Below are 144,179 nucleotides of genomic sequence, written 5' to 3' on the forward strand. Positions count from 1 at the left end.
TAGCAAGAGCACAGTTTCGTTCCTCTTCAATTGCTAGTAAGTGTTTCACTCGCTCAATGACACGTGATGAAGGTATGACATTTTTGTATAATTCATAATCATCTGCCATTCTTGGCTTTTTTATTCGCTTCGGTGTTTCAGCTACATAATTAGGAACATCTTCAACTGTTAAGTAATAGCACTCATCTGTTAGAGATTCAAGTATTGCTTTGAAAGCTTTGCGGGATTGTTCAATAGTAATCCCTGCTTTGCTACTACATACTGCGAGAGACATTTTAATTTTAGGATTTACATTTCTAATTTTTCGTAATGGTGGTATTATTTCGTTCCATGTTTCAGAACTTTCAGTCTGTGTTGAAGTGTCTATTAATGTCTTGGTAAAACGGACCAATCCTGATCTGTTCTGAGCTTGAACTAGAGCTAAATCAAACTGAGAAGTACTGCAAGCTGGCTGTTCATTTGCTATGTCTGTGTTGTCTTCTATTTCTAACTCAGATGTTTCATCCTGTAACCTAATACGTTCTTCATATTCAATATCAATTTGGTCACTAAGATGTCCTTGACATAGAGCCTTTTGATCAAAGTAGAATGCCTTCTCATCAGAATCAAATTTATTTGGATCTAAAGCAATGTAAAAACAATAATTATAATTTATATACCATACCAACCAAGAAAAAAAACAATAGCAATAAAATAATAAATTAAATATAATTATTTACCTGATGTTGGCTTTAGAAGGTCCAATAAGTCACTTGCATGGTTGGCACGCCAATTTCTTACGTTAGCTCTGCGATTTCCTCGTTTTTTTTGCACATTTGTCCGAAATAACTTTAGATGTTGATTAATCTTCTTTTTTATAGTAGTTAAGCAAATTACATGTTCCTTTGTAAAAGCTTTGTGCCACAATATTTCCAATTCAACAGCAAAAGTATGAACTGCTAAATTTTGCTTGGAACTTCCATACGATGGAGCACAACTAGTAATGGCCAACACACATTCACTAATAAGAGGAAGTTTGTCCATGAAAACAAATCTCAACTCCTTGCCACTCATGATTTTGGTTAATAAAAGTGCACAGATTTGTTCTGCTTGCTTTTAAACATGAAAAATTTAAATTCAAAAAAGAATTAAGGAAAACATAAAAAGTTTACTGGTCATTTTAACATTAACAAACATGCATGTGGAGATGTTTACATTTTTCCATGGGTGAGGTTACAGTTAAAAACAGGGTTAGTCATAATTGTAAAAATTAAGACCTAAAAGAATATAGGTGGCGCTATGAAAAATTGTTATAATAATTTCATTTAGGCTTTAAATAAAAAAAATGTAAACATCTCTACATGCATGATTGTTAAAGTGATCAGGATACTTTTTACGCTTTTCCTAATTAATAATATTAATTAAATTTGTGCATATGGTGACATTTTAGGCAGAGATTAACAGTTAACATTGTAATTGCATTTATTATTTATTAAAGGTGCTCAGGAGTGAAGTCTTAAGCTTAATTCTTCTATTGTTATGTTAATCAATGGGAAATCGTAGTGTCGCCTTTAATTATTCTTTTTTTTTTTTAATTATAAAGAAGAATTAGGTTTAAGATTTCACTCCTGATGCCTCTTAATTATGAAAACATATGTAGAGACATCAAAATCATTGTCTTAGCTGAAAAATTGATAAAGTTATGGCCTAAAACATATAAATTATTGCCGCAATACAAAAAATGACAGTTTTCTTCACTAAATTGGCCTGCACCATCTGAAATTCCAACCAAACATGACATGTAATACACCAAAGTAATCAGGGTGATGAGTAGAACAAATATAGGGGGTGTTCAGATGATTTTGAAATATGTCATTTTTATAGCCAACCACTAGTTTAAATAAATTATTGCCAAAGCTTGACCACATCTCTTCCGGTCAAGTGCAGCAATGTTTTCCCCCTCTAATTTCTTTTGGGTTACTTCCCATAGGTCTCTTTCAATAAGGACCATCTTAATATCTCTGGACCAGGTAGCGCAATTATGGGATCCCAACTTTTCTATATTTCTATAATCTTTATCCATTATCAAAAAAATTTTTTTTTTCCCACGGGCAGACCAAACCACGCTCTGCTACCACTTGTTGGGGAATGTGTCTTTACCTTAAGTTCATAGAACTAAGTAAAAGGTTTACAGAACCCCAACATCAAAAAGCCGTGCAGTCTGCCAATAAGAAATAAAACATACTCAAAATAATTTAAATAAATAACATTTATTCAAAAATATCACAGTATACAACAGGAAAAATGTTTTGTTAAATACCAAAATTAATTTAGATTGTAAACCCCCCCCCCCCCCCCCCCCATTATCACAGAAATTTCAAAGTTAAATTGTTAAACAAACATATTTAGAAAAACGCAAAATATTTTAGAAAAATTGTAAAATGTCACCTTCCTGCGCTAAATGCGCATGTTTACATTGCTGAAGAATTTTGAGCAAAGCGTAACAAAATTGTAGATTCATCAAACTGTTCCATCATTCACCGGCCGATAGGCTTGCTTGGTTCGAGAAGAACTTTTTCATATACCGCCGATGGGCGAAACACGTGATTGACTTGTTGGGTGTTTAGTCACTTTGGGATTTCTCACGCTCTCAGGGTTTACGCACGCCGGTCTTTTAACAACATTTAAAATAGGAATGTATTTCTAGGATAGTTTGAGTGAACAAGTAAGTTTTAAACAATTTAAATACATTCTATCTTTTTACGAAATTGCTCCAAGAACAAAAAATATAGGCTTATGCCAACAGAACACTTTGAGAAGAACCCCACTTTATTCCAGCAAGACGTTTCAATATGCAAAGGCGGTCCACCACTCTGTCAGTCACTTGTTCAATGTACTTATTCCAAATTAGTCTGGTATCAAGAGTTATGCCTAGGTAGGTAGCACAATCAGTCCGAGTTAATGCACTTTTTTTGTACACCAGGTCAACAAAAGGAGGGTCGAAGTAGTAGTTTATTTTCCCAATCAAACGAAAAACTTCTACTGCCTACTGTATAAGCAACCATTTGTACTGTCTTCAATTCAAACCAATCACACACGGCTGCTGTGCGTCAGACACGCCTATTCTGTGACATCAGGATGCAGCGTACGAGACATGATGCCTGAACATCGCAGTTGGTGTTAGGCGGTGGATTTTTTTTTTTTTTTTTGTGATTTCACTTTTCGGAATAAAATGCGTAAAATCATGATATCAAGATCCATAATCAGTAAATTTAAGAGATAATCCATAAATTTTGTGGACAATCCGTAAAAGTTGGCAGATATGTGCATGGTATCGTGTGGAGAATGTTAATTAATGATAAGATAGTTTTGAGCCTAATGTAAAATTAAAAATCGATATCCTCCCATGAAAACTTTTGAGGCCCTTGACTTCCATAAATAGATTTCACTAAGGAAATTGTTCACAAAAAGCTATATCTTCTATATTCAGGTCAAAACTTTCTATTATTGAAGAATATTCTTCAACAACACATTGAATTTCCTCTTTCCCAAAACCAGGGTTAAGGTCTTTGAGGCTCTGTTAAAGATAAAATAGCAAATGCTCATCAGCATTGGGAAATCTGAATTGCAGTTGTACGACAACTTCGTCCATTAGATTTGAAAACCTGTTTGTTTTCGTAAATCCAGAGTTTTTCTTTGAGGTGTGTGCAGGCCCGACGAGAGGCCATGTCAGCCTAGTCAGAAACTAGGGGCTCGGACCTGGGGGGAGGGGCAGCGACACTGACCCCCCCCCAAAAAAAAGAAAGGAAGAAAAGGAGGGAGGGAAGGACTCCAAATAAGAGAAAACATAAAGATTAAGTAAATTTTACTTGTTTGGTGTATTTACTGTTGTGGCATTTAAAATAGTGTTAATTTACTGTTTTCTAGTATGCAGTTTTGATTTTTTCTTCTTTTTTCCCTTTTCTTTTCTTCCTTTTGTTCTTGTCTACCATTTCTTTTCTTTTTTTGGGGGGAGGGGGTGGGAAGGACCCACCTTGGCTCTCTGCGGCCCAGGGCGAGAGTACACTCTGAAACAGTTGGAAGATTAAATTTCTCCACTTTTTTACTAATTCTATCTTCATCTTGTTTCAAATCATTCAAGCAGTCAATGGCTCCTGAGAAACCATTGTAAGCATGGAAAAGAGTTATGTTGCTTTTCTGATGGGTAAGAAAAACTCGGACAATTACTTATACTGCAGCTATCATAAATGTATTTGATTTCAGAGACTTCAGCAATCCTCTCTAGCAAAAGAAGCAGAATCTGTTTTAGAAGATACACTGCAATTTCCAGTTACAACAAAAAAGATTGGTGCATAGTAAAAAAAATCTTGAAAGCTCTACTCAAATGTGGTAGTCACCGAGTTGCACCAACTCATGTGGGTACTAATTCTTTAATTCCTAAAGAATTTGATGTTTCACTCAGCTGAGCAGGACTGCCAGGGCTGTTATGGTAAAACTTAAAAAAGATTAAGACAAAATTCTTCAACTTTGTAAATTTTTTACGGTGTCCTTGAATGCAAGTTCCAGTCTGTGGGCTGTGCGATGTATTTTAATCAGATTTGGCTTTATTTCAAAAAGCTTTTGGCCCACACCTGCTCGACTTCCTTGCATTGGTTTTGCACCATCAGCGGCAAAACACGAAAGCTTTTCAAAAGGCTTTTCCTCACAAAGTACATTTGCACTTACATCTTTAAAGATTAAAAAAAAAAGGGTTTCAGCAGTCACCTTGATTTAAGCAGCATAATCTTCAAAACTTAACTGATAGCTTCCCTTTAAAGCAGTATTTGATATAGAGGTCATTCCACAGTATTCATGTGTTATGTACGCAGGGGTAGAAGTGACCTACTTGTCACATATAGGACATTTTCCACAAAAAATATAGGACACATTATATGAATAATTTTGCTATGAAAAAAGAAATGATACATATCATATATTATTTAGTTATTCTTATCAATGATTTATTTTAAAAGGAACCTCAAACAAAATTATAACTTAAATCTGAAATGACTTTCCTGTAGTTGAAACAATATTTTTCGAAAAAACAGTGTACTGTATAGACTAACTAACTAAACAAAATTTGAACAAAGATTAATTTTTATTTTTTCTTTCCTACTCATGACCCAAGTACTAATTCCACTGTTCTTTGATCTTATGTCTAAACTGAACCCTTTACCACTTGTATTAAGAACAAAACAGAGCTTGAGAAGGATCCTTCTGACGTTTTTCAGAGTTTTCTTTATGCTAGAATGTTTTAGCATGCAGCATCAATTGCGAAAATCCACTATTGCTTATGGGCACTGAACAGTAGCAAAAATCGGTAAAATCATCTTTTCCCTTAGTGCACCACGCACCAAAATTTGTACAATTAATCTCCTCCTGGTTCAACCACTGCACAGGAAATTTTGTTAAGTGATTTGATTTTGTCATAAAATTAGACCATTCCAATCAGAAAATGCACTGAATACAAAATATACTAATGAAAACCATGATGGAAAACAAAACAAATGGCTGTTGCCTCCCCCCCCCCCCCCAAACACAAAATTCTAAAACCAACTTCAGATTTATTGTCGTAACTGCACCTACGACGATGTCACATTGCTGTAGCCAATAAGAGAAGATGCCTGTCGCAGGATTTAGTCAGTTGAGTTTTTTAATTTGAAATTCGTTTGGGCACGTACTTTCAGCGAAAAATCCAATGTCGGAAAGTTTATTTACTGTTCCTTTTAAAATATATATAGGGTAAAAAACGGGAATATAGGAAATATAGGACATTTTTGAAAAATATAGGAAGTATAGGATGATTTTGATGCTTTTTTTTTTGAAAATATAGGTAATATAGGACTACTTCGACCCCTGTGTACGGGACATTTCACAGCCAAATTTCGATATGTTTTTACTTTTTTTAGAGTTCAAATAGAAATAAAATGATTTTAAATTATTTTTAATGCATTCTTCATCTCTTCAGCTATATTTTGCTATTAAATTTTTAAGATTTGAGCTGTTTTTTTTTAAATAATTTAGTTTTGTTATGTATGCGGGATATCACAAAAAAATATTTTTTTAGTTCCTCTCTGATCCTGAATTCTTCTCTGAATTTGTAACACATTTAAAAAAATTAATTTAATGACTAGATACAAAAATATTCATTATTTTAATAAACTATGAAATAATTTTTGAAAATTGCTTAATTAATTGTTGAGAGCTAATTACTTACCTGTGGGACCTCTGATTTTAAAACATAGTTTTCCTTAAAAGTAAAGCAAAAATTATTTAAACATTAATTTCTTACATTCTACTTTTGTACGTATTATTGTATTTGTTATTGTACGTAAAAATATTTTTTAAAATTTGTATAATTTTAACATTTTAATAGATTTTTACAAATTATATAAATGTTTTTAAATTTTCCATTTCAAACATTTCTAGGTTGTTGATTGACTTGATTATTCTGATAACAAGTACTATTCAATTATTATATAAATCACTCAAGTCCTAAAACATCAATAATGTTTTCAATTTTTTTTTACATCCGCCAGTGATATGGGAAAATGTCCTCTATTAATTATTGGCTTGAGTGCTTCAGTCTTAGTCAAAAAAAAAAAAAAAAAGTTTCCAATATCTTGTCTTTTTCCAGAATGGTTGGCCATGTAAATTTATTTTTTCCCATTGGTTTCATAAAAGATAAAAAAAGATATTTTTCATCAATATCCTCCACAATGCCTGGCTATTATTGCTCGTCATATATAACTGATATCCAGTCGGATATTTTTATTCCATCACTCAATTGTACTTGTTCTTCAATCTCTGAAAAGCACAAAATCTCAATTTCTTATCTAGATCAGATGCTGATGAAAATCAGAAATAATACCTAAGGCCCAAATCGCTTCCACTTAATGATTTGGCAAAATGAACTCCATTGTATACCTTGGATCAATTTGGCTTTCTCCCATTGTTTCGACAATGCAAATTTAGAAACACACTTCTTTATATGTTCCATGCTGATAGATATATAGTTTGAATATTTTGTGAATCTTTTTTTGCAACTTCAGCAAACTCTTGTGCTGTATTTATTACAAATTGTTTGCGTAACACTCCTAGCCAAACATTTCTTTTTATGTTCGCACCAAGACTATCAACTGCACCTTTGCCATCTGCAGTTCCAAAAAAATTCCAATATGCACTGACTTTATGATAATTTTTGTGAAACATTAAATTTTTAAATTGTATCTATTTCTGAACTGAGTTGCACACTCATCTGACCAGAAATGGATGTGATCTAAGGCTAATGTTATTTTAAGCTCGTCAATTATTGCCAAATGGAAAGCAAACATTACCTCCTTTGTGTGGCTCAAGCATCGGAAATGACTGTCTTGTTTTTGTTATGAACACTAGAAAGTTCTTTAATACATATATATTATTATTTAATAAAAATACATTCTTGATTAAATATAAACTAAAGTTAGGTCATCTTCGTGCCGGTGCATCAACAACATAATCAACAGTATGATATTAACAGTATTGTTGCCAACTTACTCTTGCAAAATACATAACATAATCAACACCATTACGATTAATACATATGTTACAATGACAACATAGTTTTTGTGCATTTGTTGTAAATAATTTGTGTCTCTGCAGTAAACAATGCACATAAATAAAATCACTTGTGTTGAGTTGCAACGGGCAGCCATTATTTCTCCTTGATGTTTCAAAGCATACTTTTCTGCAAAATCTTCATATATAATGATGCTGCCTGCCTTTAAGTTTTCTCTTAAATATTTAAATTCTGCTATTTATTTTTCAGCGGTATATACATGTAAATCAAATGGTATCAATTGGCTCATCCATTCTTCTTCAGCTTGTGCCGTCGCAGACAATTGCATCCTTTTTCATTCTTCCATCTATCTTTCTCCATTGGTAAAATCTAGTCTGTATATTCTCATTAATCTCCCTATCGTCAAGATTGATTACTCGATTTATCCAAGCATCAACTCGGCAAATTCTTTGACAGCAAACAACTGTTTAAATCAAAGCAACAGATTAGTTTCCTTCACTGCCATTTCTGCACGAGTTGGTAATTTTATAGTTTTATGGATTTCAGACTATTCAGACTATCAAGTAGCATAGCTCAATGTTTTCATGATATAAACACATACAAAAATATTTTAAATTTATATTTATTAAATTTTCTAATACTACTTCTATAAATGTATTTTATTTAACAAAAAAAAAATTGCATTTTTTTTTTTTTTTTTTTTTTTGAGTTTATGGACTTTTTAACAAGTTCATAATAAAAATTCAGTAATTTTTTTGAGAATAAAAATAATGGTATTATTTTAATAAAATTTAAAAGTAGAGATTTTAAGCTTTAAAATGGTGTATAACCAGAGCTGCCAACTGCTACGAAAAAATCGTAGTTTCTATGAATTACAGCTATAAACTATGAGGCTATGAAAGCGGGTTCAGAAGTTATGATTTTCTGTTTTTTTAATTTGTAATCCCAAGAACACACACACAAAAAAAAAACATAAACTGCATGAACACTAAACCGTTAAGTAAGAAAATCAAACTTCTACATGTGTGCTAACAGTCTCTGAGCAACAACAACTGCTTTTTGAAAGTTGCATGGTGCAAAGATGGATCGGTTTTTGGATCGCGACGCTAATCCAGTCATTGAATCTTCGGCAAAAAACGGAAAAACTGCCAAAACTTCCGTGAAGAATATTATTTTTTAAAATTCCGTATTAATATTTTCTGTATCATATTTGAAATTTGTTAAGTGTCATTGTTTTTGTTCTTTATATTGTTGACAATTCGTCACTGTGTGTGTGTGTTTAAATCTGCGACAACCCCCCACCTCCCCCAACTGCAAAATGCTGCTACGATTTTGGATTTTTAAAAGTTGGCAGCACAGGCTCTATGTATAACACTTCAGTAGAAGTAAAACTTTTTTTTTTTCAAAGCTCTGAAGTCAAATACTGGGGAATGACCCATAGATAATCGGTTGTTTTTTTATAGAAGTATCTGTAGATTCATTACATATGAAGGAATAACACTTAGCAGCTTCTACATCACTTATCAGTTTTTGTAAACTAGCTTTAACAATAAAGGAAGAACAGTCCTTGCAGGGTTTGTCATTGATGTACATGTCCCCTATGTCCTCTATTTTTCTTCCTATCTAATTTGCAATGCCATTCAAAATCTGTGAATGGTCTTGCATTTTTTGCCAGAGCATGTGCAGTCCTGAATAACATGATCAAGCGATCTTTTTGTTGCTCATGCAACATCAAAAGAGCTTTGCCGGCTTCAGAAGTTCCTGGTGCTTTTTTAGAATTCTCAGCAGCCTCCACTGCCTTTAAATATAGAGCACTGACTTGGTGCAATTTGATGGAATCAATTTTAAAATTGGATTGTCCAGTGGAGAAGATTGAAGTTTCAGGAATTTTTGATTTTTTACACATTGTGCAAAACATTTTATTATTTTCCTCGTTGAACTGAAACCTTTCAAAACTTGTCAGCACATTGTTCCTGAAACACATGTAGTTGTCGTTGGTTTGGTAATTGACACAAGTTTAAGTAAACATAATTTATTAATCAAAAATACATGACCGAAACATTGAACTATAACTTGAACATAATTAATCTAAGTTCATGTAACGCAACATTTCAGTCGTGGAAACGACAGTCTAAAAATGTGTGTTTTTACTGCGTGGTGAGCATGGTCTCTGGAAACAGTTAAGCTCCGTGTCAACCGGAAAACTTTACACACTTCCGTAAATTAAACTGGGCTCGTGCTGCCATCTGTTGAGTGTGGCTACACACATGTGTTCTCTATTATATTTTTTTCTGTATTTGTCTTTTATTGGGTAGAGGTGCTCCAATGCCCAATCGCAACATTTTCTTTATTGGTGAAAATAAAACGTCAATATAAATGAAACAACTCAAAAATAAAACATAACCGCAAAGGAAACAACTAAATCCATTTATAACAACAAAGTGCTTCCGGATATGTCAGCCAAATGCATTCCTCCAGGGTTGCCAAGTGAAAATTTAGGTAAATAGCGAAACCGTTCAGCAAATTTAGCGGAAAAAAATCCAACCCGCATGAAAGCTGCCCTCTCATTTATATAAAGCTAGTATTAAAAGAATTGTAACTGTACAACATTTCAATTAAGGGTACAAATGAGCCCTTGATTGACATGTTTTATATTTGACTATGTATTGTCTATAATGAATAACTGAACATCGGCTAGGCTGATTAAGAATATTTTCTGAGTGATCGAAAATAGACAAAATGGCAAATATTAGCCAGACCTGGCAGCCCTATTTCTCTCTCCTGCTAGCTGAATGCTGCTAGACACTTGCGAAGTTATCACCAGGGGGAGAAAATGCTTGCAGAGGCACGCTGGCAAATTGCCAAATGCGCCAGAGAATCAACCATCAACACCCTGCGGCATCCTTCCACAGTTCTGTTGGCAAAGGGGGCTTGGGAGATTTTGGGTGTGCAATAGTCCTTCAGCAACTGGTGGTCCCGCAGACACCTCATTATTTTTTTTTATGGTGGTACGAGACAGGTTTCAGTGGTCTGAGACCAGTGGACCAGCAGTAATTTTGAACACTGGTACCCTTTCAACTCCCCACCACAATGAACGCTCCATGAACCTCAATTTCGGGGTTGGAAATGGGAGCAAGTTTTATCATTAAATATACGTTGGGATACTGGAAAGTTCTTTTTCCTAATTTAGAAAATATGCAAACCATATGTGACTATACAGATTGGCTTGGTGCAAGAGATCCTCCAAAACAGTACACAAGCTTTTGATTCAGTTCACATGCAGTATTTGTAAAAAATTACTGAATGTAGAGATATTATTCTCTCAATACACCAAACTGCATCCGTTGAACTTCTTTTATGAAGTTTTAATTCATATCTTTTTGAGAAATCTACTGTAATTTCCTTCGAATTATCTGGGGCGTCAAATAATCTGCAGATCTCAAAATCAGCAAGAAGAAAAAAAATCTCTGTATCTGCTGTCGTGTGTAATCCGCGATAATACAGTCTGAGCTGTTGGGTTTTAGCCCGGCTTTTATTTAAAAAGCCAGCTTTTTTCTTAAACATACTTTTTAGTATTTTTATTGTAATTTGATCACAATTGAAATTATATATCATTAATGTAATTACTACTCTATTAACAAAATTACTAAAAATTAGATATAATTTAAATAACATTGTACAGTACAAAAACAGAAAAACAAAACTATTGCTCTACATTATGAAATTAGTCTTATTCAATGGAATTTAAATGATAGTTTCAGTCAAAGTGTTCAAAAGATCAGACTGCTTTTAGTACCTATCATTTGGTTCCGTTTTCAAATAACAATGTACTCTTACCTTTTTCTTTCTGCTTTTTTTTTTTTTTAATTACCAAAAGAGTAAGCTACCAAAACATTAAAATTTTGCTACATCACAAAAATTGGAAAAAAAAAAACTTTATTTTTTAGAAACATGACTTTTTTTAATACAATTATTATAAAGGAATGTTCACTATGTATTTAAAATATCACATATGACTGCTGCTGTATTATATTTAAATTACCAATCATTTGGTTGAGCCTTTAAGCATCGGTACTTTCACTAATTTTTTTGGCTTTTTCTGCACCTAAACTGTTTCTTACTTTGCTCCAAATGAAGCCACAATTAGGGAAAATAACCTCAATTGATGCAGAAGTTCGAGGACAACTATACAATTTAATTAAAAAATCACTAAAGGCATTTAATATTGAACTCTCACTTTTCGAAGCCTTGACTTTTACTAGATTCCATCGCTTTCTTGCTGGAAATTGGTCAATAACATTTTTCAGAGAAAAGTAATGGTACTTTTCTGCAAGCCACATTTCCGCTTCATTTTCCTGTAGATTTGTCAATCACTTGCCGAAGTATTTTGGGTCTGTCATATGAGCTAGCAAATGAAATGGCTCTGTGTTTTGATCAAATCTTTTTCTAATTTTTGCTTCATGACTTTCTCAAGATGAGTCTCCTATAACATTTAACAATGTCTCCACTGCTTTTGACAAAGTAGCGTTGTCGCTTTGAAGCTCATCAATTGCTTTCAAAATAATTTCAAGCAAAGTATGTAATGTAAAAAACTGGAAAAAAAAAAGACTTTTTAAATAAGTCACCCAATCTGACTTTTTTTTTCTTAAGAAAAAGCTACCTTTCTTGCGACCCTGAGAATAAATTATAGTTTGGTTCTATTATGCATACCATTTTTTGCAACAAATGCAACAAGCAGAAGTAATAATCAATACTGATTGTAATACTAGAAATAGAAAGAAAAATGGAAGATTTTTTTCATGAAAAGGTTATACAGTAGGTTTTATTTACATTGAAGTACTTACGGTAAAAATACTGTCGTAATTGTGAGGGGCCCCGAAGGGGATCCAAATAGACACATGAAAAATATTTTATGCAGTCATGTTTACCTGTAAGGGGCTCCAAACTGACTGTCAATTGCATTAGCATATTCACAGCCGGATCTACAGATGTTACTAATCTAGGTAAAATTGAAGCCATGATTTATTTAATGATGGATGAATATCTTTCCGAGAATCTGCTATCCAGTATACAATATCTTGCATATTGACACACTTCAAAGTATTGTCAACTCTTTCATACTGAACTAGAAATGTTTCATCATTCAAATTCTCAAATATCTGTACCCTGATCCAGTGTTTGTATTAAACTTGTTAATGTTGGAAGGAAAGTATGCTGCACAGATTTCACCTTATCGTAACTCAGTTTTGTCTGGATACAATAGAGCATTATTGAAAGACAAAATTATTTTTGCAGGGTGTATTTTTATATTTTCAGAATAAAATTTTTGGAAAACCATTTTTTGAAAATTTTTTGATTTATCCAGGCATTTTTGTTAGTTGTTACATATGGCTCTCTTGAATTACTATGGCTCAATATATACAATTAAGACAACTTGGGTATCATATAAGTGTAAGTAAAATAACTAAGTACAAAGCAATTAAAATGAGAACTAGTAGAACAAATCAACAAAAAAACATAAGATAAAGATTTAAGAATGAAAAAAAATAAAAGGAACATGAAAAAGGTAGACTTTACAAAGTTTTTTTTTTTTTTAATTACGCCCACATCGTTCTTTCAAACATAAGGCGTCTTGCTGTCCAGTATAACAATGAAGTGGCTTCAAAGGGTGTTAGGGCCTGGAAGTCATCACAATTATGAATATCATGAAAACAGGAGCAACTATAAAGATGCTCCCCTGTCATTGGAGAAGTCCCCTCACAGAGCACACAGAGAGGTGAATCTGCCAGGTTGATTTTATGTAAATGGGCCTGTAGATAGTCATGCCCAGTAATGGTTCAGAAAGAGGCAACTCCCAGGGCTCTGGGAAGGAGAGAAAGGCGCGTACGCTGTTCATCATCCAGAAGACTCGGCAAAGGCTGTAGCAGATTTTGCGTTACTCAGGGTGCACCACGAGGAGGCCTGCTACACTACACCTCTACTTTACAAAGTACTTTACAAAGTGTTCATGTAAGTTCTGGTATTCAAGTATAATTTGCTTCTCTCCTCTTTTCTGGAACTCTTTGTCAAGTTTTGGACAAATAAGATGTTCAGCATTCATAATGACCGAATTACATATTTTGGCGTATACTAGATAGAAGGATGCCTATGTTATTGAGATGTTTACCATGCGATCATGGCCAGTTTTTGGTCTGAAGTTTGCCACAGCCTCTTGACGAGGCAAAACATTTTCCAACTGTCTTGGATGTTAGTCCGGGATTTAACTGATGATTCTGCTTCCTGGTCAGATTTAAGATTGTCCATTAATTTCCCAAAAATAGTGTCTCTGGAGGAATTGTTTTGTTGTCTTGTGGTACTAATGTTCCTTTCTTGGTTAGTGTGTCTGCCTTTTTTCCATCGACTCCTACATGTGAAGGTGGGATCCATTGAAAAGTGATTGTTTTGTTATAATTGAAAAGGAAATTCAAGGTTTATCTCATTTCCGAGATGAACTAAGTTTCTATGTCATGAATTTTAATTACAGCCTGGATGGGCTGCTTCAGAATCAAATAGATAGAATAACTCCCTTTGAGAAACAATTTATAGAGATTCCTTAGAGTTAGCGACATTGAAAAGATTTCTGCATCAAAATTTGACATAAATTGTCCCTCAGGAGCACGTTGGGAAAAGAGTTTGTTGTGTGCACCAACCCCAAAGCTGTCCTGTACTTTGGAGCTGAAACAAATCAGCCACTGATCAAATACAGAATTATTTTACCTGCTTCTTTTTCTTTAGTCTTCTAGTAATCAATGAGTCATTACCTTTAGATACCAAAATTTTAATTGCACACGCAAACACTTGACTACACGGGAACAGAAAACAGAGCTTCTCGTAAACACATAATAAAAAAGGGAGCTCATTACATTATAAGTCTTTTCGCTCACGTCTCAATCAGAACTGGATTCCTCTGGTTCTACACAGAAACTCCATCTAGCGGTTTTAATGTTCAATCTGCAACTGTAGCCTTCAGTGTACACTCTTGTCTATTCAGGTTCTGGATATTGGTCATGTAACATGCATAGTATGTTTACTTTCAACATTGCCAGAAACATTTTCCTCACCAAAGCCAAAATTATTACTCATTTAGCATGACCCAGGAGGCACGTCTGAATTAAGGATATCACGGACTCGAGCAACATTACCTCCCACACGTCTTTCATTTGTATAATTTACTGGTAGGGCATCCTTTCTTACGTTTTTTAAAACATGGCAGATTTTCCAATTGCATAAGTTTCATTTTAGGAGTTCCAGATGCATCGGCAGATGTTAAAATGGTTTATCACTGCTTCCTCTTTTTTTGTGACCTAGAGCTTACTTTTCATCTCTTGAAGTAAGCTATTTTGTTGACAATATTTTGATATTTAACCCAGTTTTGTAGCAGTTATATAATTGATCAGGTCAAAGTTTTTCAGTCAGTTTTGTTTTGAAATGGGAGCAAAGGGAACATATCTGCCAATAGTTTTTGGCTTCAAATATTTAGTTAATATATTGTTCCCGACTGTAAATTATGTGACCAAATACCGTATTTTCGGGAATAAGCACCGCACCCGGTGTATGCGCCGCATCGTAATATTTTCTACCCAAAAAAATAATTTAATGTAAGCGCCGCACCCATTATAAGCGCCGCTCCCGCCATTAAACAACTTAAAAGCACAGTTAGTAGTAAAAAAAGGCTGGAATGAAATGTAAATAAAAGAAATATTTTTAATTAACCTAACAATAGAAATTTTTACTATTAATATAATCTAAATACCTGGGGAGGAGACATTGGTTGGTTATCCAGAGCGCGGGACACGGACCCTTCTCCTAATAGCGCTCCACGTTTTTTTAAGTGGTCGGCCCTACTATAGGCACGCTTTGATCAGTGGGTCGCATCCACTATAGGCACGCTTTGATAAGTGGGTCGCATCCACTATAGGCACGCTTTGATAAGTGGGTCGCATCCACTACGGATCGGCGATTCAGAATCCGTCGAATTCACTCTCCTCGCTGTCCGACGCAAACAGCCCCAAGAAGCTTTCATCTAACTCCCATCTTCCTCCGCTACATCCGGGACTGGGGGAATTATTCCTGCCTGCGCGAAGCCGGAAATGATGGTGCTAGGCTTCACAGCATTCCAAGCTGCATCCACCCACTTGGCCACTTCTCCGAACGACGCTTTCCTGAGGTTGCCGCCCTTCGTGTAGTCGTGAAGACCGTTTGCCATCCATGACTCCCATTGTTGCCGCATGTGGCACTTGAAGGCATGATTGGGAGCCAAATCCAACGGCTGCAATTTCTTTGTCAGCCCACCTGGGATGACGGCTAGGGAAGCCGAACATGTTCGAGCGCCCTCCTTCACACCGTCAGTCTTGTGCGCCGCCATGGAGTCGAAAATTAGCATGCCACTCGGCTGGAAGAAAGAGCCCTTTCTCTTGCGCCAAACTTCGTTGAGCCAGTCCAACATCAGAGGCTCATTCATCCAGCCCTTCTCGTTGCAGCGTATAACGAGGGTCGATGGGAAGGTGTCCTTGGGGAGCGTTTTTCGCTTAAAGATAAGCATAGGTTTTAACTTCTCCCCGCTGGCCGTACATGCTAAAACACAAGTAAACGAAGTCTTTTAGTTTCCTGTGGCCGTTATGGGGACGCTCCTTTCCCCAGCAGAAGTTACTGTTCTTGTCGGCGGGCAGTCGAATGTCAAGGGGACTTCATCCATGTTCACAAGTTGTGATGGCAGGAAGATCTTTTCAATCTTCAGCCTTTCGACGTAGGCCAGAAACTTCTGCTTCTTTTCCTCCCAATCGAGCGGAAGGCTTTGCCCCACAGTTGTCCGGAACCTAATAGACAATTTGTTTCTCTTCATGAAGCGGAAGCACCAATTCGCATTGCCTTTGAAATTGACGATGCTCATGTTCGCAGCGATGTTCCGGGCCTGAATTCGGACGAAAACAGTTGAAACGGAGAGTCCTTTTGAACGCTGCTCCAAGATCCACTTTTTGAGGTCTCACTCCAACTACGGCCAGTGAGCTGCTCGTCCCCGTCTAGCACGTTTTGCCTTCGGCATTGCTTCGATAGTGGACTTTTCTGTCCTCCAACGGCCAACGCATCTCTCATCGATTCCGAATTCTCTGGCCGCAGGACGATTTCCTATTGATTCTGCCTTCGAAACTACTTCTAACTTGAAGGCTGCAGTATAGCTTCTCAGTCGTTTAGGAGCCATTTCAAAGTAACTCGGTGAAAAAAAGATAAGCAAGAAACGCACGAGCGACAGCAAAAGAAGCGACGATGTGAGTGACTAAAATTAGAGCTAGGAGACGGAGAAACAAGTTTCCAATTAGGTCGCTTGATCACTCCGAGCAACCCACTTTTGTGACAAGGGTAAATCCCCTTTAGAGAACTGGAACGACTACCCCCCTCCCGTAATAGAACTTTTGCTAACAATGCTCCTCCCCTGACCCACTGTCCCCCCTTCGCTCCGATGGTGCTTGCTCGCCCACGTGATTCCGCGTTTCTCTCCTCAGTGAAACACGTGCAATCGCTGACTCACCTCCTCTCCCTCCCCGTTTCGACCCCGTCGCCTTAGGTCGGAGGGCAAAGGATTTTGCAAAATAAAAGGAATCGATGTGGCGCCATCTATTGGCAGCATTTTCAACTTTTTGACAAAAACTCAGATTTTTTTTTTTACTTGAAAAAAATAAAAACAACACTGTACCCGCCGCACAGGCATTATTTTTACTTTTTTCTTGTATGCGCCGTGGCGCTTATTACCCGAAAATACGGTAAACCTTTTCTGCTTATTAGCATTTAATGAAGTTCACAAAGGCAAATATACACAATATACATTGAAGAATTAATGGAAGGTGAACTTCGACATTAACATATTATTATGCCCACGACATGCATGTCTTATCGCTCAGGTGTCTATATCTCAACTGCTACATATACAGCAGAGAAGAAAGCTCTCGCCATGGGCAGACATGTATACCATAAAGTTTTCTCCTGCAATCTAACCAATGAACACTTGCCATGAAAATATCTTTCTTTAAACTCCTTGAAAACTACAGCTTTTTCCTGGTGGGACTACTTACGGGAGTTTGGTTGTCTATCGAAAATGTAAAGTCAAATGGGCTCATTGTTTCTCTCTTTTCTGCTGGTGTCTGATTATGAACAAAACTACTCGGCTTTTATCCAATTGCCTCTTCAGTCACCAGCTGTTACCTTCCAAACACCCAAACAAGTATACTAATTATTTCTATTGTTTTGCCTGCTTCTTATCTTTTTACAGCTTCTAACTTTTTTTATTCAGCTTTTTTCCATTAATTTTTTAGTACAAGCAGTTAAAAACTAGTAGTGCTTTACAGGGTTCGTACTCTCCTTCATAACTCCTCCAATTCTCGTCCATTCAGGAATTTTTTTTGAAGGGCCTTTCAAACTCCTTCATTTTGATTTTAACTCCTTCAAAACTCCTTCTTTTTTAGTTCAAGACTAAATAATTTTCCTCTATATGACAGTAACTTAAAATACTTCGATCGACAACTTATCATGGTCACAAGGCAAAGGTATATGGACGATTTTGATGTAGTAATTGTGTATATTGTTTTCAAAAGATGTGATTTACAAATTGATCATAGAAGCCTTTAAAGTTGAAGGTGAGAATATTATTAGATGACTAAGACATTTCATAAATAGTAAAACATGCTTAAATGGTGCTTGGCTATTTTTTCAAGTTTTATGATTATTGCTTTTCCCTTCCAAACTCTCAGCAGCAAAAGTCGGTTTGTCTAATTACTATTTAAATATTTAAAAATGAATAGGTAGATGTACTTTATTAAGTGATTGTGTTAAGAAAACAATTGAAATCACATTTATTGTACAAAGGGTCATCCACAAGTGATGTTATGCCTTGAGGGGGAGACGAGTTCATGAAATTGTGACAAGGGGAAGAGAGAAGGTGACAAAAGGTGAAATCACAGTTATTATAATAATATGACATATGATAAGAAAAGTAATAAGGCGAAGTGTGACACTTAGTGACAAAGGGGAGGGGGGTCAAACATGTTGAGAAAAAAGTGCAACATGATTGAATGATAGCCCATTAGTAGTCCTTCAAAATCTCATTTTACTCCTCCAAAACTCCTTCATTTTATTTTTGAAATTGAGTACGAACCCTGCAACATAAATCACATTCGCCAGCACTGCATATCCAAAACCATAAGAATAGAGAACTAGCTTAATATCAAAAGCGATGGAGCAACTTTGTATTAACAGTGGAAGGAGACACCTACTAGTTACATTGTATGCAGAAAACAAGTGAACTTGTTTGTAGAAAAGAAAAAAAAGTTTACTTACACTAGGAAGAAAAACTCAAAGAAAATTTTTTGTCCACTTGGTTAGAAAGTGCCAATTATTACATTCCTACCCTATTTCTCAGATATTCTTTTCAACACAACCACTTCTGTGCATAACATCCACCACGTTGTAAGACCAGACATATTTGGCACAGTTGTTGAAATATCCATATCAAGGCAATTATTACATTTCCCATACATGCAATCTATCGATTTCATATTGCATACAATAGCAGCAACTAAAAATTAATAGTCATTTGTTTCAATTGTATTCAGGTGCATTAGTTTTTGGACCTTGAGCTTTAAGTTAGAATGAATAATACATGCACATGTGTTTCTGTCTTCGGTGGTATTACATGATATGGTTGTAATCTTATAAATGCAGTGTAGGACATCTTAGAATTGACTGGAGATTCTTTTTAATATTTTTTATATAAATTTTTCATGGTATCGGTTAAATATCGTTTCTGTCTTTTTCCCCTGCTTCTGGTTATGGTTTCTTTCTTCCCTGCCATTACTGTACTCACATCATCATGTTCAAAAAATCTGGAAAGAACTTTTCATTTTTGTGCCAAATTTTTCCCCTGACACATTGGTCGAACACATTTGGATAGATTTAAGTATGAGTGCAGACCCTGGCACTCCAGACGATATTTCTTCACTAATTTGCTGGCTATAATTTCCTTCATAATTCTCTTTTTCTTGTTGCTTGAAGCCTTATACTGTGAGGTTTTCTGCATAACACTATGTATAAGCAGCTCACAAGCAAACTTAGCTATTTTTCCTTTAAAATACTTTTTTTTCATGTAATTAAAGCTTGGTAACACTTGACAAAATATGAGAGACAGATGTCTTGTAGATTTTCTTTGAAAAAAAAATTTTTTTTTTTAAATGAAATAATGTCAGAAATTTCAAATAATGATGATTTACCTCATGAAATGTCCCAATTATTTTCCTTTTATAATGAAAAATAAAATGGAAAAAATATTACTGAATTATAACATTCAGAAGAGGGACAGCTATTTTTTTTCGTTTACTAGATGCAAAAATCTGCATTTTTAAGTTAAAAATATGAAAGTGATTTTTTTTTTTTTTTTTTGGTATTAGAAATATAGTTTGTAGTGTAATAAAGAAATATATAATATTTAAAGTTAGTTTCAAAACATATTATGAACATTTTTTTGAACATTATTATTGTGGGACAGTATATGTATGCATATTTTGAAAATGACCCACTTACACATAGCACATAAAATATAGAACAATGAAAAAACTGATGGAATCAAGTTCCAGACTCCTAAACTCCATGTCCATGTTCCATGTAGTTTCAAAAACTGTCGAGCTTTCTGGCTTGTCCGCGATAGGGTGCTTCAACAGTTCTCAAAGGGTAGGTTGCTTTGGCAACACTCTCCCACCTTAAGTTCTGTCTACAGTAGGAACTAAACAAATTATGGTTTGTCACTATAGGCTCTTGTGCACCTGTTGTACTTGGACTGTTTAATTCCAGGGGATACAGTCTTTGCAACGGTCAAAAGAACATACCGTTCTCTGTTTTGACTTTAGCAAGTCTCACTATGTTATCTTTTCCAGGGAAAATGTTTTGCTACTACTTTTGCTAATGGCCAGTTGACTCTTTTCCTGTTAGCATCTTCCAAGAGCACGATGTCTCCTATCTTCAACGGGTCGCCTTTATGTTTCTTCAATGCATATTGTCCTAGTTGACTAAATATTCCTTGCAAAATCTGTTTTTTATGTCCCTTCTTAGTCATTGTAGGCACCTTGCTCTTCAACCAAGTTCCTTGGAATCCACTTAATCAAGGTTGGGTTCTCCGCATCTTGGAGGAACATAAGAGATGTTAATGGTTGCGGATCATTAACGTCTTCAGACACACAGGTGATTTGTCATGAATTTAAGATCTGTTCACAATCGCACAAAATTGTGCTTAATTCTTTGGAGTTTAATGAGGTCCACCCTAAACTTCTTAGAAGCTGTTTCACCACTCTAACTCATCTGCCCCACCACATGGTGGATAGGGGATTTGCTAGCTCAGGGTTTCTCAAACTTTTCTTACTCGTGGCACCCTTTGAAGAATTAAAAATGTTCTCCCGGCACCCTATGAAGAATTAAAAATGTTCTCCCGGCACCCTAGTCCATCCCTATTTTTTGAGAAAGAGTAGCCTTATTTCGCACACTTGGGCACTCCCCCAAAGGTTCAAAGCTTAATATATTGCTCTTTTATGATTGAATTGCTTCGGCTTTTGCATATTCATCTGCTGACTCATAAAAACAAAAAAAAAAGTAAAACCAAGTAAAAATTGAAATTTCAATTATTTTTTTCAACAAATAAAAGCAATTTATCCTTATCAGGAACATAGGCCATAATAAGGAAACTCTGGGCAAAGATGACTTTATGCAGAATTGAAGACAAAATTGCCCAAAAGTACTATCAAACTGAAACAAATTGAAAGAGTCTTTAATATCAGTGTATTTTAAACCACATTTCATAACCTCAAAAACATTATCAAAAATGTCATGTTTACTTGCATGGAAAGGAGAGAGATCAATCGTCATATTCGGGGCAATGAATAATAGGTTATTTTCTGGAGGGGGGGGGAGGTTGTCCCTCATGCGAAAATTTGTGCATACATGTGCAGTAGGGTTCCCAACCCCGAATCCCGCAGGATATTTAGCAGGATTTTGCTCTCAATCCCACGGGATTCCCAAACCAGCAATTTTTTTTTCCATTTAAGCGTTTTACAGTGACTATTTTCACAAGCATCATCGTAAATTTGAATCTTCTTCCTCGTATATCTGCAAGAAGAGCAAGAAAAACTCTCATATGACCAACGCTGGATTTACTATTTAAGAACACAATAAAAGCAGAGTATATTTTTCTGAGAATTAATTGAGGCAGTGAGAAGCAAAGGGATGTAAGTGGCAAAATTAAAAATTTGAAGATAACCACTACACAGGGTAGGTAAACATCTCCTGTGTCTTGGGGCAAGAGATGGTTCTAGTTGCCCTGGTAGTCAGCACATTTAGTGCAAGTGTGAGTTCTCCTCAAAAACAGACTCATCCTTCCCCTCACACTGGCAGAACATATGATATAAGTCACAAGAGATCCACTTGTCCCCTTACACTATTTCATTATGCATATAACACCCCTTCCTACTCAATATATACTTCAAAAAGGCAAATGAGAAGTGACAAAAATCTTAGAATAAATACTAAAGACAGCAATATAGCAGTAAATAAAACAAAGTGAGCTGCTACACGAGAATCAAAACGAAGAAATATCCAAGGCTTAGCTCAAAAAAAATGCAAAAACACTTAAAGAATATAATTAAAGCAAAAATGAATCCCGAAAATACTAAATACAATTTAAAAAAAAAAAACATTTATCTGAGCAGCAGCTATCAACTCTCCATGCATCATGTTCACCCTCTTTTTCTATTCTGTTCCAACTTGGAATTTTTCTCACGTTTGGCTTGAAGGGAAACAAATGATAATGATGAACTCTTGATACATATACAATCTGAATTCTTCCAAGCTTGTTGTAAAATCTTTGGCTCCACTTGAAACATCAAACGATAACATTTCGTGAACTTTCTGTCTTTCATAATTTACTTAGGCCTCTACTCGGATGGTATTCACGGCATACACTTGTTGGCATTGTGTCACACAACACAAGTTCAAACTGATTAGAGCAAGAACTAAAGCTCCAGACTCGGAATTCTGAATTGTAACCAATGGCTCCCTTGGATCCAGATTGCAAACCAATAAAGTATTTTTTAGGGCGAGTCCACGACGGTAACTCATGCTACATTTTTTCTAAAACCATGTTTTCAAACATGGTACAATAAGAAATATTTTATTTATTTTCCTTCAAAAAAAAAATAATAATAAAACAAAAAAAAAAAAAATCATGCTGATGAGAATGTAAAAGTTTATTATTAAAAATCTTCTTCATAATTATTTAAAATATTTAACTCATGTTGCCAAAAAAAAAAAAAAAAGACATTGAATTGTAAGCAAAAAAATAAATTGCATTTCTGGCTCAAATTGCACTTGTTAAGGGCCTTTGTGAGTAGTTTGTGTTATCCTCCCATGACACAAAATATAATTTAGTTTTTATGTGGTATTTTATAAAATTTGGCACAAGGTAAAAATATAATCAGTGGTTGTTAAACAAATGCTCAACACATGAGTGATTTTTAAAACAAAATCAACATAATGTGTTACAGCATAAAATACTACAAAAACAACATAAAATATTAAATGGACATTTATTTCACATTTTAACAAGTATCTAGATTAGATTATTTTGCTCAGAATTAAAAGGGTAATTAAGAAACAATGTTGTTCAAACACATTGATTTTCTCATTGAATTCATAGTGTAGACAACTGTCTGTTTCATAGATTTTTTTTTTTTAATTATGTCCTTCAAATAGTTAAAAGGGTAAAACATATAACTATTCACTCTTTCAAGCATACGAAGTCTTGCAGTTCAGTACAAAAATGAAAAATCTCCAGGATTGGAGAGCGTCTTAAGAAAGGAGGAATCTCGGTCCTTCTGGAATGCAGAGCAGTAAAAGAGGTGCCTGCCATTCATGTCAACTCCTTCATCATACAAAATGCAGTTAGGAGAGTCCACCAGGATAAACCGATGAAGATGAGCCTAAAGGAGGTCATGTTCTGTCAGCAGGCGAAAAGAAGAGACCCCTATAGCTTAGGTGGGTTCCTCGGAATGCAAGATGACAAAAGACTATCATGTTTCATAGAAATGCTTTCAGATCATGGATGCAAGACCTTCCGTCTCAGGACGGATTTCCGCCTTGACAAAATTTTCGAGACGGAGGTCGGGACGGAAAGAAATTCAATGACTTTCTTTTAATTTTTATTGAAAAAAGAAAAATTGAGTGTTTGAAAAATGTGCTTTAATATTACTGGACCGTTCCATAACCACGAATTTACATCGACATTCTCTCGGTTTTCCGCCATGTGCTTGTTTTATTTGCAACGTGCTTTTGGAGGAGTGGCTTGTCGGCTCGCGTCGTTTGACTTTTTTTAGGTATAGCTTTGTTATTTCCAACTCACTGCATAGCAGACCGAGGAGTTACTCGCTATTCTCCCTGATTTTTCGAAACAATCGGCTCTAATTGAAAATTTAGCTTTTTCTCATGCTATTTTCGATCATCCTTTCGTTTGTTCAAGATTGTCTTGTGGTGTGCATCAGGAGAGGGTAAATCAGTGACTGCGTGACCAATAAGAAAATGTCCTGCAGTTAAGACTTTGAGGTCTGATGAGTCAGATGATAATGGTATGATACGTCTTGTATTATACTTTGATTTGAGGAAGAAGAGTTGTTGGCAGTTTCTGCAGCTGTTAAAGCCATTCTGAAAGAAAGAGCAATTCCACCAATAATTACATGTTTATAAAAATAAAAATTTAGCTCGTCTTCTAAATGTAGCATGAGGTCATGGTAACTTCTGCTACACTAGTTTTATGCAAATAACCAGACAAAACTGGAGAGCTACTTCTGTAAAAATTTTGCTTAGCTTAAAATAGATGAAAATATTGGAGAAAATATTAAATTTCGAAACAAAGGATAGTTTATTATATTTGCAAGGTTAATATACTTTGCTAACTCACGCTACATGTGCTAGATGTTATCATTCATGAATAAATGTTTATTTCATTTGTATAAATTTAGGAGTGTACTTATTAGAAACAATCAGAACTTAAACTTTGATGATTACAAAAACAACAAACTTTTTTGAAAATAGAGTTGTAGAACAAAATCTTAAAATGGTTAACTTTCAAATGTTGCCATTCTGATAAAACAATATTTTTACTCAAAATAAATAAAAAAATGTTATCAGTTTTAGAAAGTATATAATCCAATTTACTGAATGCATTGTTATTATACATAGTACTAATTTTTGTACATGTTGTACAAATTAATGCTTTATGTTTGAACAGATATCTGTGATTTTATTTTCTTATTCAAACTGTGGTATCAGACTCATTAACATTGAATTATGTGGTTGTAAATTATTTATTGTGTCACACCCTCTTGGCCACTTTTGTTTTTCAACAAAGTTTTCTCATAATTCTTCAACCAAATTTCTAATGAATTGCAAAATTTCCTTACTTATTTTTCAGTTACAGTTTTTTATAAAACCCAGGTCCAAAATGTTAAATATACCCTATGCCAATTTTATCTCACTATAGCAATTTGTTTAACGTGTGATACTACTTATTTCAAAACCAAATGAATTAAGTCTTATGTTCAAATTTTGCTTGATTTCTTTGTAGCAAAAATTTGATGTGTAGTTAGTTCTTACACTGATAGCATTAAAAGTAGATTCAATTTATTTTCAAAGCAACTTTTGATATTTGATTTTTTTCCCCCCATGCAGGATCAAAAGAGACAGCTGTTGAAGCTTTAACTGAGGTAATTATACTGTTATACTTGAAATTTCAATCTATTTCTTAAACATTTTGACTCAAAAATTAAAAATAATGATAATATGTATCACAAACTTCAAGGGACTGCCTTTTTTTTTCTGTGTTTATAATGGAATTAAAGTATGAAATGTCAATTAAATTGGGAATGAAAATGTATTTCGTTTAAACGGATACTTTGGTGTATTGGTATTCATTGTTACGGAATTTCTCTGTATTTGTGTCAGTAACAAAGTTATCTAACAGTTCAAATTTAAAAGAAGTAACAATAAATTTTAATAATTTGTTCTTTAATTTACATCAATAACGAGGCAAGGTATTCATGAGTTAGAAATAAATGTCCCTGAAGAAAATGATAGAAAGAAGTATAAAATCAACTAGAGATGTACCGAGTACTCGGTAACTACTCAGTACTCCGCCAAATCTTGATCAGATACTCGGCCAATACCGAGTAGTTGCAAAAAATTAAATATTGTCCAAGACAGATATTAAAATTTATAAAAAAGTGCAAGCATATATAATATTCTGCAATAATTTAGTAGTCAAATTTAAATTTTGAGAATAATGAAGTTAGTAATGCTTCAATGGAATAAATCTCTATTTAATGTCCCCAAAGTAAATAAAACTTATTCATTAAAAATTGCAAAAAAAGTAAGTATAGAAAATATGGAATTTTTATATTAAAAATGGATTTTTGCTACAAACAAAAATTAGTTATAAGAATTATAAAAATACCTTTGCTTAAAAATAAAAGGAAATAAAACAATGTTAAAAGCACAGTGCAGACACGTGTTATAGCATTACAAGGAATTCCTTTCTCAATGCACAAAATGTGAGCTCGTGGCTTAAAGGCATCCGACAAAAGTCGGATTCTTTTGTCAAATGTCTTTACATTCTTTAGCTCACATTTTATGCACTGAAAAAGACGTTCCTTGTAACGCAAAAACATGTGTCTGCAGTGTTCCTGCATATTTGTTTTATTTGCTTTGGTATAATTTGTTTTAATTCCAACTTGATTCATACCTTTAATTTATTTTTAATTTTAAAAATAATTTTTTTGTAAAATTTTTGACATAAACAAAATTTTTTAAATAATGCGTAATTGAATTTCAGCAGGAATTTAGTTTTAAAAACTTATAAATACAAGGAGGTCTATACAACTATTCCAATAAGTTCAAAATTCATCACACCCCCCGTGTCCGTTTACCTTGTCGTGGTGGGGGGGCTTGCGGTGTGGTGAGTTCGGGGCGAGCTCTTGGGAGGAGTCGTGAACCCCCAGTTGCTCAAACAGAATATCGGCGGGAGGGGATTTTTCTCCCTTCCTTCCCTCATCACACTTACCAAATGCGGACGAAAACCCCTAAGCCAAGGCGTGTCAACCGTGCCTATGGCTGCGTGGTACCGGGGGTAGTCGGTGCCTCAAACGGGAGACTTCAGGGATAGCAGGCGAACCCTGTCGTACGCAGCCTTACCTCTGCGTGGGGGGCTACACAGGGGCTAGACCCCATCTTTTCCCCCTAGTTCTCTGGTTCGTTTATGGATGAAAACTCAAAGAACACTTCTCCCCCTTGTGGGGAGCGTCAGAAAGACTCGTTTAGCTCTGCAAAATTTTTTATAATCAAAAGAAATGAAAACCTAACATTCACTGCTGTCTCCCCATTCTTAATTAACAAAGCTTTAATAAATCTCATCGGTGAGTTCCAATCGGTTAAAAAATTACGTACAGGCGAATTATTAGTCGAAATAAAGCATCCTAAACAAGTTCATCCTATTCTTGCAATCAAACAACTAGGTCCATACCTTTGTACAGTTTCAGCACACTCAACATTAAACTTTTCTCGGGGAATCATTTCGGAGCCAGACCTTCTATTTACATCAGAGAAGGAAATTCTAGAGGAAATGCAAGATCAACACGTAAGTGGAGTGAAGAGGATAACTATCAAACGCAACGGCGAAATGCAGAATACGAAGCACATCATTCTGACTTTTAATACGCCTATCCTCCCTTCACGTGTCAAAGCTGGTTATCTCTCTTGTCCAGTGAGACCTTACATCCCAAATCCACTACGATGTTTTAATTGCCAGCGTTTTGGACATTCCAAGCTGTCATGCCGTGGTACAGGAACCTGTGCCAGATGTGCTGAGCCTGGCCACGACAGCAATGAATGCTCAAAGGAATTTAAATGCGTCAACTGCAAAGGAGACCACCCCTCACACTCTAGAAAGTGCCCTAAATGGCTAACCGAAAAGGAAGTACAGGTCATCAAAACCATTCAAAAAATATCATATCCAGACGCGAGAAAAATTGCCCAATCTCGTACACCTACAACTGGACTTTCATATTCTGCTGCTGTAAAAAAAGTATTCAACTCCATAAGCACACAAACTGAACCTCCAGTAAACAAAGTAAACAGCAATAAAATACCGAACTCACCTAATGCTATAACTGTAAACACAACCAAATCAAATAAACAAAATAATAGCCCCAAATCTTCTTTTCAGAAAACTAATCAAAATCAACAGCAAATAAAAAAAACAGATAATGTATCTGTTATTGTTAATCAAAACAAACCATCCAGTCAGAACTCGAAAAAACTAATTGAAAAAAAGAAACTTTTACAAACGCGCACAAAAATCGGGGTAGCCTCTAAACAGAGGCCCCCAAAATTTTATAACTTTAGAAAGGAGGACTTTTTGCTTTCTAGCAAGAAAGTAAAATTGACCAAATCACACATAGAAACACTCCAACAACCTCCTCCCCAGGAGGAGGACGAGGATGTTGACTTTGAAGATCTTCCGCCATCCGACGATGAAGGGTGGACGGACCATCCTCCCTCATGAGCTGCTCCCTCTCTTTCCGGCCGTTTCTCCTTCCTTTTTTCTCCATGGCCCTGAGCATTCTCTCTTGGAATTGTCAGAGTTACTCGCATAATGTCACAGACATCAAAGATCTTGTCGAATACCACCAACCGGCCATATTTTGTCTGCAAGAAACATTTCTGTCCCCTGCTGATAGACCGAGGTTGAAAGGTTTTGACATATACCGCAAGGACTGCTTGTCAGGTGACCGTCGTTGTGGAGGAGTGGCATTGCTAATCGCTAATGATTATGCATCCAGCCAGCTCAATATCAACACATCCCTGCAAGCAGTAGCTGCGCGCGTTCACCTTCACTCGCTGTTTACAATCTGTTCTATATATATTCCACCTTCTTACGATTTGAGAGGCGTGGAACTGCAAACACTTGTAGATCAACTTCCTCCCCCATTTGTCCTCTTGGGGGATTTTAATGGCCATAATCCTCTCTGGGGAAGCCCAGCCTCCAACAGCAGAGGTTTAATTATTGAAAACTTGATTGAAGACTATGATCTATGTGTTCTTAACGACGGTGAAAATACCTATTTCCACCTTCCTACACAAACCTACCATGCCATCGATCTTGTAATATCCTCACCTTCCTTTCTGCCACTTTGGGATTTCCAGGTGCAGGGTGGTCTCTACACCAGTGGCCACTTTCCAATCAAAATAACTTATACTGGACGCTGCAGCTACCAGCAGCATCAGCAAGCTCGACTTCGCATTGATCGAGCTGATTGGACAGCATTTACCCAGTTGGCAGAAATTAAATCAGAAGACGTGACTGATATTGATATCGATGTAGCGGTAAAGCGAGTAACCGACATCATCTTAAACGCAGCTAACGCTGCTATACCAAAAACCACTAAAGGCAGGATCAAGTTTCCTAAGCCTTGGTGGAACCTTGATTGTCAGGAGGCTCATAAGAAACAAAAAAAGGCATGGAGCACGTTTCGTCGTTATCCAACCACACAAAATCTCGTGGCACTTAAACGAGCTCGTGCTGAAGCTCGAAGGATTCGACGGAAGAGCCAGCGGGACTCGTGGCAGACCTATGTCAGCACAATCATGACGTCCACCCCATCAAAGACCGTATGGGGTAAAATAAAAAAAATCGTTGGCAACTACAATACATCTTGTGCACCCATTCTGGAGAATAATGGTCGTATTTTATCCGATTACAAAGAGGTGGCTGACTGCATGGGGACTTATCTGGCAGAAGTCTCCAGTGCAAATAACTATTGCTCAAAATTTTTAACCATCAAATCACGCAAAGAACAAAAAGTTCTAGATTTTAATTCAAACATTTTTAATCAATACAACACAAAATTCACCCTTCATGAACTAAATACTGCCTTACAAAAATCAAGAAACTCATCACCTGGTCCAGATCAAATTCACAATAGCATGTTAAAAAATCTAAGCAGGTCTTCATTAGAAAATATTCTGCAGCTTTTTAACAGAATTTATTCTGAACATAGATTCCCAAAATCCTGGAGTCAAGCAATAGTTATCCCTATACTTAAACCAAACAAACAATCTGATAAACCTGAGAGCTATAGACCTATAGCTCTCACTAGTTGCCTATGTAAAGTCATGGAACGGATGGTAAACGCCAGACTGATGCACATTCTGGAGTCACACCATCTCATATCCTCATATCAAAGTGGGTTTAGGCGTGGCAGATGCACAATCGACAATCTAATGCTTCTCGAAACATCAGTAAGAGAAGCATTTCTTAAACGAAAACATCTTGTGAGCGTATTTTTCGATATTGAAAAAGCATACGACCGTACCTGGAGGTATGGGATCCTCAAAACCCTTCATGAGTATGGGTTGCGAGGTAATTTACCCATCTTTCTCTCCAATTTTCTGAAACATCGCTCTTTTCGTGTACGCGTCAAGTCTGTTCTGTCGGATTCCTTCATTCAAGAAGAAGGAGTACCCCAGGGAAGTGTACTAAGCGTAACTCTATTCATTATAGCAATCAATAGCTTAATTGACCAATTGCCTCCCGCTGTAAAAGGTACCATGTTCGTGGATGATTTTCAAATTTCTTTCTCATCAACGAGCATGAGTATCATTGAAAGACAACTTCAAATTGCAATCAATAAAGTAACCCAATGGGCAGAAGAAAATGGGTTCACTTTCTCTGCTCAAAAAACATTCTGTACCCACTTCTGCCGTAAAAGAGGGCTTCACCCTGATCCGAATCTTCTCCTCAATAATCAACCAATAGCTGTAAAAGATCAAGGAAAATTTCTTGGTCTCACCCTTGATAATAAACTAAAATTTATACCGCATATACAAGAGTTAAAAAAGAAATGTTCATTAAAATTAAATATCCTTAAAGTCTTAGCGAATACTTTTTGGGGTGCTGATACAGAGTCTCTGTTAAGAATATACAGGGCTCTGATACGCTCAAAACTTGATTACGGATGTCAAATTTATGGCTCCGCTGCAAAAACCTATCTGAAAAGTCTGGATACAATACATAATCAGGCACTGCGCATCTGCACAGGAGCGTTTCGAACTTCGCCTATCAACAGTCTTCATATCCTTGCACACGAACAATCTCTAAACAATAGACGCCTCAAACTTTCTTTAAATTTTTACTTCAAAACAAAACCCTGCACCAATCACCCACTACATCTCCACATTTTCAATCCATCTAATGTTGCTTTATTTCTACACCGGCCTTCGATGACCCCAACATTTGGGATCCGAATGCGTCGGGTACTCTCAGACCTGCAGCTATCGGATTTCAAAACCGTTAACACAACAAAACTAATTGAACCATGGTGCGAAGTCATACCTTCTATAATCAATGATTTCTCAAAATTCCCAAAACAAACTACCGCTAATACAGTTTATCAACAAGTGTTTCATGAGATCAAAAGCAAGTATTCTGGTTATAAACACATTTTCACTGACGGATCAAAAGCAAACGATCACGTCGGCTTTTCCACAATAATTAATGATCAAGTTACGGCAGAAAAATTAAACACATCTTGCTCTGTATTTACTGCAGAAATAAAAGCTATATTTTCATCTCTAGAATCAATAGCCCAATCTGTTCATAGAAAGTGGGTGATATTCACTGACTCAAAGAGTTCAGTGGAAGCCATCACTCATTGCAATAATAACAGCCATCCTATAGTCATCCAGTCATATCTTTTATACAAAAACCTTATGCAAAATAATTTTCGTGTTCTTTTTTGTTGGATCCCTGGTCATGTAGGCATTGCAGGCAATGAGGCAGCCGACTCAGCTGCCAGAGCTGCAAGTATCCTGGTCGATAATAGTGTCCCTTTCGATGACATCAAAAACGCCGTCGTTGTAAGCCTCAACATGTATTGGCAGGGGACGTGGAATTCAGAAATCCAAAATAAATTGCATTCGATCCAGCCCTCCACTAGAGGTTTTAAATCATTAAATATCACCAGGAGAGAACAAATCTTATTAGCTCGACTTCGCATTGGACATACCAGATTTACTCATAAATATCTCTTATGTCATGAACCAGCTCCAACATGCATTACATGTGATGTAAATCAGACAGTGTTGCACATTTTATGCAACTGCCCAAATTTTAATCTAATTCGTTACAAATATTTTAATAATTTTAACCCATCTTTGAAGGAGTTGCTAGGGGAGCCGCCCCATCGCAATTTGTACTCCTTCCTCCAGGAGATTGGATTCTCCTTTTTAATTTAGTGGTTGTCTCGACATTATGTGATTTCGTCCTTCCTTTGTTTTTCAAGATATTGTTTAAATGTTTTTATCGGCTGCACTTTTTAACACTAGCACTTGAAGTTTTATGCTTTCTTCTTCAAAATATGCTTTTATTTACCTTATTCTTTAAAGAAAAATAAATAGCATATAATAAAATATCGTTTGGCGCAGTATAGCCCTCAAGGGCTCTTGCGCCATAAAAATCAAACCAACCAACCAAAATTCATCACATGTGTGTCGGTGGTTCTTCTTAAAACATAATTGGTACTTGGTAACTCGGCCGAGTAGTGAAAGGCCGAGTACTCGGCTACTCGGCCAAAGTGCTACTCGGTACGTCTCTAAAATCAACAATAAAAAAAACTAAAAAGTCAGAATTAGAATAATAAAACAACGGTTGTCAATGAGTATGTCGTCGCCTCAGAGCAACAGTAAGAAATCTAATCCCAGGAATTACACTAAGATATCCTACTGTTGCTCTGGGGTGACGATATGTAGTTTATAAATAAATTTAGCTAGAAAATGCAAATAACTCTTAATTCTAGTTGATAAAGAGTAAATAATACATTAATTTTGCAAGAACGTAAGCCCACCTGGTGGCAGGAGCATCAGCCTATTTGATGTTGAACTCTGTTGACTTACTCATTTGTGCAAATGGATTTCACAAAAGCAGTTTTCCCATATATTTATACTTTATTCCTTGAATTTTTAACTTTGGCTTTCAATTGTGATACATATATTCGGATAAAAATAACCAGTATATATCATAATATAAAGTACAGTAGGACCTCAATTTTACCCTTCTCAAGAGATTGGGTTAAAAAACGTAAAAGCAAAAATCAAATGCAAAGAAACTAAAGACAGTAAAGGTCACAGGACCATGACACTTATTTCATGTTAACCAAATTTCTTTTTATCCAATAAATTAACTTACCGGGCCAAATGAGTATTTTATGTTGAGATTTCAAGTCGAGTAATTTCACATTCACGAAGTTCGACTACACCCAATTTTTGTCATGCCAAATTGAAAAAACTATGCTTAAATGTTTAGATTTAAATAAAAATTAATTTATGTACAAAGTTAGCACATCAACATTGGGCTGATTTTGTCATATATTCAAAAGATTTATGACAGGATTTGTATGCCCTTGAAAACCCTTAAAATGCTTGAGAAAAAAGTTCATTTTCAAGTGCTTGGAAACCTTGAAAAAGATTTAAAACCTTGAAAAAGTTTCTTAGTGCTTAAATTCTCCCAACAATCATTGGATTGTGCTTAAAAAAGTTTTTAAAAAGTATCTCACCAATGGAGTAAAAATGGAGCATCGTACGATACACAACAACTTATTTTATTTGAACAATATTTTGTAAGAAACGAAAGTTGAGGCTGATCAAGCAGTAACTTTCTGGTGCTCAATATCGCAACATGGTAATCCACGGTTGATTGTGGGCTTGTTGACAAAGACCTTTGACTTCAAATAAACCCATAAGAATAAATCTAATGGTGACCTATGGGGCCAATTCTTATCATCGAAATGAGAGGGTACACTACCAGAAAATGTCTCATGCAGTAATTGAATTGTTTCACTGGCATGTGGCACAGTCTTAGGGAAACCGCATATTGGCCACATCAAAAAGCATCCAATTTGAGCAGAAAAAACTGTTATCATGCCGTGATATTGAGAACTAGTAACAGCTAATGCTTGACTAGCATCAACTTTCCTTTTTTAAAAATTGTTATTAAATAATGAGAACACATTGTTGCATTGTATAACACTTCATTTTTACTAACCCTAAACTCTCAGCTGTCAAATAGTTCATTTTCAGGGTTGTCTACAACGTACTGAAAAAATGGCAGCAAATTCAAATGTTGCGTTAATTTTGGGACACCCTTTACTGAGGCATATTTAAAAAGTGAATTTGAAATTTATATGTATATAGATAGAAAAATTCATGTTTTATCTAGTTCTATATTCTGAGATATGATAAATTCCAGTTTGTTTACTCTTGTAATTTCTCTATTCTTGTCGGTTTTCGTACATTATAGTGTGGGAAGGGGGGGGGGCATTTCAAGGAACTTTTCTACAAACAACAATTCTTAACATGTTGCTTGCTGTTCGCTGCCCTCTACTCGAGCAGCAAAAGTTTTGTATGTCACTAATGTTGCATTATTCTTTTTTTTAAATTGGTATTCAATAATTTTGTTTCAAATATGTTTGATATGCACACTCAATTCAAATTAAGATTTGTTTATTCATTTGAAAAGTTTTTTATTTTGATTCTGTCAACATTTTAAAGAACTTTTATTTATTTTTCAGCCATTCAACGATGAAACAGACATTGACATAAAACCAACTCTAGCAACAGATGGATCAATCATTTTGGCTCCTCCTGAATTGCCACAGTTGACTAATAAATCAACTTCAATACCTCCGAAAAGGTGTGGTTTCTATAAACAGTCCGTGTGGAGAAGAAAAGAACCAATAGCCACAGCTAGAACTTCCAGTGCCGTTGAGACTTGTACAGCGCAAGAAGACTATTACAAAGAAAAACTAAAGCTTGAAAGGGAAGAGCATGAACTCAGGAAATGCTTATTATTAGAGAAAATTAAGTTTATGCAGAACTTGAATAATTCAGTTGAAAAGCATCCCGAGAAAAATACGTTTTATTTAAGTGAAAGTTTATAACAAAAAAAAAAAACATTTTTTGATATTGTACCGAATGATTTATTTGCAACAAAATCATGTGTAATTGCAAGCTTTAACTAATAAGTCTGAAGAAAGCACTTATTATCACAAGCCGTAATTTTGCTTAAATAAAGATAAAAGAAGGGATTTCCTAAGCTTAAAATTTACCGAATTTAACATGAACATAAAAAAAATGCTTTTAATGTTTTTTTAATGGGCGCTTAAATTTTTGTGGATACAACCGGCTCACGATAATTAAAATCTTGGGAAAATAAGTGCAGGTAATCACTGGAAGCAAATTCTAGAGAATATCAGGAGAGGAGGATTGGGGTTTATTTCAGTGCGTAACTTTTGATATAAAGTGAATTAGTCTTCCCATAGACTAGTTGTCGTTTTATAATGTAGGAGAAGGTTTAATGAATTTGAAATATTAGATTTCGATTATATTATAATACCTAACACATGAACAGTTACTACCTCAAATTCACATACCTTAGGTTAATCAAATTTCTGAACTTTGCAGATTCATATATGTATTTGAAACTTTCCTGTTTTCTCTTAAAAAACTACTGCAGAGAATAAAATAGTGAAATTTTTCTACTAAAATGACTTAATATGCTGCATCTCGTGTTTCTCTTCTTCAGTCCTTATCTGAATTCTTATTTGCTGTCCCATTCATTTCAATATAAAATTAAAATCGTAAATTGATAAAAGGTATAGCAAAAAATAAGTGAAAGCTATTGGCAAAACCCAGTATAGCAATTTAAAATTGCATTTTTTAAAAATTATCAACACTTTGCTATAAAATTATGAGCAATTTCGGGTTTTGTGTCATGCCATGAAATGAAGAGTACTACTACACTGGCCTCAAAAAGTTAAGGTACAACTAATTTTTTGCATCTAATTTGCAAATGAAGAAATGTAGAAACAAAAAATTTGGAGGATATGTGCATTAGATAGTTTTTTATTGAATATGCCACAGAAATCGGTGTAAGTGTATTGCAGGCACGATTTATAGCAAATAAAAGCAATCTTTGTGGAAAAGTTCATTCTAATAGAACATCACAGTGTTGTGTAGTAAAATGTCATAGAAACAATACAAAAATGGGTTCAGTATATCCCTCAAGGGCTCTTGTGCCATTAAAATTCAACCAACCAATGAACCAACAAAAATGGGTTCTAATAAGGAATATGCTGCCCCTCCCCCTAACTTAAATGCATTGGTGGCATCAAATTTCCCTGTTATTAAGTTTTCAGACAGTGGAATAGGAAGCAAAGACCAGACACAGAGTAAGCCTTGTTCCAGCTCATGCAACGACTTTGGAGGAGGGTTTAAAGCAGCAACCTGCCTGCAAAGATAGTCCCAAAGATGTTCTATCGGATTCGGGTCCGAAGTCAAACTGGCCAATCCATTTGTTCCCAACCGTGGTCCTCATGATACTCCTCAGCAATCCGAGCTCAGTGAAGTCGTGCATTACCATCCATCAGAATAAAGTCATTACCAATAGCACCAGCATATGGGTGGACATATGGATCAAGGCTCTCATCCCAATATCTCAGACCAGTCAGAGTTCCTCCATGGAACACATGCAGGTCAGTGACCATGGAACGAGATCCCTGCCCAAACCATAATTCCACCACCTCTATAACTGTCTTTCAACAGTGTTAGATTGATGGTATCTATTGCGCCGTTTCCTTCGGATCAGTTGACGCACTGAATCACGCTCCAATGTTAATCAGGAATCGTCTGTGAACAGCACAGAAGCCCATTGCTGCTGGGTCCAGGAAACATGTTCTCTTACCCAGCATAAGCAGATCCTTCACTGCGGTCCGTTGAGGGGAACACACACAACTGATCGTCTTGCATAGAGACCTGTATTGTGAAGACGATTTAGCACCGTAGTAGCCGAAATTCTTCTTCCTGATGCTACAAAGTGGTCTGCAACGAGCTGCGGCACAGTAGTGGTTCTTCTCCATTGGACCAAAAGAACTAGAAAACGGTCTTCTGCAGGTGTTGTAGCTCGTGGTCAGCCTAGAACAGGTCTTCTGGAATCTTCAGATTGGTATCGATTCCAAAGTGGCTGAACGACACTATGAACACATTGAGACATCTAGCAGCATCAGCCTGCGACAATCCCATTTTCATCCATCCCGACTAACTGCCGGCCCCCTTAACGAATCGGGTAAATGACGTCTCTGAGACATTTTCTAAACTCGATTGACTATTGTCACCGAAACTGCCAACAACAGTTGAAAATCAACACAACTTACACACAAAAGTACGAAAACGTGATATTTGCATATTTTTGTCTTGTTCATAAAAATATGTTCTTTTCTATAAAATAAAAATGTTAGCTATCATTTTTCTATAAATGGTTTTAAAGTTTGTTATTAATATTATCATTCATGCAAACTATGCATTTTATTGTTACTGCTATTTTTTTATGGTGAGCTTCGAAAAACATGTTATACCTTAACTTTTTGAGGCCAGTGTATTTGACTAAAGTCACAGATGAAAATGATTACTTAGGCGAACATTGCATTCAAGTCCCTAAAAGCGAAAACACTGGAAAACTATTAGTTTATCTTGTTTGAGATTTACTTTGATTTAAAAAAATTGTTCTCATTTTGATTTTCTAGAAAATATAACTCTTTCATTCAAACCAATAGATTAATTAAAGGTTAGGGGCTGTGCACATATAACGTTATCAATTTTTCACATATTTTTGACCCCCCCCCTCCCCTACGATATCAAACGTTATCATTACACGACCCCCCCCCCCTCACTCTATGATATCGTTATCAGGTACAAAAAAATTAAGTTTTTAATTCTATATCCCACCCATTAATTTATAAAATTATTTGTGTACAGTCAATATCAATACCATAATTATCAGTAATGTTTTTATAAAATCGAGGTATAATTAACAAAGGTATTAAAAATAGAATAATTTTAATATTACGACTAATATGTGATAAATTAAAAAATGTATTTGTTATAATTATTTTATCACGTATAAATTGACATTTAAAAAAGGAAATTTAAGAATTTACAATAATTAAGATAAGGAAAAATGAACAAAAATTAAGTGGAATACAGTGATGAATAATGAAATAATGTCACAATTCTTCCCATGTTGGTTCCATTAGTTCTATTATAGGTATCTCGTCTGAAATGTTTGGAAGATCACTTTTCAAATCTGCACTGCAATCACACTCATCTTTATCAATCCACTGTAGATCATCATCATCCCTAAAACAAGCCAAAAGTTCTGTCCGCCTGCGAGCAGCAATACGCTTTGGTTTCATTTTCTCAATGATCATGGCTTTTCCGCATACTTTTGAATGATCTTTTAAAGCCTTTAAGGTGCAATGATATATATCACACTTCACACAAATGCGTTTTTTCAAGATTTCGTCGTTTATTGATGGCAAGAACAAATCATATGCAATTTCACTAACATTTGAAGATGTCTGCTTCAGCTTGGCAGCATCCTGCATCAATTGCGCGGCACACAAAGGAAGATATGCTCCTCCCTTTTGAATGGTCAATCCCTCACTGACTGGAACAGGAACTGGCAAGAAATGGTTCTTTAAGATTGAACCAATATTTGATCGTTTTGGTGTACAGCACGATCGATCGTCACATTTTACTATTTGACACAAATATGTGGAACATCTCATATGTGTTCTTTTCCAACTCTGACAAACTTCTGAACTTATACGTTCACTTCCAGGTGCCTGATACTTTGCTACTACAGGGTAGTCATCAATTACTGTTGAATTCCATACTTCAGAGAGCACATTTGCAGCTGCTTCGAAGTTTTTCTTCTCTTTCTCGACATCAACAGTCTTACCACTCGAATCCAAGTGATTTCCGAAGTGATCATGTGGCAAAACTAAACCTGAGAGTTGGCGGCTAAGGGGTGCCATTCGCCTCTCTACTGCATTGTAGGCCGAACGACCAGGGGCATTTGTGGCTAGGAATACGGCATCCAAATCAAACTTTTTAAAAGTCTCAATTGCGGCAAGCTGTACTTTTTCATACCGAGGATTTTCGTCGGGGCCACCATCACTTGTGATGATTAATACTGGTTTTACAGTAGAATCTTCCCTTCGAACTAATTTTGAAAATTCTGGCAGAGTCATCACATTGTCTAAGTCAAATGCATGAGTTTCAGCAGTTGAAGAATCGTGTTTAGCAGAGCGAATCGCTATATAAGTTGGACCGGAATATGATACTCTTGTCGGATCGCATGGTTTACCATCTTTAATTACTAGTCCGGCATAAACACTTGGTATTAGTTTGTGTCTAGCTGCTTTCACAAAATCATGGTCTGGAAGTCGAACACGATAGTCTAAGTGCATTATCAATGGGCTTTGATTTTTAGCAGCTGTAATGCCAATTGGTACCCTACATTTATCATCAACTGACAGAAAGACAACATCTTGACTGGTTAACGTTGCGGATAATTCTTTCAGGTGATTGATTGTCATTTTACAAAACTCGCTGTCTGCGTGAGCTCTTCTTTGATTGTTTTGTGGTTGGCATAAACGGACCGGCACAGTAGTAACATGGCGCTTTCCTTCGACTGTAGAATAATTTCGCGGCAGTAATCGCAAGTAAGTAGCTGTTCTACTTAGCATTAATCCGTGATTTTCCTTCAGTTCGTCGTGCAAGTCGTCTAATGTCATACATGAATTAAGGGCTTCACAACGTCGTCGTCCATCTGCACCAGCTCCCTGCTTCGCCAGTTCACAAATCACTTTCAAAATCTCTGGTTGGTCATTTTCCAGAGCTGGTCTCCCTATTTTCTTAACTAACTTCATATTATCTTCAGGATATTTCTCTTCCAATGCCTCAAAAAGTTTTCTCTTTTTTTCTCGCGCTTTCCTATTGGCTTCAGCTACATTTATTAGCCGTTTTAATTGCTTTTCTAGATTTTTCACATCATCTCTGGCCTTTTGAATATCAGAGTGGCTCACTTCAGCGAGCCCAACATCCCTTTGACGCAAAATCAAGAAAAGCCGATCTTTCGCTAGGGCAATTTTTGAAATCAGTGTCTTTTGTGCTGGTGCTTCTCGGGCATTGTTGATGGGCTTCTCAGATGAATCTTTCGGAATAACTTCAGGTTCGGGTTTCGAATTCGTTATTTCGCTACTTCCAGAACTGGTACTGTCATTCATAGCTGTTGACGCTGCAATCTGTGCTTTCTTCTCCGTTGAAGGTACCTGTGTAAAAATAAATGTTGTTTAGTGAGCGCCTTTGGAGTGAATGTTATATTTTCAAACAAAATATTACATTCACTAAAAAGAATTATAATAAACCCTTGACCGAGATATTAAGAATACCAATCGATTAAAAAAATTCCATTCGAAAATTCGCATCGGTTCGAGAGTTATCGTGCGAAGAAACGTCCGTACGTCCGTACTAACATTACGATCTTAGTATACACTACGTGATCCTAATAAAGAAAAATCTGACAAGTGTAAGAAAAGTCAGAAATCCATTTTATCAAATATTCAGAAACTGCAATTCAAAACCAACAATCAAAATCACTATGCTAATCTTTGATAAGTTCTAACTTTTGTTTTGATATTTTTATTTTAAAAGGATGACTAGCCTGTTCCGCAGTTGTAAAGGGGACTAAATAAAAACGAAAAGTACAATTTACATTTAACAAATTTCTAACGTATATAAGAATGCAGAATAAAAGAAAAATAATCATTTTTCTAAAGCAAACACGATTCAGTTTCGATTTCATTAGAAAAAATGTTCTGATGAAAAAAAAATCTTCCTGTCTGCTAAGGAAAACAAAAAAAACAGAAGTTCATTGGAAATGACAAAAAAAAAAAAAAAAAAAATATAAAATCATAACTAAAAAAATAAATATTCTCTAATAAAAAAAAACTTCAAAAAAAATGTAAAATCAAAAATAGAATAATCAACCATGGTCAAAAAAGAAACTAAAAAAATATAACATTCATCTATAATTCCAAACGATAAAAAAAAGCAGATGTGTATAAAAGAAAGGAAACTGAAAAAAAAAATTAAATTAAAAATTCTCCCCGCTAAGAAAAAAAATCTCCTCCATAATGCTCCAATTTTCTAGTGAAACGGTTTTAGAGTAGAGTGGACGCAATAGTTTACATCCCCATGTTAATACCAACGCATGCATTATCAAATTTTTAGAAAAAACTTACCTTTGTCCAAAAGGATAAAAGCCCTGCTCTCTTTTTCTTTGCAATTTTGTTCAATTCTTCAAGCTTTCTCTGTAAAACAGTGTTGAATTCTGGATCAAACTTGTGAGCATTCCAAAATATGGTTGCCTCTCTCTGACAAACTTGTTTTGTTTTATCTGGATTTGCAGTTTGAATGCTTTTATGTAGTTCTAAAAACATTTTATTTTTATCCATTTCAAGAGATTTAGAAAACGTCTTCACACAACAAGAACGATTGCATCGATGAGTGTGACTCCACAAGTTGCCGTCTTCATTCCTTATCAGTTCGCAATTCGCATAACTTCATTGGTCAATAGGTAGAAAAAAAAAGCGAGGGAATGGAACAAAGGTGACATTGGGCGACCTTGGTCGATAGAACAAAAAGATGTATCCCAGGCGAATTCTCGGAATAACCGTGGGGGAGGAGGATTTGGCTCTGGAGTGCAGGTGTGATATTTCTGGTGTTATTTCAATCAATCGTTACTGTATGTGTTTTGTGCCTTAAATTAGAAATAAACTCGCGAATATTGCACGAAAAATACGAAAATTGCAATATTATACGAAAATTTAAAAAAGTGATAACGTTATCAAACTTAAAACCCCCCCTCCCCCTCTCGATATCATACGATATCATTTGGCTTTACCCCCTCCCCCCCCCTAAAATGATAACGTTATATGTGCACAGCCCCTTACATTAAAGGTTAAAGTAATGATGTAAATGAATTTTAAATTTTTTTTTTCTCCAATAAAAATGTTTGTCAATGGAAGTTTTTCCATAAATTTAAACCCCCCTTGAATGCGTGTCGGTTTCTCGCTTTTAACATAGAGCAGAAATGAACCCAAATCGAGGGCATGAAGATAAGTAAATTTTGGCACGGAGGCAACTGCCATCTATGGGAAGAAACTAAAAATTAATAGCAAAGAAAACTATTGGTTAATTTCTGCATTTAAATTTTGAAATTATCTATTTGATTTGAATTGTTTGGACCCATTGCAATAGCAATGAGTTTATCGGATTGCCGCTAGGTAATGCTGTACCGAAAGATCATTTCTTGAGGCAAATACAATAGGCATTTAGTATTCAGGGGGCGGTGATTAAATATGCTGTACAAAAATAATTTTTTTCTTTCTGTTTTTTCCCCAATAGAAGGCTACATTAAACTAAGAAGCACAAAAAAGTACAAATACTTTGCTGGTGCAGAGACTCAAACACAAATGAAAAATTCTAATATGCAATATGCTTAGCACATAAGGACACTTGCTCCCCCACCCCAAACAATCCTTGCAGGATTGTGGAAGTAAACACAAAGCAGTAGAGAAGGTGAAGTAAGTGAAGTCTTTAGAGCAGGAGTTAAAATGAAGGGAGCAAGCTTGGGCAAAAAGCTCAAGTCATGCGACTCAACAATGATGAATGGTTGACACGTTTTGTAGGAAACTAGAGAATGAAACCTGATTTCTTCCTGTGCTTTTCTTTAAAATATATCATGTGACTTGAGGTCTTTACTTCACGAATGAATGTCTTCACTCTCTCCATTTTATCTCTTCTCAATGGTGAAGTCACCTTCCTTTGGATTGCAGAACTTGCAAAAATTCCTACTCTGAAAACTTGTTTGGCCAGACAATTGTGTCTCCAGAAAAAGATCACCACTTTGAGCCTGCGCTGATCTAGTATGTTAGGATTGAGTTCCACTGGGTTTTGACATAATAAGGAATCATGTGTCCACTGGGCTGCTTCAAAAGTTCATGGATCATCAATTTTCACAAATGAAGAGAGATGGCTTTGCACTTCGCATGAAGGTTGAGGAACTGTTCTTCCCTTCTTGGCCAGGAAATCTGCCTTTCCATTTCCCAGAATCCCCTTCCAGGGTAAGTGGCCGCCTAGGGCGGCAGATTTTAGGGGCGGCAAATTTTAAAGTTTAAATATTTTTTTCTGAAGTATGAACATCTGTTTCAGCAGTATGAGATTCTTAACTAAAATGCTAAAAAATAAATAAATTAGAGTGTGTACCAGTGCTTGGATATGCAAGACGTAGTTGAGAATTTAACTAGAAATTCAATTTAATTTTACAGGTGGCAAATTGCATGATTTAAAAATCTTTTGAAAATACTAATATCTGTTTCAATGCCAAAAAATGCACTACTTTACTACTAAAAAAAATAATTTAAAGTGTGTATCAGTGCTTGGATATACTAAACTCATTTTACAATTTAACTAGAAACTCACTTTAGTTATTCGCACTTTACTATTATTTTTTATTAAAATATTATTATTTTAGGTTATTAATATCATCATTGGGGTGGGGGGCGGCACTTGTCAATATATCGCCTAAGGCGGCAAAACTACTAGAGCCGGCTCTGTCCCACACTTAAATTGATTAACTTTGACTTGAAGTTTCAGTGATTTTTTTTTTTTTTTTGACCTGGAAATCTGCCTTTTTATTGCAAATACTATGTTAAAAAAATGGTTTGTAAAATTTCTTTTTGGTGTGTCCATGACAGTTTTTCAAAGTTGGAGCCATCTCCTTGCACCGAAGTTTTGTAATAAATAAAGCAAATAATATCGATAAAACATGCAACTATAATTATAAAAGTCTGCAACAGAAGAATGCATGCACAATAAATTTTTGAGATTGAAAAAAAATAAGGTTAATTACCTGAAACAGGGTTATGTGCTGAACACTATTCTGACATGCAATAGGTTGAGTACTGTCTGAAATTAGATCGGAATATGTGTGTGGTTGTAAAGGTAATCAATCTTCTATATTCCATCTGTTGTCAAGTATTTCTGATAAGAGCTTTCATTGTATATCTGAAAAGTCAAATGTATAAAATTTTAAATAAAACTGATTTTATAAGTACCTTTTAATTGATTCATGTATTATTTTTACAAAATTCATAACATTTTTGGCATAAAAGAACACATGTACAGTACAACCTCGATATCTCAAATCTCTCAGGATGGGAAAAACATTCGAGATATCAAGTTTTTGAGTTATCAAGGTTTTAAAAAAATTACACTAGAAACTCTCATAATTACACACACATACTCTATATGCATTTATATATGTACTATGAGACCACTTTGAATTTCGATCAATAAAGTTGTCTTCAATATTTTACTAGATTTGAAATTTTATAATTGTTGAAAGTGCACAGGAAGAGATTTTGAAATGAACAGCAATTTCAACCTGGTTTTTCACCTAAAAATTTAAAAATTCTTATCTTCAACTAGCAGAGCTCCCCACATTAAAAAAGTTTTCAGCAGCCATTTTGTAGGAGTTAAAAAAGCAGAATGATGAAAATGACGAACGCATTTTCCGTTTTCACTTGAAAACTGACTGGCGAAAAATCAACCCTCTTTCCTCAAGGTGGACAACATGTTCGAGAGAAATGCACAAAGATTCGAGAGGGGGATTACTCCGGGGAAAACACAGCACCCCTTTCATACCAACACTCCCCTATTATCTTGCTTCAATCCCCTAATCAAAGTTTCCAAGAAGAAAGATGAAAACTGGTCCCCCCCCCCCCCCCCCGGAACTGGTTTTGCTACAAAAATTACCAAATAAAAACAACAACTGAAACTTGCTTTTGTGCAAAAATTTCGACATATCAAGGGTTTTGAAAAATAAATTTCAAGATAACTATGGAAAATACATAGGCGTTTTTATAGAAAATTCAGGGGGAAAATTTTTTTGAGACATCAAGGGTTTCGAGATAAGGAGGTTCGAGATAACAAGGTTCGACTGTATTTAATTAGTATTACAGTAGAACCTCTTAATAAGGGACACTAAGGGGATCAGACATTTTGTCCCTTAAATAGAGGTGTCCCTTCTTCGGAGGCGGATGAATTCATGCATGCCGTGTAATTAGTAGTATAATATCACAATAAACATTAACTATTAACACTTATGATTAAATACTGAAAATGTTTCGTATATGCTAAATGAAATTCACAATCATTTAAATTTCTAAGTTTATATTATTTTATTTATAAAAATTCAATCAAAAATTTTGTAATGACAAAGTTTTGTAGCATACAGAAATAATTTTGAAGTAATTCATTGCATATATTTGCTTTATGTTATGTAATACTAAGTGAATTACGATTAATGTTCAAATTTTAAATTTAATATACAAAGCTAATTAGTTGCTGTGCACTCTGCATCGGCTTTGAATCTACTTGAATAAGTTGTGGAGAGGACAAATCATGCATGTCAATTTCAGCAAGTTTTTCATACAATACATTACTGGTTTCCTTCTCATATGTGTGTGTCAAACTTACCTCAAATAATTTTTAGAGGAATAGTGACACTTTAATTCCAGTAAATTCACTATTTCTTATGAGCTTATACATTATTTTTTGGGCTCTGTGACTGTCCCTTAAACAGAGTGTCCCTTAATGAAGGTTCTACTGTATTTATATTTTAAAAATGCTAAAAATAGGGTTTTAGTATAAACAGATATTAAGTTTACCCTAATATTTTTCCGATCAGAGCAAAGTATTAAAATAAGAACTGCAGGGTTCGTATGCTCCTTCAAAACTCTTCCAATACTCCTTCATTTAGGAAATTTTTTCAAAGGGCCCTTCAAACTATTTCATTTTGGTTTTGACTCCTTCAATACTCCTTCTTTTTTACATAAAATACAACCTTCCTCTATGACAGTAACTTAAAATACTTCAATCGACAACTTAACTTCGTCACAAGGACGAAGGTATAAGGGCAGTTTTAATGTAGTAATTTGTTTATCTATATTTTTTATAAAGATGTGATTTACACATTGATTATAGAAGTCATAAAAGTTGAAAATAAAAATATCATTAGATGGATTAAGACATTTCATAAGTGAAGTAAAACATGCTTAAATGGTGCTTGGCTATTTTTTAAGTTTTATGATTATTGTTTTTCCCTCCACCACTCTAAGCAGCAAAGGTCAGGTTTTCAATTATTATTTAAAAACACATAAGTAGTTGTACTACATTTGGTGATTGTGTTGAAAAGACAATTGTTTAGTGAATCACAGTTATGATACTGTAAAAAGGTCATCACAAGTGATGTCATACCTTAAGGGGGAGACGGGTTCATGAAATTGTAACAAGAGGAAGAGAGAGGAGGCCAATATGTGACATCACACATTCATTATAACAATATGTTTATAAAAAATATGACATGTGACAAAGGAAGGAGTAGGTGAAGTGTGGCATATAGTGACAAAGGGGGTTAAATACGTTGAAAAAAAGTGTGACATCATTTAATGACAGCCCATTTGTACTCCTTCAAAACCTCATTTTACTCCTTCAAAACTCCTTCATTTTATTTCTGAAATTGAGTACGAACCCTGGAACTGATTTATGTGATTCACCCTATCTATGACAGGCAGAAATTTTAGCAACAATTAAAATCAATAACATGAAATGATGAAAATCATATTGTTTGCTCTCAAAACTGCTTGTATAGTAAAACTAAATGCAGAGTCAAAAGTGTGAATGACTAATTAGTGGCTTACTGACCTTTTTATTATTAACTTTGGAACTTTAACGTGGTACAATATTTTTACAAGCAGCACTTTGTTTTGAGAAGTCATGGTTCTGATCTTCACTGTAGCACTTTCGAATTTTTTCTGTTTTTCTACACTCAAGGTATCTGTGCACTTGGAAACTGATGGAAATTTGACCATAATCGAATTTGGTCATGGAAAGTCATGGTTGTCATGTCAGCAAGAAATGCTCAAAAATGGCAGAAACAGACTAATGTCATTGATTTTGGCTTCTAGAACATGCATACTTGCCATATTTTACAGATTACGCCTAAAATTTACTCATTTTACCTACTTCTTACACACCAGCCTCTATGTTTGTTGACTTTTGAGTTCTAATTACATCCACTTCTGTAAAACTCGCCCGTTTTTTTTTTACTATCTTATTCTGCTCGCACGTGTATTTTTTACCCTTCTTATATAAGGTCCAGCTATTAATTTCCAGGACTGACATAAAAATAGAAGAATGAAAAGCCGGAAGATGGCCCTAATGATTGCATATTGAAGAGGGTTTTGCGTACAGGGCCGACGACAAGGGGAGGGGGGGTGCTACCCCCACACAGTTTTTCAGAAGTAGGGACACAAATTTTATTTTAGCGATGCAACAAACGAAGTAAGAAGCAAACTCTTTGTTGTTTAAAACAGTTAAAATAGTATTTACAAATGAACAATTGAAATAATAGTGACAAAAAGTATCTTTTAAATTAATTTAAAAATAAGCCTCCTACACATAACGCCGTTAATGGAATGAACTTTTCGAAAAAGTCGATTGTCAACTAGTTGACTGGTGTTTTTCATTGTCTTCACAAGAGGTAACTTAGTTTAATCAACTTTTCTTCTAACAAGCCAAATTCATTCGAGCAGCTGCTCTATAATGTTGATAAAACTGGACCAAGTTGACTCTTGGCTAGTTTACTTGTTTGTAGAGCAAATGCTTGGTAATGTCCCGATGAGTGTAATCGACTGAAAAGTTGATTTACTCGCCGGAATGAAAATGGTTGCAGCACATGTGCCTGGTATGCCGTACTCACTAGGCACAGTTGGCTGTTGTGTGAATGAATGACAGACGATTCCTTCACTTTTCTACTTGGTTACACTTATTAATAACTGCATGTTCAAAAGTTGATTCAACTAAACTGCCTCGTGTGAAGGAAGACTTAAGGAACAGTTAAAGATTTTTCAAGCACTTAAAATTGGAACTTTCAATTTCAACCACTTTTCAAGACTTGTTAACCCTTTCAGGGGCGGTGGTTGCGCTGTGAAACCACTAATTTATGAATTTTTTTCTCTTTTTTCCGAATTTTTTGAATCAAAATCGCTTGAGTCCTCTTCTTTTAAGTTCAATGAACAACATTAGATGGCAGAATAACAAAAAAAAAATTTTTCGTAGGCTCAATTTCTTGTTCAAATCATCAATTTTTCAGTTTTTCGTTTACCCCAAAAATTGGAATTTTTTTCAGATTTTAAAATTTTTAATTAGCCCTGAAAGAGTGAATCATTTTTCTTCTTTTTTCCTGAGGTAGTCAATCATATTCTTCGAAAAGATTCAAATTCATTTTTACATGCATAAACATGTTTTTGTCCTTCCCCAGGTGGGGGGGGGGTGAATAAATGAGGACACCACCCCCAGTGAAATAAATTCTGAAAAAAAAATTTTTAACTGAAAAATCTATGTCTAGATGATCAAATAAACCCATTTGTGGTGTTTTTTCTTAAGATTTCTCAAAAATTAATGATGCGCCCCTGAAAGGGTTAAAAGTGTACAAATCATGATAATAATGTGCTATATCAGTTTAAAAAATAAATATCTTATTGGCTAAAAATAATGGAGGGTTGTGAACATCTCAATGTTTATAATTTTATTTACTTGATAAAACCAATTATAGAAAAAATGCTCAAATAATGAATTAAATCTGATTGAACACAAAAAAAAAAGGAAAATTATAAATTGCAGAAGATAGAAACAAAGAATTTCACTGAAAACAATTCTGTAATGAAGAAAATCCAAATCACCATCCAACATATCATCGGCACGTGGGAAGTAGCTCGCTACAAGTAGAGACGCTACTGTAGTAGCTAGATTTTTTAGCTGTATGTAGAATAGCAAACTACTGTTTTAAAGTAGAGTAGCAAATAGTTTGATGCAAAAAATAGTAGTTTGTAGTTTTAAAAAAAAATATATCAGTAGCGTAAGCAAGGGGAAGGTGTCCAGATCCAGACCAAAAGGTTTAAGTTCAAATTAATAGATCCTACAAAATATAAGTACCTATGAAATTAATTCCATTATAGAAAATTAAAGTTTTTCTCCTCGGTTTAAAGGATACTTGCCTCATCTAATCAATTTTATGTATGTGTATGCCGATGTAAAAGTTAAATCAAGTTATAACTGCTTGTATTTACATTTTTGAAATAGCCGAAGGGTAAAAATTTCAATCTTTCAACTTTTTAATCCTTTCTTGCAGCATATGTTCGTAAAAAATGTTTAAAAAAAATGATATTTCTAAGTACTATTCCATGTTTAAATGAGATTAATCTGAATTAATTAATTTATTAATCTGAGGAACTTTTCAAAATTTTTTGTTTAATAAACGGTGTATGCCTTTATTTATTTACTTTTGGAGAAGTAGCAACTACATTTCAAAAGTAGTTTGTAGTTGCTACATTTAAAAAAGAGATGAAGTTGTAGTTAACTTCATTTGTTATACATTAGTTGTAGCTGTTCATTACAAAAAAAAATGTTTTTCCAACCACTGATCAGCACCATGCTAAACTAACGATTGTGAAAAAATTTAATTTTTTAAATTTGAAGGTTCACCGTAGTTCTTAAAAAAGGTTAACCTAAGACAAGTTTTGTGCTACATGTTGAAAACTTAAATTGATATCTCCATTGTGATTTCAAACTTTGTAAGCACCTGTTAATGAAACAAACTTTAAAATAATTCACTTGTGCTACATGTGTATTGTATCAGTATAGACTGCAGATCACAGTCTTATTATAACTGCACTGTACATGCACACACAAACTCGTATTTCGCTACAGACTGTTAAGAGGACACCAAGATTTCGATTGGTAAAGTCATGTTTTTCTTTTGTTTAAAATATTTAGTTTAGAAGAAAAAAAATATTTGCATTTATATTACTGTGTGAATGAACTTAAAGATAATATTTCTTAAAAACTAATTATTTAACTTAAATTATTGAAAAAATAAATATTTTTTAAGCATGACAATTTTTACAACAATGCATTTATTATGCATTAATGTTATGATTATGTTTTTTTTTTTTTTAAATAGTAACAAGTTATAAGACCAATTGTTTAGTTTTGCCAAAAGTTGGCAAAAAATTTTATGTATTCTTTACTATATGGTATATATTTTTAAAAAATCTATCAATGAAAAATGTTTTTAGATCCATTTTTCATTTTTTAAATGATCATATCATTAGCATGCAAAAATCTGATAAATCAATTTAAAATTTACATTTGATCATTACCAAGTTAAGTAATTGTTGCTTTTTTATTTTATCCCCCCCCCCCCACCTCTAGTTCAAAATTCATTTTGACGGAGCAGAATCCAATGTTAATGTGCTGTTGAAAATTAAATAAAAACTTGTAATGAATGATTACTGTTGCTGAAAATTTATTTTAATTTAATTAAATATGGGAACTGTTCATGTTTACAACCTTAAACTGGAAGTTTTAAGTTTACTTTACTTTAAAAAAAAAATCATCTGCACAGAAATGACAGATACAATACAAAATGCCATAGATTTCTTTTATCTCCAAAATGGTAAAATCTAGAGATGTACCGAGTAGCCCTTCGGCCGAATAGCCAAGTACCGAGTGCTCGGCCTTTCACTACTCGGCTGAGTACTGAGTTACCGTGTACCAAATATCAATTTTATTTTAAGAAGAACCATTGACACACGCACGATGAATTTTGAACTCATTGGAATAGTAGTACAGACCTCATAATGCCGTATAATAGTTTTTAAAACAGAATTCCAGATAAAATTTAATTACATATTATTTAAAAAAAATTTTGTGTCAAAAATTTTACAAAAAAATTATTTTTAAAATTAAAAATAAGTAAATAAATAAATGGTATGATTAAGCAAGTCGGAATTTTAACATTTAATCTATTACAGTTCTAGTCCGCCAAACATTAATAACTTTTTAAAGAAAAAAAACGTTAAAAGCACAAATGTGCAGGAACAATGTAGACAGGTTTTTCTGCGTTACAAAGAATGTCATTTTCAGTACATAAAATGTGAGCCAATGAATGTAAAGATATCTGAAAAAATATCCGACTTTTGTCGGATGTCTTTAAATCTATCAGCTCACGTTTTGTACATTGAAAAAGGCATGCATTTCTTGAAACGCCAAAACACATGTCTGCCGTGTTCCTTGCACATTCGTGCATTTAGGGTTGTTTTTTTTTTATTTTTTAAACAAAGGTATTTTTATGTTTCTTATAAAAAAATTTTGTTTGTAGCTAAAATCCATTTAATAATATAAAAATTTCATGTTTTCTGTACTTACCTTTTTTGCCCCATTTTTAATAAATATATTTTATTAACTTCGGAAACATTAAAATTAAGACTTACTTTATTAAAGCATAACAAACTTCATAATCCTCAAAATTTAAACTTGACTTGTAAATTGAATTATAAATGATTGGAATATATTATATGCTTGCACTCTTTTATTATTTGTAAGATCTGACTTGAACAATATTCAATTTTTTACTATTACTCAGTATTGGCCGAGTAGGCAGAGTACCGAGTAGTTACCGAGTGCTCGGTATGTCTCTAGTAAAAACCATGGAGAAAAAAGGTTTTTCCAAAGACGGTAAAAACCATGGTAAAAAACGGTAAATACCCCAGATGATAAAAACCATGCCAACCCTGATATTTATTGCTAATGCACCAATTGCTGCAAATAACTCTAAACAGGTATATACGACCAAATGAAGCCCATTTGAAAGAGCAGTATTATACTCGTTTGGTGAGCCTACTTATTTCAAAACGAGGTGTAAGCTAATGCTTTTATTTATTATTTAGATAAGGGAAAGGGTAAAATACTATGCATAATTTCATCCATTAAAAACATTCTGTGAAAGAATGTAAAGCTATGTATTCTGGAGAGTTCTGGATCTATAGATAATTTCTTAATGTTTTACCTACTGATTTCAGCTTGGCTCATTTTAAGTTTCATAAAAAGATTTTGAATTTTTAAAGTTCATCAAAAGTTTTTCCACGGGAAATGCCGTAATATTAACTGTTTGTACGTATTTCTATTTTTTAAATTTCCTACAGACCAACTGGTCAACAGAGCAGTTCATCGTAATAGGGAAGTTGGAGTAGGATTTGGAGGGGAGCAGGCTCGTCATTTCAAATTCTTCCAGTGTCGGTCAATTGCAAATTTAATCAGAAAACAACAAAAACCACCCTTATTTACATGTAAAAACATTAATATTGAAAGCCTGGGGGAGGGGATGCATCCCCCCTGGGGGGGACATACGGATTTCAATCGCCACCCCCTTGAATACCCTATAAATTCACCCCTGATTAAAGGAGGTGCATGAGGAGGGGGAGGTAACGTTACTTTTAATTAAATGACCTTCTCTATAAAATTCGGGACAGATGGCCACAGTAGACTCCCTCCTTCCAGTTCAAAGCTCCAATTTATTTTTTATCACATAATAACATGGGAAAGTATCAAGCACTTATTATGTCAATTCTTCTTTAAACACATGAACCGATCAATACTATCAGTTTTTGATCAACTATTAACTTAGAACTGTGAAGTGAAGGGGCAAAGCTTCTTTATTTGTAAAAGTGAGGGGATCTCTCACTGTGCAAGCAGCCTATGATTATTCATCTTCAAACCTTTACTTTGAAAAGTTTTTTTTTTTTTTTTCCAATTTACTCCAAGCATGTGGGAAACAGGATAAGCAACAACTATCTCGATAAAACTGATTTTAAAATTTAAGGGGGGGGAACCTTTTATTTTTTCTTTTTAGTCATCACACGAACGATATTTTCTTTTTCCAAAGCACCAATATTTTGTTTAGCAACTGATTTGCTTTGCTTTCATGTCATTTGTGCACTTATTATTTCTTCCATATAAAGATAGAAAAAAATGTAAGGCTAAGAGCTTCAAGTGAAAAATGGCTTACATTTACGCACGGATTATGTATTTCGTAGACACGCATCGGCAGCCATGATGTAAACAAACAGGAATGGATTTGGCGGTTGCAGTTACAAAAAATTAAACCATTCCTCTTCTTTTGGCGTGAGATAGGAAAATGAATAAATGAATTATATTTAATTTACCATATTTTTGAATATTTTTCTTAGTTTTTGGTAATGTTCATTACTTTTTAAAGATAAAAAGGAGTGAAATGCATCATGGAACTTCATGAGGTTTTGATTGGATGTGTAAGTTGTCACGTGAGCAGATCCAAAACAGAGACACGCCTTCTGCAGTAGGAGTTCGGAAACATTGAAGAGCGATGATCAATGTACGCTTTCTTCTGTGCTGGGTGAGCGCGTGTTGAGATTGCGTTGCAAACTTGTTGCGTTTTAGTTTCTGTTTAGATGCTGCTGTCATAAAGAATTTAGTATGTAAAATAGTTTGAAGATTCTGGGGATTTCGTTTTCTTGAATTTTTAATTATTGTCGGAAGTTAACTTCGGTAAGTTGAATTATTATTATTTATTTTATTTATTTAGTTTTTTATTTATTTATTTATTTTTTGTTTATTTTTTCTACATAGTTATTTGGCAACTAAAATTTTACTTTTGTGAAAAAATATGTATGATTTTCTTTCTTCTCTCCCTTTTCTGTGTGTGTGTGTGAGCAATTTTATCCACCTGAAGAAAAAAAACTCATGTCATAAGGATGTTTTCTCACTTATTTAATTTGAATTACCTAATCATTTTTCTAATTAATTTAGCATACAAACAAATCCTAGAGGGGAACAAGGGTTAGTTTTTAGTGCCAAATGCTCAAAGTTTTAGACACGTGTATTGTTTTTCCCTTTTAGTATGAAGCATTTATATGAATAAAAAAAGGGTGAAATTTCGTGATGGTAACATTATTCTATTTCTGAAATATATTAACACTAAAATTATTTTTAAATAAAAAAAAGAACCGACTTCAAAAAACAAAGAGGAACTAAAAAGTAAAAATATAGTTGGTCATACTTACATACGATTTTTCCCAAACCTATTAATCAAATTCATTTTACAATTACAGTACAAAAATCAACTAAACTAAACACCCAATTATAAAATAAACACTGATTTTAATTTCTATACGATGAATTATTTTAATACCTAACTAATTTTATACGATATCTTAAGTTTTAATAATCTTTTGAAGTTGGGAGATCTCCTATAAACTACTACTTAACGTAACTGAGTAGGTTTAGTTTTAAAGACTAATTTCGCGTTTGTTCAACTCAGGATTCGGTGGGTTGTCAGTTTACGAAATTGTAAAGATCGCCCCCCCCTCCCGCTTTAAAAACGGGCTAAGAAAATCTCAAACTAGTTTCAGAACTTCAGTTTCAAAATATTAATCCCAGGCTCTCTTACACACTTCGAGTTACGATCCTACCCCCCTTCTAATACTGCCCCCCACCCCTCGAATAAAAAAAACAAGCTGGATAATCCCTTTTTTCATATGCTTCATATTTGTAATTAAAGTAACAGAAATGATTAAATAAAGTTTTTTTTTTTTTTTTCAAACATCCTTTTACATAGTAAAGAAGTATTGTATTCGCAAAAGAATTTTCACTCCAAAATCTGCCGCAATTTCCATTTTGCTCGCCCCCGAATGAATATTGAGTTTTTTGAGCAATCGCGATTGATTATTGTTCTCACTTGACTGTTTTGATGTCCTATCATTTTATTTTCCCACCAGCACCAGCATCCTCTGCCAGCACCACCGCCGCGTCGACCGACCTCACGATGCTGATCCTCTTGCGAAAACCGTCTCCAGGTTGCATCCATATCCTACACTTACACGCATACATACACGCACGTGCAAACAAACACATACACACGCATACATACACCTACACACATACACAAACGCATTTATACACCTACACACATACATACACCTACACACATACACTAACACATACATACACCTACACAGATACACAAACACATACACACGCATACATACAGACACCTACACACACACCTACACACACACACATACACATTCCCCCCCCCCCCACCACAAACACACATACACACAACTGCCCACATACTCATACCTGCACACAGGCACAAACACACACGCCTACACACACACACTCGTGATTGCGAAAAACATAATTTGAATTTCAGATGTCAAAATTCAAATTAATTTTTAAATTTTTTTTTTAATTTATTTATTTATTATTATTATTATTATTTTTTTTTTTTTCAACCCAACCACGCGTGGATAATGCCTAAGAACGCATAGACACCAGAAATATCCATTTTGACAATATCCAAGTTAACTACAACGAATTTTCTCGTGACGTCTCTATGAATGTATGTATGCGCGACAAATGTGGCGTTTTTTTCAAATCTGGTTTCAATTTGGCCATATTTAGAGAGTTAACCATTGAATCACATTAAAATTGCCACAATATTGGGAAAATTAATCTGTATAAAACTTTTTTTTTTACTTCGGTTCGCAACAAACTTGGGGTAAAAATATTTAAAGTGTTTCTTTACTTACTTCGAGGCACTTTTATCATTAAATTGGAGTAAAAGGAAGTCATGTGATGCACACATTACTTCGTTTTTTAATGTTGTTAAATAATATAGCATTAAGCATGCTTATTGCTAGCACGTAACATACAAGTATGCTTGAATTCCGCTTCATAACTGATATGTTTTTTACGCCTATCTTACAGTCGTGGTCACAACAAATGTTTTTTACACTGCAGTAAGCCTACCATTACAGAAAAATAACATTTACAGTCAAAGCTCTGCGACAAAAATGAAGGAAACTAAATTTCCCAGTGCTCCTTAAAAAGTGCATGCCTGTTTTGAGTCTGAATGCAGTTGATTTACTTTTTTTTTTTAGTTTTTAAAGTTACATTTAGTTTAACAATTATTGTGTATATCGAGATTTTAAAAATGCTCAAATAACTTCCAAGCTTTTAAGGTTTGCACTAATATATTGTTACAAATCCTGTAAATAGTAATTATTGTAGTAACGTAACCTGTAAATAGTTTCCCGTAATGAATATACAACCCCTTTTCATATGGCTAAAGTATACGACCCCCCTATTTCCTTTTTGTTCATTGATAAAATTTGATAACGGTCTACTATTTTCCAGAAGCGTGTGGAATATCTGAGAGATTTCTTTTTGGTGTGTATATAAGCCGTTAGCGATGGATAAAGAGTTAGTTTCGATTGAGATTTCGAACTGAGAGCATTTTTGCTCTGTTTATAGCGAGGGTTTTCGCTGTGTTGTTTTCGTATTTGGAAGTAAATACGTGTGTAAACGTTGAGTTTACGGTGTTGTGTGATAATTGCTTAATTGCTGATGAATAATTTAGCGGTTGTTGACGATCTCTCCGTACATAGTGTAAATAAAGCTCTTGTAAATTCAGTTTTTATCAAGAACTGTGTCTTCATTTCAAGAAAGTGGAAGTCGCACCGAATCCGTTACAATATTTTTATGAGAAATAAATACTCTCACAAATTTTCTTTATAAAAATTTGACATTTTTTCTGAACTCAATTCCGACTACAACATATTATTGCTTTTCTCACCCATCTTACAGCGCTGGTAAATAGCGCGCCTATTAAGTTTTTTTTTTTTTTTACACGTATTGTGTCACGGGGTGCAAAAATTTAAAACGAGGATAAGTTAATAAATCTTTTCACTACCTCTTACTTTAATCATGGACTGCAAAATTGCTTGAGTAGTTAAGATCTATATAAGAAAGAATCGTTAGAATTACTTTCTAGCTCTATGTACAGATTAGATTTTTATTTGTTTATTTGCCAGTTCGATGTCATATGAATATTATTCAAAAATGTACGAAGTAAAAAAGTTTGTTCCTGTCCAGAAATGATAAATCATTGCAACTAAGCGCATAAAAATAAAATAAAATTGCCATTTTTTGGTCAACATTATGGAATTCTTTTATCAACAGCGAATTTCTCGTTCAATTGTAAAATTTGTGGCTTGCTTATTTGTGGTTATTTGCTTTATTTGTGGTTCGTGAGCTTATTTTGGATGGCTGGAAGTATTTTAATATCTAATTTAGTTCTCTCTCTCCCTTTTTTTAAAATTTTATAATTAAACTTATTTCACGATTCTTATTGTCTAATTAGGTTTTTGAATCGCCATTGAATGGCGTCGTTCCGTCTAATGGTGACTTTTAATGATCTTCGTTCCATCGTGATTAGATGTTCCATTTGATGTTCGTTAATCAACGGAATATTTTAATGCGAGCTTGGAAAGGAAACAAAAGATCCAATCTTAATGAATAAACCTGGAAAGCTGGGGTACCCACCCCCTCTAAGTTCGATGGCACAAATCCCCCCCCCCATCAAAAAAAAAACTCATCCCCTTTGCCCATTTTATTTTTTTCATTTTTTGAAAAATAATTTTTTTCATTATTTATTTTAAGTCATTATTATCGTCTTAGAAAAGTTCCGTGCTACACCAATAACATAAACATAAAATAGTTTAATGAATAAAATGAAAGTAAAATAAATAGTTTAAACTAAAAATAAATCAACATGTAAATTTAAATAGATAAATTTAAAATTTTTAAAAATCCCCGCCCCCAACAAATCTTAATGGCACAACTTGCGCCAATCTCCCCCCCCCCCCATGGGCACCCCTGCTGTAAAGGTTCCGTAGTAAGAATGAAAGGATTGATAAATGATGCCATGGTTATGCAATAATTACTTATTATACTTGCTAATTATCAATAATGAGTACAGTAGAAACCCATTAAGGAGTTTGTACTATTGATTATTAAGTTTAAATGCATGAACGCACCCACGGTTTGACCGAAAAATGAATACCTCGGACAAAGATGGGATGCTGCAGTTCAAAAAAAATCGTTTATTTGTTTTCTCTGTGTGCTGCAGTGTCGTCAATTCCATTTGAAAATAGTTAAAGCATGATTATTTAATTGAATGGATTTTTACGGAACTTCTGTTGACATAGTTTTCAAAATTCATTAAATAAAGTTTTAAGATGCTAATTGTACCATAATTATGTAAGAATTGCTTGTAAAAGTAGTTCTGATTACTTATTATGAGACCGTAAAACTTATTATGAATGGGGTAGTTTCTAAAATTTTAAAAGTATTTTTTTTCTGAAGGAGTATGTTTAAAAACGTAGGATCTGGCCATTTTTTAACTAATTTGTTGAAGTTTAATATTTAAAAAAAAAATTCTTAAATCTGTGCGCTTTCATTATTTACTCTTCTGCCGATGACATAACAAATGATGAAAGCCATTCAGTGTTGCCATTCACAGAGTAAAATATTTAATTCGCATCTTTACTCACGTGTATTGGCAACGATATGGTTGATAGCAAGCGTAGAGTGCAATTTTAAATTTGCTTCGGTTACCATAACGTGCAAACGTGGTAGAAAGATGCGCCAAACTGTATCATTTGTGACGTCATTCAAATTTTTTCAAACTTGTGACGTTTGAAAAATCGGACCTTTTAAAAAATTAATTAAGAAATAACTGTTGGGGAAAATGAAAGCATTTTCTTCTGGGTCCATGTTATTTTATTTTTATTTATTTATTTATTTATTTTTTATTTTATTTTATTTATTTTTTTTTGCTTATTCTATAAATTTCAGTGACTAAAAGTAGTACTTTTGACTGAAGGAAACAACCCCATTATTGTTGACAATGAACCAAATTTTTCTCATCAGCGGGATTTTAAAATACTTTTAGCTATTTAATTGTGGTTGGATACGGTCCTCAATCGTAACTTTCTCGTCGTTGCGTAGATAAATAGAGATGTACCAAGTAGCACTGGCCGATTACTCTGCCAAGTACCAATTATGTTTTAGGAAGAACACTTCCACACACGTGATGAATTTTGAAGTGCTTGGAATAGCAGTATAGACATCCATTTTTTGTCCTTAAAACAAAATTCAAGCTAAAATTTAACTAGGCATTATATGAAAAAATTTGTTTATGTGTCAAAATTTTTACAGAAAATTTTGACAAATAATTGGTTGTTTTTGAAATTAAAAACAAACAAATAAATAAAAGGTATGATTAATCAAGTTGGAATTAAAAAGAATTATATCAATCTATTACAGTTCTAGTTCGCCAAACATAAATAATTTTTAAAAGCAAATAAAACAGCGTTAAAAGCATGAATGTGCAGGAACACTTGAGACGCGTATTTCGGCGGTACAAGAAACGCTTGCACAAAATGTGAGCTTGTGAACGTAAAGACATCCGACAAAAGCCGGATTGTTTTGTTATCATATAATCTTGCACTTTTTATTAATTGAAAAATTTGTGTTAAATAATATTCAATTTTTTACTACTGCTCGATATTGGCCGAGTACCCCCATTATTTACTTCCAATTATTGCACTATTATCATAGCAGTTCAGGGGTGCCCATCCCTCCCCCCCCCTCAAGTTCAATGCAAAAATCCCCCTACGCGAAAAAAATTCAAAACCCCCTGCGGGCACCCCTGCTACTGTTTGAGCAAGATTTTAATAAAATAATCAACGTAAGTCAAACTAAATACTCAAGAATATACCTATATTAAAAAAAAAAAGCTACAACGGAATCTTTTCATCACTGCAAAATGTTCTCATGCTGTATGCACACAGTTGTCATTAATGAAAATTAAAAATAATAAGTACTCATGTAACGTTTTGAAAAGAGTATATTTGATGCTATAAGAAATGTTGTTTCGAGCAAATCATAATTTTTTATTTTTATTATTTTTTATGTATTTTTTTAAAAATTTATTTATTTATTTTTAAATTCTAGATGGTTTTATTATTATTAAGTTTAGCGAACACCTTGTGCACAAAACTGGTACTCTGTTCATACTCATAAGGTATTCTAAATTTAAGTTAACCAAACTCGTTTAAAAAGGATTAAGAATCGCTGACTGTCACCTAGCGAGAAAATTGAACACAAAGTAGTAAAAAAAAAATAAAATAAATAAATCAGTGTTCTAGGTTAAAAAAAAAAAATGCTCAAGAATTTCAAGTACCATTGATGAATTTCTTTTTCATTGAATGTCCGGAACAGAGCACCTTGAGAAAAAGCCTTTTTGAAAGACTTCTGTTAGAGGCTGTCCCATATATTGAATAGGAGAAAAGCAGGGAATCTCCTGCAATTCAATCGACTCAGGGGGGATTGAACTTGGGACCCAGTGGCATTGATAAGGGGAACATGAGTAGGTGATTGTCTTTTTTTATTTTCAAAATATTTAGCTACTTGCTTGGATGAGCCAATTCTAATCGTGGTATCCTCGATCTTAATTCCCAAACTCTGCATTAAACCAATTCTTCATTCCTTTTTCCTTTCAGGTATCCTCTCATGTTTTGCATGGACTACAAAAACTAAAGTGAAAGCAACATGCCTTCAAAGCTAGAACAACTGCAGCAGCAGTACCGTCGGCAACTGCTTCAAGAGAAAGAAGAACGCATGATAAAAATTCACACCGACAACCAGCAGAAAGCTTTGAGTAAAGTCGCCAAGTACAATGGTTCTATTCAGCCGTCTGCTGGTCTAATTAAAGCGCCTTCGGGCATCAGTGCTCCCCAGCCTCATCATTCGCCGATCAAGAAAGGAAGTCCTGGTGTAGACCGTTCTCGTCCCTTACCTCCTATTTCAAAAGAACAGAAGAATTCGCTTCAATCAGGAGCTAACTCGTACCAATCTGAAACCGATTCCAATCCATTAAAAGCTGAATCTGGAGTTAATTCATACCAATTAGGAGCCAACTCAAGCCAACAAGGTGCCGTTTATAACAAATCAGGAATCAATACCTACCAACCGGGAGTGCATTCAAACCAACAAGGAGCCAAATTTGGAGCTAATTCCTACCAATTAGGAGCCGACTCAAATCGACTAGGAGTGTCTTCTTACAAATCGGGAGCACATTCCTACCAACCGGGAGCGAATTCGAATCAACAAGGAGCCAATAATTTCCATCAAGGATCTACTTCGTACCAATCGTCGAACGGTTCGATTCAGTATTCGTTCCAGAGTACTCGTTCGAGTCCTGTCAGTGCACCAATCGAAAACGTTACTAGGAGTGTGAGCGTCAACTCGCGTTCGAAGTCGGTAGATTTGGATGCTAGGCAAAGCCCGTCGAGAACTGGTGCTGCAAATGGTCGTGCTCCAGTCAGGAATGGATTCCACAAACCAGCACAATCAGAAACCAAGCAGTCTATACAGACTGTTGCAGAACCTGTTAAAAAACCAGATTCAGATTTCCTTCAGAAGTTGAAGCAGGCGGAGCTACAACGGTTGAAAACCAACAGCAAGGTAAGGGAGTTTTATTTAATTTTTTATGGCTGTTCTTTAACCACTAGATCTAATCGTATCTTAAGCAGCCGAAATCGGTATTAAAAGGTATTTTCTAGACATGTCGAGGTTCATCCAAAAGTTTCCTTGCTGACATATCGCAGGTTTCTTCTTATCCAAAATGAGGTGGACAAGGATGAATGGTTTGTTACACATTGTTATCCGCTCACGAGTTTTCTCGTGTTTTGCCACTCATCTGTTAAGGTCCTTTAACGATTTTTCTCGTTTTCCACTCAGCATGTGTATAGACCAGACCTTCGATCAGTTTCTAAAAGCGATCGATGTCGACCCCATGGGAGTCAGCAGGGCCAGCGGATTTACGTATAAGCTAATAAAGCTGTAGCTTAGGGCCCTGCTTTGTTGGGGGCTCCCAACTTCCAAAAAATTGATGTGGTTTGTTCGAAAAAGAAAAAGAAAAGTACTTGAAAAATTAAATTTTATATTCAAGTGCTTGAAGACCTTAAAAATTTGAAGAAGTGTGTCTACAAACCACAAATAAGAGCGGGTATGGGAGAAGAATGCGCCAAAATATGTCAAATTCAGCTCCTTGCAACATCCTTCATCAAAAATGTGAAAACCATTGTTCTCACGTTTCTGAAACATATTACGTGAGGTAAATTTTTGCGAATTATACGTTTCATATCTTGCTACAGATTTAATCTTGAATGTCGTATTTTGGGAAAAATTTTGTCATTGCTTGCTTTTATTCCTACTGCAGATAGTCAACCTGTTTAGCAAGAGAAAAATATATTACCAGGCCCGACGACCGACGAAAGTGTCGTGTCAGCTACAGATTTAATCCTGAATGTCGTATTTTAGAAATTCTTTTTTCATTGCTTGCTTTTACTCCTACTCAGGGTTGCCAGACGTCCCGGATTTCAAGGGACAGTCCCGTATTTTGAAAAATTGTCCCGCGTCCCGGGGAACTTCCGTACGGGACGGCTAAAGTCCCGTATTCTGGCTGATAACAATATTTTACAAAACGAGACATTATTTTAAGGGAAAAAATAGAGTAAAACAAAAAATGTGAAATAATGAGCAATGAGAAAATCATGTGGCAGCAAACGCAAAAATTATTTTCCTTTTGATTTGGTTTGTATGTTTTTGTTTTGGCGGAAGACCGTGAGGAACCGAATGGTTGCTTCTTCTTTGCTCATTGACTAATGTTGGAAATATATCTCTGCGCATGCGTGTTCGATCTCAAGGAAAACGATTTTTATGCTTTGATAAGCGACATTTTCCGAGGTTCAATGCTTTGTTGCGATTGAATTTTTCAGATTTATCATGAATAGACGTCTCAAAAATCCCCCCCCCCCTTTCACTCCTAGAAGCCTGTTCCCGTATTTACTGTTCTTAATCTTGGCAACCCTGCTCCTACTGCACGTTGCAATCTGTTTAGCACGAAAAAATATATGTATTACCAAGCTTGCGGAGAGGTCGTGTCAGCCTAATCGGAAACTAGGTGTCCGAACCTTGGGGTTGGGTAGGGGACACGCTGACGCAAAAAAAAAAAAAAAAAAAAATAGAAAGAAGGAAAGAAAAATAAAAAGAAAGGGAGTAAGAAAAAAAGGGTTGAGGACTCCGAATAAGAGAAAACGTAAAGATTAAGTAAAATTTACTCTTTTGGTATGTACTGTTGTAGCACTTAAAATCGAGTTAATTGTTTTCTAGTAAGCAGTTTTGGTTTTTTCTCTCCCCCCTTTTTTTCTTCCCCTTTTTCTTTTTTTTTTGGGGGGGGGGCGGAAAGGGCCCGCCATGGCTCTCTGCGGTCCTATATATAACCCTACCTCTATTTTTTTTTTCGTTTTCTGCTCTATTTGTAATTTAAAAGTAATTGCACATTTAAGACCCAATCGCTATTCCAAAGTGTGCAAAATTCATGATGTGAAAATCAATGGTTCTTTTTTTGAACACGATTGATACTTTTCACTCGGCCAAAGTGCTAATCGGTAAGTCACTAATTAAAAGCCAATTTTCAACGATACATCTTGTATCAAGCTATTTTCTTTGTGAGGGAATTGCTCGCCGACGTTTCGGCATGCCTGTTGCTTTTTCGTATTGTTTCTGAGGCAAACAGGTTCCCACAAAGTGAATGCCCTTTCTTTCAAGACGAGTTCTGGGAATAAAAAACGCCCACGATCCAAAGTGGCCGTATTCGCTTCTTCACTGAGAATTTTTTTTTCTCTCGTCGATTAATGTTTTTCGTTTATAACAAGATCAAGAAATTCGTTTTCGTGGTAAACGTTTGGCGATGGAATAATCGATTAAGTCTTTGCGGAAAATGTGATCAATTGGGGCATTTTCTTGTTGTCGATGCTTATGCTTAGTGTCAAAAATGTTAGTCTGTTTTTTTTTTTTTTTTTTTTTTTTTCCAAAGCTGATATGGTTTTTCATTCGGATTAAACCAGCAGCCGTACACTCCTTGAATTCTTCAATATATTTTTTTCTACTTCGATTCTTGGAATTATCTAAACAGCTTTGTGTTTTTCAGATAAATTTAGGTATACTTAAATATTCTGAAAAAGAAATATATTTTTCACAAGTTATTCTTTTTTTTTAAATGTTCTTTCTTAAAGAAATGATTTAAAGTTAAGTTATTGACACGTTTTGTAAAACTTTCTTTATTCTTTAGTGTTATCTATTTATTTAAATATTTTATTTTAATTATATATCTCTTTGAAAATTAGTCTCAAAAACTCCGCCTAATGTGAACCGTAAAGGGGCAGAGTTTGTAGGAAGGTTTTTCGTCCTGCCAAAATGTGGCCGAGTTTTCTGGATTCGCTCTGGGTCATCGAGAACTGAATTGGCGATACTTTACTTCCCAAACATTTTTATTCTATTTGTTTACTAATCATTGCACTGTTGTTTGTAACTATCATCATTATTTTAGGAAATAACTTTTGTCGTTAAGTTCTTAGTATTTGGAAAAATGACTTTTGTATCTTCCAGTACTTTCCTCCAATCTATAGTTAAGCGTTTTTCAAAAACTGCGCTGCTTAATTCTCTGTGAACGTTCTTGAATATCCTTAAATATTTCTAATTTTTTAGGAAGTGATTTTAAAATCTTAAATAATTAACTATCCTCAAAAATTTATAGAATATTTTTAAAGCATTCAAATGTTCTTATTGTTTTGAGAAATGCTTCTAGATGCTTGTAAAAAGTTTGTTATAGTTTGAGGTCATTAAAGATAGTGAAATATTCTTAAATTTTCTTGAAATAGTTTTAAGCACTTCAATATAGAGTAATCCTGAAAATACGGCATTTGATAACTCGACCGAATCCAGAAAACTCGGCTGCACCCTAGCAGGACGAAAAAAAAAAAAAAAAAAACGCGCGAAAAACCTGTTGCACACACGCTCCCGATAACACGGCATTTTCATAAACTCGGCCACTTGTCAGTCCATATTAAGCCGCGTTTTCGGGACTCGACTTTATTCTTATTTGTGTAGAAGTGGTTTTAAATCCCTGTAATATCCTCAGGTTAATTTCGAATTATGCTTTTATTGTCCTGAAAGTTTTCACATGTATGATTATCTTTTGGGAGATAATTTTCATCCTCTAAATTATTCTTGTGCCATCGTCTATAGATAAATGGAAACTTTCAAATTCAGTAGAAATTTAGAAACTAGAATTAATTAAAGTGCTCCAAAAATTTACTGCTCTGTGTGTGTTTGTCGGGGGGGGGGAGGCAAGGGATGGAGATAAATAGATAATTGGTGGATACAGTATGAATGGTTTCCTCCCGTGACCTTGAAGTGATATTGTTTACTTACTAACAAATGTAAGGAAGCCGATGTCGTTGAACGAAGTTTTGGTTAAAATACTTTCGGATAGTTGAGTTTCTATTGTATTAATATTTGTGATATACAGTGAAACCCTGTGTAAGTTGACTACTTGCGGTGCACTACTTTAGTAGTCAACTTATAGAGGTTGATTTATATGATAAAGATTTATTCTGTTCTTCAAAATAGCGGTCAACTTAGAACAAATGTGATCAACTTTACAGGTTTTACTGTACATCTAAAAACCTAACCAATGCTGTTGTTCTAAAAGTAGCTGAGAAAATTCTACTGTACATAAATTTAAAAAGAAGAGAATATACGCTGAAAACTTTAGAGGGATATGATGATGGATAACTTAGCTAAAATGAAGAAAGTTACTGAGAAATTTATTTTTATGAAAATGAATTCCAAATAACAAAGAGAAACGGATATATGTATTTATCTATAAACTTTATGAAATAATACGCAATGAAAAATAAATTATGCGAAGGAGAAAAATAGCCGTTTTTTGTTTATCAAATATTGCTGTGCGATAATCTTTTATCTTGCGTTAAAAAAGAAAAATAAATCGTTGAAATATTTTATAAACTATCAAAATGATTAAAATTTAGGGGATACACTCTGTTTTCGGAAACAAACCTGATGGTATACGCCGTATTCGCAACTGCAGAGCTCGAATAAGCTACCTTGCGGTGATTAACAATACTAAAGTAAAAGGTAAAAGATTCCATTCCACGTTTATTCTTTGGGGGTGAATTACAAGCTTCAGAGAGTTTGTGGTGTAATGTAATTTTAGAAGAATAGAATAGAAAAGAAAGCTTTCCACAAACACGATGGAAAATTACTGCCATTCACTAAGCGTCAAAACAAGTTATAAGTTACGGCATTTGTTTGTTTTACCTTTTTCATCCGCCATTAGACAGTAGCTGCAGTGTCCCCTATAGTTTATTGGAGTTGCAAATACCTACGAATACAACACAAATTCTAACGCGAAAAAGAATTCCATTCTCAGAATTGAAGTTAAAGTACTTAAGCAACGTACTTCTGCAGACGATTCCATACACGCAATTTTTATCTCGCAACGAAAGGAAAATAACAATAGGGTTGAAAAGCGTGCTTGGGTCACCGTTTCTGTTTACAAAGGAGATAGCAAATCGATGCTGTGAACGAAGGGAACAAATCACGCTACAAAGAGCTTTGGGGTTGCATCTTCTTATTTCTAATGACACGGGATTGCCGATTGTATGAGCGAAAAATCACTGCGCCGAAGGTCTGTGATTTAGAACTGCAGTTTTTGCACGTAATGGGGTTTACGGTTAATGATGTGTTTCGGCCTGAGAGATCTATTCATTGCATAAAAATTCGTCATCTTGTAGAAAATGGGATATTTTAAGGAATTTGGAAAAACGTTTAACCCTCTGATTACTCGATTTTTTAACGAAATCGCAAAATCGACGAGCAATCAACCTAAATGCTTCAGAAAATGCATTACCTAGAGCAGGGGCAACCGACTGTGTGACTTCCTGTGCAAGTCACTGTGACTTCCCGAAAAAGTCCTTATTCGGCTAATTTTGTCTGACGCTTCGACAAAATTATCATCATTCGCCAGAATTTGGTGTTCTATTCCGCAAAATTATTGTCATGCGGCGAAATTTGGAGTTCCATTTGGCAGAATTTGGAACTCCACGCGGCGAAATTTGGAGTTCAATTCGGCAGAATTTGGAATTCATTTGACAAAAGTATCATCATTCGGCGAAATTTGGTGTTACATTCGGCGAATAGAGACTTTCTGCACTTCCAAAAAATTTTAAGTTCGGGGCGCACCTGACCTAGAGTTTAATAATGAAGGAGCGGAATGAAGCGAGAAGTTTAAGGATTCATTGAAACAGATATCACTGATATCAGAAAAGGGTGGAAAGTCTATAAGCTCAATTTTTTTTTTTTTTCGTTCTGCATCCGAAAGAGTTTGACTCTGGCAGTCACGAAAGCAAATGCAAGCAAAAAAAAAAAAAAATATTCTTGATGAAATACATTTTACAGTGAAATTGCTCCCACAGAATGAAATCTAACAAAAAAAAAATTGTGATTGAACACCTTGTTCTGAAACTGTTGAATCGAGGAGAAAATAACCAGCTCCGATTCTTTTACCCCAAAACCAGTCCTATTCTGATTTCACGTCCCTGGCAAAGATGTGGGCTCGGAGAAAAACGACAGATTCCGGCTAATGGAATTTTGAAGTCTTCGACTCCTTTACCGCAAAATCAGTCAGACTCTGCAGCCCTGACTGTCTATAGGGCTTTAATCAATGCTCCCTTTTGATCTACTCGAGCTCTAGAACTGCAGGGTTAGACTTCAAAATTTAGTTTTACCTATTTTCTCGCTTTCCATTTTATATAAAAACTAGTGGTACCCGCACGGCTTTGCCCGTAGTAGAAAATTAAAAGATCATTTGGTTCGCCTGTATATTTACAAATAATGGATGATGAATTTCTCGCCATTTGCTGTGACTATTTGCTCGCCCATGCTACGGTTCCACGTTATGATAATTTGGTAATTTACTTGTATGCGTAATGATAATTTCCTCGGTAAGAGGTTCCTAAAATTAGAATATAAAAATAACAAAATCGAATTTTCGAAAAATTGCTTCGAGGTACACACCCCCATGCTACAAACCAATTTTTTGCCAAATTTCATGAAAATCGGCCGAACGGTCTAGGCGCTATGCGCGTCACAGAGATCCTGACAGACAGAGATCCAGACAGAGACTTTCAGCTTTATTATTAGTAAAGATTGAACTTCGGGGTAAATGGAAAAAAATTGTATATATATATTTTTTTTAAATACAAATTGTCAAACATTCTAAAATGTATAAAATAAAAATATCCGCTTTCCTTGCCATCTTTCATTTCATTCGCAGAAAGTCTTTTACTTATTTAATTATTTATGTGTTCATTTATTTTTAATTTTATTTCTTTATTTATTTATTGATTTTTTTGTTATTAAATTTAATTTATTTATTAGTGTTTTTTAATGTAATTTATCTATTTATTTTTTTTAATTCGAATCGATCACTATTACGGATCGTTACTGTTTCGAAAATTTCACTCTAGAAATATAAATTGTTTTCGCGCCTAAAAACTAGCTATCTCTGATAGTATTTTTAATCTATTAGACTCAACTAATACTTGAAAAATCAATAAATATTTTTTTCCTAACCGTTTTACTCCTCTGCTTATTGACTAATTAATATTTTATTTCTCTCTTTAATAATTCAGTCCACTCGTAATGCGTCGTTTTCACGATTTTCCACACGCTATTCCGAGAGGGGAAGTGGCATATCCTGTTTCCCGAACTGTCGCGAGTGTTGTTTGTAAAGCACTTACCTTTCTTATCAGATCGTTCTGTTGTACCTGAACTTCCCGTTTCAGGTAAATTGAGGTCGCTTGTCTGAGTTTATTTTTTAATCAATCTTATCCGACAGCGTTATTAATGTACTTGTTTTGAAAATTGTGGAGAATACTGTAATGGATAGTCTTAAAAATGCTCAAAATGTTTTGCTAAATGTGGACGAAATAGAACAAACTGTACGTGATAATGATTGAAAAAGATTGGAAATGAACCAGATGCTGACATTTAATTTTTTACAGTGATACATATATTTGTCTTTCTTTTAAAAATTAAAACGGTAATTCAAACATTTCTGACAACTACAATTTGTGTGATTTGTTAACCGACTTCAAAAAGGAGGTTAAGATTTTGTCTTGTTTGGTAAACAGATTTTAGCTGGATATAGGTTTTTTTTTCTTTAAACAAAATTCCGTGATATATACAAATTAGGTACTTCAAATTTAATTCATCCTAGTCCACATCATTTTGCACTGACAAATAGTTCCATATGATCTAAAACCCATGCGCAACAAAGCAGTTTACTTGTTTGCGTGTTATAATATTTAATATACAGTGGTGAATGTATTCGCAGTCCTAGAGCTTGAACAAGCTACCTTGCGTTGATATGAGAAATTAGTCAAAGGAAATAAAACATTTCAATTTTTCGCGGATCAGGCAGATGTCTTATTGCACACGTCATATTCTGTGTAAGTGGGTGGGCCTTAGTTTTACCTCTTTCAGCCGCCATTAGCCAGAGACTGCAGCGTCTCCTATAGTTCATTTGAATTCCGAATGGTAAAATTACTAGATTCCTTTTTCTCAAGCAAGTAAACATTTAATTCTACACGCCTTTGAATTGAAAAAGGGGTTCCTTGAAACCCGAAACACGTGCATTCTGTAATCTGTGTATTTGTGCTAAACAATGTTGGAAATTTCTTATTTAATTCTACGTCTGTCTATATAAATATTTCTAGTAAATAGTCTAAATTTGCTTCACTTTGTTTTGTGCTCGGTGTTATATATTTTTTAACGAATAAGAATTGAAGGGCTCAGGGAAAGAATGTGGAATGCGACATGATATGAATTTTTCAGCAGGCCAATTTCCAACTTGTAAAACCTATTTGTAGAATATTTGAAAGGTATCATACATTCTATATCCTTTTATGCTAAAACCACCATATGTTTTTCTCCAAACGACATAATCCATTGTCATGTTCATTTCAATTTTAGTTATGAGAAACAAAAATTTTGATCGAAAAGTCATTTCTTTTGGCTTATCCCATTTCTGCCCCGAGCCCTTCAATTGTAAGTTAAAAAACAACCCTTTTTTTTTTTTTGGAGTATTACTGTATTCGTTTTATCTTTTCCGTTTTTCACCTTTTTGTGCCTTGATAATCGGCGCAAGCACGAATCCAACACGTGGTTCAGAGGGGTCATACCCCCCTCCCCAACCCCAAACTTAAAGCGATGAAAGATAACCTAAAACTTCGTTTTGTGGACTTCAATTCCGAGAAATTACCGTGGGAGCCCGACCGGTAATTGCTTTAGAATATTGCACCTGCGTCCCCCTTCCCCCCCTTCAGATATTGCCCTCGAACAAAACCCAGAAACTGGATCCACTTTTGATATTGCCCAGCTACCAAATATTAAAATGTTCCTTATTCCCAATTTTGTTAACCTAATTTATATGAAAGAAGGCCTTGATTAGGGATGCACCAAACAGTCGGTTGGTAATCGGTATACTACATATTCGGCAGACAAATCAAATATTCAGTTCGGCCAAATACTTTTAACATTCTGCAACTGAATAGTAAACAATTTTAAATGTTCGATACTTGGGAATGAAATACATTTATTACAAAGTTATAGTAGAGTACCATTGTATATTTAATGTTATCACATCCAAGGTAGTTTTAATGCGATAAAAAACCCTTGGATGTTAAATTTTGTTGCTTTTCAATTTTCTTAAATTTTATGACACATTACGATTATATATATATATATATATATATATATATATATATATATATATATATATATATATATATATATATATATATATATATATATATATATATATATATATATATATCTTACATGTTTATAACTATGTGAAGTCCATGAACTCCTATTTAAAAAATATATATACAGCTAAAAAATATTTCGCAAATTAATAATAAGGTGATCGGTAAGGCAAAACGGAAAATCTTTGTTATTAAATCTTACAGCTTGCAGTATTTTGCATTAAATATTGTTTAAAAACAATTAATTAAATAATTCATTGCAACGAAAGTTTAATAATTGTAACTGTGGTTCAGGAACATTATAGGTGTTCTACAAGATTTTATTTATAACATGTTAACCTACCATAATTATCAATTGTCAAATATTGTATCAAAAACGAAACTATCAATTTATGCATATTTTCAGATAAACGGTAGCCATATTAGACATTTATTATATTAATTTCCTTTTAGAATGATTAGTTTTACATATTTATTTTTAATTAATAATTATACTTTTAATAGATAAATTAAGGATGTTTAATGGAAATGCATCTACATTTCACAAAAGACAAAGTAGATAGATTTTCTACTTTAAACTGGCATAAAACAAAAATACAAATATTAATTTGTGAAATGTTAATCAAATATTCGGTATTGATCCAAGTATTCGGTTAGAATTCAAACCGAATAATCCATATTCGGCAAAATATGGTATTTGGGGTATCCCATGTCTTGATTGTTTAAGAATAACAAAATAATCCTCTATTTCAGAATTCCTACTGCGCCTGTAAAACTGCCTTTTCTGCGTAAAGACTTACAAAGCAGTGAAGAATAAATTTGGTAATTCATTTCCACGGAGCAGATTTAAGTGCTAAGCTCTGGTACTTTCTGTTCGTAATATTTTCCCCTTTGTGGGGCCGGAAAGGGGATAAAGGGTTAATAACTGTTGGACAATTTTCGGATTCAATGAATCTGAAAATTTCTGAAGTTTTTGAAAATATCAATAAGTTGATATTAGAGACGTACCGAGTAGCACTTTGGTCGAGTAGCCGAGTACCGAGTACTCGGCCTTTCACTACTCGGCCGAGTACCGAGTTACCGAGTACTCGGCCTTTCACGACTCGGCCGAGTTACCAAGTACCAATTATGTTTTAACAAGAACCACCGACACACATGTGATGAATTTTGAACTTATTGGAATAGTAGTATAGACCTCCTTGTCCATATAATAGTTTTTAAAACTAAATTCCTGGTGAAATTTAATTACGCATTATATAAACAATTTTGTTTGTCAAAAATTTTACCAAAAAATGATTTTTAAAATTAAAAATAAATAAATAAAAGGTATGATTAATCAAGTTGGAATTAAAACAAATTACAGTAAAATCCCTCTAATGCGGACACTAACAGGACAATATTTTTGTCCGCAATAAAGAGGTGTCCGCAGGACAGGGGTTTAATAATGTTATTTGCATTGGAACTGGGGAATTAAAAATTGTCCGCATAGGAGGGGTTTCACTGTATACCAATCAATTATGATTCTAGTCCGCCAAATATAAATATTTTTTTAAAGCAGATAAATCAATTGTGCAAGAACACTGCAGACACATGTTTCCGCCCCCCCCCCCCTTACAAGGAATGTCTTTTTCAGTGCATAACATGTGAGCTAGAGAAGGTAAAGACATTCAACAAAAAAATCCAACTTTTGTCGGATGCCTTTAAATCCACGAGCTTCCATTTTGTGCATAGAAAAAGGAATTCCTTGTAACTTCCAAAACACGTATCTGCAGTGTTCCTACACTGTGCTTTTAACTTTGTTTTATTTCCTTTAATTTTTAAGCAAAGGTATTTTTATATTTTTTTATAACTAATTTTTGTTTGTAGCAAATATCCATTTTTAATATAAAAATTCCATATTTTCTATACTTGCCTTTTTTTGCATAATTTTTAATAAACAAGTTTAATAAATTTTGGGGACATTAAAAGAAAGATTTATACCATTGAAGCATTACAAACTTCATTATTCTCAAAATTTAAATTTGACTTATAAATTTTAATTGTAAATTATTGCAGAATATAATGCTTGCTCTTTTTTTTTAATATAAATTTTGGTATCTGTCTTGGACAATATTCAATTTTTTGCAACTACTCGGTATTGGCCGAGTATCTGATCAGAATTTGGCCGAGTAGCGAGTACTCGGCAAATTGGCCGAGTATGCCGAGTACCGAGTAATTACCGAGTACTCGGTACGTCCTCTAGTTGATATTAAGATTAAAACTTTAATTAAGTCTTATCTCCAGGTGAATTATGTTATAGAAAGATAAGTAATGCTGAAAAGAAAGAAAAAATGGATTTTAAATTGTCCAGTCAGTTTGAATTTTTTCCGGGGGCAAAGGGAAGGCGGGTTCTGTGCAAAGTATATCCAAAAAAAAAAATCATCGCCGTTAAAGTCATTAGTTTCTCAGAGCTAGAGGGGCAGTCGCCCCTTCCTGGCTAGTCCCGATGAGAGGCCATGTCAGCCTAGTCGGAAACTTGGGGCGCTGGCCTTTGCAACACTGACGCAAGGAAGACAGAAGGAAACGGAGGGGCAGAGAAGGGACTCTGAATAAGTGAAAATCTTAAGATAAAGTAAAATTCCTTTTCTGATATTGACTGTTGTGTGACTTAAAATATAGTTAATTGTTTTCTGGTAAGCGGTTTTGATTTTATTTTTCTTTGGGGGGGGGGGGGGGCGACATAACTGACAAGGGGCCAGCCTTGGCTCTCTGCGGCCCTGTTCCTTACCCCTCTAAATAAAGGGCTTGATTTTTAGCAATGTTATTATTATAATTATTTTAATTTGTGGTTTTAATTTTAAATCTTGACTCGGTTATTAAACTACTTCATCGAAAGTTTCAAAGATACCACTCATTTATTGTCAGTATCTGCTGCCAAAAAAGTTCCTTAATAACCAGGCTGTGTTACCCGAAAGAAACCAGACGTTTAACAGCTGTTGCGTGATGTAATTCAATATGATATCAAGTACCTACATCATGATTTGAAAGAGATTTGCTAGACAAAACAACGGGACAATGCAACGCTATTCACACGTTCGTCCGAGCTCCCCATTCTCTTGCAAGCGTCGGGCATTCCAAGCACGCGGAATTCTTTGCCGTGGAAACTAGAAACCAATCCGAGCATGGTTCCCGCTTAAATGACTTCTCCTCACGTCAAAGGATAGGTTGCCATTTTGGCGTAAATTTAATACGCCAACTCAGTGCTTATTTTCTTTATTTTTTCCAAAAATGAGGACAAAAAATACTTGTGAAATTCTGATTTGAACAAACAAACGCTTCTGTACACTGGCGGATGAACGTAACATTCCAACAAAAAGAAAACTTCCAATAACTACTGTAAAATAAAAAAATAAAAAAGAGATGGGGCACGTGCCCCATTTCTTTCTCTTTTTTTTTTTTTTTTTTTTGAGCAATCACGATTGCTTATTGCTTTTATTTGACTTTTTTGGTGTCCTATCATTTTTTTCCCCCACCAGCACCCTCTGCAGCACCACCATAGGCGTCGGAGCCGGGGGAGCTGGGGGAGCTTGAGCTCCCCCTGGAATATTTCAGACCGGCTCAGCTCCCCCGGAAAAATTCTCGCACAGCAGCTTTCTTTCGTACATTGCTTACCTCAAACCTGATTTCAAAAATGTGATCTGCCTTTTCGAAGAATTTCCACCTAATAAGCAACAAAAGCAGGGGACAGAGGGAGTGGTCAGTGCACTTGAGTCCACCTTCACCTTTTTTCTCACTTTTTACACACCTCTTGATTCCCGGAAGAAAAATAAAAGAATTTTAGACAAGCTATCCTACCGGCTGCGGAAAAGTGGGCTTTGCCCCGCGGCCTGCAAAAATCAGTACCAGTACCGATAGGGGTTTGCTCCCCACCTTGAGCTCGTGGTTCGGGAGCGGCATCGCAGTTTAGTTCACATTTTTATTAGTTTTGCCTCGCATGCCGTTTTTTCTTGTCACGTTATCACAAAAAGGATAGTGAGTCAGTTTGGCATTTAAATATGAATAATATGGAAGGCGCTACAGACATAACTATAAAAAAAGGTTACTAAGGTAAGCAACTTGTTCAAATCAAATGCTTTCAACTTTCCAGAAACTTATCTTATTTTAAGATATCTGACTTCTAAAGGCACAATGTAAAGAATTTCCAGCGGAGTCCTTTGAAACTGGTTGATTAAAATAAACTTCCAAAATATAACGTGAAAGTTAAACTAAAGGACCAATTGGTCGTGTTCTTTATTCATTGCAATTACCTACATAAATAAAAACTCGGGGAGGGGGGGGGATCCCCATTTACAAACAAATTAATTAATTTATTTTTTTTTACTCCGTCGTTTATTTCTCTCTTTTATCACTTTTTACTCCTTCATAAAAAGTTAAGCCTCGAACAAAGAAAAATCTTTAAAGACTTCCCAAAAGTCTATGTAATTACAAAACAAGAAACAGTCCTAAACTAATTCTCGAGGGAACATGAACGTACATATATTTCGGGTTTAAATTCTATGTTTCGATCAAAAGGTACCTTCAGATCGCAAAAATGCCATTGTTCGATGATCTATCGAAACCGAAAGTAATCTGTTGCCAGATAGAGACCCTGTAGCGCCCGAAATAGATATTATTAAAACAAATTTTTTATTTATTTTTAATGGGAAATCAAAAGAAACAACATAAATCGGTGGCGTACTCAGAAATTACTTTTGTAGGCGCAAATCATTGCTGTGATAAAAAACGCAATTTTTAGAACTATCTTACTGTAAAAAATTAAAAAAAAAAAAATGTGCACGTTATTTTGTTTCATTTTAAACCGTCAGGGATAGATTTTTTTCATGAAGTTATAAAACTGAAAAGATAAATATCATTCTAAAGGTACAGGAACATTTCAAATTTTTTGCTCTCCTAATTTACGATTTTTTTGTCACATACAGATATATTTTCATGCCAAAATTGTAACTATTCATTTATTATTTTTAATTTATTAAAAAAACTCCTACAATATTTTATAGTTTCTCTCAAAGACTTTAACTAAAATTTATCTGAACAATAAAATACATAACGAACACTTCATTTTAACACATTTCCAACGTTCTGTTTCTCCACCCTCTTGTTTCATCTTTTTCCCTTTTTCTAGTTCTCAGAAAATAAGAGTCTTCTAAATGCTACGCTGCCGAAGTCCTCCTTTTCTTTCAAAATTATTACAGACGATCGCCTAAAAATTTCGTTTTCAGGACTCGATTCCCTGAAAATTTCCGAGAGTCCCTGAATACCTTGTTCTCCAACAACATGGGAAATTAAATAATATTCCCTTTTTGAGAATTCAATTTCAAAAAGTTGCCCGGCGACTAACCAGGGCCTGATTACGTCACAGGCCAATTAGACATCGGCCTAATTGACCTGGCCTAAGGGGAATAATTATGCATATCATTACAACTATACGAAAAAATTCCATGTATTTTTAAAAGTAATAATTTTTAAAAAAATGTCATTTTATTTAGAAAAGAACTTCCTTAAAGGAGAATTTTTATTAATTCTGCCACTAGCGAATTTATTATGCCACAATTTCTAGTGCCCCGAAGGGGATTCGTGAATGCACATGATAAATAATTTACATAGTTCTGGGCCCCGAAAATGCATTCCGACAGGGCTAATAGAGTCTTCAGGGAGCCCTGAAATTATTGCAGGCCTAGGGCCTCACATTTTGTTATACGGGACCTGCCCCCTAACGCTGACAAATATCATCCGCAGTCGCGTTTTTTAGAAATTATAATTTCGAAAAAATAAGGAGAATGAACTTCTGAACCTTTTCTGATAACAGCATTGAAGAACGCTCCCTCGGACAACTTTGAAAAATTACCAGAGTAGAACCCTAGTACAGCCTTTTCCCCTGACATCATTGAAGATTGTCTACAATAGCGATTTTGGATCTTCAAATTCGAAATATTGAGAGGGAAATGTAAATCGATTTGAAAATTCGTTCGAGGACAATCCCTCGAGTCATATTACTAGTTCCACTAACGACAACAAATATGGTATATAATCCGTTTTTAAGACATTAATTTCGAAAATTTTCCAGGGAAGTTTATTCGAACCTTTTCTCCTCTTAACATTCCAAAAATCGCTTAAAAACTCGTTTTTTAGAACAAGAATTTTTAAATTTTCCCTTATACGCTCTCATCTTCGAGAACTGACTGATCCCCTTTCAAAACCAGAGTTTTATCACCTCATTATCTCCATATATAATGTATTTATTAAATATGATTGAAAATTTTGCTGGGAAAGAGAGAGAGAGAGAGAGAGAGAGATGGAGAGAGAAAAGCTTTGAGAAGCTAATATTTTATGGGGGAAAAATTTCAGTGCCCCCCCCCCTTAAATTATTTTCTGGTTATGGCATAATGTGTCTCAGCTCCCCCTACTTCCAAGTTCCTACGCCTCTGAGCACCACCGTCGATCGGCCGCCTCACGATGCTGTTCCTCTAGTGAAAACAGTCTCCAGGTTGCGTCCATATCCTACACACACACACACACACACACATGCATACACTCATGCCTGAGCACAGACACAAACACACACTCCTATACACACTCATGCCTGCGCACAGACACAAGCACACACTCCTACACACACATACACACACACACTCATGCCTGCACACAGACACAAACACATATGCCTACATACACACACACACCGCGCGTACACACAGCACTGCATACACAACACGCACGCACACACATACATACACACACACATGCACCCACATACATGTGCCTACACAAACACACACACACACATGCGCCTACACAAACACACAAGCGCATTCATACACACACACACGCTCGTGATTGCGAAAAACATAATTTAAATTCAAGATGCCAAAAAATTCAAATTAATATTTTTTTTTACAGTAATTTGAAGTTTTCTTTTCGTTGGAATGTTACCTTTATCCGCCAGTGTACAGAAGCCGTTTGTTTTATTACTTCAATGTATTGAAAAGCATGCGATAGAAGGCGGGTGCACCAAATACAGTTCGTGGCCCGTGCTTTCAAAACTCATAATCGGACCCTGAGGAAATGTGGAAAAAAGTTCATCCAGCGGTGTTCACCGGGAGTCGAAGCAGCAGTTTGACATTGAATAAAAGTTGGCAACATTTAACTAGACATTCCATCATATTTTCTTCTACAAGTTATGTATTTCCAATTGGCTATATTTAACGAAAAGAAATATCCTAACGTAAAAGAAAAAAAGGTTGTTATTGAAGACAGAGTTTGCGTATACAGATTATGGACAAACATGTATCAAAAGATTATTTTATGAGACTCATTGACAACATGTGTCAAATGAGCCAGTATAAAAAAAAAACTGCCAGTAAAAGCTAATTAAGTAAAAAAAATAATCACATATACACTGTTGCCAGTAGTTCCTATCTTATCTCTACTAACTACTACCCTTTGTAAAGCTTTAGGCTTGCCTGCAGCACGGCAGGAGTGTTGGGTTCAATCTCAACTAGGGTTGATTCGAAACGAAAGTACGAAAGAAATAGCCAGAAAGAATAATTTAAAAAAAGACACTAATTCCTAAAAGTTAATCTTTCTGTCCCAAAGTGCAACCTCTTCAAACTTCACAAAGGTTTAAATGGATTCTTCGCAAAGGAGGGCGGGGGAGGGGGGTGACATCGCGTAGCATTTTTCAAGAAAACTACCATCACAAAAACGAACCCTTCAAGAAATTATCAATGTCCAGCATAAGAGCGGTTTTCTTTGAAGAATGAAGTACTTTTGGAGAAATGGAGCATCGTGGACGCGTATGTCACGAGTACTAAAAGTAGTAAAATAAGAAAAAGTAGTAGTATTTAAAAGACCAATTGAAAAAATGCAAAAGGGTGCTTTGAAAAAGCAACACTGTCTATAAGTAGCCAAGGGTGCCGCCCCCCCCCCCAAGAGCAAAGGCGCATTCCTCTTAATATCATGAAGAGTAAAGACCCCCTAGAACGAGAGCTCTTCCCCCAGAAAAGAAATGTATTTTAATTATACCACCCACCTAAAAATTTCAATGGCGCAGTCTGCGCCATGACCTACTCCCCCCCCTGGTAAACCAGAACTCCCCCATCACCTACCAAACAAAACCAGTGGCGTTGCCAGAAAAAAAATTCGGAGGGATATACGGCTAAATTTCGGAGGGGGTATGGCTAGTTTTAGTCCTTTTCGATGGGAAAAAAAGGAAAACACCTGAATTTCGGAGGCTTTTATAACCCCATATCCTCCATCCGGATCAGGGCCGGATTACTAAATAGGCAATGTAGGCAGTTGCCTAGGGGCCCCGAGGTTCTGAGGGGCCCCAGAGAAATCTTAAAGTTGAAAATATGTAAGAAAAAAGTTCTTTTCGACAAAAAAAACTTGAATTTTTGTTATCTTGAATTCAAATTATGTTTTTCGCAATCACGAGCGTGTGTGTGTATGAATGCGCGTGTGTGTTTTGTGTAGGCGCATGTGTGTGGGTGCGTTTGTGTATATGTATGCATGTGTGTGCGTGTTGTGTGTGTACGCGCGCGTATGTGTGTATGTAGGCATATGTGTTTGTGTCTGTGTGGAGGCATGAGTGTGTGTATGTGTGTGTGTGTAGGAGTGTGTGTTTGTGTCTGTGCGCAGGCATGAGTGTGTATGTGTGTGTAGGCGTGTGTGTAGGATATGGATGCAACCTGGAGAAGGTTTTCGCAAGAGGATCAGCATCGTGAGGTCGGTCGACGCGGCGGTGGTGCTGGCAGAGGGTGCTGGTGGGAAAATAAAATGATAGAATTCAAAACAGTCAAGTGAGAACAATAAGCAATCGTGATTGCTCAAAAAAAAAAAAAAAAAAAAAGGAAAAAGTTAAAAAAAATAAATAAATAAATGGGGCTCCCTTTTAGTTACTGTATTAATTGTTAATAAACATTACTGGCAATACTTAAAATTGTAGTCAGAACCTATAACTAGAAGTTTTAAAATGAGGAATAAGTTATGAAATTTGATAAAGGAATAAGGAAGATTTTGCGTGGTGACAGAAATACAGGCTAGAGAAATAATATATGAGATTATGTATAAAATACACGTGTGGGGGGGGGGGGGGGGGGCTCATCACTTCTAATGCCTATGGGTTCCGAAATCCTTAATCCGGCCCCGATCCGGATAGCCACTGAATAAAATCATCACCATCTTCACAGTAATTGTGCTTATCGGTTTACTAGTAGATTACACCTGAGCCAAATCGGCATTAATTTAATGAAACTTGTAACCCCGACCCTCAGATAGACGCCGACCGCCGGAAGTGCGAATCGCTTGTTTTGAAAGGACAATTTTACGCATGCAAATAAAAAATACTGTGCAAGAATATACGTCAAAAAAGGCAGCACCCAGAAGAAAGAGACGATTTGTATGAAAGAGATTTAACGGGACAGAATGGATACCATGGTGGAACAGAAGATACGTCCGCATCGCGTGCATAATTTTTGCAGGTTTGATTGCCAACTGCGATACCAAAATGTTGATTTAGATCTGTGGTATGAAAGGAAAGCTAGCTTGTGATGCGGTCGAATGTGACAAAGGAAAAGCCGGAAAGACAGATAGATATTTTTCATACCCTGATCACTAGTGCTGCCAGAATTAACCTTCTGGGCAGGGTTCGTGATTTGTTTAATTTTTTTTAAGTCAAAAAAGTTAGATTTTTTAAATTTAAATAAGATTTTTTTGAGTTTTTTAAGTTTTCAAAAATTTGTAGATATTAATTACAGGTATAAACATAGTATACCACTCAGCTTACTTTTAAAATTAAGATAAGTTCTCTAACTATTCAATAAATTTTTAATATTTATAAATACGTTTTAATGCTTAGATAAGATGTGATTTTGTTTTATGCTTTGCTTAAAGATAAGGTTTGGATCATGATGTACGTTTTAGTGTAAAATAATATGTTGAAAAATTGCTTTTCTTAACTATATTAGTCATGGTGTATAAGAAAAACTGCAAATATTTATTTTGTTCTAAACTGTAATTTTGGAGTAGAAGCAATATAGAGTGAAAATCTGTTACACACACAGAAAGAGGGATTTATGTAGTTTTGCCTGTTGAAGTTAAGATAGTATAATGCAGTGTAGCTACTGTCTGACTACGGATTGTATGGAAAGACAAACATCCGTTTTACAGCCGGAAATGGACAAATCTATTATTTTTTCTGATGTCAGTTTTGCAGAAGCAGTCTCATTCAAATGCGCGGAATACGTGCATCAAATTTTTACTTTTCCCCCTTATTCACATAGATTCGTCTTATCTGGAAGTTTGAAAATTCCATGCAATTCGTGGTTGGACAGTAAATGTAGAGCAATACATTCTAAAAACGCACATTTAATTTATAAAATAAAATCAACTGATTTTAATTAATGATTTTGATAAAAAATCACTTGATTCAAATCAATTGATTTAAATCGATGATTTTTTTTTTAAATCACTTGATTTAAACCAACGAACCCTGCTTCTGGGTATTAGTTATTTGTCTATATATTCAGGGCCTGATAACCCAAAAGGCTCAGGAAGCTTGAGCTTCCCCTCAGAATTTTTAGGGGGCCCAAATATCACTGTAAAACTGCTCAACACTTCCAGTTTCTACTTTTAATTACGTTTTCTAAAGAGATTACAAGCATTGTAATTTGCTTAACAAAAATGTTTGAAAGAATTAAATTATTTGAAGTGAGGACAAAATTGATAAAATGTAGCTACAAGCTAGATTTTTAAATGTGAAATTTGATTCAACTCTGTTACAATGTTCTTTTATGATATTGTTACAAATTCTGTAAATAGTAATTATTGTAGCAACGTAACCTGTAAATAGTTTCTTGTAATGAATCTACAGCCCCCGTACATTTGGCTGAAGTATACGATCCCCCTATTTTTTTTCATTGATAAAATTTGTGAATGAAATAAGAAAGTGTAGAACGGTGTAGTATTTTCTGGAGTAGTTGAGAGGAAACTTTTCGATGTTATAAAAAGCCGTTACGCATGATAAAAAGTTCAGTTTCGATTGAGAATTTGCACTGAGAGTGTATTAGCTCTGTTTATTGCGAGGCATTTCGCTGTGTTGTTTTTCGTATTTGGAAGTAAATACGTGTGTAACACCGTTGAATTTACGGTGTCGTGTGATATTTGCTTAATTGCTGATGATTAATTTATCAGTTGTTGACGATCTTCCCTGTACATAGTGTAAATAAATTTCCTGTATTCTTAATCAAGAACTGTGTCGTCATTTCAAGAAAGTTGGAAGTCGCACCGGATCCGTTACAATATTTAATTTCCTTTGTGAAGATGATTCAAAATGTTACTACCCAAGCTTACTGAGAATTCAAGTGCAACATATGTAATAAACAAAGTTTCTGTCAGTCGGTAAGGTCTAATAAACTTAAGTCTGAATTCTGCTGGGCCACTTAGCATTAGTCAATGTTGTACCAATGAGCATAGAATGTTTAGAAAAATTTCCCCAAACAAAAAGTGGGGGGCCCCAAAATGAGGCCGAGCTTTCCTTAATTTCATAAGTTAATCGGGCCCTGTATATATTAACTATGTACTATCTTAGGATTGGCGAAAGTGTTAAAATTAAAGGTTGGGGGGGGGGAGGTAGATCCCCATTCCCCTCCCCTCGCTACGCACCTCCCTGAGGCCAATTCATTGCTAAAGGGCTGTGCAGATAGTTTCCTTAAACACTGTTTTTACACAGAATTAGCATTTATAACAACGTCTTCTGCTGAAATAAAATTAGAAATGAGTACAAACAAATTGACGAAATTGAAGTTCATAATTAGTACTCTTATTGAAATAACTTAACTTACTCTTATTGAAATCAATTCTTGTTTAGTTATCCATGGTAGATTATACCAAAAAGCACCAACTTAGTCTTTAAACGAACGCTCCACCGATATCAAAACAAGTCGCTTAAAATCCCAGAAATAAGTATTTTTTCAAATTCAAGGTATTTATTCTTTTGTTATTATTTTTTTTTTTTTTCGTGAACCTCCAGGTGTTATAGACTTTCTCAGGGGCTTCATATATAAAATTTATTTTCTCCTCAAATTTAAGTCATTTGCTCCAAGTCCATGCACTAAATATGGCGTGTGCAGGCCTCTGTTACCAACCGGCCTTATTCTATTGCTTTTTACTCCATAGTTCAATAGACATATTGAGGATTGTAACTACTCTATAAAGCAGTAATTTACCGCCCGTAAGACAGGGCGAAGACAAAACTACATGCAAAATACCGCCAGTCCGGTTATTCTATCCAGAGACTAAAGATTTGTTTGTCTTCAGTCTCTGATATGGATTCATCAGTCTGGAAAAAGGAATAACCAAGCCGGAGGCAGATGTAATCTCATTGAAGCCGAGAGTGCCGACAACCTGGTGCATCACCAGTGAGAGTCCACAGACATGGTGCGGTTCAACTCATAAATTGAAGACAAACTTCAGCGAACGATGGAATCAGAAAAATTGAGATGGAAACGAACTTTGGAATATATATGTGGGCTAGGTGCCTTCCTCTGATAAGCCATCGGAAAGAGTCTTGTTCAACGTATGCTTTAATTGTGTTTATGTATATACGGTTATACACTTCGATTATTCACACATAGGCTAAAATAGATTAACATAATGGTCTTTGGAATCGGTGAACCGTTTCTGGAATAACAATATAATGGCTGCACTAGGGTATTGAAAGGATACATTATAGCTATGTAATGTAATAACACATTGTTGCTATATAAGTACTGTATGAGCTAATGATCCTTTTTGCTCTTAAAGAATATCAAATATTATTGAGAGAAAAACTTTCATTTACTGTGTGTATACTTCTACCATTTTCTTTTATGTGATGCACTTGCCCTTCGCAAAAAGTTAAAAGATATGTTTCAACTTAAATGAAGTATACAAGCTACTTAAATATTAATAATTTTATTGTTTCATACAAATGTAATAGTAGTCCGCTTGTATTTTTTGAGGATCTCACCTATGACACTCTTTGAAACGTAAATATCGATTGTTAAGTGCATCAAAGATTACTTCGAATTTCACTTATGTCAGTTTCCTTGCGTGTGTCCTTCGCTGTCATTTTGGACGATTTCTAACTTGAAGGCTAATCAAAAAGTTATAAATGGTCTGGATGCATATTGATTTGTGAATTGGATGTGTGGAAACTTATTATTTCTTAAAACTATTTTACAAGTCATCAATAAACAGCGTGAACGGGATGTGTTGCTTCCAACACGAATACTTTTCTGAGAATTTTTCACAAGCGGAAGTGAAGTGAATACAAAACAAGACACTGCTATAGTCAGTTCCTATAAAGGGTATTCACTTTGTGCATCATTTGATCCTAATGGCGTAATTTCATAACCCTGGCTAATGAAAACAGCCATATTATCGTACGTAAAATCTTTCGAAGTGTGATCTCGCTTTTTAATGAATGTCACATTCATTTAAATTTGTAAATTAATGGAGGAAAATCCGACAGCACTTAAAACCTGACCCTTTGATTTGCGTTGTTGGTGCCTTAATTTTCCTAACGTAATTTAGTATACGGATGTAACTGCAACATTATAATATATGTTAACATGCCCCACGTCTTCATCCTGATTAAGAGTGTTGTGATCCTATTGACTCAACATACATTTCGTTTTCTTCTTTGTTTGTTACTAACATATTTTTTGAAAGTATTTTGGAAATCAAAACGCTAATTTAAACGGTTTTGCAAGTGAAACTCACTTTTGATGGTTTATTGCATTAAATAATGCAATGAAGTGAAAATATAAAAAAAAAGCTTCTAAAGCTGAATTAGCGGTATCCTTCTGTGAATTGCATACCAGAGTTTCAGTTACTAAGCTACTCACAAGATGCTCTCAGAACACTGTGAAGTCGATGAAGCCAGTAACTTGACACTTACCAGCCGTCATCCCCCCCCCCCCTCCAATGCCTCTGCAATTAATTTATTGCATGGAAAATACTTATTTTCGCTACATGGTTGAAAATATACACTATTTAATAACAAGTAGAATATGCTGTTGAAATATATATATAATATATGTGTGTATAACAAGTGAAATTTCCCGCTCCTTAAAATTTACTACCTTAGCCTACGGCCTAGTCTGCCTCCATTAAAAATTTGGCACTGATCAAAGGGATTTCTCCTAGGATATAAATCTATCAGTCCACCTACCAAGCGAGATCAGTAATAAAACTTCAAAAATAAACACAGTAAAAATCACACAGGTTAAAACACGTTAAAAAACAAAAGATCAAAATTCAAGAAGAAAATTTAAAAATGAAAAATCTTGATGCGTATTGAAAGAAGGTCATGTGATTAGGACATCAATTCGCTGGGTCTCCAATGTGAAGCACAAAGTACGCCCTTTTGGTAATTTAGGGTCTAATCCTTGACAGACGAGAAAGTGAGATATTCGTTCATTTTTTCCAGTCCTATAAATATTCGCAACTCTAATAAACTGTAGGGAGCGCTGCAGCCACAGTCTAATGGCGGATGGAAAAGGTAAAACAAACGCACGCCGTAACGTATAAATTGCTTTGACGCTTAGTGAATGATAGTAATTTTTCATCGTGTTTGTGGGAAGCTTTCTTTTCTGTTCTTCTGAAATTACATTACACCACAAACTATCTGAAACTTGTAATTTACCACAAAGAAAACACGTGGAATGGTATGTTTTCCCTTTTTCTTTAGTATTGTTAATCACCGCAAGGTAGCGTATTCGAGCTCTGGAGTTACGAATAGCGTTTGTTCAAAATCCTCAACGCAAATAATTTCGTAAGAGCTCTTTTTTGCGACCGTGATTTTCTGCAAGAATACGTTTTTGCAATCTCATGTTTTTCTTGTTTGTGTGTAAACATTGTTTTTTTAATCGTAAATTTTGCTAAACCTCCATTCTGAGATATAAAATATGCCGTTTTGGAGAGGAGGGGCCATTCAAGCTGCTTTCACACTGTGGCCTTTTCGTTCCACAGTCAACACTAAAAATGTAACCGCAAGATAAACTGAAAAGGAACATTTTGATATTCCACTTCTGACTCAGTTCTAAAACAAACGTTAAAGAAAGGGGTGAAAAAAAAAACTTTCCGAATGACCTAATACTTTTTTTATTTCATGTTCATAACTTCGTATCGCAGAATAAAATATACGTCGAACTTCATCAAACATTCGTTGCTATGTTATTAAAAGAATGTTATCTCTCGCTTTGATTAAAGCTGTTCGCTGGCTGTTTGAAGAAAAGAAAACACAATAAAACGTAGTCATCAGACACACCTCTCGCAAGCAACTCATATTTGTCTAGTGGGGCTCGAAAATAAAAGTGAAAAATTAACAATGGAATAAAAAACTGCTCTGGTCGAACTCCTGGCCTACACTTTCCAAAACTTCCTACTCGCATTATTCATCCAGTCATATGCCTCGACGTAATTACCTCCGTTTTGCGCATGCGTTATTTGACTAACTCCTTTTATGGTGGTGATCTAGAAATCCTCTTCTTTTCGTTTTCCAAGCTGGAGCAATCGCTTGGGAAAACAAAAAGAGGCATTTAATGAGTTTATCTGTTCGTTTTATTCCAATGTGATTTGGAATTTGGCGAATAATTGGATGTTAAGGAATTTGAGTGGTATGTTAATAGCTGCCCTTTTTTTTTTCGTTTTCCTTTTTTTTTTCTTGCCTCTTTCTGGTTTCAATGTGTTCTTACTTAAAATGAGGGAATTTATTCTTGCTATTCTGCTAGTCTTTGTGTTAAAACCAATCTGTAATTTTTTTACCCCCAAAACAGATTGGAGAGGTTAAAGACAATACTCAGGGCCGGATTTAGGGGAGGGCAGGCGGGGCTACTGCCCCGGGGCCTCCACAACAAAGGGGCCCTCACAGTAAAAATTTTTTTACAAAACATCCTAACTTTCACGGGTAGAAAATATCGGATATATACATATATATATCAAAATATTCGGATATATATCAATGTATCAGATATTTTCGAAAATATGATGATTTTTTCGAACCCTGATTAGGGGCCTCCACACTTCCAAATCCGGCCTTGACAATACTGTAACAGTAAAAGTAGCAGAATACTGTACGTGGAATAAAAAATAAAACTTCAGAAGGAAGATGACATGTAACTTAAATTAAAATCTGGGAAATAGGTATATTAAGAATTTTTATTTTTCTGAAAACGCCTTCCATATATCACGGTCAGATGTATTTTCGTCAAAAACTTATAATACATAATGAAAAATCATTGCTGAGAATTAAATTAGGGGGGAAAATTTTTGACTCTCAGATACTGCTGAGCGGTATGTTTTAGATTACTATTTCTCAAAATCATTAAGATAAAATATTAAATATCAGAATCGACAAAAATCAGATAATATGAAAGTTTTCGAAAGAAACCTGAAGATATGCGTCGTATACCACCGTAATTAGACCGGGATCTGAAGGGGGTTGAGCATGCATGGAAAGGCTGACGCAATATTATTTCTGATTATTGTTACAGGCACGATGGTGATTATGAAACCACATGTCGTCGCCCCCCTGGGTGGTCGACAACCCCGGGGGAGGGGGGAAAGCAGTGGGGGAGCCGTTTTCTAAAACACTCATAACTCGCGAACTATTTGAGATAAAACACTGAAAAAAGTGGCAATCGACGCAACAAAACAAGGGCTTCATAAAAGCTAAATATAATTATGGACCTATCTTTGTTGGTTTCCGAGTAAAATTCCATTTTTCGCAAACAAGCAAAATTTTTGAATAAAATGCGCAAAACAAACTTTTTTTGACCAAAATAAATTCCAAATCAAAATTGTTTGATTTTTTTTTTCAAATAATGTCTAAAATATCATTATTCAGATTGTTAAAATCATTTAAGTACTGTTAACGCGTTGAAAAACAAAATGACAGTAGCAAGCTCGAACACGATTTGCATTATAGTTCAAGATCTGAAGGGGTACTTTGAGCATGCATGGAAGACCTGACGCAAAATTATTTCTGATTAATGTCACAGGCACTATAGTGAACATGAAACCACATGTCTTCGTCCCCCTGGATGGTCGACAACCCCGGGGGAGGGGGAAAGCAGTGGGGGGGGAGCTGTTTGCTAAAACACTCATAACTCTCGAACTATTTGAAATAAAACACTGAAAAAAGTGGCAAAAGATGCAACAGAACAAGGGCTTGAAAAACCTAAATATGTTTATGGTCTTATCTTTGTTGGTTTTTAATTAAAATTCCTTTTTTAGCAGACATGCAAAAATTTTGAATAAAATACGAAAAGCTTTTTTTTAAAGATAAGTACTTTTTTTAATTTTTTTAACCGTTTAGGAAATCAATAAAACCTGAATTTCATTATTCAGTTTGTTTAAAATTACTTAATTATTATCAAAGCGTTGAAAAGTGAAATAAAAGCAAGCTCAAACAGCATTTGAGGTAATTCACAAAAAAAAAAAAAAAAAAAAAAAAATTACGGAATGTACCTTGAAGACTCGACATAAACCAAAGAAAATTTTGTAGCTCTCCTGTTGTGGCGGTTTATATCGTAATATTATCAAAACAATGTCTCAGTTAAGTAATTACTTAATTATTTACCCTTTAACGCATTATAGCTGCTTAGTGTGGGTCACAATGGCACTTTTTAAAAAATTAAAACATGCAAGTTTGCAAGTACGAAGTAATTACGGAAAGGATAAACTATCAGGATAACCCTTTTTTGCAGATTTTACACCTGAGTTATGAAGCATAGTGAGCTGCTATTGCCACATAAGCAGCATCAAAATTTCAGTGGAACGTTAAAGAAATTGTGAATAGCCTCTTATTCAGAGAAGTCCTGCAATGGCAATGTCTTCAATAGCGACTGCAAAACTGCAAAAGAAAACCAAAGAAACATTTAACATGGGAAATGTTAGCTCAAAAGTGATGTTAGTACATCTAAAAATCATTCCCATACAATAAGCCCAATGCTAGGTTAGGTTCATCAGAATGGTTCACTGAAGCAAAGCGAGAGGTCCGATTTCGTGAATGTAATTGAAAATGATACTTCTTGCAGCAAAACTCTAGAAGAAGCACCCTATTTTAAGAACAAAGTTCAAGTTATCGATGGAATGAATGACTCTGGTCCATAATGTCCCAAACACTACTTTCAAATGCAGCAAAGATTTTGCAGGTCTCCAAATAAAAAAATATTAAAATTTTCTCTCCAATAGTCAAACTACACGAGTGGACCTTAAACACGATCGGTACATCTCACTGTCGTTTTCATAACTTGAAAATCAGAAGCTCCGGAAAGTACATTACAATAATTTCTTGTCATTTCCATCAGAAATAAATATAATACCAGCTCTTTACCATGCTCCTGCAATTCTTTCCAACATGTGCTAAGAAGTATTGCTTAACTGTACTATTGAATCAATTCCCCTGTACCTTAGCAGTGCCTTTAGATGTAACCAAGTTTGGGTTTCACTTGAATCAAAATAAAACAATAAAGCCCCACACCTTATGATGCAGCCAGTGTTACCAGAGAGTCTAACTCCACCCTGCGCAGGCAAGAACTGTAAATAATCTTGTAATTGTTTTATTAATAATTCATCTTGCTGTAAATACTGTGCTTTTAAGACTAAAGCAAAAACCCATAAACTACAAAATACTCGAAAGAGAACGATTCAATAGAACAATTACAAGTCAACAAAAAAGAGTATGATACAGCTTTCAGAATTTCTGATATATTAATGCTTTATGTATGCATATTGATATTCTACAATTACTTTTTAATACGCATTATTTTACTAATTTTATTCAATTAGTTTTTTTAGAGCTCTAGTGTATAATTTTATATTTATATTCGTTTTCATAAAAGCTCAAGCTTCTCATTTTTTATATTTATTATTTCTTGTATCATTGTTCTTTGTTGAGTAAATTATAAAAAGCAATATCCGCAAAACAATACCCGCAATATTCTTTTGCGCAAATTAAAAACACAAATTAATAGAAATAAATTAAAATTATATTTGAATTGAAACTACTCTGGGCCTGGTTCCCTAGTTCCTCTCAAATTTAAAGCAGTATATAACAAAATTAAAGCCATAGTTAAATACTTTGCAATTAGAATAAGTTTGTAAACTGAAGAATGAATAGTTCGTCATAAGGATAATAAGGCTATTTTTTTCTCCTTAGCATACTGCCGTTTTATTCAATGTGCTAACTTAGGCAAGTGCTTGCATTTTCTATTTCGCTTTGTAACGCTCACGTTGGTAATAATTAAGTAGTTTTAAACAAACTGAATAATGAAATTTCAGGTTTTATTGATTCCCTAAACGGATAAATAATTTAAAAAAAGAACTTATCTTTGGAAAAAAAGCTTTTCGTATTTTATTCAAAATTTTTGCATGGCTGCTAAAAAAGGAATTTTAATTAAAAACCAACAAAGTTAAGACCATATACATATTTAGGTTTTTCAAGCCCTTGTTCTGTTGCATCTTTTGCCACTTTTTTCAGTGTTTTATTTCAAATAGTTCGAGAGTTATGAGTGTTTTAGCAAACAGCTCCCCCCCCCCCACTGCTTCCCCCCTCCCCCGGGGTTGTTGACCATCCAGGGGGACGAAGACATGTGGTTTCATATTCACTATAGTGCCTGTGACATTAATCAGAAATAATTTTGCGTCAGATCTTCCATGCATGCTCAAAATACCCCTTCAGATCTTGAACTATAATTCAAATAGTGTTCGAGCTTGCTACTGTCATTTTGTTTTTCAACGCGTTAACAGTACTTAAAAGATTTTAACAAACTGAATAATGATATTTTGGACATTATTTGAAAAAAAAAATCAAACAATTTTGATTTGGAATTTATTTTGGTCAAAAAAAGTTTGTTTTGCGCATTTTATTCAAAAATTTTCCTTGTTTGCGAAAAATGGAATTTTACTCAGAAACCAACAAAGATAGGTCCATAATTATATTTAGCTTTTATGAAGCCCTTGTTTTGTTGCGTCGATTGCCACTTTTTTCAGTGTTTTATCTCAAATAGTTCGCGAGTTATGAGTGTTTTAGAAAACGGCTCCCCCACTGCTTTCCCCCCTCCCCCGGGGTTGTCGACCACCCAGGGGGGCGACGACATGTGGTTTCATAATCACCATCGTGCCTGTAACAATAATCAGAAATAATATTGCGTCAGCCTTTCCATGCATGCTCAACCCCCTTCAGATCCTGGACTAAATCCCTCCAATATACAGCATTGGGAAAGATTTATAGTTGACTTTTAACCTAAATCTGGACCTGACCTGGAAGCATTGCGAATGCCACGCAGATCCTAATCACAACGTTATGACTTTGCCAAGTTAGGTTGACCCCAAATACAATTGGTCATCCCATTTAAACAGGTCAGAAAATTAACGAGTTATAGTAATTATAATGTTTTGAAAAGTGAAAATTTTGTTTATACGCCTATTTCGGCAAACTGTATCAAAATTCTAGAAGTTTTATATCTATTATTTCTTGCTAGAAAGTCGCCCGTCAAGGTATGACGGGTGAAAATTGCTTCAACTCTTCTACATTTGTATGAAGCAATTGCATGTTTGGTGATATTTTGATAGTTGAAGTTGTGACCTTAAGTCCAGTAGGTAGCGTTCATTGTTGGCCGCTGTTTCGTTTCTTCATTCCCCTGAAATGACACACTCTTACCAGTAAAACAGTTAAGTTACCGGATCGAGTTCAGCCTTGTCACAAGAAAGCCCCCTGCATGTTAAACATTCATTCCCAAAACATATTATCAAATTTCGGAGATTGGATTCTCCTTTTTAATTTAGTGTTCATCCCACCATTATTTGATTTCGTCTTTTCCTTATTTTTCAAGATATTGTTTCATCCATTTTTTCTTATATGTTTTTAACGCTTATATGTTTTTAAGGCTGTCCTTTTTTAATACTAGTACTTGAAGGTTTATGCTTTTTACTACAAAATATACTTACTTTTACTTTTTAGACTTATTCTTATATGAAAAATAAATAATATATAACAAAAAATCGTTTGGCGCAGTATAGCCCTCAAGGGCTCTTGCGCCATAAAAAGCAATCAAACAAACAAACAAACAAATTATCATGCCGTGGCGCGAGTTTCACTGTTGGAACACGCGAGTTACTCGATCATCGGCTATTATTTATATGAGGATATACTCAGGGGCGGATTCAGAGGAGGGTCAAAGGGTCAGATGACGCCCCCTGTGATAAGAATTTTACTATGATTGATGTTAAACTTCCATTATTTAGATCCGAAAAATTAGTACAGGAATCAATTTTAACTTTTTTTTTTTTTTTTTACTTCCTTGCTTCTGTTTGGTGTTTCTTCTAAGCGAGTCGTAGTTCAATGGATTTTCTGAGTTTGATTACTGGGCTATTGCTATTTTGAGTTTTTTGGTCATTTTCAAAAGAAGCAGTATGATCCATGGCGCAGGCATCGACAAATTTAAGGGGTGGGGGTGCAATTTGAAAGGGTTTTGATCTCATTTGGGGAAGGTGTGCTCTTCCATATGAGGGGGTGCACCATTATTCTTGGGGGGTATAGCCACCTCTGCTTAACTGACACTTTTTACATAGGAGATATAACATGCTGAAGCCATTGAAACTTGACCTCCCCATTACAAAAATTTCTGGATCCGCCCCTAGATACACTTGTGGTATCTTTTTCGTCATTCAACTTTTGCGTTTTGACGTGGTCTAGCCTGTAAAGGCTCTTATATCATTAAATAGAACCCGTCAACTAATAAATTACGAAACAAAAACATGTTTTTGTTATTTCTACACTTGTTGTGTACAATAATATTAGTCAATTACTTAATTTTCATTCGTCACCATGAAGTCCAAATTTTTCTATCTAAACTTGAGTGAGTATAAAATCAAATCTGGTATCTTGTTTATGAAGAATGTGCCTTGAACATTTTACTTTTATATTGATATAAGCAAAACAATGGAGAAAGGGAAGAGGTTAAAAGAAAGTATCGTGTCGAGAGAAAATAAAGAGCAATGTGGCAAGAAAAAACTGATTTTTAGGGCTTACGAAATCGATGATTTCACTTACTAAAAAGCAAAGTGAGCGAATCGAGAGACAGTTTTGAATTTAACACATCGCTCATTTGGAAGAGTGCCACGATACGAAGAAACGAAATTTCACAGGAGAAGCGTTTGAAGTTGAGCTCTTCAGCCAATTAGCATTAAGAAAAGTAAGTTTGCTGTGCATTCCCGTGGTTAATATTAGAAAAAAAATATTATTTTCCAAAGAAGATAACGTCATTTGAAGCCATTTAAGCGAAAAAAAAAGAAAAGAAAATTAAAAATTTAGTATTGTGGCACTCTTTTTCCAAACGAGCGACACGTTATTTGTTCACAACACAAACTATTTCAAGCACTAATGTATCTTTGAAGACCGAAGGAACAGGAAGAAAAAGTAGAAGTAGTGAAAGGTACGATTTAAAAAAATGCAGAAAATAAACAATCCAATTTTACAGTATTCGAATGTTAAAAGCAAAAATGATAATCTTTTTTTTTACAGGCACGCTCAATAAAACTAGATTCCTTTCCCAATAGCGAAAGGTTATAAAATAAAGCGTTCTGTACAGTGGCACACACATCCTCACTACAAGTGTAGTTATTTTTTTCCCGATTCATTTGTTGTTCTATTTTCTACTCCCACGCGTTAACCAACGTAAAGGACTGGCGAAAAAATCCCTAGATTATTCCCATGTATCCACCACAATCACACTAGTAGTAAACCTAGTAATTTTACAACAAAGAGAAACGAAGTTCAAATTTCACGGTTCCATTATCCTTACAGTTACATACAGTGACTCAGTAATTTTACGGGTTATTACAGAATTGATATTGCTGCGCGACTTCTCCCAATAGAAGTGATATAATTATTTCCGCAAGTGCGGTTTTTGGCGCGCTTTTGCTTTCTCTCTCCATTATGTTTTGAATAAACCGCAAAAAAAAAAAAAAAAAAAAAAAAAAAAAAAAAAAAATTTGAATTTTGACATCTTGAATTCAAATTATGTTTTTCGCAATCACGAGTGTGTGTGTGGGGGGGGGGATATGTGTGTTTGTGTGTATGGGGTATGTGTGTTTGTGTCTGTGTGCAGGCATGAAAGTGTGGGGTAGTTTTGTGTGTGTGTAGGTTTTTGTGTGTGTATATGTGTAAGTGTCTGTATGTATGTGTGTGTGTGTGTAGTTGTGTATGTATGCGCGTATGGGGTATGTGTGTAGGCATGTGTGTTTGTGTCTGTGTGCAGGCATGAAAGTGTGGGTAGTTTTGTGTGTGTGTGTGTGTAGGTTTTTGTGTGTGTATTTGTGTAAGTGTCTGTATGTATGTGTGTTTGTGTGTGTGTAGTTGTGTATGTATGCGCGTGCAGGCCCGTGTCCAGGTTTTCATAAAGGGAGGGGTTTTAAAGCTTCTAAATCCTTTCTCAAGGGGGGGGGAGTTTAACTGTACTCCCCCCAGAAGAATAATTCTGGCTGCGCAAATAGCAACAGTATTCCTTCATACATTTTTTTAAATCAAACCTTGTTTGTTTCTTTTTTAATCAAGTCTGTTTACTATGCAGTATATTGCAATTAGTATTAAAAACCGCCCATAGATTCTTTTACAATGTATCATGTATATTAAGTTTCATATTCTGAAATAATGCTTAATAAACCAAACAAGGAAAAGCTTATTGTAGAAGCAAATTACATTTCCAAAGACAAGCAATGCATATTCATTGCTGCAACATATACCGAATTCATCATAACCTCCTTAAGCAATATTAATGCAGTTGATGCTTTGTGTTGATAAATCATTCAGCAATCCCCCCCCCCCCCCCATAGTTTTTCCGAAATGTTATTCCAGTTGTTGGAGCTCTAACAGTCTTAAATGGCAGAAAAACTTCAGAGAGAATTATTTTTTTTTTAAAGCACTCTTCATACAAACTTTTACATTAAAGTTATAAAAGTCAACTAAGCATTTTCTTCTTTTTGCTTATAATATTTTCTCCAATGGGAGGGGTTTAACCCCTAAAACCCTCCCCTTGGACACGGCTCTGTGCGCGTGTGTGTAGGACATGGACGCAACCTGGAGACGGCTTTCGCTATAGGAGCAGCATCGTGAGGAACCGGTCGCCGGTGATGCTGCAGAGGGTGGCGGTGGGAAAATAAAATGATAGGACGCCAAAAAACAGTCAAATAAAAGCAATAAGCAATCGTGATTGCTCAAAAAAAAATCCCATGAAATATGTTTCCACAATCATTTAGATTTACGAATGAAATTTGTTTTTTGACATAAACGTAAAAGTCACTCGTGGTCATGACACTAAAGAACCTCTTTTAATAATTTATAAAGTAAACTGTGTTATTGATCAAATTTGTTTGCAAAAAATGTTACTCGCAATAAGAGTTGTGAATGAGCCTTTATCTTCCCAGAATTCACATTTCTAGAACTTGAATGCGCCACCTTGCGATGATTTAAGGAATCAATCAAAAGAAGTAAAACAATTCAATTTTTTCGATTACAAAAGTCAGATGTTTCATTAGATAGGTCATATCTGATACAAGTGGGTTGGTCTTGATTTCGCCTCTTTCAACCGCCATTAGCCGGAGACAGCAGCTCCTCTTGTAGTTTATTTGAGTTGCAAATATTATAGTAGCTGAACTTGCTAATTTGGCAAATGTCGTAATAGGGAACAAATTTGTTTTGTTCATCTGGCAACGAAATGAATAAAAATGCAAATGTTACAAAACGAAATGCATAAAAGAAATAATTAAAATAAATGCCCCACCCCTTAAAAAAAAGAACCTTGTTGATAAGTGTGTTCTGTTATTCCATGTTATCCATACATTTTTACTTGTTGCAATTTTTTTCTGGAACTCCTAATTAATAATGTACGGTTAAACGCTGTTCTTTTGTAAATGTTTCCTAAATGTAGACGGAATAAATAGTTCGAGAGAAACATCATTATCATCATCCTTTACAAATCGCCTCTTTTTTTTTAAACGGTTGCTCTCTCTTTATCTTACGGGTGGGCGATCGCGGTCACACGGAATAACTCTTGCTTGATACGGCTGCTTAATTAGGGTAAGCAGTGATACAGCGGTGATTAAGAGAGAGTTATTCAACTTTTGTCAGGTTTGCCAACGTGGGAAGCGTTCTTCGCCGATCACCGACCGAGATAAATGTTTTGATCTTCGTTTCGCCTGCCTCCGAGACGAATCGATCTTATTTTGTTCACGAGTGACTAGTCAACGCCTTAATAAAAGGTTGCTTCCAAGACTGATGAATCCATTTAGAAGGGAAGTAATGAGATTGGTTGATCAGATTGGACTAGTGGGCTTTTGTGAAACATTAGTGGGCATTATTACTTAGTCCATTTATTGGGCATTATTAGTCCACTTACAAATGGGCGCCCATAGGGGGAGGGCAGAGGGGACCTCGAGCCTAGTTTCGTCATTTCAATGTTTTTCAGGGGTGGGGGGAAAAGGTATGTATTCAGTACCTGGAAAAAAAATCAAAATACAAGCAGAAATTCATAATTACATTGTTTTTAAGATCTAGGGGGGGGGGGGTATCAATTAACAGCCTTCCCCTGATTGCCCAAATGATGGGTTATGCTGAAGTCCCCCCCCCCCCCTCTAGATATTGGTAGTCATTTTTTTTTTTAAGTTAGAGAATAAATGTCTTTCAAAACATTTCAACATGAGACATAAAACCATCTTTACTATAAGTTTTCCAATTTTAATATACATTGATTTTGCTTTTAAAATTATAGCAATGTATTTTAGGTAACAAATTTTCACCAGTCTTCTTAAAAAAAGAAAAGTATGAATTCCCTTAAAATGATGAATTGTCCGTCTAATTTTAATACAGAAAATTTTCGCTAATTATTTTCTTATATTACATCGTGAACCGAAGAAGAAAGTAAAAGTTTTTTTTTCCTTTTAAATTAAAGCCCTGAAATATTTTCTTAGCTCCTTTCTAAAATTACACATATGGGTGTCCATATCCACTTAAACCTTTTGTACCGTTTCCACCTCTTGTGTAAAGACGACAAGAGAATGCATGGTCTTTTAGAGACGTTTAATCAACATATCAATATTTACAGCTATATTACAAATTACAGATTATTTAATGTTACAAAGATATTTTGAACTGCGAGAGCCACACTCCGCGACTCGTCAGCTCTTTGCATCACGAGAGTCTCCCCACTTGACCTATTTACTTTCTCTTATATACGGGGATTCGTTTGGCGGGGAATGCACCCCTGTTTACAACAGTCAGACGATGTTGACAAAATGCGTTAAGATCTTTTCCTTCTGCTGTCTGTGGTTTTCAACCGCGTTGACAAGATGGCTGAAAAATGCTCCCTATAGTGTCACAGACATCATATCACACCAAACGGAGAAAGTTTATGTGCACAACAAATGTCCAGCTTCGGATAGAATTCAGCTATTCTGAAGATCTAATTTCGAACATTTCTCAGAAAAGGGGAGCAAAAACCGTATTTACGTGTGGTCTTATACTTATCCAGCTCCCATACTGGTGACAGATATAAAACACCCGCGTAACATGTTTTTCTCACGATGAGTGTGGTCTGGGAAAGAATTTCTAGACCGACCCCACACATTGAATCAAAAAAGCAAACAACTGGAGAAGTCGCATCGGTATACTTTCTTTTCTTAGAAAAATTAAAAAAAAAAACTTACTAAATTTTTCAATATGCATTTGTTGTATCACCGTCTGATTGTATTGAACATGAATGTTTATCAAGTGGTTTTGGATATACAGGGTGTCCGAAAAGTCCTTGACACATTTTAAAAATTTATAGAAAAGCAGCATATTGTAGTATGAATATGAGGTTTGCGCCATAATACTTCACGTTACAAGACTTTTTTTATGGCATCGTAAAAAAAGGAAAAGAAAAAGTAATGATAAGTAATTAACATTGCCGACTGTATCATCACAGTAGGAAAAAGAAACGTCATATGATGTTTTTAATCATGTTATTAAATATAATGCAATTCCCTTCATTTCCAGAGTTCAATGTGTGCCCCGTATCTTGACCGAACCACATCTAAACTATTCTCAAGTTCATCTTATGTCACAAACGGTGCACACAATGAGTTCTGGTAGTGAAAGGTATTGCTTTACGAATAAATTGGCTATCTCGCATTGCAATTCTTTTTCTTTCTGTGGCGATACAGCCGTCAATAGCAATTCAATTCTTGAACCTATAGAGCATTTTGGCGCAAACCGCATATTCATACTACAATTTGTAACTCTATAAAGAATTTTTAAAACGTGTCAAGGACTTTTCGGACACTCTGTACTTTGTGATTGTCCAAATTTCAATCATATTTGTTTTGAATTTTTTAATTAGTTTTATCCATCTCTGAAGGAACTACTAGGGGGACACACCGCACCTCATTTTGTCCCCTTTCTTCAGGCGAACGGTTTCATGTCTTTGATCTAGTTTCGTCTTTTTGTCCTTGTTTTCGTCTCGTCTTCGTTTTAATATGCATGTTTTACTGTAACTCAAAACTACTTTCCAGTTTATTCTTTTATTTTGTTGTTCTAATTTTTGAACTTTGTTCATGTGTTTATTTTGACAAATCGTTACAATATTCTAGAAGTTTTATCGATGGCTAAGGTGTGATACCTCGTAACTCAATATCAAAGAGTTTAAGTTACGAGGTATCACACTTTAGCCATCACTCCTTAAGCGATTTCACTTCTTTGGCCCTGTTTCCGAATTTCTAACGATTGTTTGGCACAGTCTAGCTTCTTAAGGCTTTTGCACCAAAAAAATCCGATAGAAAAAACTAACCAGGACTGTTTATCCGGTATGACTTTCTATAAGTTCCTTGCAAATACTTATTTTATGAGAAAGGGTGTGCAGAAATTTTAGTTCCCGATCCAAAAATTATCAAATAGTTTTTAAAAACGGCATCAAAAGCATCAAAAAGTTTGAAAAACTAACATTTTCTGGCCCGCAAAACATTCATTTTAATGACTTCTAGTTTTCCTTTTCCTAAAAAAGCCCAACTTGTTACTTTAGCGAGTTTCCTACATTAATTTTGACCTTCTCCTCCACAATGAGGCATTTGTCTCCTTTCTTTTCATCGCGATCGTTATTTCCGCAGAGATGCCAGAACAGTGACGTAACATTCACGACTGTCTAACCAAAAATGAGTTTGTCGTGGCATATTGCATATTGTCAGCAGAGACAAAACAGATGTTTGCTGACATCCTGTTTGTAATTTGTTTTTGCAACAGTGGACATTAGGGTAGAGAGAGAACTAATTTCCCTCACGACATTTTGTTGCCTGCAAAAAAATAGTTTATAATTTATTTAGTTTGTGTGGCAACATCCGTTGGATGATAATCTGCAGCCTAAATATTTGAAATTCTGATTCTTCCATGGAGTACAAAGGAGTTGCCCCCCCCCCCCCTCCCCTCGCATCAAGCAAAGCTTCTAATATAATAGAATTTCAAGCTGGGTTTTACTTTATTTCTTACGTAGAAGAAAAGCTTCATACATAATGAGTAGTGTTTTTGCATTCATATCCAACAATTCTATGCAACAGAAATGTAGTCGACAGCATCATGAGAAAAATCAACTTTTGCAATGTGCAAATTATTGCATGCTAGTTTTAGAATTTTAAAGAAGCACCGTCAGTTCTTACTCTACGGATTTTTCTCTATGGAAATTTGATAAAAATATAAATCAGTCTACAAGTTATTTTTATTCAAGAAAAAAAAAAAAAGGCAGTCACGGAACTGGCAGACAGTTGTTTTTTTTTATTCGCAACTCTAGAGCTCGAATACGCTTCCTTGCGGTGATTAACAATACTAAAGAAAAAGGTGAAACATTCCATTCCACGTGTTTTCTTTGGGGTAAATGACAGGCTTCAGAGTTTTTGGTGTAATGTAATTTCAGAAGAATAGAAAAGAAAGCTTCCCACAAACACGATGAAAAATTACTATCATTCACTAAGCGTCAAAGCAAATCATAAGCTACGGCGTGCGTTTGTTTTACCTTTTTCATCCGCCATTAGACAGTGACTGCAGCGCTGCCTATAGTTTATTAGAGTTGTGAATTGAACAACGTAAGCTTATAATGTTGAAGGTATATTGAAACAGCAAATAGAATTAAATTTCAGTTAATTCAGTTAAATTTTTCAATTCAACATTATCAACTTCAACATTTTAAGCTTATGTTATTCCATAAATGCATAGCTTCTGTCAGCCAGTTCCGCGACTGCTTTATAATTCGCCAGGGTGGGCTTGAACTACCAACGTGAGTCCACAGCCGAACGCTTCTAGCCGACTGCGTCATGGATGCTTTGCTACATTGGAAATGATAAACGATTTTATGTAAAAAAAGAAAGCTCTGCACATGCTCATTAGTTATTATGAATAATCACCGGTGGACACCTTTTTGTAAATTTATGGTCTGTTGTGCTCTACATTCAATTTTCCTATTTATTATCTTGTGCAATGTTTGTAATTTTTTGCATTATTTTACTTATTTATTTATCGTCTGCGCTGTATATATTTTTTTTTTTTTTTTGAGCAATCACGATTGCTTTCATTTGACTGTTTTGATGTCCTTTGATTTTATTTTCCCACCGCCACCCTCCGCACCATCACTGTCGACCGGCTCCTCACGATGCTGCTCCTATAGCGAAAGCCGTATCCAGGTTGCATCTATGTCCCACACACACGCGAATACATACACAATTAAACACACACACATACACACATACACAAACACATACACCTACACACAACTATCCACACATTCATGCCTGCACACAGACGCAAACACATATGCCTACACACACAAACACATACTCCGCCCCCACGCACACAAACACTCATACACACAACTGCCCACACACTTATGCCAGCACACAGACACAAACACACATGCCTACACACACATACACATACCCCCTACACACAAACACAAATACCCCCACACACAAACACACACGCCTACATACACACACTCGTGATTGCGAAAAACATAATTTGAATTCAAGATGTCAAAATTCAAATTAATTTTTCTTTTTTTTTCGCAATGGCAAAAGAAATGAGATGGAACAGTTGAGTTAATGATGGAATGTGAATGTTGTTTTTCTCGCCCTTGGTTGGCAAAGAATACAATGCTGTTTAAGTAATTATGTAATTGAAAGTCTTTATGAAAAAAGTGAAATTTTTTATTTATTTTTTGAAGTGCAAAAAATACATTTATTTATTAAATTTCCTAAATAGAAAAAGGAAGAAACAACCAGTAATTGTGTTCAATCACATTTAGTGTAACAGATGCGGAAACCTGAAAACATAATCTGAAATGTGAAAACATTGTACACGTCTTAAAATTCTTCTTAAATTCAAAACCTTCGTCGCACTTCTGAAACTAAAACATGAAATAGAAAAACATAATAGCATGTCTGAAAATATAATTGAAAACGTTGCACGTTCAGAATCTTCTCCAAAATTTGAAAACATTGTCCGAGTATTGAAAACAGCTCAAAATTCTCTTTCAAATATTCAGAGAAATAAATACCATATCTCGTTGAGTGGGGAAACATGTCTCAAACGTTTCAATCTTCCAGAAGCCGGTTCAAAATTTCATTATCATTCCTCATGATTCCGTTCATAAAATATTTCAGCGACATTCAAAGAAACAGAACTAGAAAAATGGTCTGCAGTTTGTTCGCGCAGAATGAATGCGTTTTGAGCAAATGACATTGATAACAACAAGAGGAACTCATAGCTTCGAGTACGTCGCAAAATAATAATTCCTGCTTCAGCAAAAATGACTGATTCGAATTTTGTGGGTGAGTCGAATATTCAGCGAACCGTCTTAAAACCTCCTCAAGCGAATCCTGCGGGATTTAGGACGTAAGCGTGGATACCTTTGGTCAGTGAGACTTTTACGATGCGATTTCGTAATAGCGATCGTGTGTTGACAATGATAAAGAAAATTAATTGAAGCTTAGTTCATAGTTCCTCCTTGTTTTAAGGATTACGCAGTAAATGTTTATAAATGGGGTCGTTTCCAAAATTTTAAAATTATTTTTTTTCTGAAAGAACATGCTTAAAAATATAGGATGTGACCAAATTTTAAATAAATTTGTTTAAGTTTAATATTTTGAAAATAATTACTTAAATCGGCGCACTTTTAATGTTTATGCTTCTGTCCGATGACATCACAAATGATGAAATGCCGTTCAGTGTTGCCATTCACAGAGTAAAATATTTAATTCGCATCTTTACTCACGTGTATTGGCAACGATATGGTTGATAGCAAGCGTAGAGCGCAATATTAAATTCGCTTCTTGATTATCATAACGTGGAAACATGGTAGAAAAATGCTCCAAATTGCATCATTTATGACGTCATAAAGACCACGCCTTGTTTGAAACATCGGACATTTTGAAAAATTAATTAAAAAATAACTCTTGGGAAAATAAAAGTATTTTCTGCGTCCATGTTATTTTTTTGTTTATTCTATCAATTTCAGTGACAAAAAGTACTACTTTTGACTGAAGGCATAAGCCCATTGGAATTTCTTGAGAAGAATTTCATGAGAGTGGTTAAAATGGTCTGGTTCAAAAATCAGAACTGTCTTCAGAGTTTCATCTAACTGGTTAAGCCACTAATAGTGGTAGGTACGGGGTATTTTGGAGTGAAAAGTGGTTAAAATGTTCTCTGTATCCTGCAGGTCCGTCGTTTCAAAATTTTCCAAGGGAGCGAGGGCAATGGGACGCATGTTTAATGCTCATTACATCGAAAAATAACAAAAACCACGCCCACATGCATATAACGTACGTTGATTTCTCAAAGTCAGGTGGGGAGGGGGGGGCACCGATTGCCCCTCCTGACAGGGTTTGAAGACGAAACGGTGTGACCGGATTTTGAATGAAATTAATTGGAGCAAGTACTCTTCTACAATCATTTTAATATGTATATAAATATGGCCAAGAATTCTTAGTTTCTAACCAAGACTCTCTCTCTCTGCTTAGGTTCGAGAAGAAACCCCGTCGAGAAATGGTTTATCCCATGGTGCTGTTTCCAAGTCTTCCACCATCCAGAAGAAACCCACCAACAACAGACCCGCACCATCTGTAAGTTCAAGCACGCCTAAACCCAAGCCCACAACCCAGGTAATACTAGTTTTAATTTGATTACCTATCAAAACGTGCGTAATACTTTAAGTTTTTCGTTTATATGCACGGTCGAATCTCGTTTTAACGAAGGCCGGAGTGATTTATTTTTCGCTGTAACGAAATTTTGTTATATAGATATTACGAATGTTGACATTGTTAAAAAAAAAAGAGTTCGGGATTACCAAAGTCTTCGCTAAAACGAGATTTTTGTTGTAACGGACTTCGTTAAAACGGAATTTGATTGTATCATAGATAAGAGGGTCGGTCCAGAAATAAGATTCCGAAAGAGCTCCAGCCGCATGGGGAAATGCGGGTCGAAATCCCTCAACACCATTGTGCACGGCTGAGCAGAAATTAGTAACTGGATGGAGCCAGTCCAATCGCTGGCTTAGGAAATGCTGAGGCAAAGATCTCAAGTCACATGGTTCAACTTCGACGAATGGGAGGCACGTTTTAAGCAAGGGCCCCCATATGCAAAATTTTAGGAGGGGGGCTCAGATGTTTTCCACACGGTTTAGCAGGATATTTTCCCCATAGAAATGGATTTCAGCACAGATTAGAGTTATTAAAATTTGACATTTTTAATAACTTATTCATTAATTGCTGGAGAAATGTTTTTACATTTTTCTAAAGAAAAAAGTATTAAAAGCAAGGAAGTTGTAATTTTAAAGGGGGGGGGCTTGAGCCCCACTTGTCCCCCATATGGGCGCCTTTGGTTTTAAGTGATACAAGTGGAAGAAACATGATTTCTTCCAATAGTTTACTTTTAAACATATCACGTGACTTGGAATCCTTGCTTCAAGTATGGAAGACTGCACTCTCTCCATCTTCTATTCCTTCTCAATAGATGAAGGTTCCCCTTATTGATCCCGCCAAGTGAAAAACAACTGGCGGATATGAAGAAAAAAAAAACCCTGGTACATATGTAGAAAACTCGAGCTAAGTTTCTTCTTTTCAACAATGTAAATTTTTATGAGAAAAAACCATGTTGTCCATTTGTAAAATTGTGGGGATCCTTATTTCTGGATCGGCCCTCGCATATTGTGGGGAAGACGGGTTGTTTTCTCTGTATTAACACTGCGCTAGCAGAGAAATACGTTTTACAGAATTCATTTATTTATTAACTCGCTTTATAAATTCTTTTAATTCGTATTTTATTTTGTTTCTCAATTTTTGAGCAATCACGATTGCTTATTGTTCTCATTTGATTGTTTTGATGTGCTATCATTTTATTTTCCCACCAGCACCCTCTGCCAGCACCACCGTCGCGTCGACCGGCCTCACGATGCTGCTCCTCTTGCGAAAACCGTCTCCAGGTTGCGTCCATATCCTACACACACACGCATACACACACACTCATGCCTGCGCACAGACACAAACACATATGCCTACATACACACACACACACACACAACTGGTAGCTAATGCAGACAAAATAGTCAGTGCTAATTCTGTATTAGCTACCAGTTTGTTTGGCACTCTTGGCTTCCTTGACAGGTTTTCCACCTCCAGCTCAGTCAATCCTATGCCGGGCTGATGAGTGCTAATAAGCACGAAATTTCGGTCCTCGGCTGGAATTGACTGAGCTGGCGGTGTATTTCATGTATTTCTGCCTTAGCTCTGGCTATAGGGCGGTAACTTACTGAATACAGAAATCTCATGTCGTGTTTCTTTTCCTTTCAGCTCCACGCCCCATCCCCTGCCAGGAAGGCCTCCCCGGGCGGGAGGGCTCCCGCCGGGACTGCCCCCGCGAAGGGGGCCGAGGGCCGCAAGCCGCCCGGCCCGGGCCAGGAGCAGTGCCGTGTGTGCGGCCGCAACTTCAACGCGGACCGCATCGAGAAACACCGGAGCATTTGCCAGAAGGCGGCGCAGAAGAAGGTGAAGGTCTTCGACGCCACCAAGATGAGGGTCAAGGGCACCGAGGCCGAGCAGTTCGTCAAGAAGGGGCTGCCCAAGAGTGAGCCCAAGGTGAGACAGAGGGGCGTGGCATCACGCGTCTGCTGTTCGCCGCATTCAGTTTAGTATAGTCGGGGCAAACCTAAACTTGGCAACTGGGCCGGCTCTAGTAGTTTTGCCGCCCCAGGCGATGTTGACAAGTGCCGCCCCCTCTTTTTAATATATTTCAAATCATACTCTCGAGCACACTCTCTCGTGTTGCTGAGTTGAGCTAGAAAAAAAAAGAAAAAAAAGACTATGCAACTAATTTGAGTTTTTCATTTTTTTCTCTTCTTTTTTTGTCTCCTTACATTTTGCCATCGTGAAATTTGCCTCCCTAGTTGGTGGCACAGGTTGCCAACTCCAAGAGTCGGGCCTGCCTGGCAGCAGCGTGAAGACAAAGCAGATCATTCCCGATTCATTCATTGCTGTACGAGCTCATCCCGATCTTCGTAAACAGAATGACCGGATAAATTGTGAACACACTTTGTCGAGGCAGGCCGAACACACAACAGTCCCTAAGGATCACTGGCAGATCCTTAATGATGAGGTAGCCAGAATTTTTTCATCTGGATGGTCTTCGTTTATTTTTAGATCCGAGCAGAGAGATTAATAAGTATGGACAGATATAAATTAGATATAGACAGACAGTAAGACGGATAAAAATTTATGTATCAGCATCAATAGGTATGAGTAGATGGACAGATAAGATAGATATTATAGATAGGTAGAAATAAATTGATAGATAAAAGTAGTATAGAGTGGTTCGACGCATAGAAATTGTATTTTTGAAAAGACGTTGATGGGCGGATGACCTGCCATTAATTTTGTTTCTTCATGGGAGAAATTATAATCCCCCCTTCCCCCTCCAATCTTCCTCTTTGCTACGTCACTGCTTCCGAATCAATAAGACGTGTTCGGAAGAAGTGCTATACCGGTCATATACAACACATCAATGAACCGACTAAAGCTTGGACGGGCCGGCCCCTGGTTGTCTTGTGCTCCAACACCTACTCCACGACTTATGTAACTTTTCTTGCGGCTGATGCTTTAAAAAAGTGGGGGGGGGGGGCAAACAAGTGTGGGGTTAGGGGGCGATGCCCCCTGAAGCTAATTTTCTTTCTTTTTCTTCTTTTTTTTTTTTTTTGTCATTTTGGGCTATGTTGTATATTAACATCACTGATTAAATGACCTCAAAAAAAGTGGAATATGAATTCAAAAATCTCGGTGGATAGTCGACGTAGACACACACGCCTCCTTCCAGTTCAAAGCGGGGGCAAGGCACCTTCACTTTCGGGAGTGGTTAGTTGCCCCCCTTGCCCCTCCGGCAGAGCCACCTACGCTTCCTTTGGTGCTGAGAGAGTGTAGTTTCAACATGCAACGGAAAAGAACCTTTCCTCTAATCACACCTAGATTGCTTTTCTAATCACACACACACACCTAACTAGTTCGCTCAATTTTTCAACTCATGTAATCACACATATCGTCGGCACCATGCTAAACTAACGAATGTGAAAACTGGCACTTTTAAGGAGTGCCAAAACACTGAAGATATTTTTTTTCCCATCTGACGCGTTTAGTTATTTTCAATATTTTAATTTTCAATAGACAAGAGTAAAACAACAATCTTTTAAAGTAGTTATAACCAGTAGCTCTTTTTGAGTACTACAACAAATATCGAATTGGAAAAATGCGATTTTTCACATTCGTTAGTTCAGCATGGTGCCGACGATATGTTTAATTCAGTGAGGTAGATGAAATCATGTCTGTCTATATTGCGGAAGCAATTATGTGTCGCCATTTCCTATGTTTTTCTTTCCAATGGGGCTGTATAAACCCATCTCAAGAGGCGTCTGGACCATAACCAGACCTAGTGCGCTCCCCAACAATGCATCAGTCTTTCGTGTGTCACCATTAAGGCGCTGATGCATGACACAGTAGTGTTTTTGACGCCCTGTTTCCACCAGATGGAGGCACTTGGGCTCTGCTTTGATGCGAAATTGCACTAGGAATTTAATTTAGTCGAGGGATATTCTAAGCCAAACAAATACCCAAGGGATCTTCTACATGCCGCATAATTATACGACATGAGCGCTGAAGATTTTCTGCATCTCGAAAATCCATCGACTGGCCACCTAGGTCAGAACCTGGGTCCCCAGGCGTAGAAGGCCAGCCAGTATGTTTTGCTCATCATCATCTGATTGGGAAACACCTCCTGTGCAAAGGATCTCATGGACGTGCAGCAGATGGGCCGTCATTCATTTAATGCTAGAAAGGTTCAGACTTCGCATATAAATTCCCTTCAACCCATCACACTAGGTTTAGGCGTGACATACCACTCAATTATGAGTGACATTGACGAGGAAACAGTACAATAGTGTAATAGTGAAAAACATCGAAAGAGTAAAGTAAAACATGTTTTTCGACACAGAAATTATTTCCTTTAGTCTCCTCGTTATCGAAATATGAACTCTTAATAAAGTATGCCGAAATTTTGATAGAAGTCGCCAAATTTAGCGACTTTGTTTAGAAATGGATGACAACTCTCACACGCTTTGCAGACGGATGGTGCCACTTTTAGCCGGTGAAGCAACGTCGTTCGTTTCCCGCCAAGTTTTTGAGTTTGGTGACTCTTCTAAATATTTCGCCAGACGTTTGGACCCCATATTTCGATAACAGGGAGATAAGGGCAAATAATGTATGCGTAAAAAAAAAGATAAAAATTATGACTGTATAAGTAGCAATCGAAAGATCACAATTTTTACTTTCTTCTATACCTAATATATAAGAAGAAAGTATTGGATTCGTGCAAATTTTCGAATTTTGACGGATTCGAACGTTTTGAGGTGTGCTGAGTCCATTTCGACTATTTTTGGAAAATGTCTGTCTGTCTGTGTGTGTGTTTGTGTGTCACGTCTGTGTGTGACCAGTTTTTTGTGGCCGCTCTACAGCAAAAACTGCCGCATGAAATCGAACGAAATTTGGTACACATATGTGGCCCTATGTGAACTTGTGCCCATTGGTTTTTGGCGCGAATTCCTCCAAGGGGGGGTGGAGTAATGGGACGTTTTTTGAGTTGCGCGTGCTTGCTATTCCTCAGGAAGTAACTGGCGGAATCAAACAAAATTTGGTCCATATGTTGCCATCAACAGGGACAGGTGCTGATTCAATTTTGGTGTCAATAACTCAAACGGAGGTTGAGCTATAGAACGTTTTTTGTCGTCAATTGTGCCTGCTGTATCTCAAGAAATAATGAACGGAATGAAAGAAAAATTTATCGGCAAGTACCCCTTAGTGGGTATAAGAGCTGATTGTATTTTGGTGTCAACAGCTGAAAAGGGGGTAGCGCAATCGCCCGTTCTTTTTTTCCATTGTGAGTGCCCTATCTCAAGAAGTAATGCTACGTTCTGGTTGAAATTTGGTATATATGTGAATACATACGTAAACAGGCTTTGGTTCAGTTTTGACTCCAATCGCTCCAAGAGGTGTTTATTTTATTTTTTATTTATTTTTATTTTTTTGCGAATAAAAATAGCTTTATTAATGCAACAATAAGAAAGATAAATCGTAATAGATTGTCGTCTGCGTATTTCTCGTGATTTTAATTGTATGGAAATGATCGGAAATATTATCTCAATGATTTAAAATGTTTAACTGCTGCCATCTTATGTTTGTTAACAAATAAAATATTTGTAATTAATTCAAGCAAGGCTTTTAAAATAACTTTCAATTTTCGCTCTTTGCTTTGCTTTTGCAAAAATTCAGACATTGGGATGGTCGTCAAGTTTTTGCATGTGTAATTTTGTTTTTGTTGAGAATATTGCTTCCTCGTCAAGCATGGGGAGGGATCAGAAAAAAAAAGAAAAATATAGAAGAAAGTTTCGTGATGGCCACAACATACTAGTTTTCATTGTTACACAAATCATGTCATCCCTGGTGAGACCTCGTCCACTCCACTTCCAAACGTTCGTTATTATGTACCCAATTGAATCTTGGTTCATCACCGAAGATGGTTTATTTCAAGTTTGATTTTTTCCCATAGTGAATTTCCTTGGAGAGATTGTAGGCAGTTTAAGGATTATTCGTAAAAAACTGCCCCTCATCGAACAAATCTCATATAACCGTCAAAAAAATGTTGTGCATTTTTTATCGTTATTTTTTGTTGCAAAAATAATTATATTGTACTCAAATCCCGATATCTGTTTGAATGTGGAAACCTTTTAATGTTTTGAAATAATTTACACATGTTCTACTTTTTTTTTTTTTTTTTTTGCAGGCAAAAAAGTCAGACTGGCGCAAAAAGCACACTGATTTTATCGAGGCTATTCGCCAGGCCAAGATGGTCCAACAGCACCTCGCCAAGGGCGGCAAAATAAGTGAACTCCCGCCTCCGCCCCCTTCGGACACTTCCGATTATGTCCCTTGCCCACACTGTGGACGGAAATTCAACGAGGGCGTGGCACAAAGGCACATTCCAAAGTGCAAGAACATTCTTTCGAATAAAAAGAATCCCGCCGTTGCCAGAAGAAAATGAGGAACTGTACACTAATTATTTTTATATCCTGCAAAACTTACAACTAACTGAAGAAATAATTCTTTAAAACGCATCGCTGTGATGTCAGTCTCGAACACTCTATTCGAGGTTCATCGGTCGTAATAGGTAGATCCATGGCCGCACTTAATTCTTATAGGCCGTGACAATCGCTGAAACTTATGGCAACAAAGAGGATGCTACTGGGAACCCCTGTTTCCATTACGTTGCCATTGATTGGTGGATGCAGTTGTTCCGTTCAGCGCCTCTTGCGGTCAAAATGGGCGACGTCCAATCAAAAATAAAAAAAACCTTTGAAAAGTTGACATTGGTTGGTGGATGCATGAGCTGCTTCGGTTTAACACAGAAAAGTCATACTGTCAAGGCCCGTTAAGCTTCATCGCCATCTAGTGGGGCCATGTTAGATTAGAATTCCGACACGAGTAACCAACGAATTAGCCCGATTTTCTTAAACTTCACTCACGTTTTCCACTCGATCACGTAACGAATTTGACATCCGATTGGTGAATTGGATGCAGTTTCGTCCACGTGACTGGTGGAAAACGACAACAAAAGAAGTTCGACTGGTTCGAGAACTGTATGTTTTGTAATCTAATTGCATCGCCTACAAAAATCTATAAGATCTGCAAATCAAAGAAAATCTCTTATAGTTTGATTTATCAAGTGTTAGAATAAATATTGCAGATGAAATATTTTCTTTACACTTAATTGGTAACTTGGATAAAATATGTTGCGGTAGAATTGATGTCTATGGTTATATCATCATTTAATGAAACGACTTAAAATTCCTATAATTTTTATTTTCCATATAAATTAAAAATCAAAGTAATGTGTGTTCATTCTTGTCAAAGTTTTTTCGTCACTTTGAAAAGAAAATGTAGAGTAGATTTTGTAGAATAATGGAAAAATTGCGGAAACAGTCACCATTGTGCCTTATGAAAGCTCTTTAAAGGGATTCCTTGTTTATGATTCACTTGTCGGCCATTTTTTTTACCGGACAGAACGCGAAATAAAAATGTATAATTTTCAAGTTAGTTAATATTGCTTTACATTGAAGTTATGAAACGTGCTTTTTGTGAAACAAAGCCTAATTATTTCAAAAAGTATACTTTGGATAGTGTCATTAGAAGACCTCAATTAAATTATGTTGTCTTCACTGAAATCCCTTTTAAAAGGGATTTCAGTGAAGTTACCGCCCAATAGCGGGGGCTAAAGCAGAAATACATGAAGTACGCCGCCAGCTCAGTCATTCCAGCCGAGGACTGCAGTTTCGTGCTTATTAGCACTCATCAGTCCGGCATAGGAAAGTGACTGTGTATTTATGCCTTCGCCCTGGCCGGTAACCTACTGAATATACCATGCCTTGCCTTCAATCTTCGAGTTGAACCGAAGCAATGGTTCGGTCACTCGTCTGGTCAGTGCTAATTGTATATTAGCTACCAGTTTGTTTGGTACTCTTGGCTTCCTTATGAGGTTTTCCACCTCCAGCTCAGTCACTTTCCTATGCCGGGCTGATGAGTGCTAATAAGCACGAAACTGCAGTCCTCGGCTGGAATGACTGAGCTGGCGGTGTATTTCATGCCTTCTAAAAGGTTTTGGAGAGAAAAACCACACACACACGCGCCGGTACAAACCGTCCTGACGTCATATGTGCATGCTCCAGACATCGCTACTATGCCTGGATTTGGCGCACTACAGAGAATATGAGTCATGTGGAGTTCTCTTAAAGTTGAAGCCTCAGGCAAGAAAAAAATGCTAATTTTCTAATTTTATTTCCTTTTTTTTTTCATTAATTTTTCTGAGAAGAATTTTTTCTAGTCTTACAACATGGACTTACATTGAGCTAAAAAAGAATATTGCAAAAATATCAATTTTTAGAATCTAAACAGTTTAAATTTAATCAAACTTTTCTAACAGTGACTTTTAAGAGATAGTTTTCTTGCACATGAGGGCAATATGAGGAAGCTCTTTTGTTACTATGAACTATAAAGTTAAATTCCCATCAGATGAGGCTGAAACTATACTATTAATTAAAAGAAGGGTTAAGGAAACCGATTTGCGTGAAGATGCCATTCTAGAAATTTCTTCTCTTTAAACCTAATCATAAATGATCCTGTCCAAGGTCAAGCATCAAGTTACGAGAGTCAGACTACGACTGTACACTTGTTTGTTTGCGGATTATTCTTATTTTACCTTAATTTGAGATTTTTTAAATTGGTTTTTATCATATTCAAACATGTTTTCTTCAACAAAGATCAAAACAAATGCATTGTTTGTTTGTTTTTTCTAATTTTTCCTCCTTTGATCATGATATATTTGAATCTAAATTACCAATTATCATATTTTCATAATATGTTAATTTGTGATAGTTTTTTTTCGGTTGTTCATTTATAGAGCAAAGACGATTACAATATTTTAATTTTATTTTGAAAAGACAGTTTAATATTAATAATCTGGTAGAAGCAAAGTAAAATGCTCTAAAAAAGAAAAAAAAAAACTGTTTGTAGGTTAGCTAGTGAAAATGAATGCATTAATACGTTCTTCATCGCTGTAACTAAAATAAAATGAGTTAATTTCTAAGAATTGTTGATGCATTAATAGGATCTTCATTGTCATGACTCGAAAATGAATGAGTTCTATTGATTGTGAACGCATTAATGCAAACTTCATTGCTGTAACTCAGAAAAAAAAGTTGATTTCTGAAGAGCAATGAAATATACTGTGATGAATTTACACTTTTGTGAACTTTTTTTGCATTTATTCAAAATTGATTTATGTCCGTCTTCGTGTTATTACTTTTAATACATATTTTTTTATTTGTAATGTTTTCCTGTTAGAATATAGTTTATTACTGAATTTTGTATTAATGGTTGTATTTGATTTTGCTTTTGTATGCTCATGCTACTATTCTGCTTGCGAGTATATAGTAATTTTAATAAAGAACTATTTTACAGTAAAGTTGTTTTTTAATTCATTTGTTTTCCTTGTTTTTGTCTCGACTTTCTGTTATCGAGCAATCATGAACTGCTTTTAAGCTCACTTAACCGAGGTTGATGTTGTTCTGATCTTTGATAACCATGACAACGAGCATAAGTCTCGTTGTTTTAATATTTATTAAAAAGATATTTTCGTTGCCATGGTTACAAATCGTTTGCGCTCATTCAAGGCTTAACTTAAGCAGATTTTACTTCAAAAGCAGGGGAAGGGGTAAAATTACGTTTTTCAGGAAAAACATCAACACAGATGAAGTTAAAAAGCACAATTTCATCTAATAAAATTTTCAAAAATACCATCTAGGTATACACTGTAAATTTAATCTTTATTATGAGCACAGGGGTGCAAATTTGCCATAATAACTAGATCTTTATTACCGCATCCTAATATGACATTTCTTTTTTATGCGTATGCCTTGTATTACCTAACCTAGAAAATCACCAGTCATAATATGACGGGTGCGAATTTGTTCTCCATTTCCATTCCAGTCCATTTGTTGGAACAAGAAGCTCGAAGAGTAGGGTCCAATTGCACTCCGTGATTTCGAAAAACATAATTCAATTGAATGCAAGACATCAAAATTGAAATGATTTTTTCCCCTTCAATTCAAAATTCTTATTAATTGTTTCGAACAGTTTTTCTAAACTTCAAACTTCGTTTATTCTTCAAAATATTTTATGTCTTATGTTTTTTCCTCTAAAATATTTTTAGCACCTTTTCCGCCGCTCAGCTGTGTAAAAACAACCGTTTGGCGTAATGTAGCCTTTGAAGGTTCGTGTGCTATTATTAAACCCAATAGAATTAACAAACTTAATTCATTTGCTTACCTATTGCCAAAATTCTAAAATGCAGGAGTTGTTGCCAACTCCCAAGTAACTAGTGATGTTCCGGATATCAGTATCCGCGGATATCCGAGGAAAAATATAGATCTATCCGTATCCGTTACTTTTTTGACGGATCTTTTCTATTCTAAAAATTCTTAAATATTAATTCTAATGAAAGACTCTTAAGTTCCGTTTAAATTAGGTTTTATTCCTTATTTAAATTATAAGGTATTTCAGAAGCCAACGGCCCTCCGAGAAATGTTTTTTCTTTTTTTTTAATTTTTAGTTTAACAGTTTTTGTAATTGCTTTGCGGATTCTGTTATTCTTCATTTTGGTTTTTCTCGGCATCCTTCAAAAAAAAGTGAGACTAAATTTATTTACTAATGTAAAGGTGTTTCCAGCTCTGTATTTCGTCGGTCGGAAGTTCGGTGGAATGGTTCAGCGCTGCATTATAAAATGCGAAAAATTATTTCTAGCCTATCCAGTAGCAGCTTTACACTCTTATATTCTGTATCCTACATCTACCGAGCAAGGTAGAAATATTTTTTCACATTCTGTCTAAGCATTAATGCAGCGCTGACCCGTTCCTCCCAACTCTCTCTCAATTTTAATTTTCTTTAAAGAGTAAATCAGTCTTTATTATATTTTCGCCGTAGATGACATTTTTTGAAGAAACAGTGTTATTATCATGACGGGAATACCTTCCGTAATAAATTTTACACTTGGATAGTTGAATTGGGCAAAAAATTTTGAGATCCGTATCCGCGGATCTTGACACTAATGATCCGTATCCGTGGATCCACTTTAACGATCTGGCACATCACTACAAGTAACTGGAACTAGGGCTCAGCGCCTCTGTTCAAATTTTTTAAATATACACGACGTTTTTCTTCATGTAGAATCTGTCATTAATCTGTTAAGATTATATTTTAAGATCCAAAAGGATCCTTCACAAAATTTGCAACCGCAAAAAGAACCCTCTAGTTTACTTTGATGCTCCTTCGGTGGGTGGTATTCCTCATGGTTGAAAATTTGATTTCTGAATAGTCAACAGAGTACAAATGAAGGGGTGAAACGAAGAATGGGGTCGTTTCCAAAATTTTAGAAGTTTTATTTTCTGAAAGAGCTTGCTTAAAAATATAGGATCTGACCATTTTTTAAATAATTCGACTAAGTTTAATATTTTTAAAAAATTACTTAAATCGGTGCGCTTTTATTGTTTACGCTTCTGCCGATGACATCACAAATGATGAAATGCCATTCTGTGTTGCCTTTCACAGAGCAAAATATTTAATTCGCATCTTTACTCACGTGTATTGGCAACGATATGGTTGATAGCAAGCGTAGAGCGCAATATTTAATTCGCTTCTTGATTATCATAACGTGAAACGCGGTAGAAAGATGCGGCAACGTGCATCATTTGTGACGTCATCAAGACCAAGCCTTGTTTGAAAAATCGGACATTAAAAAAAACAATTAAAAAGTAATTGTTGGGAAAATAAAAATATTTTCTGGATCCATGTTTTTTATTTTTGCTTATTCTATCCATCTCAGTGACAAAAAGTACTACTTTTGACTGTAGGAAACAACCCCATTATGTGACATTTGTTTTCAGGGGTGTTTGCATTTCGAATATTTTGGGCTGACAACACATTCTAAAACTGAAAAATTATTTAAAAAAAAAACTTTTCAAAATGCCTCCCCCCCTGATTTGTGTATGCATATTTGAAGAGTTTTTACATGGGGAGGGGAAGGGGTCGAACGTCCGCACAGTTTCCTAAATTTTCCCATTCTTTAGAAATTTTACTTGAGTCCACTATCACCCCTGATTTGTTTACAATTTTGAGATGATCATGAATATCAGCGCTCTCACCGAAAATTTTGACCGGTCTTCGGGGACTTTTAACCTGTCTCCTCGTCTGCGTTAGAAGTTTCCTTATTAAAAAACAATAACAAACTTAATCTGAGATTTTTTACGTATTTTTCAAAATTACTTTTCATCATTTTCTTTTTCTTCAGAGTTTATTGGGTCATGTGTAATAATTGCGAATCTTTGCATTTCAATACTATCCTGCTGTGAGTAGGTAATGGACGGTAACTGCAAAGTTTTCTTTTCTTTTTTTCTTTTTTTTTTTTGCATTTTTGCCATTTATTGTACGTTGGCTTTCTGGCGCAAGCTTGACTACAGATATTGTCCGTTTTCCACGAGAAGGCACTTGACTCCTCCTTCGTCACGTGGTATCCGATGATTCTATGTCGCTGTTTTCGGCAGAAGGTGTATTCGGATCACAGCATTTTGTTGTAAAAGCAACAGTTTTTAAAATGCAAGAATAACCAAAATGGCAACAGACAAGTGATGCAAAGGACATTGAGACTATTTTGCACATTAAAGTGCACGCCCAAGTTATGGTACTCTGGTTGTCTCCTTTAAAAGCGCGTGGATATGTTTACCGATCACCCCCGCGTAAAATGGAACTCTGCGTTCGAGGAGGCGGGGCGAAATGCCTTCGCGTGAAAAACGGACAATACAGCTGTTAACCTGCCCACTGCAGTACTATAAGTGAATCATATTGAATATCTTTAATTTTAAAGGGGGTAGGGGACTTCTCGGTCCGTGTATTTTTTCTCCTTCGCAATTTATTTCTAATCTTCAGGGCGGTCATTCCAAGCTCGTCTGCTTGCGAGATCGAGATTCTCGCAAACGTGATCGGTTGTGACGTAGAAATGTCGCAAAGTAGCATTTTAATCTACTCGAACGTAGCTTGCGGCTAGGTTCGAGTAGATTAGAATACTACTTTGCGACATTTCTACGTCACAACCGATCACGTGAGCGAGAATCTCGACCTCGCAAGCTGACGAGCTTGGAATGACCGCCCAGGTCCTAAAGGTAGAGAAACACTGCTCTGGTATGATAATTTTTTTTATGGAAGTACTACGTTTCTATAAAACAGCACCATCATCCATACATGAACATCTGAAAACATAAAATAATGTCACATAACCCCTTCTTCCTTTATTCCCTTTCAAATTAATCTTAACCTTCCCCAATGAAAAGATGCGATTCCATCTCCCCGGGTAACGAACAGCTTTGTAAGCTCAGTCGATGAAGCGAAAACGTACTTGGTAAAAGAATCTCGTAAAATGAAACAAAATGAATTCTTTTACTTTCGCTACTTAGAAAATGATTTTGTCTACTTAAACAGATCATGGAATACCCTCTTAAAATTATGCTAATGTGATAGTAAACAAGTCGATTAAACTAGCTTATACTCTTAGTTCTGGGAAAGGATTTGGTTTAGTTAAAAATTTGATCGTTAAGCTTTCTTTTTCCTCCAGTTTCAAGTTATTTAGTCTTCAGGAAATGTTTAAGAATAGTTTTTTGAGCAATCACGATTGCTTATTGTTCTCACTTGTTCGTCCTTGGCGTTTGGTTCCTTTTTCAGCTTGGACCAGGGGCCTCTGCAGCACCACCGGCCTCTGGTCCGGAGCACCGTCTCCCGAAATCCGCTGCTCCTGGTAGGTGGTGTCCATGTCTTTTTTTTTTTTTTGCACGGAGCAAAGTGAAAATCGAAATATTTTTATTTCATTATTAAAAATATTCTTTATTGTTTTTATTTGTATTAGTTAACTCTTTCATTATTTATTCATATGATAAAGTAATACGTACATGAAACAAGAAATTCCGCCCAGAACTAAACGAGCCTACTTTCCCGTATACTAACATAGACTTTCTTGTCTCTAATCAATAGTTAAGAAATTAGTTAAAATTCCAAATTATATCAGACCACTTGATTCTTATAGGTCGTGACAATCGCTGAAATTTCTGGCAATAGAGAGGGCGCTATAGGCAATCTCCGTTTTCAATTCTTACAATCAAAATGTCCATTGATTGGTGGATTACAATCAAAATGTCAATTTTTTGCAAGAGGCAAAGTAAAAAAAAAAAAGATGAACATAGGAATGCGTTCAGCGTCTCTTGCGGTCAAACTGGGGGGACATATGAAGTTTCGCATTTTTCGAGAATTTCAAGAGCAGATCATTTTAGGCTACTGGTTGCATCGGTTAAACACAGAAAAATCATAAGTTGTCTAGGTCTGTAAAGCGTAAAATAATAGATACGTAAAAAATGAACAAATGAAATTTGAGCATTGACGTATAGATTTCTACATAAAAAAATTCTTTTATCTCTTCCAAAAGAATTAAAAGTGAAAAGTTCATTTAAAATATATGCATTTAATCAAAAATTAAATCTGTTTAGCTCTTTCTTCCGGGTAAAAATAAAGCGTATCGGATCTCCAAACCCCCCCCCCCCCCCAAAAAAAAAAAAAAAAAATCCATACATGTTCTTGATTAAGAACTTTTTCCAACAAAGTTTGTTTGAAGCAAATCGATCTTTAAGTTCCATATCTATATTGACCTTAATTTATTACCGTAGGCGGAAATGTGACGATTTTTTTAGCTATTCAAAACTGAACGAAAAGTTGTTCATAATTCTGTATTGAATATCATCGCACTAGGTGGCAAATATGCTAAATAACAAAAATAGTACTGATGATAATTATCTACGTTCTAATGCTGTAAACTAGTTTTTATTCTTTCTTTCTTAATAACGTTATCAATACGTAAGGCAAAATCTTTTTTATATACCATTTCTCTTTTCAAAAAAAAAAAAAAAACCGCAGTCTTTATACAATATTTTTTTTTTCTTATTTATTTTTCCAATCCACGTCTTATTATTGCATACCTTTGAAGCCTCAGAATATTACGCCTCTTTCTGAAACAGGACCTTTTTTACCTTTTTTAATCGTTTTGATTTTAGGCGCTGGCACCAGTTTCTTACCTGTAAGAAAAATTATTTTTGTTAATAATAAATTTTGTATATAAAATACCGAGCAATATATTTAACCTTTGAAGCTTATGAATATTTTTTCTTATTACACTACATCATATCGCATTCCAGGGTCCCCCCTTACTTACCACTATTTGTGGTTTAACTGGTTGGATGGGGCCCCGAAGACAGCTCTTTTTTTTTGTTTTTGTTTTTTTTTAAACAGTCCAGATGCCGAGCAATCCTTGGTCCAGCACCCCCAGAGGTATCTATTCACTTGGAGGACTTTCACTACGACATACTTAACGCACCCCTGTAACCATTAACGAACACGAAGGATCATCAAACCGGCTAGCATCGAACCCGCAACCCTTCGGTTATGAGTCCGACGCTCTACCGAACAGGGCGGTCATTCCAAGCTCGTCAGCTTGCGAGATCGAGATTCTCGCTCACGTGATCGGTTGTGATGTAGAAATGTCGCAAAGTAGTATTCTAATCTACTCGAACTTAACTTGCGGCTAGGTTCGAGTAGATTAAAATACGACTTTGTGACATTTCTACGTCACAACCGATCACGTGAGCGAAAATCTCGATCTCGCAAGCTGACGAGCTTGGACTGACCGCCCAGATCACCTCGGCCCTCTTTTTCTTGCAAGTGGAGGGTAGCACCCTCATGCAACACTGGTGATCATCCCCCCCTCTAAAGTTCAATGGCACAAATCCCCCCAGATTACTGACGCAAATCCCCCCCCAAAAAAATCAACCATTTTACCCTTTATTTTTAGCCCTCTTTTTTTATTTTATTCATTTTTGAATTTTTTTTTTTAACTTGTTTATTTATTTTTAATTATTATTATTATAATTTTGTTAGAAAAGTTCCATGCTACACCAATAACATACACCCACATACATAGAAAATAATTTAATAAATAAAATGAAATTAAAATAAACTAAAATAAAATAATTCGTTTAAATTAAAAATGAATAAATAAATTTAAAAAAGTAAATAAATAAAAAATCCCTCCCAAAAATCTTGATGGTGCAACTTGCACCATACATCCCCCCCCCCCCCTGAGGGCACCCTTTCATGCAAAACCCCCAACCTGGAAGAACTCTGCTACCTGGAAACAAAACTAAAGTAGCAGAGATACGCAGTACCTGAAATCTAGTATAAAAGGCTGTAACAAAATAAAAAACGAAGACAATTTTTTTTTTTTTTTTTTTTTGCTCTGAACTATTTAACAAGTATCGCATTGAATAGAAAGATCATACCCAGCGTATGACTCTTATGAGACTATCTAGAGCTGCCTTTTAAACCGGGATAGTTTTTTGCGTAGTTTTTGATGAAGAAAATGATAACGAATATGTTTAAAAATAAGGTAACGAAAACGCTTGATGGTTTGACTTTTCACGGACTAGCCACCAGGGTGGATACCAAACTGGAATTTTAGGAAGGGAGCGTCATGCTCAAAAATATGCAGCTTTGGGTACGAAAAATTTCTGTAATTGTTTGGGTGTCAATGAAAGACACCATTTTGGCCAGAAATATGGTGCCCAGTACTATATGTAAACTAGAAAGAACACGGAAAACACTTAAATTTAGTCATTAAATGTTTGAATACAAGGTGTAATCAAGGTGTCGAGGGGACATGATTCGTTGTTTAAATTTATTAAAACGAAAGATGTTACGGGGCTGAAGTTTAGCACTGAAAGCAGGACAAGGGGTCATTGTTTCAAGCTATTTAAATCTCAGGCTAACATGAATGTTAGGAAAAATTATCATTATAGCAGGGTAGTGGAACCTTGGAACAGCTTACCGGAAGAGGTGGTGATGAGCAAGGGAGTAGATAGTTTTAAGAGTGCCATTGATCTTCACTGGGGATTGTAAATTGACAAGGAACCAGTCTAACTGGGCCAGAGCCTGTTGCTGGTCGTCGTATTTGTAATACAGTGAAGCCAGTGTAGATTGACCACCTGCGCTGCACTACTTTAGTGGTCAACTTAATCAGGTGGTCAATTTACAGAGGTTGGTTTATATGATAAGGGCTGATTCCGTGCCCGAAAAAAGCAGTCAACTTAGACAGGTGGTCAACTTACTGTAATGTATTTGCATGATATTCTACTTCCATCCAACTTGTATGCAATTATCAAATCATGATCGCATACAATAAGGATGGATGAATAATATTTTCGATGTCGGTGCTTTAGGGGGGAAGGGGCATGGACCCTTATGACCCACCTCTTATGAGCTGCTCCTGCTAACCACATGGGATCCACTCCAACTCTTTTTCCCAAGTTAGAAACTACATCCCTAGAACATCAACAGCAAACGTACTATGTGTTTTCACAATTTTCCACCAAAGATCTATTTGTCAAGCATCTCGGATTTTCTATGCTATAATCCTTTCAATTACTTATCCTTAAATTTTATTTTTAGTTGTTTTGTTTTGGTGTTCGAAAACCATGTTCTGGAGCCTTCCAAAACAACTGATATCTTTATTCGGTATTAAGGACGATTTATGCAAGTTTGAAGCAGAAATTTTGCTTCTTAAAAAAGATGGAAACTCAGTGTTAATAAAGTAAACATGTAAGTAGGTAGCAACGATTCTTGGATTGTAATTGTCCTCCTTTTTTCGTGTTTTTTCATTTAAGTATTTTAAAACTTAATCAGTTTTTTGGCCCACAAGATTCATCTTAATATAAGAGGTGGCCCTTGATAAAAATTAAAAAAGAAAAAAAAAAGAACACCACTGCAATAATAGAATCTCACGGCACGAGTGATATTTGATGATGAAAAGATGAAATAACTAACAGCCAATGAACAAACTCGAGGGCATCTAAATTAACTTGTGCAAAGTCAATACCATGTTCAAAAAGTCGTCGAGAAAGGTTTATTCTTTGTCGCAGGAAATCAGATTCGAGCAAAGTTTAATGACATAAATGTCTGTTTAACTCTACCTGTATGTTTTCAATACCAATAAAATTCTTACTTTTACCGGGTTTGACGCATTCCGGTAGAGAGGGTTTCCAGTTGCCTTCGATGTCGCACGTATACAATTTCTCCTCTTCCATTTTATTGCACGTCACAAGGCAATAAGGATTCTTGTCGACAAAGCGATCGTAGCACGTGAAGTTGCCTCCCGGTTTCGCTTTTGCCAAGGAGCAATCCACAAACGCTGGAAGATAAAGTTGATTGGAATCACTCGATAAGCGTGACTGACCCTAATTAGAATCACTCGTGAAGATTCAGCGATTCCAATAGAAATCGTCTATCGATCTATGTGAATGCAATTTGAATCACATGGGAGGATTTAGCAATTGATTTCTAATCACTCGGTGAGATTCAATGACTAACAGGAGCCAGTAACTCCAGGGGTGCCCACCTAGAGGGGTCGAGGCGCAGACTACGCCATTAAAATTTTTAGGGGGGGGGATGTTTTAACGGGTAATTTTCTCTTTTTTTTTTGGGGGGGGGGGTGACTCTTGCTTTTTGGAGGGTCTTCGGAGCGTGCGCCCTTGCTCTTAGTGGGAGTAGGCACCCCTGGTAAATCTAATTGAAAGCGTTCGGGCAGAATATTAGATTACTCTGTAATTGCTGTTACTAGTTACAATAATTTGCTCGGTCGTGTACGAGTGAATCCAATTGGAATCGTTGGATCTTCTCGAAAGCTTGCAATTAGGATCCTTGATTCCGATCGAGTGATTTCTATGGGAATCATATAATCTATCTGACTGATTTTAATTAGAATACCTGAAACTGCTCGATTGATTCTAATTGGAATTTAATAATATGTCTGAGAGATCAAAATTAGGGTGACCTTCTGGAGTGATTCAAATCAAAACCACTGCATCTGATCGACATCAACTGGAGTCATCGAATTGTCTCACGTGATTCCAATTAGGATCACTGAATATGATCGAGTGATTTCAAATGGAATCAATGAGTCTTCCCGTGTAATTCTAAACAGAATTGCAGAACCTAATGCAGCGATTCCAAGGCCCAAGCGGAATCAAATATTCTGCACGAGCCGATTTCAATTAGAATAGCTATTGCATCCCTTGAAATGGTTTCTGTTAGATTCACTCAGTTTGATCATCTGAGTGGAACTGAATCTCTGAATCATCGCATGTGATTCTAACTACTATTACTGAGTCTGATCGAGTAATTTCTATTGAAATCACTGAAATTGATTCTAATTAGGGTCATTGACACTTCTCGAATAACTGTAATTAGGATCACTAAGGTTTTTTTTTATGATTCCAAATGGAATCATCACTGAATCACCGACGAGATTTTTATTAGAATCATTAAGCCTTATTAAGTTGTTCCAGCTGAAATAATTTTATCTTCCTCACTCCAATTAGAATAAGCAAATCTGGCAGAATGATTCTAAATAGACTGGTTCTATTTAGCGTATCAAAGTATAGGCTAAAAAAAATCTTTTTTTGAGTGATTCCTATTGAAGTCACTGAGTCTGATCGATGATTACAATGGAAGTCGTTGATTTTTCTCACGTGATTAATTTTGAATGCCAAGTCTAATTGAATCATGTCTACTTGAGTTATTGAATCTTCCCGAGTTATTCCAATTAGGGCCATTGAAAGTGATCGAGTTGCTTAAATTGAAACCATTAGTTGTTCCTGCAGAATTCCAATTAGGATCAATGAACCTGCTCGAATGATTCAAATTGAGCTTGTATAGTTTGTGCAAGAGCAACAACTTTGAATTGAAATCATGTAGTCTGATCCAGTGGTTTCAATTAAAGCCCTGAATCTAACGAAGTGGTTCATATTGAAGTAATTTAACCTACTCAAGTTATTCCAATTGGAATCAGAACTTAAATTTGCATCAAAATATCCTAATGTTAAAGTTTTTGAGGGATATGCATAACGTGTTTTCGTTTTTATAACAAAACTAACAGGAAATGTGTTTCGATTTGGAAAATTTATCAACGCCAGGGGAATTAAGAGATTAAAGTAGTAGTCATCTTTCTGTGTAAAAAAAAATATACGTATGTATATATAATGAATGAGTAATGCTTTAAAAAAAGAACTTACGTTTACAGCTTTCAAACTTGTTTCGAGGATACCATTTATTTTCTTCCATGCTACAAATCATTTGCTTCTGTATGCCACTTCTAAAAGTATACCCAAAAATGCATGTCTGGGTGCATATCCTGGAAATAAACTTGACTTGTTAATTTTGAAAGATGAATTAAACAAACTACGTTATTTTAAGTTTGTATTTGAAAGTCATTCATTAAATTTACAACAAACTTAATGAAAAACGAGTTGATGTGTGCATCACATGACTTCTTGTAACGCCAATTTAATGATAATAATGTCTTGGAGTAAGCAAAGAAACACTTGAAATATTTTTACCCCAAGTTGGTCGCGAACTGAAGCAATAGAACACTTTATACAGTTTAATTTCCCCAGTGTTGGACATTTTAATGTGATTCAACGGTTAACTCTCTAAATATCGCCAATAGTGACCAAAATAATACCAGATTTTAAAAGAAAAAAAAAAAAGTCGAGCTTGTCTCCAAGTTGGCGAAAAAACTTGGCGATATATCTCCAAGAGTATGCCAAATTATAACACCACTTGAGTTTGCATTGAAATTAACAATGATTTCCCCCAAAAAAGGTGTGGTGACCCCCTTTGGAACATCCGAATGCAACCTAAAAAGGGAGGTGCACAACTAGACCCCACTAGGAGTCTACGTACCAAATTTGAACTTTCTAGGAAATACCGTTTCTGAGTTATGCAAAACACAAACGCATATACACGCATACGCACATACATACGAACATACGGACGTCACGAGAAAACTCGTTGTAATTAATTCGGGGATCGTCAAAATGGATATTTCGGGTGTCTATACGTTCTTAAGCACATATCCACGTGTGGTCGTGTTGAAAGAAAAACTCAATGTTCATTCGGGGGCAAGCAAAATAGAGATTAAGGCCGATTTTGGGTGAAAATTTTTTCGCGAATACAATACTTCCTTTACTTCGTAACTGGAAATAAAAAAAGTGTCCTCAAGCATCGTAGACATTTGGTATAACTCTGAGGATTTCTGGAATTGTGATTTCTATGGTTCCTGAAGTGAAGTACTTAAAGTTTCGACAATATTACATTAGAGTTCGGGAAAATATTTAATAAGATCCTCGTAAGTTGTACATTTGTGTGAAAATAAGCATTGGACATTGCTTAAAACTTCTAAAGAAATAATTTTAGAATAGTATCGATTTTGTTCCGTTTAGCGTCCAAAATACCTATTATAACTGTTCACAAACTAAAAATAGTTTTCCTTCTTTCATCTCAACTGCCTTATCATGCTAGAAGATCTTCTATAAATAAAATGGCATTATTATCAAGCATGATTTTCAAAATGCTTATTGATTATGCTGGGAGAGAATGATTATTGAATTCATTTTAATGACTTAAGGGCAATTTTAAATCATTGTTTGCTCATTCCCCCAAACTGCTTGAAGAACAAAAAAATTTCATATAGTAGCCTTATTGGCTAATTTTTGGGCTGCCTCTTGATATTCTTCATACAGTTGGCTCTCTGTTTAACGACGCTGTATTTAACGACTTTCTCTATTTATAGACGCCTTTTCACTGTCCCACACATTCCACTATAGTTTTCAAAGCATTCTATTTAAGGACTATTTTTACTTAAGGGCGATTTTTTGTGGTCCCTTGAAAGTCGGTGAACAGAGAGCCAACTTTATATTTTTCTCATCTGGCAGAAGAATGGTGTAACGTTTAACAATCACGTACCTTAGCCAGAGCTATGGCAGAACTACACGCAATATATTCGTCCTTGTCATGGACTTGTCAGCCTGGAATGGTCAATAACTAGCTTAAGAGCTGTAACTTACTGTTTATTATCCAAATTTTTCCTTCAATTGTAGAGTTGAACTGCACCACTGCTGAGGACTCTCGTTGGTGTACTAAATTTATTTTAGCTAAGTTTGTTGGCACATTTAAGGCCCCTATAGTGGAGGAGCCGACGCATCCGCCATTTTTGGAACAAACTTGATCCAGTGCTTCGCAGCGATAGCATTGCTGCTGATGTTTACATTTCTTTTAGGATACGTTAAATTGTGTCAAATGGGTGGTTGTTCGGCTGTTAATTGTCCAAACAGCTCTAAGAAAGGATTTCAGCTCTTCAGATTTCCAGCAGATGCAGAAAAAAAAAAAAAAAGAAATGGATGATTAATACCGACGAAGTGACTGGTAGCCTGGAAATGGAGCTTGCTTGTGTGAGGTTAATATCGATTTATTTCTCATGATTTTACTATCATTACGTTATAAATGCTCTGTAATCTTTGCCAACATGTTGTAGTGCTCTTCTTAATATCTTTCATTCTGTATTTCCCTGTTGTGCGATAAGTACGCTTGCTCCAACATGGCGGATGCGTCGGCCTCTCCAGTTATAGGGGTTCTAGGCAGCTTCATCTTCAATGAGACGTCACCTGCCACCAGCACGGTTATTGTCCATTCCAGACTGGCGAGTCCGTAACAAGTATGAATCTGCAGTTTCTGGATGTCATAACCGAACTGTTGGTACATTACATGTAAATTGGTATGATGTTTTCAAACTTGAATGCATATTGTGATTCACTTTATGACTGTGTGCAAGAAACTTACATGTATTTTGAATTCATGTCGCAATACAGGGAGTAGGTATGAAGTTTCTTGTACGGAAAACGGCATTTCTTCCGAGAAAACATCTCATCTCGATTAGGTGCTGGAACACTTCGTTCAACCTCTAAATCGCACACAAAAGAAAAATTATGTTGATTTCTTAAAAACTAATTGAAGCGTTTTCATTAAAGGTTCGCAGATATATTTAAAACAACATTTTTTTTTTAACTTTGTCCCCTTTCTCTCTCTTTTTTTCACTTGAATTTTTATGCGCTGTAGTCTATTACTCCATAATTATTATTACTATTGTTGTTATCATTGGTATTATTATTATTGTAGTGATTATTGCAAACGTTATTACTGTTGCTAACGTTATTATTATTATTACTATTGTCGTCGTCGTTGTTGTAAAATAAGTTATCTATGCAGTAAGAAATGAACACAATCGTTGCATTAAATAAAATAGATTGTTTAAAAACTAAGGCATATTTTAAAAAAAAACATACACTTTTAAACAGAAAAAACGAAATGAAAAACATATTCGAAATAGATTTAAATACATTTGATTCTCTAATACTAATATGTATTTCCGAGCGTAGAATGGGTGCTACAAACAATTATTAGTTCAGCGTACATTTCTTTCACGTAGGCAGAATGGCAACAATTAAAACTAATATAATCGAGTAGAATTAAACATTTCTAAAAACGAAATGGCAGCTAAGAGCTTGAAGAAATACTACTCGTAACGACAAGATTCTGTGTTAAGACTCTAATTAACTTAAACAAATCTTAAGCTCTAAACAAATTCCATTTTATGCAAAATATTTTTTTTTTTTTTTTTGAGCAATCACGATTGCTTATTGCTTTTATTTGACTGTTTTGACGTCCTATCATTTTATTTTCTCTGCAGCAACACTGTCGACCGGTCGCCTCACAATGCTGCTCCTCTAGCGAAAACCGTCCCCAGTTTGTGTCCATATCCTACACTTACACGCATACATACACGCACACACAAACACATACACACACATACGCCTACACACACACATACACACACAAACACATACACACGCCTACACACACAAACACATACTCAAACACACACGCATACATACAAACACCTACACATACACACACATACGCCTACACGCAAAAACAAATACTCAAACACACACGCATATATACAGACACCTACACATACACTTACGAACAACTACCCACACACTCATGTCTGCACACAGACACAAACACATATGCCTACACACACACACATACACATTCCCCCCCCACACACACAAATACTCGTACACACAACTAACCACACACTCATACCTGCACACCACCATAAACACACATGCCTACACAAACATGCACATACCCCCTACACACATACCCCCCACACACACATAAACACACACGCCTACATACACACACTCGTGATTGCGAAAAACATAATTTGAATTCAAAAGGTCAAAATTCAAATTTTTTTTTTTCTTAATTTCAAACAAGCTGTATCGGAATGGCGATTTGGGGCACTCTGGCATTAATTTACCTGATTCGTTAGATATTAATGGAAGGTTACTGATATGAGTTTTCAGAAAAATAGAGTTAATGTTACTTTTTCGTAACAAATTATTTTTCCAAATGATTTTTTTTTTTTTTTTTTGTTAATTGGCAGCTAACGTATTTTTTTGTGTTGACAAGAATATTTTAGATACAGTACCGCTTAATTTTAAGCACAATTTGAAAAGAAAAAAAGCTTTATGAAAACAAAAACGATATAGTATTTTGTGCTTAATAAATTGGAAAATTTGATAACCATTTGAAATTTCTATCTGCTTTACCTGACGAAGTCATTTTTCCACGCTGAATTTCAGGACGTTGCTCTGGACCTTCGTTTGCAGTCATTTTCACGTACGATGGCAAAAATGATAGAATAGCGATAAAACCTGGAATGGAAAATGAAAATTTGTATAGCAGACCCTCGTTTTAAGCGGGTGTTAGGTTCCACGACCGTTTCGCGAAAACCAAACTCACACAAATTAAGATCTCAAAGTAGTATTAAAATGAGGATCGGGTTCCATAGATCAAAAAAAAATGTACATTTCGTTCTAGTGATTGATAAGCATATAATAATATACATGGGCGCACCCATATGCAAAATCTTAAGGGGAGGGGGGCCTCAGATACTTTCCCTATCGTTTAGCAGGACATTTTCCCCAATGAAAACCGATTTCAGTACAGGTTAGAGACATTAAAATTTTACATTTTTAATAACTTATTCATTAATGGCTGGAAAAGAAATGTTTTTACATTTTTGCAAAGAAGAAAGTACTAAAAGCAAGGAAGTTCTCCTTTCTGAGGGGGGGGGGGCTTGAGTCCCCACTTGCCCCTCTATATGGACGCCCTTGATAATATATATGCCCGACGTGCATAAGAAAACATGAATAAATTTATTGTTTATAAAAATAGTTGGTTACGATAGTTTGATAGTAGCTATTAACTGTAAAAGAAAGTTCTCTTATGATTAATACCATCTGAAGTTTTTTTATAGTGCATTACCATACCCAGGTACGTCATTTCAACTTTTTCCAAGAAGGGGGAGGGAACGATGTCTGTTCAACAAAAATTTAATCGGAAAGCATTAAAAATCACGCTCACTTACAGTAAAAACATCAATTTTTCAAAGCCAGGGCAATTGTGGGGGGGGGGGGGACCCTCCTGGACTGACTGCATCCTTGATTCTGCGTGGGCAAGATGTTTCCTTCATGACGGGATCACTAAGAAATCAGAAGTTTATTTGCCATCAATGCTTGCCACTGTGAAGGAATGGCTCAAAACTTTCAATGTGAAAATTGTTTGGTAGTGTGTCATTCATATCGGTTCTCTCGTTGGTTTCGTCCTCCTTTGGCACTTTCATTTGCTCTTCTTTAGTGAACCCTGAATTGTGCGAGTTTGATAACTTTATTTCTGGAAAGAGTTCTAGAACTAATCATGAAAAATGTCTCTCAGTAGTGTAACTATGGGGTCTAGCACCCTTGACGAACTAAAGAAATTGCGCCCCCCTCCCCCAGGGTCGCCCACATGGGAAGTCAAGGGAAGTCATTGTGGCCTCAATTTTTTTTTTTTTTTTTTTTTGCAACATTTTGATTAATTTATTTGGCGAATAGCAGGCACCATTGTATTTTTTTTTTATTTCTTTATTAGAATTGTTTTCAATGATGCCCAATGTTCCTTCTCAGTAGACGTTATCTATATGTGTGTGTGTGTGATATATATATATATATATATATAATTATATATATATATATATATATATATATATATATATATATATAATATCCTCTAACTCTTTTTCTTGCGAGTTTTTTAAACAAATTTTTTAAAGCATTTTTCATTTTCTTTGATTAAAAAAAAAAAAACCTCGAAAAAAAATTTTTTTTTTTAACCAGTCGAAATGCCGCTTCCCCGTCCCCCCCCCCTCCCCGGCTGCTGCGCCAATGACGAGAGCCACTGCTGCCAACCCCTAGTTACGCTACTGATGTCTCTAGCAATCCAAGCTATCTTAGTAACATGCTAAAATGCAATTCATATTACAAATTTGGATTTTGAAGGAGGGGAAATTTTTCTGTTTGTAATGCCGCTTCCGCGTAAAACAAAATGCCAGATCTTGAGCCGTGTACACCCAAATCTACGTAAAATTAAAACCCTCATAAAATGAGGTTTACTGTATGATAAACTGATCTTTGCATTGGTATATATCTAATACTTAGAAATGAAAAAAAGAGGCAAAAAGTAAGCATTTCAGAATCATAAACCAAAAAAAAAAAAAAAAAAGCCCACACGTTCTTTTAAATAGGAAATCGATAAATTTGTAGTGACCTATAGAATTGGCCGTTATGCAGTGTCTGTACAAATTTAAATTTTTACTTAAGCAAAAAAAAAAAAAGGTTCCAATATATCAGACTATCGGAAAATTAAATTGCTACTCGGCTTCAAGTGAAAAATAAGATGACAATTTAACTTTACGCAAGTGTAATATAGGTGAATATAAGCTATTTGAATTCCAACGGCGCATAGAAAATTTTTAGGTAAATCTAATTTTATTATTGTTATCCTATACATAATAACAAAGAATATTGTCTTTTATTTGGCACACACAGTCAATTCTCCATAACTGTTTCATTTTAGCATTAATAGGATTTTTTACGACATTAGCTGGAAATCGTAAAAAATGCATTCTCCCTTGGCTTGCCTTTTTCTACTTTTGGTACAAACATGTTCAACATTCGTTTTTAAATTACCTGACATCAAGTTTTTCACCATAATCATACACCTAAATAAACATTAAAACATATTTTGTCAAAACACATGGTAAAAATATTTATTGATATCCAAAAAAAATACTTATTTTCAAGTCGCATAAAAATAATATCCCCCTCAGCAGGGAAAATTAAAAGACTGAAATTTAACATTACAACTGCTAAAGGATGTTCTTGACTACGAATAACCAACGTTATACAGACGAAAGTTAAAAGCAAACTAATTGGGTTGAGCAAAATTCAAATAATATTGCATCAGTTCTCATTGCACTGCCATAAAGCATGCTTATGCCAGTCGATGCAGTATTTCCCCCTGGTAAGTATATACGTATTTATATTTTATAATTACCTTAATGTATGTTTGTGCAAGGCAATGTATATTGTGTGTAGACATCACGGATTACGTTTAAGTTCTGGTAAAAAGAACGTGTGATGTTTTTATTCGCAATGTGCGATTTTGTCACTTTCTCTGGCGTCACTCCCCTGGTAATTTTTGTGCCAATCATGTAACCCCTTAACAGCGCATTTTCCCCTGGCACCTATAAAACCCAAGAAAGGTCAAATATCTTCAGGCCTTTTTCATTACAAATACAAAACTAACGGTAGACAGTGAAATAATGATATTAAAGTAAACAGAAAATGTTTCTTTGGAAACGCAAAAAACTCATAAATTGTATAATCACCCATACGCAAAGTTAAGCGGCATTTTACGAACAAAATACCTTCTAATTGACTCACTACTCAGAAAAATACTACAAATGTGGGCCATAATATTCATTTTCTACGAATCTTAAATGGACAATTTGAGATTCCAGGCTGCAATTCAGGAGTTAATTTGAGTGATGTCATATGCACTTTAATTACATAAATGGCGCACACGTCTAAATAAATACCAGTAGTGAAAAAAATAATGTAACAAGTTTTGGAGCACTCATTTCTCCCCCCCCCCCCTACCCCCACCTTTTTTTCTGTCTTTCTTTTCAATATATAAAAAAATTGAGAGAATGCGAGTTCGTTTTCGTCATTTTCTTACTAAGTGTCAGGGAGCGAGCTTAAATTTATTTAAATAGACATTTTATTACAATCAGATTTTGTTTATGAACCCATAACACTTTGGATTGCCACACATTAAAATGTATTTATTCAAGGCTTAGACTCATGTTACTCAAACGTTTTGTGAACTTCTTCTTCCATATTATTTAAATTATTGAGAGCACATTTTATTAAGGGACAGTAATGAAGGACTTTTACGTCATTGTAGACATTAGAGATGCACCGATAAACAGATTTGCCGACTGCCGATTAATTGGCAAAAGATAATCGGCCGATGCGAATTAATCGGCTACCGGTTCATTGTAATGATGATGCTTTTTAATACTACCGTTTTCCCATTAACTTTTGCAGATTGCAGAACTTAACTTTATCGACTTTTTAAGTAACTATTTTAAATTAAAAAAAAGCATGCGGAACCCTTGACATCTCCATGGAGCCCTGGGGTTCCACGGAATACAATTTAAGAAACGTTGAATAATACAACAGAGATAGGCTAGCGTGCCGTGAGAAAATTCTAATTTTTTAAAGGGTGCCGCAAATCGGAAAAGTTTCAAGTTTCCCCGGCTAGAAAAATCAAAGATCCGTCTCTGAATTTTCTGTAATTTTTTTTTTTTTTGGTCATGAGGTAAGAACCATTGTATTGCCATTTACGAAGAAATTGACTGTCTTACACCCAAACAACGTATAACTTTTTTTCTTTTTTGGAACGGGAGAAAAAAGAACGAAATGAGACATAGGAAAGAAGGTTTCAGATCATTTCGTTCGGTGCAAGAAAGCCAGTCAAGGTTGCAGGTAGGATTTTTTTTCCCATTACGTTCGTCAACTAGTAGCGAGTCCTTGAACCAGGTGAGTCATTCGGTTGTACTATGCCCACTGCAAATCCCACGCTTGAGCTTTATTAGAATGTCAATTGCAATTTCGAAACTGCCGAGTGCGTAGTTCTTTGGAAGTGGACATGACAAATGCAGTTTCAGAAACGACGAGCCTGACGAATCCAAAAACTAAAAACGAAATTGTTATCTCGAATCTTCTTTTCTTTTGTTTTTTGACTCAATTGAAAAAATTCGTTTAACAATTTCGAAAGCACCTTTATTACCCGTTCTGTCTTAAGGGGCCATTCATTACTTACGTAAGGACGATTTTGGCAATTTTTGACCCCGCTCCCCCATATAAGGGTAAGGGTACATTACATCTGATTTTTCACCCCCCCCCCTCCCCTTGCTATTCTTACGTAAGATTCCATTCGTTTTCCAAAATAATAAAATAACGAATCTACGAATCTAGTATCACTGGAATCGTTATTAAATTCACTATTTTTAAATTAAACCTTATTGTATCAAAAAATATCTACTAAAAAGTTGGAATCTAAACTAAATGGTTTTTTTTTTTTTTTTTTGACATTTGTTTTGTATACGATGCTATACTAATTAAAAATAAAACATGCCATACATAGTGCGATTTTTTAATTTTATTTTACACCATCCATTATTTGTAAAACAAATAAAAACTAGTATGTTGTGGCCATCACGAAACTTTCTTCTATATTTTTCCTTTTTCTGATCCCTCCCCATTCTTGACGAGGAAGCAATATTCCCAACAAAAACAAAATTACTCATGCAAAAACTTGACGACCATCCCAATGTCTGAATTATTGCAAAAGCAAAGCAAAGAGCAACTAGTATGTTGTGGCCATCACGAAACTTTCTTCTATATTTTTCTTTTTTTCCTGATCCCTCCCCATGCTTGACGAGGAAGCAATATTCCCAACAAAAACAAAATTACACATGCAAAAACTTGACGACTATCCCAATGTCTGAATTATTGCAAAAGCAAAGCAAAGAGCGAAAATTGAAAATTATTTTAAAAGCCTTGCTTGAATTAATTACAAATATTTTATTTGTTAACAAACATAAGATGGCAACAGTTAAAAATTTTAAATCATTGAGATAATATTTCCTATCATTTCCATACAATTAAAATCACGAGAAATACGCAGACGACAATCTATTACGATTTATCTTTATTATTCTTGCATTAATAAAGCTATTTTTATTCGTTTAAAAAAATCAACACCTCTTGGAGCGATTGGCGTCAAAATTGAACCAAAGCCTGTTTACATATAGATTAACATATACTCCAAATTTCAACCAGAACGTAGCATTACTTCTTGAGATAGGGCACTCACAATGGAAAAAAAGAACGGGCGATTGCGCTACTCCCTTTCTAGCTGTTGACACCAAAATAAAATCAGCTCTTATACCCACTAAGGGCTACTTGCCGATAAATTTTTCTTTCATTCCGTTCATTATTTCTTGAGATACAGCAGTCACAATTGACGACAAAAAACGTTCTATAACTCAACCCCCGTTTGAGTTATTTACACCAAAATTGAGTCAGCACCTGTTCCTGTTAATACCAACATATGGACCAAATTTTGTTTGATTCCGCCAGTAACTTCCTGAGGAATAGCAAGCACGCGTAACTCGAAAAACGTCCCATTGCTCCACCCCCCTTGGAGGAATTCGCGCCAAAAACTAATGGGCACAAGTTCACATAGGGGCACATATGTGTACTAAATTTCGTTCGATTTCATGCGGTAGTTTTTGTTGTAGAGCGGCCACAAAAAACTGGTCACACACAGACGTGACACACATACATACACACACACACACATACATACACACACACACACACACAGACAGACAGACATTTTCCAAAAATGGTCGAAATGGAGTCAGCACACCTCAAAACGTTCGAATCCGTCAAAATTCGAAATTCGAAAATTTGCACGAATCCAATACTTTCTTCTATATATTAGATATAGAAGAAAGTAAAAAAGCTCATCCTAATAAGTTTTTATCTTCCAGACGCAAATTAAATAGGATCCCTGCCAAACCATTTGACCGCACGATTTCTAATGTAAAATATCGAATTGAAAAATATTACGTAAGAATGGGTTTGGACACCCCTCCCACAAGTAAGGGTATGTAGAGATTTTTACAACCCCCCTCCTCCTCGGATGACCCCTAAGTAATCTTATTTTTACTCGCCAAGAAAAAAATAATTTTGTCATTGCTCGCTCATTTTTTAAACATTGATGTTTTTCCATTACCTCCTCTAAATCATTATCTGCAAATTCATCCTTACATTTTAAATAGTTCCGTTATTTCCCATGCTCATGCCCAGAGGCGACCCGACAAGAGGTCACTGCGACCTCCCAAAAAGTTTCCTTATTCGGCAAATTTAGAGACCAAGTGAGATTTTTTCAAATTTTCAAACCTTTCAAAGTTGATTTTTTCTGGATTATCATTCTGTAAACTTGGAAAATTCATTCGGCAGATTTAGAACTCCTCACCTTGCAAAACTTTTAGGTTGGTTCGGGGTGCTCCTGTCCATACCCAGACTTTAAAATATTATTTTTTTTTCCTATCTCTTTACCTCTCGAGAAATTTCATTTACTCTCTGCATATTTTTATCCATTTAATTTATGGATTGACGTTGGTCGTCATTCGCGCATTCGTCCAATATTTTCAAAATTTCCCTCATTATCCAACTACATAAAATATTTTTAATATTTTATCTCAAGACTTTTGCTCCATTTGAAATATTTAATTTGTCATCGGTCTTTTTTGAAAATTAAATTTGTTGGACGACGAAATAATGCCGTCATCCCCTCCCCCCAAGAGCAGATCTCCCCCTAAAAAGAGAAAAATACCCCCTTTAAGAAACAACCTTAAAAATGTCAATGGTGCAATCTGCACCATGCCCCCCTCTCCTCCCCTCCTAGAAAGCTAAGGTAATTGAAACGCATATGAAACTGAAATGATATCAGTTATTTATCAAGTCGGCGTTTTTGGAATAGAAAACTTTTACCCTTACTTGCAAGTTTTTGGTTAAAGTGAGCAATACCTATTTTGATGGCGCTTCTTAAACTTGCACCACAGTATGGTATTACTACTTAACCACAATTCTGGAAATACTAAATTGGCGTCTTTGGTTTCAAGTTTCTATTTTCTTCTACTTAATGTAAAACAAAAAATCGCTAAACAGAAAGTTCTGAGGGCAGGGGCGCCCAAAGTTAAATTTTTTTTGGGGGGGGGGCGGAAACTCATTTTGTCTCCAAATTTCGCTGAATGATGATAGTTTGGCTGAATGGAACCCCATATATTGCCGAATGATGATAATTCCACCGAATCATCAGACGAAATTTGCTGAATCATGATAATGTTGCAGAATGGAACTACAAATTTTGCCAAATCATCAGATAAAATTTTCCGAATAAGAAAATTTTTGGAAGGTCACAGTGGCATTCCATCGGCACGCCCCTATCTGAGAGTTGGGGATCATATTAAAAATAAAATTTTATTTTGCAATATAACCAGATAGCAACGAAAATTGTAATATCTTAGGGATAGGAAAATACATCACGCGCTAAACAAATTATTTCTCAGAGTTTATAGGAGAATTCAATGTAACGTGGCTTTTGAAATTTTTTTATTTTGTCTTTTAGGTATCCTTTTTAGTCACCCTTCATTTATTGGATCCTAGTAAAACTGCATTCACTTGTGAAAAATTGCATAAATGTTTTAAATGTATTCTTTAAATATGTTAAAAGTTTATTTCCATCGTCAAGTGCTTACAAGTTACACTAGGTTCTCGCATGTCTTTGCTACGCATTCCAGTTCAAACGGACGATTTTTTCTTTCTAGGACATAAAACAAAAGTTTGTAATTGAAGCTAGAATTTTCTTTCGACAACAACAAGATCGGTTCTCTTTCAAAAACAAATGTTTCAACCACCAAGTCATCAATCTATTGAACACGAATAATGATTACCTTGAATTACACGCTTCTTTGACTTTAGAGGCAAAGTCGAATCCGCCTTATAACAGCAGAATTGCTCTGATAATAGGCAGATAGATCATGCTGCTCTCGATGGATAAAGATCATCCCCTTTTACAGCAAAAGAAAATGGTTCGAGATTATTTTTATTCTACCGCAAAGGAATAATCTGATCTTGAAAACCTTGTATAAGTCGAGTATCCGAAAGTTGCATTATTACGTCGAAGTCAAAGCAATAAATTTTAAAACTAAGACCTCAGTTTGGCACGTTACACACGCAACCAATCACCGAAAAATCGAATCGTCGAGATTCATTTTTCTTTGAAAATGATAGTCTATCTACGGTACTATTATAGAAGCGTATTTTAAATCTTAAAATGATACTTTTACCAAAGTATATCCCAGTTAGTTTCATAAACAGATATTGGAAGGAAAACATTGAGTTTTTACTTCCTTTCACATAGTAAAGGAAGTATTGTATTCGCGAAAAAGGTTTTACTTAAATATAGGTCTAAATTTCCATTTTGCTCAACCTAGAAGAAATGTTGAATTATTTTTTTTTTTTTCGGCCAGACGGCACGTGCATATGTGTATGTACCTAAGAATGTATGGACGGCCCGGCCCGAAATATCCATTTTGGCGATCCCCGCGTTAATTACCACGAGTTTTCTCGTGACGTCTGTATGTGCGTGTATTCGTGCCTACGTTCGTATCTCGCATATCTCAAAAACGGTATGCCGTGGAAAGTTGAAAATTGGTATGCAGACTTCTAGTGGGATCTAGTTATGTACCTCCCTTTTGGGGGGAAAATCAGTGTTCATTTCAATGCAAACTCAAGTGATTGTAACAAATTTGACGAAAAAAATTGTGACTCTCGCTTCAATTTGGCGCTATTGGCAGCATTTAAAGAGTAATCCATTGAATCAAGTTTAAATTACCGGTATTGGGAAAATTAATCTCTGTAAAGAGCTTTTTTGCATTGACAAATTAGGGGCGAAAATATTTAAAGTGTTTCCTTTCTTACCCTAAGGCACTATTATTAAGCTGGCGTAGAGGAAGTCATGCGGTGCTCGTTTTATTTGTTACTACAATAACATGTTTTCTCTGAACCTATCTAAACTTATTGTTCCCAGTTAAGCACTAAGATTTTTATCCTTCTACACATGGGAACGAACTTTCTTATCCCCTCCATTGAAGGAACAAAATGTCCCTATCATGCTCTTGATGAACCTAAATTTCTCTGTAGTTCCTGAGGATGATCTAAATTTCTCCGCAGTCTCCGAGGATGAACTAATTTTTTTCGCTATCTCCGAGAATGAACCTAAATTTCTTTGTCATCCCTGAGGATGAACTAAATTCCTCTAAAAATCTCCGAAGGTGAACTGCATTTCTCATAAATCGCCGAAGATGAACTAAACTTCTCTGTATTCCGTAAAGATGAACAAAATTTCTTTGTAGTCCCCGAGGATGAACAATTTTTTTTAACTAATGCCGGGTAGAGAATTAAATCGTCCGGTATAGGTTTTCATGTGGGAATGAAATTGCTATGCAGATCCCTTGCACAAAACGAATTTTTCCATCGCCACAAATAGAGAACAAACAGATCGAGAAATGTCAAAATTAATTTCATAGAAAGAAGAAAGACAAAGATGACAGAAAATTTAACTGTAAAATATTTAGAGTAAATCTTATATTATTAAAAACTGAGCGTATGTACCTATGTATGTATCTCCAAATACTTCTGCCGAACGCCAATGAACTGACCATCGAACCAGGTATCGATGGATTCGTAATCTTCCCGTCTTCATGTTTGGCTATGAAACATAATCCTTTGATAACAATTAGCGAATATATCAATAAAAACTATTAATTATGATACTTGGATTTCGACATAAAATCCCCATTTTTCGAAGGCTTTCCTCCATTCAAATTATTATTCAGTGCTTCATCTCAACTTTCCGCAACAATGCTTTTATTAAAATTTGTAGTGCGAAGAAAATCATTAAATGAAAGATATGCCTTTTTTTTCTCTCGAATATGCACAAATAACATTTGTTTTTTTGTTTTAAAGGGTTTTCCTGCAATCAGGAGATTTAAAATGTTTACTTTTTGGTTATTTTTCCGTAGTCTGCCGCAATTTTTTTTTTTTTTTTGTTCAAACCTGATAGTTGAACACGCGTCACTTGACATAACTTTTAGTTTCGAGGTAGATCGTGCAAAGCCGGGCGACGCAGCTAGTAAAATCTTAAATGCCGAAATTCGATCTGATTGTGGACACTTCTCTAGCAAAGATTAGATCGCCGATGCTTATTTAATATACAAATCTATATTAAATAAGCATCGGCGAAAATTGTTTTTAATTTAGGGGGTGTCCACAAGTGATGTGAAATTGTGACAGTATGTAACAAAGTGGAAGGAAGGGTAACAAAACTGTGACATCACGCATTTTTTTTTTTTCACTTTAAAAATATTATGAAAATAGCATGACATGTGACAAAAGGAGGATGAGGGTGGAAAATTTTTGAGAAAGGGGTGATATCATTAATAGACTGACTCTTAGTTGATTTGTATTTCGCTTTATCGACTATTTTTTGTCAACATGTTCATACTATAAAAATAAAGAAATAATTTAGTGCAAAAAGTCTTAAATCGTGCTTTTTTTTCTATGGAAGTCTGTCTGCAGCTCTGTTTTACCTTTTCAAAGAAATTTCCCAGCTATTTTTGTGTAAATTAAGTTTAGGTTACAGGAAGGAACAAAACCTTTTGCTTAAATACACAAAGCTAAGTGCAACAGATTCTGAGAATGATTCTTCATTTGTTCTGCAGAAACTGACGTCATTAAACATAACGATTTGGAACAAAGGTACACTTTCTTCCGTCATGTTTAACGACCGAGCAAAAATTTCCCTCCGCACCTGTCGCGAATCTGGAATCGAAGTGAAGAAGAATAAAAGTCCGACATTGAAATTTCGCCCATTTCGCCTTACTTCCCGGAAACAGGAAAACTCAACCTTGACAATGGCTATCGACGGAGAAAGATCCTTGAACCCTGGAAACATCCTTACCCCTGTCGCTACAAAAAAAAAAAAAAAAAAAATCATTCATTTCGTTCACTGATCTCACGATTTTGGGAAATATACAACAAAATGGCGTGCTCGACACTTCGTTACGGTTGCGATTACTTTAATCCATTGAAATACTTCCGATTTAGTAGTGACGTTAAGAGCACAGGAGAAAAGTTTATGTGTCTAATTGATAATTGTACTACTACGTATATAGGGATAAAATGAAAGTAAAATAATTTATTTTTATGGGTGGAATAAAGATATAAAGAATAGGTCAGTTTGTTTTACTTGATTTTGAAATGCTTTGTCTCAAGCAAGAATATATATTTAAATAAAAAATAAATCGGAAGAAGAAAGAGCATAAAAGAGAGCATAAAACTATTAAATTTTCTTAGAACATCAAGAGCAAAAAAAAAAAAAACCCAAGCATGAAATCTATTATTATCATCTCTAACACATTCTAAAATAAAATGTATAGAATGAGAATAATAACTTGCGATTCAATTTATCGTTATTATTTTTTATGTAACTAGTCAAAAGTCAGACTTAAAGATGTTTTTTTAATATTGTCCTTCCGAGATTTTACTTTCTCTCTCTCTCTCTTTTTCGCAATTCCAGTAAATTAGAAGAGGCATTGTAGTCTCCGGCCAATGGTCGCTAAAAGAGGTAAAATAAAGACCCGCCCACTTACACTTGTCCAATCAGATATCTGCCTTGGCTGAGCCAAATTGCAATGTTTTACCTCTTTGGTTAATTTCTTAAATTACCGCAAGGTGGCGTATCCAAACTTTAGAACTGCGAAATAAAAAAAAGTACTACTCTGCAGGGCTGCGGAGCTGGAGGGAAAATGACTGGCTTTTCAAAAAAATCAAACATTGGAGAATGGTTCATTTACGACATTGAAATTCAATCCTGTCCGACAATGTAATCAACTCGGATAAAAATATGTCTGCGTGTTACTGGCTGAGAATGAAATTCAACATTCTGTAGAATGTCAGGTACAAGAAGGTGAACATTGCATAAAATGGCTGCCAGTTTCCATACATTTCCGGTAACATACATTTTAACAATAAGTAAAATCTAACACATAATTCTTACCTAGAATTAAATAATCCTTGATTGTCATTATAAAAAAAAACTTTAAAATTAACATATAGCGTATATTAAATAGCAGATCCTTTTCACTGGTTCCATGTGCGTAATTTGTGTTTCTTGATTACAGATAATAGGTAATGCAAGTAGTAAATAAACTAGTTGCAACTTTAAAATAAAACCACAGTTGCGAAACAAAACCTTCATGGAATATATTATAAACATTCTTTTTCCAAATAAAATGCGCATTATAATACAGGGTTAGCGTAAAAGAATATCCCGGTTTTAAAAATTTATATTTCATAAACTATTACACTAAGCACTATAAAAATGATACATAAAAACGAGCTGATGTGTGCATCACATGACTTCCTTTTACTCCAATTTTAATGTCATTTTCTCATTATTGGCAATTTTAATGTGATTCAATAGTTTACTCTCTAAATATCACCACCAGTGGCCAAATTGAAAACGGATTTTAAAAAAACACTGCCAAATTTGTCGCCACGTTGGCGACAAAACTTGGCGACCAAAGGACTGGCGATATATCACCAAGTGTCCGCCAAATTATAACACCACTTGAGTATACAGTGAAACCTGTGTAAGTTGACCACTTGCGGTGCTGTACTCTGGTGGTCAACTTAGACAGGTGGTCAACTTATAAAGGGGGTAATTTTTTTTTTTTTTTTTTGTCATTTCTTGCACCATGTCATTTTTTGACTGTTCAACTCACTTTCATTGTTTAACATTACTTTGAAACAATAATTTAAAATGTTATTCAAATATTTTTGGAGGTTATTTTTCTCTGAATGACGTATAATGTGTCATGTAAATTTAAAATTCCAGTAAATTGATCAAAAAAAAAATCATTGTTTATAAAAAGTTATTTGATATTAATAGTTCGTAAAAATTCATAGCTAATCAAAAATAACAAATTTTTCGCTTATTTTTTTTTCTCATATATTTTTAATACATTTATAACCATGATGATCTACTTTTCAACAAAATAACTCCTTATTGAAGTTTGGCGCACTTATTAGACACTAGTTTTGGAAATTCCATATGTGTCAGCTAATTTTCTCCGGATTTCTCCCTTTTCAATTAATTTTAATATTTCATACTTTTTATCAATCTCAAGTTCAACTAACTTTCTTTTTGAAGCCATTTTATGTAAAACTATAACACAAAGAGCAACAAGCTGGACTCTTATAATTCTAAAAGGCAGTTGAAAATGAAAATGTCCTATTTCTTAATCCCTTGCACCAGATATACTGCAATGCAAGTAACTTTTACTCTAGCACAATTCCAGTGTTGCCACAAAATATTGCAACTGGTAAAATAATACTTTGTACTTTTCTACCGACACATGTTTTCATTGAACAGAGAGTACAAAAGGTAATCTCAAATAGAACAACAAAAGAAAAACAAGTTTGGAGAATAAAAGGGTTTTTAGTAGTTCTCCAATGTGGTTAAACTTACAAGGAGGTTTAGTTATGCTGCTGTTTTATTTAGTTGGTAAAATGTTGGTCTGGAATCAAAAATATTCTTGGAAAGCTGTAAAAAAATAATAATAAAATAAAATAATTTGCTAAATTAAGTTTTAAAAAACAAATCAAGTGGTCAACTTACAAAGGGTTTTTTACAATACTCCAAACCAAATTTGGGGTACATTAGTGGTCAAGATAGACAGGTGGTCAAAATAGAAAGGTGGTCAAGTTACAGAGGTTTTCCTTCATTATACAAGATAAGGCTAATTCCGTTCCTGACAAAAGCGGTCAACATAGACAGGTGGTCAACTTACAAAGGTGGTCAACTTTACAGGTTTTACTGTACATCGAAATTAACGATGATTTCTCCTCAAAAATTTGCAAAAGACCCCTTTAGAAACACCCGAATGCAATCAAAAGGGGAGGTGCACAACTAGACCATAACTCAAGAACAGTATGTCATAGACTGTTGAAATTTCGTACGTAGACTCCTAGTGGGGTCTAGTTGTGCACTTCCCCTTTTGGTTGCATTCGAGTGTTTCTAAAGGGGTCTTTTGCAAATTTTTGAGGGGAAATCATCGTTAATTTTGATCTAAACTCAAGTGGTGTTATAATTTGGCGGATACTTGGCGACCAAAAGACTGGCGATATATCGCCAAGTTTTGTCGGCAACTTGACGACAAATTTGGCGATTTTTTTAAAAAACTGGTTTCAATTTAGCCGCTGTTGGTGATATTTAGAGAGTAAATTATTGAATCACATTAAAATTGCCAATAATGGGAAAATGACATTAAATTGGAGTAAAAGGAAGTCATGCGATGCACACATCAGCTCGTTTTTAATGAGATTTCGTCAAAAACAGTGTTCATTCACCAACACTGCCTACAGAGTAGTTAATGCATGTGTATTGACTGTTCTGACCAAAAAAACCCCTTCCGGATGAAATTTCTGGCTGCGCTAGTGCAGAACGCACTCGTTCAAGTAGTTACGTACGTTTAAAAAATTTGGGACAGTATCTTTATTTTTATGTATCATTTATAGTGGTAAGTGTAATCGTTTATAAAATATAAATTTTTAAAACCGGGACATTCTTTAATGCTAACCCTGTTCTTTGCTAACACCTTTTTTAGCTTACTTTCCCAGTAAAAGTCAGAAAAAGAAGAAAAAAGCATGTAAGAAGGCTTAATGCATCTTAAAAATATCGCGAAAAACAAAAAAGTCAAAAATAAATAAAATTAAATAAATATCGAAAAATTAAAAATTGGAAAGTAGGGTATTGAGGTGGGGAAAAATGTCTGTCTGTCCCTCCCCCCCCCCCCTAATAACTTTTGAATGAATAGTCCGATTCGAACAAACTTTTTTTGTTCGAAAGATCTCGACGAGGACACCTCATTCCCATATTTCACTTTTTGATTTGAACTATTTTTTGTTCAATTTTGAACAGTTCAAAAAACTTAACAATAGCGCCTACGGGGAAATTGAAGGCAATTCTGAACTATGAGGCGAATATGCTTCAAACAAACTTTGTAGGAAAAAGCTTTTGATAAAAAACTTGTATATAAAATATATTTTTGATTTGAACAATTTTCCGTTCAATTTTGAACAGTTCAAATCCCTCAACATTAGTGCCTACGGGGAAACTGAAAGTCAATGTAGATTCCGTACTTGAAGGCGGATTTACTTCAAACAAATTTTGTTGGAAATAGCTCTTGACGCCAAACTCCAGACTCCGAGAATTTAGGGGCACCTGACTCCGACTCCTACGCCCGACAATTAATCGGACTCCGACTCCCCGACTTCGACCCTGACTTCGTAGCTTTGGCAAAAATTTATACACAAAGGACAAATGACTGAGTCCGATTCTCGAATACTCGACTCCGACTCCTTTATCTCAAAATGAGATTGACTCCGACTCCGCAGCTATGGTTTTAACTGCGAAATAATTATTGTTGATAAGACTTTTTTTTATTTTCACGCTAAAGTTTTAATTTAAGTATTTAGTTTTCGGGGAATAAACTCGAAGTCATTTATGTTTCTACATAAAGATATGCGCAGACGATTATTATTATTATTTATTTATTTTTTTTTTGACAATGATAAGTATTTCTTTAAGTTGACATTTTATAGTTTTTATTTATTTTGATAAGTGCATTAATTCATTTAAAAAATTATTTTTGGCAACAGGGGAAAAAGAAACGATTTTTTTTTTGATATGATGTATTTTAATGAGCTTATTAATTTTAATTATTATTTTTTTCGTTTTGAAAGCTGTCAAAGATTTTTTTAATTGAAAAAAGTGTATTAGCTGCTTTGTTTAAAAGGTGCTGCTATTTTATTTGTTCTTTTTTTTAAATTTAATTTTATTTTTTATTTTATTTTTTACGCATTTTTTTTAGATGAGTGAGGAATATTTAATTCCTAGAAATTAGCTTAAAATATTTAAAAAATATGTTTGAAACAATTTGCGACTTTAGCTATTTTTGGGAATATTGATCAGGTACTAGAAAGTAGTACAGTAAAACCTGTAAAGTTGGCCACCTTTGTAAGTTGACCACCTGCCTATGTTGATCGCTTTTGTTAGGAACGGAATTAGTCCTATCTTGTATAATGAAGGAAAACCTCTGTAACTTGACCACCTTTCTATCTTGACCACCTGTCTATCTTGACCACTAATGTACCCCAAATTTGGTTTGGAGTATTGTAAAAAAAAAAAACCCTTTGTAAGTTGACCACTTGGTTTATTTTTTAAAACTTAATTTAGCAAATTATTTTATTTTTTTATAGCTTTCCAAGAATATTTTTGGTGCCATACCAGCATTTTACCAACTAAATAAAACAGCAGCATAACTAAACCTACTTATAAGTTTAACCACATTGGAAAACTACTAAGAACCCTTTTATTCTCCAAACTTGTTTTTCTTTTGTTGTTCTATTTGAGATTACCTTTTGTACTCTCTGTTCAATGAAAACATGTGTCAGTAAAAAAGTACAAAGTATTTTTTTCCAGTTGCAATATTTTGTGGCAACACTGGAATTGTGCTAGAGTAAAAGTTACATGCATTGAAG

At 35.3% G+C, this 144,179-nt stretch overlaps 2 protein-coding genes across 2 annotated transcripts in view; both read left to right on the forward strand.

Moving 5' to 3' along the window:
• Positions 1-34,683, forward strand: part of LOC129229814 (uncharacterized) — a 49,324-nt gene extending 14,641 nt beyond the window's left edge. The window contains exons 2-3 of the mRNA XM_054864189.1: positions 25,367-25,401; positions 34,315-34,683. Of these exons, the coding sequence (XP_054720164.1) occupies positions 25,367-25,401; positions 34,315-34,683 (404 nt within the window). The remainder of the gene's footprint in view (positions 1-25,366; positions 25,402-34,314) is intronic.
• Positions 34,684-52,985: 18,302 nt separating this feature from the next.
• Positions 52,986-110,277, forward strand: LOC129229821 (zinc finger C2HC domain-containing protein 1C-like). Its single transcript, XM_054864194.1, has 5 exons — positions 52,986-53,137; positions 60,001-60,964; positions 102,316-102,456; positions 104,143-104,427; positions 108,671-110,277. Exons 2-5 carry the CDS (start codon positions 60,050-60,052, stop codon positions 108,926-108,928), a joined length of 1,599 nt encoding a protein of 532 aa, XP_054720169.1. The 5' UTR covers positions 52,986-53,137; positions 60,001-60,049; the 3' UTR covers positions 108,929-110,277.
• The last annotated feature ends 33,902 nt before the right edge of the window (positions 110,278-144,179 follow it).

Source organism: Uloborus diversus, chromosome 9, assembly GCF_026930045.1.
Source record: "Uloborus diversus isolate 005 chromosome 9, Udiv.v.3.1, whole genome shotgun sequence".
Lineage (NCBI taxonomy): Eukaryota > Metazoa > Arthropoda > Arachnida > Araneae > Uloboridae > Uloborus > Uloborus diversus.

Excerpts from the sequence above, each read along its gene's own strand:
- LOC129229821 (XM_054864194.1), top strand. The coding sequence starts at position 60,050 with ATGCCTTCAAAGCTAGAACAACTGCAGCAGCAGTACCGTCGGCAACTG. Across the intron at positions 60,965-102,315 it reads GGTTGAAAACCAACAGCAAG|GTTCGAGAAGAAACCCCGTC; the intron begins GTAAGGGAGTTT and ends CTCTCTGCTTAG. Across the intron at positions 102,457-104,142 it reads AACCCAAGCCCACAACCCAG|CTCCACGCCCCATCCCCTGC; the intron begins GTAATACTAGTT and ends TTTTCCTTTCAG.